The sequence below is a fragment of the Eublepharis macularius genome, chromosome 16, assembly GCF_028583425.1.
Source record: "Eublepharis macularius isolate TG4126 chromosome 16, MPM_Emac_v1.0, whole genome shotgun sequence".
In the NCBI taxonomy this organism is placed as follows: domain Eukaryota; kingdom Metazoa; phylum Chordata; class Lepidosauria; order Squamata; family Eublepharidae; genus Eublepharis; species Eublepharis macularius.
In genome coordinates, this window is record NC_072805.1 from 11,579,678 (window position 1) to 11,691,322 (window position 111,645).

General features: G+C 45.7%; 3 protein-coding genes across 7 annotated transcripts; all 3 read right to left on the reverse strand.

Annotated features, from left to right (window-relative positions):
* Positions 1-4,131: 4,131 nt before the first annotated feature.
* LOC129344206 (cell cycle control protein 50B-like) lies at positions 4,132-7,391 on the reverse strand. Its single transcript, XM_055000749.1, has one exon. It carries the CDS (start codon positions 6,479-6,481, stop codon positions 5,417-5,419), a length of 1,065 nt encoding a protein of 354 aa, XP_054856724.1. The 5' UTR covers positions 6,482-7,391; the 3' UTR covers positions 4,132-5,416.
* Positions 7,392-15,119: 7,728 nt separating this feature from the next.
* LOC129344046 (probable RNA polymerase II nuclear localization protein SLC7A6OS) lies at positions 15,120-20,127 on the reverse strand. Of its 4 annotated transcripts, none has more exons than XM_055000525.1 (5): positions 19,942-20,127; positions 17,937-18,296; positions 16,599-16,802; positions 16,057-16,192; positions 15,120-15,706 (listed from the first exon to the last, which is right to left on the reverse strand). In XM_055000525.1, the coding sequence occupies exons 1-5, from the start codon at positions 20,104-20,106 to the stop codon at positions 15,594-15,596; spliced, it is 978 nt and encodes a 325-aa protein (XP_054856500.1). In that variant the 5' UTR covers positions 20,107-20,127; the 3' UTR covers positions 15,120-15,593. The 4 variants fall into 4 exon arrangements, with proteins under 4 accessions (XP_054856500.1, XP_054856498.1, XP_054856499.1 ...); XM_055000523.1 differs by having other exon boundaries at positions 16,590-16,802; positions 19,942-20,110; XM_055000524.1 differs by having other exon boundaries at positions 16,599-16,805; positions 19,942-20,110.
* Positions 20,128-25,902: 5,775 nt separating this feature from the next.
* Positions 25,903-66,033, reverse strand: CCND2 (cyclin D2). 2 transcript variants are annotated; one of them, XM_055000333.1, is made up of 5 exons: positions 65,830-66,033; positions 63,652-63,867; positions 53,539-53,698; positions 38,307-38,455; positions 25,903-31,138 (listed from the first exon to the last, which is right to left on the reverse strand). In XM_055000333.1, the coding sequence occupies exons 2-5, from the start codon at positions 63,820-63,822 to the stop codon at positions 30,989-30,991; spliced, it is 630 nt and encodes a 209-aa protein (XP_054856308.1). In that variant the 5' UTR covers positions 63,823-63,867; positions 65,830-66,033; the 3' UTR covers positions 25,903-30,988. The 2 variants fall into 2 exon arrangements, with proteins under 2 accessions (XP_054856308.1, XP_054856307.1); XM_055000332.1 differs by having other exon boundaries at positions 65,769-66,033.
* Between the last annotated feature and the right edge of the window lie 45,612 nt (positions 66,034-111,645).

Here is a 111,645-nt window from a genome sequence, read left to right on the forward strand (position 1 = left end):
ATGCACACACCCAACAGGGTTGCCAGACTCCAGGTGGTGTCTGGAGATTTCCCAGAATTACCATAGATCTCCAGGCGATAGAGATCACTTTCCCCCTGTAATGATTTTAAGTAAATGTATGTATGTGTCTTTAAATACTTGGTGTGGTATAGATGAAGAGTCGGGGTGAAGGAGGGGGATGAGTGAATGATATGATTGGTTGATGACTGAGAGGGTGGGCCGAGTCAATGCAGGTTTTAATCACTGAGAAAGAAATATATGTAGTCAGGGCAAGAGAGGGAAGCTGTGTGCACCCTTAGCATGTTTAAGCATTTCTGAGAGAAATATTTAGTCAGGGGGAAGCAGGCAAGCCGTGTGCAGCCTGAGCTTGTTTCTGTTGTCTGAGAGAAATATAACCTGTGTGGAAGCCTGAACTGTGTGTTTGTGAAAGAACATTCAGTCAGGGGAAAGCAGGCAAACTGTGTGCATGCCTGAAAAAAGGTCTTACTCGTAACTGGGAAAGAAATCAATACCCAAAGCAGGCAATCTGTGTGTGAAGCCTTAGAGAACTGGGTTTAAGTAAAGTAACTTTAAGAATTGAGAACTCCTCTTTTGAAACCATCAAGTTTTAGAAATAATATGAAACCGATACGTTTCTTATAAAAATAGTTTCCTTTTTTAATATCTCAGAGTATCTATCATGCCTATATCCCATTCCTATCCTCAGAGTCACATAGACCCACGAAGAAGCCTGACGCCTGGGCATGTTACTAAAGGGGAAATTTCAATAAAATATCGTGGAATATAATATTCCTGGTGGCAGCAATCTACCTAGAGAAAGATTAAAGGGAAAATATACCCAACATTCCGTTAGATGACCCTTATCTAGGGAGAACGTGGGGACGAGAGTTGGAGATTTTGTCGGTGCTGGTTAGGAATCACCTTGTCTCCTGCACCATCTTTGGCCACCCGAAAATTTATGGGCCATTCCATTCCTCCTTCCCATTGTGGTTCACTTAAAACCAGACCTGCAATAGGTAAGTGCCAGGTCCAAACACTCTTGGATGGAGGATAGAGGGACCTGGCAACCCTAGATCCACAACATGGTCCCTGTAGGCACAACCATGCCCCTCTCGATTTTGTCCACATCCTTTTTGAAGTGAGGCCTCCAGAACTGCACACAATACTCCAGGTGTGGCCTGACCAAGGCAGTATAGAGAGGGGCTATGACCTCCTGCGATTTCGACGCTATGGCCCTTTTGATACAACCCAGGATCGAATGGGCCTTTTTTGCCACCGCATCACACTGACTGCTCATGTTTAGTTTACAGTCCACTCTTACCCCAATAATCCTGAATTCTAACCTCTGCATCACACTGTCTCTCTATACCACACATCAAGTAAATCATATAGGCTTCATGCTGAATGGATTAAAGCTTAAGCAATAATTAAATATGTGTTGAAAAACATGTCCATAGATGTTACTACCAAAACAAACAACCTCCCTCCCATTTTCAGTCCCCTGTTAGTTTAGGCAACCATTCCATTCCCCTGGGCATGTCCATACGTGTCCAGTTTTTTTATTTTCACAATTTGGCAGATTTTCCTCCAAAGTTCGTTCCTACTTTGTCCGACTTCGACTGTCTATCATACAGTTTTTGCAATCAAGAACAGGCTCGTAATAAAGCACTTTTATATTGTAATGTTGGATTAATTCCAGCAAAATTACTTCAGAATTGTTTCTAAGCTTATGACCTGTTTTTTAATTGTTGGTGCTGGTTGTTTTAAACCCTACTTCTGGTGGACAGCCCCTACAGTGCCTGCGTCTATCCATCAAATGCATTTTTATCCCATCCTGCCACCAAGGAGTTCAGTTAATGTTAACATTATTCTCCTTTCCCTACGTTATCCTCACAACAACCTTCTCAGGTAGGCAAGGCTGCAAAATCGCTGCTGGCTTAAAGCCACTCAGTAAGGATTCGAACTGAGGACTCCCAGATCCTTCTCAGGCTCCTTAACCACTATACTACCCTGTGGTGTAATCCCATAGGCTCTTTCAGCTGGCTCCCTGTTGTGGTCCAGCTGTTGGGAGTAGAGTACAGCCGCCTACAAATTGTTCTCTGTTCACATTGCAGCCTAAGGGATTTCTACAGCTTCTATGAACTGAAAACTTAAGTAATGGTTTATTTATGTATATGTTTGTTGTTGTTTCATGTAAAACCAAACTATTCAAAATGGCTTTTTACTCAAATGGGAGGGCTGCATTGTAGGGATGGGGTCTCAGGTGCTTCATTAACAAGTTGAGGATCATAGACTTCATCACCATTTTTGCCTCATATGTTATCTGCTGCTTTAAATATGTACTCCTATGTACAACCATCGTTCCATGCTGTCTAATGTGAGTCCTAGAACTGATTATGTTTTGCTTCAGTATCTCTGCTATGTCTTGGATCCTTGCTAAAGCTACGTCTTTAAACTTGTGTATGTTTACCTTACGGTATTGTATTGAAATGTATGTACTTGATACTGATTGTATTAACTTCATACTGTGTAATCTGCCTTGAGTCTCAGTGAGAAAGGTGGAGTATAGAGGACGTAAATAAATAAGATGTTTTGTAACACTTTATTCATTACTATTTAATTAAATTTTGTTACTATTTGTGTTTAGTTAATCAAGGGGGGTGATTTCCTGATTATACAGCCCCCAGGAGGGGCCTGGAGGTCCCCTGCAATTACAGTTCAGGGAGTTAATGGATGAGGAGGGAGGTAGAGTAGCGGTTAGAGGGCGGGGAGACCCGGGCTCAAAGTGCTGCTCTGGAATGGAGAGAAGTTGCCCCGGTCCGATTCCCCCGGAGAGAATGGCAGGGCAGGCTCTGCGGAATCCCTACCCACTCGACTCCCTCCGCTCCCCAAACTCTGCCCTCCCCAGCTGCCTCCCCAGATCTCCAGGAATTTCCCAGCTCCAAGTCAGGAACCCTAACAAAAGCATCAGCGTCCAAATCCTTTTTATCCCTCTCTGCCCCAATAGGGTAAGCTTCTGGGTCCAACAGAACTCTTTAGGCATGCTGGTGTCCAATATGACTTTTTCTTCCCTTGTGGACCAGGGAGCCTCTCCTGCCAGCTCACAGACTGCTGCTGAAAGAGGGTTCCCGGTGTGTTTTACTCTATGGCACAGGAGGCTTGCTCTTTGAGAAATGCCAGCTGGAAGGCCCCTTGGGTTCTTTCTAGAGACATGAGGGCATGGGGGAAGAAACTGGAAAGATTCAGAGTGTGGGAAACGTTTCGGAGGCGTTTTTACCAGTTCTTCTCACAGGAAGGTTTGGAGTGGGGGGGGAGTACTGAAATGAAGCACCTAGCAAAGAGTTTCTTCTTAAGGCCAAAGGGTTTCCACTTTAGCATGAAATCGCTTGAGGACTTCTTCAGTTTCTCCAGCGGGAAAATTGGGTGAAGTTGGAGAGCACTGAAAAGACTCTTAGCCTGTACTCTTACATACTATTTTCAAAATTATTTTGCTTAAATGTTAATCATTTGGCACCAATTCATATCCTATAATGTGTTTAATGATGTAGTAAAGGGTTCAGCGTTTAAGTTAGAAAATTAAGCTTATTCAAATGTTGGCAGTCCTACTTGTGACTATGAGAGTATATGTAGAAATAATATACTTCTTTTGGTTTTGGCCTTATGGTTTGCTCATCTGAGTTAATAGATTGTGTTGACCTAGAGGTCTAAAAAATAGTCCTTGATTTTTAAATGATTCGCTCTTAATGTGAATTTTCTGCACTTCTGCCACTAGATGGCAGCATGCAGCAGCAGTATTGAGCTGAAGGGCAAAACACCACAACTTCTGTTGGTACCTTTAGAGAAACAGATTAATTGGTGCATGTATTTTTCACAAACAGAAGCCCACTTCTTCCAACGGCCAAACTGTTGTCTTAGATTGGCTCTTAAATTTTATTATAGAGTTCATTTCTTGCACGTCGTTTGGTTAAACAGCAATTTAGGATTTACATATATATTTGTGTCTATTTTTGTTGTCTATATATTCAAATGCAAAGAAATTGCTTTTTTAACATAAATGCTTCCAAGTGAAAGAAAATGCATCTTACCCTCTTTCCCCAGATTTAGCTACACAACTGTTCACTACTACAAAAATAGAATAAAAATATTTATTGTAAGATCATTTGTCAGAAAAATCTGAAGGCATTACAAACTATTTTTTGAAAGGCAGAGAAAATGACACACATAATTTTATATCATGTAGAAGAGACTTTGTTTCTGACACAAGCACACACACATACAGTTTCATTTTTTGCATTATTAAAACATAGAAGAGGAAATGTACTGAACTGAGACTCAACCATACAGGAGCATCAACATCTCATTTGCAAGGCTCCCGTGGTGTGAGAGAGAGCAAGAGAGAGCTTTTCCCAGGCACAATCCTGAAACTGCTTGCAAAGGGATACGCTCAAGTTGCCTTTGGGGTTTGCAGACAATTTGAGGACTGCAGCTTCACCCCAGGTGGCAAAAGACTCTGCGATCCAACAGTAACAAGAGAATGAAATATCAAACAAATGAGTGTGTCAGGCTTTTGACACAGTCAACTCTGAGATCTGCTGACATCTTAACTAGTATGCATGCATCACACCACCTCATGTGAGGAACTGTTCATCAGCATCAATGAATGCTTTTAAAGGAATTACTTTTTGTAGTAAACAGAATGTTGCTTTAAAAAATCAAGATAGTAGTTCTGGACTGACATTTAAAAAAAGATTCCTTAAAACTTTATATAGTCTGTTCACAACAATTTTCATCCTGGAAGCAATGCTTAGGAATGTAAGCCTAAGTACCAAACAGTGCAATCCTAAGAACACTTTCCTGGGAGTAAGCGCCATTGAATAAACCTGAGTAGAATGCTGAGTAGACCTGTTTAAGATTGCTCTTGAAGCCTATTAAGAACTTTGTCAGTTGATTTTTCCTAAGAGGATCTGTTGTTTGCCCAGCATTGGGGAGAACATTTGTCTTTAAGGACTCAACCGGATGGGAGATTCCACGTTCTTAATTAAAGCACTAATTCACTTGCAAAATCCCTATGAGAAACACAAGTGTCCAATATGGTTCACATCAATCACTTGGAACACCCTTGGACGAAGCACTGCGTCTGCTGAATAGTCTATGCCCATTTCCTCAGAATGAATCTTAAAAGTAAATCCCAAAACATCTGCATAAGCCTCAAAGCCCATAGAAGTGATTAACACACAAAACTCCAATCCTGCCTGTGTTGATTCATAAGTAAGGCCCACAGATTCTAGACCTGTGCATGTAGGATTCCTGCCCTAGCTACAAACTAGGCTTAATTCTGAGAACGTGATAGGAAGACTCTGGCTTGGACATTTCCTGAGACGTTTTCCCTGAACCTTGGGGGTTTTCACTGCTCTGTTTACTCATCTGCCTCACTGAGGTGTTGGTATTTTATATGCACCACCAACATGACAAAGCCACTGAGGATGCAGGCAGAGCCAAAAACCAGGAAAGTGATGCCCAAGAATGGATTTTTGCCCCCCATCCAGGAAAGTGTGCTAAAGATGACCTTCTTGCTGCCGTGGAAAGAAAGGACGGGGTAATTGTAGGTGATATTGAGGGAGTAGTTGCCCTGGGGCAGTTCTGTGGAGAAATTGCCCAGGCGGACACGGGAGTAGAGTTTGCGGAAGGTGGGCAAAGCAGCGATCCTCATCCAGACAATGAAGTCCTCGTTGACAAAGCCCGTGTTGTTGGGGTTGCCTTTGCCCAGGTCATAGGCTGGGTAAGGCCAATTAGGGGGCTTTACGGTGCCCTTGAAGGCCAGTGCCAAGCTGCCATTGACGGGCTCAGGGTTGCGAAATTTGATGTTGCTATCGGTCCACCAAGAGATGCCCCGCTTGTCAAGGGGCACTTGGACTTTGGTGCCATTGTTGAGAACATAGAAGAGGTCAAAGGTGTCATTGAAGAGGCTGTTGGCCACAGAACCACAGGGAGCAATCGGTGTGCCCTTGGCGTCCTTCTGGTAGGGCTGGCACTCCTCCACGGGGTTGCGAAGGGCCCAGGCATCCCCACTGAGCTGCTGGTCGTCACGGGAGACACTGTAACGCCGGTTGTTCTGGTAGTAGTTGGAGAGTTGGTAGTAAAGGCAGACTGGGGCGGGAAAGGCTTGAGACAGGGTGAAGCGCAGTTCACAGGTGCAGGACGGGCGGTCTCCGATGGGCCTCTGGCTCAGGTTGGCGCAGCGGGCGCAGCTGGAGTTGCCCAAACCCGTGTAGTCCAGCTCCAGTTCCTGGATGGTGGCTGAGGAGAAGTGGAGGCCCAAGCCCAGTGCCACGAAAGCCACGCCCAGGCAGAAGAATAGGGGCAGCACTGTACCCGCTGACAGCAGTGGCTGCCAGGCTGGCAGGCGCTGCTGCGTGAAGGCCGTGTTGTCTGGCTGGTGGTGTGCCAGCGGAGGAGAGGAGGAGGAAGCAGTAGCAGCCATGCTGGTGGCAGCCAGGCAAGGAGGCTTACCTGCAGCGAGGGAGGGAGGCGCCAAAGCACTGCAACACCTGGCCAGGTAGGTAGGTGGGTGGATTGGATGGCCAGAGAGAGGCACAGAAGGGCAACTGGGCTGTTTGGCGCGCCCTGGCTCTGTCTCTGAGGGCCCAGGTGCCGGAAGTAGCAACCCAATCGCTCTGCCTGGGCTCTGGGGCGGCTTCGCTTAACCCTGCCCGGCTGTGCTCCCCTTTTGCTCCAGTGGGAAGGCGCCGCGTCTCACTTCGGTTGTGGCGCCCACACCGTCTCCTGCGTCCCTCCCGGGGAGCTGGCAGTGGCCCTTCCTTCCCTTTGGGCTCGGGTCCTGCCCCGCAGCAGCGCCCTGGGCTGGGCGGACCTGAGGGAGCCTCTGCCCTCCCCTCGTGGCAGCTCCAGAGGCAGAGCCGGGAGAGGCGCCACAGACGCGTGTCCAGGCAGGGGCGCATTCAGACGTGATCCAGAGGCCGCCGCCGCCGCCGTGCCCCGGAGCCGCTTCTTCACCTGCGCCTGAAGCGGGGCGCCTTTCGCGGCCCAGGGACGCTGGGCTGCGGCCCCGTCAGGCTCGGGGGGCTCCGGGCCTCCGCCTGCGGGCCCGCGCTCCCCCGGGAGGCTGCCTGGCCCTTCTGGGCCGCTGAGGCCCCGGCGCCGAGGAGAGGCCCCGAGGCAGAAGGCGCCTCACGGCTTCCGGGACGAGGCCTCCGCTGGCGCCGCTGCTGGCGGGAACCGGTCCGCGATCCCTGGACGGGAGACGAGCCTCGCTGCGGACTGAGGGTCGAGCCGAGCCTCGCGGGAAGCGGCGCTTCGGACCCGGGTTGGCCTCCCACCGCCCCGCCCCGCCCCTCGCCGCTCCCGCAGCCCCCCACACCTGCGCAGGTGAGGCGGGGCGGGGCGGCCTCCCATGGTGCTCCTCGCCTCGCGCGCGCCGCCCCCGCCCCCCGGCCGCCCGCGCTTTTCTCTAGGCCCCAACCGTCGCGGCCTTCGCGGGCAACAGGGGGCGCCCGCCTGGCCTGGCCTCTCGCGCGGGGCGGATTTCTCCTCAGCGCCTTCCTCGCCGCCTCGGGGCTGCTGCTGGATGGCGCCTTTTCTGGCAAGGGCGCGTGGCGGGCGAGGCTTTGGCGGGCAGGAGGAAGCGCCGCCGTCGCTGGTAGCCCCCCCCTCCGCCCCCTCATATCGCAGTCTTCATCCCCCCCCCCCCCCGGTGAACATCCATTTTATAGCCTGCCCTCAGGACAACGTAACGGGCGCTCAGAGCCGCGCGCGCTCTTCTCGGGCTTTCGCAACAGCCCTCATAAAGAGCTCCCGGTCCCTGCTGGCTCTCTAACGGGGCTTTGGTTTTGGGGCGCGACTTTCTGGACAAACGCCGACTGGAGTGGGAGGTGGGGGACCCCTGCGTTTTGAAAACGATGGGAACACTATGCTGCTAACCTGGGGAGGTAAAATAAAATGCAGTTTCAATAAAGCTGAGGTGTGTGTGAAATGACCTAAAGCAGAGCTCTTTTAGCCCTTACTGTATATGGCTTAAATATATAGGGGCAATAATGAAACACCAGAGAGACGACATTAAGCAAGATTCTTCCTATTTTAATTTCTGCTTAAGGCAATAGCCGCATGAGCAGTACTTGACAGATTGATAGATGGATGGAAAGTCGGACGGATGGCTATAACCCGTTCCGTACATAATCACTTGTTACTCATGGCTTTATCCACCAAACCAATGTGCCTTGAGCCCTTCTAAGGAAGAGACAATAAACTATTTCCTTTTGTTCTGAAACAAAGTTGTTCATGTGCATTTTGTGGAAGGGGAAGCAATTGGAATTACCTCAGATCCCTATTTTACCTCCCCAGGTTAGCGGCACATAACCCAGCATAGTTATTTATATTAACCTTGGCTTACTGACCACTCACAACCCAGACCATAGCAAAATCCACTCAGTGAGGGTGGGGCACCAAGAAAGCATCCGGCTGTCACAGCTCCCCTTTGGAGACAAAAGCCAGGTACAAACAAACTCAAAAATGTAAAAATAAATAAAAACTTTGACTATCAGATGGGAATTAAGCAAAAATGTCAGCAAATGGTTGGTGTTTGGCTGCATTTATGCAGCATTGCCTGAAATGCAACCATGCTGCTAGCCAAACCAAAGATTCACCCAGAGGTTAAAAATAAAGTCACATGTTATCCTATGCATTTTTTTTATATAGTAATTCAAAGTGCAAAATTGCTATCAGTGTTCATATATATATATATATATATATATATATATATATACCGATACAATTGCTATCAGTATATGTATACATATATATGTATGATATATATGTATATTTGAAAAAAAGTCCAACTGGTGAATAAGCATGAAATAGAACTGGTAAATATCTGTTGTTTGACTTGGATCTCTCATATATTTTTGAAGGTCATTGATGCTGATATAAGCTGTTAATTGAAGTGACCTCCAAGGGCTGCTGCAAGATAGGAGAGCACCAGAGCCAAACACTACACTACATCGAAGAGCCAACAGGTTTGGGCAGCATATTTTCAAGTCACATTCCCGTTTCGCCTTCAACTTCTTCATAGGTTTTAATCTTATAATAAATGGATAATCGTTAGAAATTCAGTAGCTCATCACCATGTTGGTTAGTTCTGACAGAATAGCATTGTTCCGTCTGCTGACGTTAGTGCTGACGGAATGACATTTGTTTTTTGTGTGTGTGTGTGTGTGTGTGTGTGTGTGTGTGTGTGTGTGTGTGTGTGTGTGTGTGTGTGTGTGTGTGTGTGTGTGTGTGTGTGTGTGTGTGTGTGTGTGTGTGTGTGTGTGTGTGTGTGTGTGTGTGTGTGTGTGTGTGTGTGTGTGTGTGTGTGTGTGTGTGTGTGTGTGTGTGTGTGTGTGTGTGTGTGTGTGTGTGTGTGTGTGTGTGTGTGTGTGTGTGTGTGTGTGTGTGTAGAGAATACTGGTAGCACTTTTGTACTTTGAATTACTATATACAAAAAGTAAAAAAAATCGTAGGATACATGTGACTTTATTTCTGGTGAATCTTTGGTTCCGCGGCCAAGGGACGCTGGGCTGCGGCCCTGTCAGGCTCGGGGGGCTCCGGGCCTCCGCCTGCGGGCCCGCGCTCCCCCGGGAGGCTGCCTGGCCCTTCTGGGCCGCTGAGGCCCCGGCGCCGAGGAGAGGCCCCGAGGCAGAAGGCGCCTCACGGCTTCCGGGACGAGGCCTCCGCTGGCGCCGCTGCTGGCGGGAACCGGTCCGCGATCCCTGGACGGGAGACGAGCCTCGCTCCGGACTGAGGGTCGAGCCGAGCCACGCGGGAAACGGCGCTTCGGACCCGGGTTGGCCTCCCACCGCCCCGCCCCTCGCCGCTCCCGCAGCCCCCCACACCTGCGCAGGTGAGGCGGGGCGGGGCGGGGCGGCCTCCCGTGGTGCTCCTCGCCTCGCGCGCGCCGCCCTCCCCGCCGCCCTCGCTTTTCGTTCTGCCCCGACCGTCGCGGCCTTCGCGGGCAGCAGGGGGCGCCCGCCTGGCCTGGCCTGGCCTGGCCTCTCGCGCGGGGCGGATTTCTCCTCAGCGCCTTCCTCGCCGCCTCGGGGCTGCTGCTGGATGGCGCCTTTTCTGGCAAGGGCGCGTCGCCGGACGAGCCATGGTGGGCAGGAGGAAGCGCCGCCTTCGCTGCCAATCTTCATTTTCTCTCTCTCCTGAATAGCAACAGCTACAACAACCTGAAGAAGCGAGTTGTGACTCACGAAAGCTCACCCACTACCACAAATGTTGTTAGCCTCACAGGCAGGGCTGTAGCCTAGGGGCTCTGCAAGGATTGGGGGGGGGGCTCAATTTTGGTTTTGCTGAGGGACACACACACACACACACACCCCATATGGAGCCCCGTGGCACAGAGTGGTAAGCTGCAGTACTGCCAGCCAAGCTCTGCTCATGACCTGAGTTCAAGTTCAGGTACCCGGCTCAAGGCTGACTCAGCCCTCCATCCTTCTGAGGTTGGTAAAATGAGCACCCAGTTTCCTGGGGGTAAAGTGTAGAGGACTGGGGAAGGCAATGGCAAAGCACCCCATAATAAAAAGTCTGCCAAGAAAACGTCGTGATGCGATGGCCCCCCTTGGGTCAGTAATGACTGGGTGCTTGCACACCTTCACCTTTTTCTCTCCCACATAAATTACAATTAATTGATTCTCTTACATAACCTCTGTTAATAAGATAATTAATGGCTTCCTTATTGAAGTGAAAGAAATTTGTCACTTATATTAAAACAATTATCCACAAGTTCTATATTTTTAATAAAAAATGTATTCACTCCACAATATTACAGTATTGAACAATTATACCCCCCAGATGTGCTTTCCTGAAGAGTTCTGGCACAATAATATTTTTAAAATTGTGAATAGAATTCTTCAGGAGAACCTTAAAATGGATATAGGGCTGTGTACTGCGGTCTATAGTACCTACCATACCAGGGTCCTGGCCCCAACCTGGTGGAACTCTCTGAGGACACGCGGGCCCGCCAGGATCTTGTATTATTTAGGCAGGCTTGTAAGACGGAGATGTTCTGCCAGACATATGGTGGGGGCTAATTTTAGCCCATCATTGCCGAGCCTTCCACCGGTCTCCCTCTACAAGGGGTATGGAGAGTCCACTCCCTCTAGTTGCCCCAAAAGGGGCACAGTATTTTACCTGTTTTTATAATTGATTTTAAGCTGTATTTTAACCAATGTTGTACCTCGCCCTGAGCCCGCTTGTGGGGAGGGCGGGTTAAAAATTAAATAAATAAAAGCTGTAGTGGGGTAAAAGACTGAAGTCCTGTAGTGGGCCAGAAATACCTGAAAGCTTAAGGGCCCAGCCAGGGGTTAATATGGTCCTGCCTGCCTGTAAGACTAACAAAATTTGTGGTAGGGGATGAGCTTTCGTGAGTCACAGCTCACTTCTTCAGAACCAAGATTAGTCCTTCCACTTTCATTGTGCTTTGAAGTTCCTCTGGGAAATAATGGGGGGACGGGGTTAAGTGTCTGAAGACCTGAAAGGAAGAGTGAATTTGACCAAGCTAAAAGTGTGATGAATATAATATTCAGAGAGCTCAAACTGGACTCAACCTGTTTCCTGCCCCCTTTAAAAAATTTTATGATCGATGTTTTAGGTTGTCAGCCTTCAGGTACATCCTAGGTATCTCCAGGAATTACAACATTTCCAGACCAGAGAACAGTTCTACTGGAGAACATAGTTGCTTTTGAGGACATACTCTACAGCATTATACCCAGCAGGGTTACCTCTGGGAAATTATGGGAGATTTGGAGGCGGATGGCAGGGACTTCAGCTGTGTCCAATGTCTCACATACCACCCTTCAAATTATTCTTAAAGGGTTGCAGGCTATTTCCATGAGAGATCATGGAAATTTGAAGTTGGTTTTTTTAAAGAAAATCACCCGTAAAGAGAAAATACATATAAGAGAACCCGAGATAGTTATCTCATTAGTTTTGATACAGGAGATCTGTGATTAAGGCTGCAATTCAAAGTACACTTTCCTGGGAGAGCAAGATTCGAGTCCAGTTGAACAGTAGAAACCAACTCAATTTCCAGGGTATGAGCTTTTGAGAGTCAAAGCCTTTGTCGCATATGCCGAAGGGAGCTTTGGCTCTTGGAAGTTCACACTCTGGAAATCTAGTTGGTCGCTAAGGTGCAACTGGACTCAAATCTTGCTCGTCTACTGCACATCAGCACTGCTACCCACCTGAAACTTTCCTGGGAGTAAGCCCCATTAAATAAGATGGAATGCTTTTCCTAAGTAAACCTGCCTAGGATTGCAAAGCGACCCTGATTTTTTTTTAAAGCATCCGTGTGGAGCTGCTGAGTTGATCCAAGATGAGGGTGGTGGTACTTGATCCTGTCCGTGCGTGTTTCTTGAAGGGGCAATACAGATATCAAGAGCCCCATGGCGTAGAGTGGTAAGCTGCAGTATTGCAGCCCAAGCTCTGCTCACAACCTGAGTTCGATCCTGGTGGAAACCGGGTTCAGGTAGCCGGCTCAAGGTTGACTCAGCCTTCCATCCTTCCGAGGTCAGTAAAATGAGTACCCAGTTTCCTGGGGGTAAAGTGTAGATGACTGGGGAAGGCAATGGCAAACCACCCTGTAAAAAGTCTGCCAAGAAAACATCGTGATGTGACATCCCCCCATGGGTCAGTCATGACTCGGTGCTTGCACAGATATCACGAAGGTATTGTATGTTTTCTTCCATGGGGTTAATGGGAGTGCCAAGAAAAGTATAGGAAAGAATTTTGACTGTGGAAATGGTGCAAGTGATAAAGGTTAAAACATCCTTCACAACATTTCCTATACAAAATTATCAAGTGGCTGTTAGACTTTTCAGAGTGGGAGATTCTGATTAGATAGCCCATGTTGCTATTAGTTTGGCTCTGAAAGTAGGAGAAAAGGATCAGATTTTGTTCCCTGCATAACCCTGTAAAAATGTGATATGTGAACCTCTCTTAAGCTTCTGTTTTGGTTCTGATGGAATCAAAAGTGTCCATTTACACTAGGAAGTACAGTAAAACAGTAGCTTGTTAGGGATTATATAAACCATAATGTTCCCCGAACACTTTGTTTCACTTTAGCATGTAAAAATGTTTCTCTGGTTGATGATTACTCTCCAATATACTGTCACACTGGAACTTTTATAAAAAGACTGCATTGGATAGTTCCAGAATTATCCAATTGATTGTGGCTACTTTTACACCACTGTGGTGTGTAAGGAATTTGGGGAGGGGAATAAAATAATGAAAACCTGGTATTCATGATCTCATGGTGTGGAATGTGAAGGAGAATAATGGTACTCCATTACCTATGCCAATTGTGTATGTGCACATAACCTGTCAGTTCCGCATTAGGGATGTTTGGCCCTGAGAAAGGAAAGCTGAACGTGACTTTGAATGATCTGGTGATCACTGCAAAACAGACAATAAAGTTCAACCCTGCTTTGAAAGGAAAAACATTAATCCGCCTTCCTGTATTCTCGGCCAGTGATGTTTCTGTCCAGCTAAGGTCTTGGATGCTACATGCAGCTTTCCTATTAGTTACAGCTGCAAACTTCAACTTCTTTACCTTTCTCCATCTTTTTCTACCTTAGCTGATTAAAATATTCCAGCTGATTCTTCAAAATATAAACAGCCATGAAGAGGATAAAGCAATTTCCTGTGACTGGTTTCCTAGAACCTAACGATTAGAATCGAAAGGAGCACAGTTGCCTAATTCTAGGAAGGAATGAAGCCATTTGGCGTTTCTCTACTTTAAGACAATGCTTAAAGATGGAATTACGCCAGCGTTCATATTGACATTTTTTGTCTGAATGATACAATTGCCACTATTTTATATTATGGCAGGGAACAGGACAAATACTCAGAGCAGGAACTACATTGTCATGAAATTAACTTCAGTTTTGGTAGATGACTCTCATATAAGAGTAATTTCTGTTCAACCCTAGTAAGCTTCTATTCTTATGACTTAGTAACAGCATGGTCACATTTTTTCTCCCCATAACTTTCATCTGATTGGGAAGTTGCTACAGAATACAAAAGCGATTCCCTACCTAAGATTGCGTAAGTCCTGAAAGCACCAGCTCATCTGAGAGAGGGGGGTGTATCAGTGTAGAGCCTCTATATGCAGTTTAAGTACTCTGCCCCCACAGCACCAGCCTTAATATGTCAAAACCGGTACTGCATTTAGGCAGCACGAATGGCAGAGACTGGTAGGAGACTTCCCCTCTACCAATCACCATAAATGAGCCTTGAAAACATGATGCCTAATCTGGGGACCTGTGTGAATAAACAGCCCTTCCACGTGCTGGCAGGAGGGGCAATCATATCTATTTCCTAGTGCTCTATGCAGGCACTCGTGGTGTTGGGCTTCTCATCTAAGGCACACAGGTGACACTGCATAGAACTCTCTTCATACGGTAAACTCCACAGACTATTGCCATTGAAGAAAATTCACTTTGGGGATGGCTAGATAAAACCCCTTGCCCATTAAATCCTACAGGCTCTAAAGTGTTAAATGCACATTTTCACCTGTGGAAGCAGCTAAGCATGCAGGACGTACAGTTCTACAAAAGTGGTCCCATTTGCTGAACTAGGACAAAAATTAAGGGGACTTTGTAGCACAGACTGATTTACTTTTAGATGCTTTAAATTCCTGACCATCTTTCAGACTGCAGCCACACTAATGCTATTGTCTACACTGACCAAGTCCTCTGTTCCAGACTTAAAGAGAATGAAGGCCCGCCAGCATAAAGACTGAGCATCAGTGTATAGGGCTCGTCTTAGCATTGCAACTGCAGTCCTATGGAGGCATGAGAAATGCAGGACATTAAATGAAGGTGGCTGAAACTTCATTGGTGTTGCTTTTCTCTTGTTACAAAACAGCATCTGATGAAGTAGTAGTTCTGCTATGGCAAATTTTGAAGAACTCTTGGCGCACCTAGGCCTGCAAGGGGCTATTGTTGTCAGCGTCCCTTACGTTGCTAGAACTAGAAAGAACAGACTTGGGCTGTCAGCTGGCATGTGAGAATCACCAGCTCTGCTTCCATATTAAAGGTAAGAAAGGTAAGATGAACTCATGCTTGTGAGAGAATTCAAGAAAACGGGTCTATATATTTACATATTCAAACACCAAGTACTGGCGGTCCAGCAATGGAAAGTGCAAAAGGGAAAATCAACAAATTAGACACATCGTCTTCCTTCAGTCCACAGCAGATCTGTAAACGTGCAATAATGACCATGGAAGACAAACGGGTATCTTCCAGGAACCAGTCTTTTCTGTACCTTTCGGTTTGAGCATCCCACTATGGTAAAATTTGGCACCTGACAAGTCTTTCATATCCACTGCTCTTTTTTTCAGACAGAATTTGCAAAGACAGAGAGAGATCTAAAATCCTATTAAATGTTTCATATTCTCTCTCCTTGAATTGACTGCCAGTGCTTCCATAAGCAGTGAGGCAGCCACACAGCACCCACCATGATGAATGACACAGTTGTTGTGATGCAGACTTCAAAGGCCATCGCAAACAGTCACCTGGGCCCTAAAGTTCCCTGCACTATTCAGAATCCAGTTCTCGGAACCCATCATAATCAAACTCCTGTAGGACATCAGACTGGTATTTCTCCCACGTTCTTCGGATGTATCCTCTATCTTCATCACTGCTTCCACCTAGAGAAAAAAATACATAAATTTTTGAGTGGCGTGTGAGAGACCCCCCTCAATAATAACAAAACATCTCTGGTCAAAGTTTTTTTTTTTTTTTTAAACTGACATCTTAAGTGACAGGCCTCAAGGCCTTGCAATTCTTGCTTAATTGATCTAGTTGCTCCCACTGATGTCCTGAATTTGCCAGAATGAAGGAATTCTAGAAGTACTAGCCAACCTAATACCCCAAAGGCCAGCTCACAAAAGGTTGGTTGATTGGTTGGTTTTTTCCTAGACCGTGTTCATTCTTGATGGGCTCATGCTAGGCACCAATTGCTCATGCAACCCCATGGTCAGTGTCAAAAGGCACTCACTTGCTTCCCTATCACTATCTTTATCTTCTTCCTCAAAGAACTCATCTTCATCCGGGTAGTCATTACGCCAGTTGTTCTCATTGTTCTCATCGTCTTCATCATCGTACATTTCTTCTGGGACATGTTCGTCATCCACCTGCATGTTAACAAAAAGGCACTCTTTTCAGGAGGGAAAGCTCACTTCCTCCAATCAAGCATGACAGCCATTGCAAACACGATAAATCACTCAGCATCCTGCAATGGCGGGCCGAGAGAGACCCAGCTTCAATCGCTGCTGACCAGGGTACGCTAAGGCTGACCTTGGGCAGAGCCCACAGACTTCCAAAATTCATTCTTGTAATAAACCATGATTTTGTTATGCCTGAATTTTAAATACCCAAGTTAAAATAGTAGCTGCATAAATAGTTTTGACTAACAATGTGTTACAAGTTCCTATACTCTTACATTTATGTTCCACTTCAACATTTACAGACATCTTGAACGCCGCACAGCTTTTCGTTCTTCTCTTTTGCCCTTAATGGGACATTATTTACCTCGCTTACCAATTCACAATCCTGTGTGTAGCACTGTACAGACAGTATGTTCTCAATCCAGCCTGAGGGCATTGCTTCCACGTAATAGAGATCATAGACATACTCCTCTTCCTCCCTGTTCTGCTCTGCGTCTTTAGTAGCGTCGGATACTGTTAGACGCTCACGAATCATCTTCACGGCATTGCAGAGAATCTCGTCTGGAGCATCAGTTTTCTGCTAGGATTGAATAAGATGCTTCATGCATTTCTCACGGAATACAAAGACCACAAAAATAGACACAAATATGTGAATCCCGAATTACTACCTGGGATCCCTTCTACCTAGTAAGCTTCCTCAAAAATTTTGCTTAAACTATTTTATGTACCGGACAAATAGATTCACAAGGTAAGAAAGGGATAAAGGCAGCTTGTTTAAGAACACACCAAGTGTTGTATCTGCCTGTCACCCATTCTTTTTTTTACTTCTTTACAAACATTTCTAAAGTAGAATGTGACTGGAGCACATGGAAATCTACACACCTTCATGTTGTAAACTTTAATCTTTCGAAAATGTGGGCGTTCAGAAGACAATTTCAAAAAGAAATCCAGGAAACATGCTGCTTGATTATTGGTTCCCCAACTCAAATGTCACCAAACAGCATGTTTAACCAAAAAATATGCAAGTGACAGTCTATAAAATTTAAGAGCCACTCAAGGACAACAGTTGGGCCATTGGAAGACGTGGGCTCCTGTTTGTGAAAAATACGTGCAACAATTCATCTGTTTCTCTAAAGCTACCAACAGAATTTGTGGTGTTTTGCACTGCAGCTGAATAGTGCTGCCGCTTGCTACCATCTAGTGGCAAATGAGCAGAATATCCATATTAAGAGTTAATCATTTAAGAATCCAGGACTATTTTTTATAGTCCAGCATCTCAAATTCTATTACTGCAGAAGAAGTCAGTAGGAATTCCGCAGTAGATTGTTCCAAGTGTCCAGCCCAAAGGCTACATGCCCTGTCTGTAGGAGTCCATTCAATCAGCCCCAAAAGGGTAAGAAAAGCCCCCTGCAGTAAAACAGATGCAAACCTTTTAGTTTCAAACATCTATCCCCCCACCCCCCCAGAGGCTTACTTACAGGCTGTTCTACCATCAAGCATTCCCAAAGATACCCCTGCGCACTGCCGTTTATGTCACAACCCGTCTCTCAGTTCAATGTTTGCATTTCCGAGCTAGACAAATGTGGTCGAAAGTTCTGAGAATGTACTGAGATCATTCGTTTTCAAAATACTAAATATGCTATCTTTGTATACACTGTCGGCATGCTGCATTTTAACACAGACAACAGACCACTCAAGGCTTAATACCAACCTGCGGCACACCAGGGTCTGTCTCCACATCCTCCTCTTGTACGATATCAAATAACTGAAATTCACCACAACAGCCCGAAGGACCGTGGCTTTCTTTCTGGGCAGTCTCCCTATTTTCTTCAGAGAAAAGGTGCTTGTTTTCATTGGATTCCGCCCGATCTGCAGGAGCCACACTTTCGTCCTCGGTGAAAGTGGGACGGTGGCTGGCTATCAGGCGGTAGCGGCTTTCCTGCCTTCTGGCTTGCTTGGATGCGCGAAGGTCTTGAGTTACTCTCTGGGCACTTCCCAATGAGGGTCGCAGGCGCTGAGCCGCTTTCTCTTTGGTAATAGCTTCTTGGATGTACTTCTTCACAGGTTCATCCTAAAGAAAGGGAAAAAAACAGAGCAAGCTGAATGACTGACCTAGAAGCTTGTTTGTAAAAATATAATATGCATGTAGCCATGACCAGAAGCACCCCAAAGAAAAACAAGGGTTTCCAGCACTAAGCGCATGCTAGAGACCACACACATTTGCCCCAGAAGTGTGAAGGAAGTGCCATGAGAACCAGCCACTGGATTAGATGAACAAGAACCAGCCACTGGATTAGATGAACATACAGCTGCCTTGCGCAGAGTCAGATCTCTGGTCTGTCAAAGTCAATGTTCTTGGTTCAGACTGGCAGGATCTCAACTCAAGCTCTTTCTCCTCACTTACCACCTGACCCTGCTAACGAGAGACGCTGGGATTCAATGCCACCTTCGAGACTAAGGGAATATATTCCAGCATATGCTTTCTCATTTTCAAAGCTGCCCTATACAGAATCAGACCATCAAGGTTGGCATTGTCTACTCAGACTGGCTGCAGCTCTCCAGAGTTTCACGTGGGAGCCTTTCATATCAATTTGTTGTAGTAGTTAAGCCAATGGTTAAGAGCGGTAGAACTCTAATCTGGAGAACCGAGTTTGAGTCCCCACTCCTCCGCTCGAAGCCAACTCTGCTAGGGTGACCTTGGGTCAGTCACAGCTTCTTGGAGCTCTCGCAGCTCCATCCACCTCACAGGGCGATTGTCGGGAGGATAATAACAACACACTTTGTAAGCCACCCTGAGTGGGCGTTAAATTGTCCCGAAGGGCAGTATATAAATCAGGTATTACTATTATCATCACCTACTGCCTGGTCCTTTTAACTGGAGGATTGAAAGTGGGACCCTCTGCATGCAGCACAGAGGCTCTGTCACTGAGCCACAGTCCCTTCCCTTCCCTTGGGAACTTTCATTCATAAAAGCTTCTGCTGGCACAAAAAATCTGTCAATCATTGAGGTGCCACGGGACTCCGGTTTTATTTTGCTGCTGCCATGTCGCACAGCCACTCATCTGGAACTCATTATTAGTTTGGCAGATGCCAAGAGGAGGTGCCATGTTCGTTGCAGCAATAACAACCTGGAACCTTATGGCACTTTGTGGAGCGGTTCGAGTGCCAGGTTAGGATCCGGGAGACCTGGGTTCAAATCCCCACTCTGCCATGAAAGCTCACTGGATGAGCTCTCGGGTCAACTTCCCTTACAGGGTTGCTGTGAGGATAAAATGCAAGCGAGTAGAATGACGGAGGCTGACTAGAGGAGAAAGGGTAAATAAATAAAAACCACTCATTAAAATGTTGTTAGTCCTTAAAGATGCCACGAGCCTCGTGTTTATTGTAACCTGATAAAAGCGCTCTGCTGGACTCAGAAGCTTGCACGCGGGGGGGGGGGCGGGGGAGGCGGGATCTGGCTGCTAGTGCTTCTGTTAAGGCGGCCAACTCCGGGCTGGGCAATTCTGGGGAGGCAGCCGGGGAGGGAGCTGCCTGGGGAGGGAGCCCAGAGGCCGCCTGGCCCGGAGCGGCGCTTTGAGCCCGAGCCCCTCCTCCGCTCTAACCACTACCCTGCCGCCCCCTCGCCCCCCGACCTGCACTGACCCCGCCGGGAGGCTGGCAACGCGGGCGGACAGGGGAGGGGCGCGCGCGGCAGGGCTCCCCCGGCTGAGCCTCACCTCCGAGGCCACGGTGGCCACCAGCGCGAAGAGGCGCTCCTCCACGCCATCGCCTCCGCCTCCGCCCAGGTCGCTCCGCAGCCGCTTGCAGGCCAAGAGCAGGGCCTCGGCCGGCGCCGCCCCGCCGCGCTTCCGCTTCACGCGCAGCACCGCCGCGCGCTCCATGGCAACCGCGCCAGGCCGCGCCGCTCGCGGGGCATGCCGGGAAGGCCCAGCGGAGGGGCCAAGGGGAAGCCCCGCCCCTCGAGGCGGATTGGCCGCGGCCTCCCCTCCGCGTCGCCCACGGGGCGCGAACTCCGCCCCCCCGCGGCTCCAGTCACACGACTGACGGGCCCAACAAGCGCGGAGTGTTAAGCTGCTTCACGGTCGTCGTTCAGTCGCTTGGGGCCCGTTTTAATAGCGCTTTAGTCGTTTGTACCCCTCTGGACGGTTTTTTCGTAGTCGTTCAGTGGTGGAGGGGAGCCTTGGGTGCGTCTTTAAAGAGGCTTGTTAGGGGCAGCTTGTAGGTCATCACTGGCTGCTAACAGGCGAGACAGTAGTGGTCACGTTCCAAAAGCTTCGCTACATTTCTAACTTAACACCATCAGTGCTTTTATTTAGAACGTGTGTAATCTTACGCAAGGGAGAGAGGCTTGAAATATTTCTGGCATCTAAAGAAGCCTGTAACTCCAGTTATCTTTCCGGAGGGAAGTGACATCCAGACCGGGAGGGGGGGGGGACACTGGTGCTACACTCCAACTTCAACCTAAGTATTGTGCATCTCATTGAAGCAACTAAATCTGAGTCACTGGGCAAACAAAAGAGCCCCCTCTTAACCCCTGAGCCAGCTTTACGCACAGACAAACGCTTCATCGACCTCATAAAAGCCAAAAGACTCCCTAAGAGATTATTGGGAATGAAACCACTTCCAACCTCCAGCTAGTGCCACCAGCTCTGACATGCTCCTTTAACTCTTTGAGATTTTTTTCTGGTGAACAAACAAACATCACCTCTACTCTGGACAATTTAAAGAGCTCATTACAGAATCTTGGTTCCGTGGCTGAGCCGCTTAACCTATTCCACCCAGAGAGAAAGATGATCAAGAGTAAACCAAGCTCAAAACAGCAATAAACCCGGTGCCAATTCATTACGTGGGCATAGTTTAGTACTGTTTTGCAACTCCATTGTGGGGGTTTTTTGGTGTTTCAGTGCTCTTTATTAAGGGAATCTGTAAAGACACAGGAATCTACTTTCACACATGTGAACCAGCCTGTAGTCTACCAGCCAAGTTACAAGTGACGCCTGACACAGGTTGGACACTTGTCAGCTTACCTCAAGTTTTGATGGGAAATGTAGGCATCCTGGTTTTACAGCTTGGATCTCCATTACAGCTGCAAGACCAGGATGCCTACATTTCCCATCAAAACTTGAGGGAAGCTAACAAGTGTCCAACCTGTGTCAGGCGTCACTTGTAGCTTGGCTCTGAATCAACCAGCACTGGTCTTCTCCGCATGCCTACCTAACAGTGATAAGGTTGATAAGCATGTGGGTCAGGGATTTCTTAGGATTGGCTCCAAACTTTGGAACTTCCTACCCCAATCATTAAGGTCAGCCTCCTCATTATTTGGCTTCTGGAGGATGAAGGTGGTTCTTATTTAGTACATCTGACAAAGAGAGCTGTAGTTCTCGAAAGCTTATGCTGCAATAAAGTTGGTTGATCTTAAAGGTGCTGCTGGACTCTTACCTTTTTGCAACTACAGAGTAACACGACTAACTCCTCTGGATCTATGATCAAGGTTTTACAGGCAAACTCTTGGTTCTTACTTGTTTAGACTGTTGTTTGATGTGGATTTTATAGGCATCAAAGTTTTGTTTCAGGCCAGCTGTTAATGGTTGTTTTATTGTCTCTGTGTTTTTTTATTACTGTTTATTGGTTTTTTAAACATTAACAATTAAACATTAACAATTAAATGAAACCTAGATATATAACGATATACAAAAAAGATATATATAATACAGATTTTGTATATAAGTTAAGCTGTTTTTTGATTAACATACAGTTGAATACTATTTACAATATAAAGAGGTCAAATGGGTATGCTTTGTCTGGCTGTAAGCCCTTTACTAGCCATATACTCTGGTACTAACTTTCTTCATGAAGTAGTGGTAACATATTTATCTCAGCCACATCATGATTGTGGGAGGTTTTGGATCATTTCAAATTGTTGCAACTGTGGCTTTTGCTGCTGTTAAAAGTATTCCAATTAGACTTTTTAATCTCTTTCCTTTGAGGCGTCAATATCTGTCCATAGATTTAGTGGAATCTGTTCTGGATTTGCCTAAAGAGGGTAGCCAGTGATTTGTTCTATATGAGTTAAGAATTTTCCCCAAAATTTATTTATATGTGGACAAAGTCACCAGCAGTGAAATTATGTGCCAAGTTCCCCACATTTTTCCCGACAATATGGAGAAATTAAACAGTTGATGTGATGCAATCTCAGTGGTGTAAAATGTCATCTAGTTAAGATCTTCATTTGCGACTCCATTAAGAGAAACCCCAGTCCTGACTTAACCGATGCTTTGGTCCAAACTCTCTTAACCTCTGAAAACATGGTCCCAAGGCAAGTACGATAGTCAACAGTACATCTTTAAAGACCATCAGGATGGGCTATCGGATGCCGAGTTGATTTGGCGTCTGATTTTTATTTCTGGACATGTAGATTTGTGTTAATGTTGAGTTGGGTTTTGTAGAGACTAGAGTGTACATCATTTTTAAAAAAACAAAATTTCACACACATGTTGTAATGCTGCAGTGTTATGACCCAATGTGATTAGCATTCTCCTCCCTCTTCCTGTATTCACTGACTGGACAGTCCTGTTCCCACCACTGTACTACTGCAGTTCTGGAGAGGTCATTGGTTGCAGAGGGAAACCCTCAAAGTTCTTTTCCCGTGCTTGATTCTCTTGCAGACTTTTCTTGCGCCCATTGCAGTTGTTTGTCATTAATAACAATAACTGCAGTACTAATAAGCAAGAGCCAAGCACAATGTCTATAGAGGGATCATGAGCAGGGGCCACCAATCAATAACTGACAGACAATTGAATGGCAGGTCACCAGTCAATAAAACCCTAGCGTTTATGTGTTGCAGCATCTGGATGGTTGCCTCAACCTGGCTCTAAAAGAAGCAGGGGCACCTTTGGGCAGTATGAAGAGGTGACCCTGCTTTTGAAGACCATCATCCAGCCAGGGCATGCCGATGATGACGACGACGACAATGGCGAGCGCTCATCCGAGGAACAGGGCTATGTGCAGGCACATTGCCTGGGAGCTCTCTGCAGTCGGCTTTACCCTCACGGCTGACCAATGCTGCACAAAATTCAAGCGGGTGAAGGGCGACTTCATGGACTCCCTGGAGGCATGGCAGAGGACCCCTTGGCAGAGCTGCCAGATGCCCCACCAACACTCCACGAGGCATCTGTGGGAGGCTATGGGTCACCCCTGGTGGGAGGATCGCCATAATCAGGGCAAGATTTATGATCACGTTTTCGTGGCTGAAAAAGTGGGGGGGGATGCCTTGCATTGGGGATGTGTAGATTTGTTTTATGGTGGCTTCTAAACCTGCTTAAGTGTTATTACACGAGGCTCTTGTGTGTTGGGACAGAGTGCTGTGCATCACTCCAACTTATGTGCCTGCAGGTAATAAATTGGAAGGGTAACGCCGCAGAGCACTCATAAGGGAGGATGATTAACAGCCCATTGCAGAGGATCCCGTCTCCAACAAAACCCATGTCTTGACCTACAAATAGCCGCAGAGACACACTGATTTCAGTTTGGAATTTCTGTGTGCCTGCTTGTGAGGTATTACTCAACTAGAGGCAAGCCTGGCCTCAGAATGTCCTGCCACCTCTGCGTCCTCCTCTGTGATGTCAATACAGGTCCCTTCTTCACAGGCTTCTTGCCAGCACAGGCAGGTTTCTTAGATGGTTCTTCATCTGGATTGCTTATAGAGCTGCTGCCTGGCAGGGAAACTCAATTCAGTGGCAGATCGGCAGTTTAAATCACTTTGAGGCAGGCCCAGTGGGTCCCCAGCAGGTTGACTGCTTGCATTACATTGAGGCTTGCACACTTGGCAGGTGGAAGGCTGGCCTCACATTGAAGCTGGAACAGTTTGCCCCTCACAGGAGGGTTGCCTCCATCATTGTGAGGCTGGCACAGTCTTGCCCTGGCTGGATCGTGCTGCTACTCTGCCCTCAGTTGTGTGAGGTTTGCGAGTGCTTTAACAATGGTTAGCTTTACCTTCGTGTTCTGCTACATGGCATCCTGAAATGTCTTGCGATCCTCCCGTGCCTCGTGAACCACTTCATCCTCCAGCAGCCATGATTGCCACTGTCTCTCCTCAGCCAGCGTGGCATAGTGCCTTCGTGCCCCTTCCTGGTTCTTTACTGTGCCCTGAGACAGCATGCATTCAGCTACAGGAGTTAGCAATGCAACCCATCTTTTCCTGACTCTGCCATTAGCTAGGTGTGTTGCGGGTGACTGTTCTACAGCAATCTGTGGGTATTCTGTTCTCGGTAGGGTTGTAGGGTTTCCTAGGGGAAAAGAAGGGAGGGGAGATTGCAATTTATCGGGGGCCTTTTGAAATTTAAACTCCTGGCTTCAGGACTCACAGAATATCAGGATTTTACCTCTTGTGTGCACAGGTCCCATTGGCATATGTTTATCATAAAAGAGAAGGGGTGGCTTAAGTGTTGCCAACAGTCTGAAGGATAAAAAAGACGTTCCCTTTAATACACTCTTAACGGGAAGGTATCTAGCTTGTGGTTTTACATAACCTCCATTCCACTGAGATGTGCTCAGGGGTAGAGCATCTGCTTTGCATCATAAGGTTCCCAGCATCTCCCATTGAAAGGATCAGATGGTAGGAGACGTGAAAGACTCCTACCTGGCACCTTTGAGAGCCATTGCCAGTTTTAGTAGGCAAGACTGAGCATGATAAAGTGATGGTCTTCTTGGAGGCATGGTGGCTTCATGCATTCACGAGACACAGAGTCTGTGGCCACTATGACAAGGAACCTGCCTTACAATGCAGAGTTCCCTGAAAAATTAGTCACAAGGAAGGCCAGGGCCATAAACCACGCCCCGGCCTTTGTTAATCTTGCTTGCCACTCAGATTAATCAATCGAGCCATTACCCAGATTTGTCCAACAGGCCTGAGCTGGCCACCTGCCAGGTAAACTAATCACACCAGGCTGACTTTTCCCTATTTTCCTCCTACTTTAAAATCAGACCCATATTTGGAGTTCTCTCTACCTTCTACTCCCTTAAAATTCTAATCTTCCAATCAGATTAAAAATTTCTAGCCTGGGCCCAATCTCATTGCAGCAGACACTGTCCTCCTCTTAATACGACCAGAGGTGCATAAAAGCCACCTTTCAGCCCCCAAACATTTGTAGCTGGTTTCTGGATCCCCTACCTGCTACCCCAACCCCAGTTGGTCTGCTATTGCTGAAACCACTTATTCTCTTCTGTCCCGTTCTCCATTTTCCCACATTCACACCTTAAACTTAGAGGTAACTTCTCCTCCAAATTGGAATAACCCTGGTTGATGTTTTCTGGGTGTTGTTAGGAAATGTGCAATTTGCTTGTGCTTTGTTTTAATATCAGTACTTACTCAGGATAAGTTCCTCCCCCTCATCCCAATATTGTACCCAGTCCCCCAGTAAACTCCGTGTTTCTCTTTAAACATTTAAATCTGGTTCTGTTATTCTTTTTCTACTGAATTATGCTCCTCAGTCACTCACAATCATCTCATGAGGTAAAGAGCCTTGTTCCTACTCCCTGCAGAAACAGGTAAATTAATTCCCAGTCTGAACACGCACATTCACATGGTAACACAGTGACTGCCATTTTAAAGTGCTGATTTTTAAAAAAGATACTGACACAAAAGGACACAAATATGATTTTTAAAAAAACCAGTCTGATTGGGTCAAGGTGAGTTTAATGTCCATAATATATCTAATCCTGCCAAAAACACATTGCATATAAACCTTCTTGTAACTAGTCAAAACATCTGATTATTAACATAGAAGACTTAACAGATAAGACCTTTTGGAAGGTAATCAGAAGAGATTATAGTGTTCTTATCCATCAAAACCCAAGCAGAGACTCACATACTTGCTAAATACATTTTTATATATCCAACCATGTCTATACACATCTCCTAGCATACCCTGACCATATTTTTAAAGTCCATACCCCTTAACGCAGCCCATTTGTGAAAGAGTAACATTGAACTGATACGGCATCACATTTTGTTAAAGCAAAATTTTTAAAGAAGAAGAAGTCGAAAACAGATTGCGCAACTGTCAGTGATTTCTGAGGTAAATGGTAACCACAGTGGGAAAAAATACAGTGTTCAGAGTGATTCTGTGGAGAATCTGGTTATTTGGTTAAAGGAAGAGATTTTGCCTTCTATCAAGGGCACAATCCACCAGGAACATCTGCTCAAGTGCAATTAATTTCAACAGGGCTTACACATTCATTAGCTTTTATACAGTTCTGATTCATTTTGACTGGGCTAAGGCAGAAACCACTGGCCTTCTGCAACAGAAATGACTATAGGTTTGCATAAAGTTAGAATAATTTGAAGCATGGTCACCTAAGCCAGGGGTCTGCAACCTAAGGCTCCAGAGCCAAATACGGCTTTTTAAAATAGAAAATGAAATCTTTATGTTAAGATATATGGGAAGGGTAGGAAGCCAGAATAACCAGACTGTGAAGGGAATAGAAAGCCAAAGATATTTATGGGACTCAAGGGCTTCTTAGACCTAAGTGTTTCCCCTTCATAAATCCCATCCATTATTACTGGGCACACTGTTGGGGAATTGTACCCCAGAACTGTAATTCACCGTAAAATCTCTCTGGACTAATTTCTCCAGCTTTGATGGGAATATGACAAATTTAATCCAGATTCTCTATATCACTGCATTTTCCTCCATTATGGTAAGGATACCAAAGTCCACGTTGGAGCCAAATGTCTTCATGATCAAAAAAATTGTTCCCTGTTCGAACCTGAAGCTTGACCACTTTCCCTTGGGAAAAGATCAGCCCCAGATGCCTTTTGCATCAACTCTTCAATGTGGCTCTCCGTGGAAAACTGTAAAATTGTGAGGTAATGTGAAAATGGGAACCATTTTGTTTTCCAGTAAACCTGAGGTAAAATATAGCAAGGAAGGAGTGATAAGAAATTAATATAATAACAGCAACACAACTCTGTATGAGGAGGGAGAGACTGTACAGGCATTTTCCAGTAAATCGAAGAAATGCAGCATATCTCCACTTAACCACTTACTTCAGGATTTGAAAATTTAAGCAGTAATATATTATAAAAATGTTTACAAAATAGCAGCACACTCAGTGAAACAATACAGCTAAGTACTGTTAATGTGAAAAATTAAACAAATTGTAGCTTTTTAGCAGCGCAAAATAACCCCCCCCCCCTTAGATTCTTACTCCATTTTCTTACCCTTAACTAGCCAAACTCGTGCCAAGAGTCCCGTCACCAAAGACTCTTCAGCGTGATCGCGCATTCTCTCACAGAACACTTTACCTTTTAAAAATGCAACGGTTAACAATTCATCCAACAGCTTCACACTGAATATTCAAAACTGTTAATATAATTGTGCAAGGAGACAAAAAATATTTCACTTGCCTCATCTCTTTTGCTAACTAAAAGCTTTTTTAAAAAACCCAGATGGAGCAGGAAACTAAAAATTCAAGTACACTGAATACACTCTTGTAGTAGTAATAATAATATAAGAAGAATTTTAAAAAGAATAAACAATCGTGCACCTTGATGTTTGCTGCCTGTGTGTGTCTTGCACGAGCAATTTTCTTTCACTGTTCATAGGTTATCTCACAGCAGATACTAAGATCTTGCTGCAACTTCAAATCGGTTGTCTGTCATGACTTCCATATGGAATGTTGAGGTGGGAACATCACCCGAAGCAGGTGTTGGAAATTTAAGCAACACCACAACTCAGTGAGAACACAAGACACCAGGGAAGAGATGTACACACATAATGTCCATGACTTGCTTTGTTCAGCACATGTCATAAGCCATTTCATTTATTTTAATCCCTTAGGAATAGGCTTTCAAAGTGCTTTTCGAATGAAATGGTTTATAATAATGCTAACTGTGGACTGCACAAGTTAATGAAAAATACAGGAATTATTTTTTAGGAAGGTGGGAGTAGAATAGGGGAAAGAGATCAAACTACATCCCCTTTTAACATGGCAGAACATTATGCCAAAAAAGGAAAAAGACTACAGGAGTCTGCAAGCTTCCTTTTTGACTTTCTGCAAGTTCAAAATAACTTGTTTGTATGTTTTTAAGGAAGACTGGCAGGGTCTTACTTGAATAACGTGCTTGCAAAGCAGATAAATTTATCAGTTGAAATCCAGATAGTTACACCATCCTAGCAAGAGATATATGAATTCAAAAGCTGTCATTTGAGCAAGTATTCCTGCATCTTCATCCAGGAATACATCTTTTGGTGTACATGGAGAAAGGTGGAGCTACCAGCAGTGACATGAAACTGGCAGCCAACAACTATAGCCACGGCGTCAGAGCACAAAGTTGTTAAAAAGTCTGATTAGTAGAGATGTGAAGGCCTGGTGAGAGAAACAAATGTGGGCCCTATTTCTCCTCCTCTCGCCCTAGGACTTATTTTCAATGGAAAAAGATTAGAAATTCAGGGGAGAATGAAAAAAACAAACAAACTCAGAAGTAGTTTTATCTTTTGGAACAAGGGACATGCTTTTTAAGACAAGGTTTTACTCATTCAAAATATGTAGTGGAAAGATTTTTATCTAAGACAACCTACAACAATAGATAATAAATCCTTTGCCTGTTCTAGACATACACAATATTTCCAAGGATATATTTATTGTGTAACTTTGTCCACAATTAATAGGCTATGGGGTGGCAGCCAGCCAACTTGTCCCATAATCCACAGCACAACCATTTTGGTGGTCAATGGGGGGACCCCTCCCTTTTTCACCAGCAGAAAAAATGGCTGGATCCAACCCCAGGTGTAATAGATACACATCACTGAAGAGTCTAACGTTTTCAACGATGCGAAGTTAACTCAGTATCTGATTGTGCTACTTCCAATTTCTCTGTTTGACCTCTTAGATGGCAAAAAAAATATACCTGTGCTATGATAGCAAAAAGAACCGCAGTTTCTAGTTCTCTCTTTCTAGTTTGAGGTATATTCGCAATTTTCATTTCAAAAAACTAAGACATTAAGTATATGGTGAAGTTCTAAGTGGTGCATTTTACATCATTAAGCTAGCAAAGTAAGTTTCAGGTAGGTAGCCATCTTGGTAGAACAACAGGATCTAAGTCCAGTAACTCCTTAGAGACCAACAAGATTTTCACAGTATAAGCTTTCGAAAATCAAAACTATCTGAAGAAGAGAGCTTTGACTCTTGAAAGTTTATACCTTGAAAAGCATTGGTCGCTAAGGTGCTACTGGAATCAAATCCTGCTGTTCTACCAAAGTAAGTTTACAGTTTGATTAAAAAGTAGGGTTTGCATTTGTTCCAATTTCCCCTAAATATTTCCCCCATGGCTTCAAAATTTCACATCTCTACTCATTAACTGACTAGTCGTTTTAAAATGGTGTGTTTTTCTATCTCATACTATGAACGCACAGAAACAACCAACCTATCCAAGAGTAACTTACAGCGACACACTATGCAGAGTCACAGGCTGGTGTTACTCTACGTAGGAGAGCACTGCTAGTCACTATCCCACCAACTGGGCCAACAGTATACGTGTGTGGTATATATGCATTGTACTATGCCAAACAGCAAAAGTATCCTTATTAGAGGCAGTATTAATACTCATAAAGCACAATATATGGACAGTTCGAAGTACATTCTACGAACATGTAGTAGAATTATACAAGCATACAATGAAGACAACATCCAGTGGGAAGTTCTCCTGCCCAAGCCCTGTTAAAACAAGTGGGAATGGTAAAAGAACACTGAGACTCATGCACACAAATTCCTTCTCAACTGTAACTTGAAAGGTAATTACTTTAGTTTGGCCCACAGCTGAATAGGAAATTTCACACTTCTGCCAAACAGACTACTGTCTTTAAAAGATCCAAACATTTTTTCCAGATTTGGGGGGTGATGTGTGTGGGGGTGGGGGTGTACACACACACACACACACACACATATATGGGGGGGGGGTGTTAAAGAGGCAAAGCCCTGCCAATCTGGCTGCAAAAACAATACAAATTTCTTAAGTACAATCTACCAACTAAGAGCAAAGGTTAACAATTAAAACTATCTTCAGTCAAGGTGGAAGAAAAATCAAGGCGCAATCTCCCATGTACCCCATCAAAACAAATATAAACTTCACGAGAGCATGTATGCACTGCACCCTAAATGTCTTCTGTACCTTCCCCCCCAACTCAATCACTTCAGGAATTTTCCCTCCATTTTCTTTTCACGTACACATACACACACAGCCTGCTCTCCATTTTATATCTATTGATTTTGCAATCCAAGTAAGCCATTAAAAATAATTGACAAATATTATTCCTTTCTTAAAGAGAAAAGGGGTACACACGAGCTCATAATACACTCATTAAAAAGTATTCTCTGTTTTGTTCCTGCACACTTAACTCTATCTAGCTATTTGAATGCTTTTATAAGCTTCTCTTATCACCAATACATAACCAAAACAGCAATTATGAAACACACTGTTGTGGAATTCCCTTCTGTTTTATATCATAGGCACTGAATGCTATACACACACACACATAGACAAGTGAGAAGTTTTCTTGCAGAAGCCTTTTGAAAGAACAAGACTCAATTCAATGCGACTCGTGCAAGGGAATTTCCCAATGGATTTTTGCCTTTGGTGATTTTTAAGATCCAAAAAGTTTCAAATACATTCTGCTGGAACATATACGTGCCTGTGTGTGAAAGAGAAGATAGAGCACAAAAAAAAATGGGGCTGGTGGAACACAACTTTCTGTGGCGATGTCCTCACAGGTTAATATCCCGGACATCCGTAGGAGTACTGGATTGATCCAACTCATCCATGGTCTTTGAAGCATTGCTCTGATGCTGTGGGACTTCTTGAAGATTGTTTACTAGAACCGACTCGATCTGTTCTTGGCACGCTTTCAGGCAGTCCTAGGAAACAGAAAACGCATGTTCTATAGCAATTATGTGCAATGTTACGTTTTTATGGATGAACCAAGGCTGTCATGTCATAACTAGGGGTGGGCATTTTGAAAAAAATCATGACATTTTCAAATCTGTGGCTGTTGGGTAAAAATATTTATCACGACTGGGTAGTTTTCTGGTGGTACGTTGCCAAATCGGACTCGAAATTCATTAGTTTTCTTTCATTCTCATGATTTTCGTGGCCATTTTTTTCAATAGGTAAAGGGAGGGGGGACCAATTGGAGGCTTCAGGGCAGCTGTTTTTGCAATCAAGGCACCAAAATCACACAGACTAAAGTTCTCCCTCTGAACCATCAACTCACTGAGTTCCCAGTACACAAAAACAAGGGGGCTGTCATTAACAGACCCCAGAATAGTCAAGTGTCAACAAGTGTATGCTCGTTGTTTCACTAGCTTTCTTTGGAAAAGAAATCCTGCTTTTCTCTTTTTTGTTGTGGAGGTCCATTTAAGAGGGCAGAAAAGTTCCCATGTGTGGTTCTTGCATGTGATAAGGAGCAATATGCATTTACCCTGGACACTATGTTCTGTGCAAGCAGGAGGCATCTGGTCTCTCATTCTTGCCATTTGCCACTTAGTCACACAAGCTGACATGTCGGGATCTGCCAGGAACAGACTGCCATGTATGGCCAATGCCTGTGATTACCTGGGAGTCCTCTAAAATTTCTCTATGTATTTCTGCCAAATTTCCCCCTAATTTGCATAAAATGATTCGTTGTGTCTGACTATCATCAATCATGCATGCACCAACCAACACCAAACTGTTTTGCGACCGTGTCGATCAGAGATATGCAAGATTCCACCCCCTAACTGTTTGCGGCAGATAGTGAAACATTTGTGCTGGAGCCTAAGATAGCTTTGAGAAAGGCTGATCGATTGTTCTCCACCTTTTCCCCCCTATTCTTGACCAATAAAGTTGGGAGAAAGGTGTGAGTCTTTGCGCCTCAAGCGTTTCTGTGCATAAAGGTGCATGGAAAGGCCACAAGTGGGTCTCCTGGCCCAGTGCAAAGGGAGCTTTTGCCATCCCAAACAGTCCCCCAAACTCAGCTTCTGATAGGGGTGGAGCTGGCCCTTCTACCGGCGTATTAGGGGCATTCAGCAGAGAGTGAAAATTGGGCGGGGGGCTCTGTGCTCTTTTATCACATTGGAAAGAATAAATGTGGTCGGTTGCCTGGGGAAAATGATTTTTAAAAAACGCGATAACTGAGATGTGTCTGTACACTGCTGTGATGAAGCAGCACTCTAAAGCACATGAAACAGAAAAATATCACACTGTTCGGAGAAGGAGTTTCCATGACTATCAAGCAGCCCAGACCAGCGCCCCTGTTCATTACGGACACCCCGACTCACAGAGTTGGCTTTTTTAGAGATGGTTAAGAGCTTGGGGGTGCTCATGAACCCTGCCTTACTTTTTGCAAAGTGGGTTGGCATGCACCTCCTCTCAGCTGCATCTGGTTCTCCAGTATCTCATTACCCAGATTCAGCCGTCTTGGCCACACTGATCCATGCTTCTGTAACCTCATAGCTGGATTACTGTAACATGCATTATGAGGGGCTGCCCTTCAAAACAACCCAGAAACGTCACCCAGTCCAGAATATGGCAGCCCAAATATTGTCAGAGTCTAGCCACTAGGAACATGTTGCCCAATCTGAAACAAATAGACTGGGTAGCCAGTTTGTTTCTGAACTCAATTCAAGGTACTTTAAAGCCCGTCACAACCTGGCTTGGCATACCTACAGGACCGCCTTCCTCCCTATGTTCCTCCACGGCAGCTTCGCTCATCTGAACAGGGTCTTTTACAGGTGCCATCCTGCACAAGGGTGAAATCAACAGCAGCCTGTACACGGGCTTTCTCTGTGGTGGTCCCCACCCTGTGGAATGGCCTACCTGAAGAGGAGAGCCCCCACTCTCCTAGGTTTCTGCACATGATGCAAAACCGAATTATTCAAAAAGGCTTTTGTATTATAGGGAGGGGCTCTCAGATCCTTTGCTAATGAGATAGGGACCGTAGACTTAACCATTATGTTGCCTTACGTACTATCTGTTGTCTTAAATATGAGCTCCTGTGAGCCACTTGTGCTTCATGTGGTCTAATGTTAGCCCTAGAATTGCTTATGTTCTGTTTCAGCATTTTTTCAACTCTGTATGGATTCTTATTAATGCTATGTCTTTGTAAATTGTGTTTATTTACCTTATGGCATTCTTTATGAAAATGTCCTTGAAACTGACTGTATGAATCTCACACTGTGTAATCTGCCTTGAGCCTCAGTGAGAAAGGTGGATTATAAATGACATAAATAAACAAAGTATCTGAAGGCCCTTCTTCCATATTTCCCTGTGTACCAATGACTCTTCGGGCAGCTATCCGTTGGTGATCTGACCTCTTAGGGTGGCCTACCTGGCTGGCCTCAACCAGAACTCAGGCCTTTTCCAGGGTGGCCCCTGCTCTGTGGAATGGCTTCTTTGAGGAGGGGACGGGATTCCCCGCCTTGGAGATCTTCAGGAGGCACTGCAAGTTTTGCCTCTTTGCCAGGGCTTTTGAGGAGATTTGAAAAGCAAGCACCTTTCAAGCAAAAGAGGGAGAGATTTGGGAGTTGTTGTTTTATTTTGGTTTTAAACTGTAAAAGTTTTTAATCTACTATTGTAAACCCCTTTGAATCACAAGGAAAGGCGGGGGGGGGGGGGAATGTTTAAATAAATAAATAAATAAATAAACAGGCTCTGCTGAAAACACTCATTAAGAGACTACTGAATTATATGCTGATCATCAATATATCATTTGACTTTTGAACTCCATTTTGTGTTCTTTTCCAGGTGCTCTATTTGCCACAGTCCAGTTATTTCGGCAGTTATTACGTTGAGAATATTTGCGCCTGGTTATCAGTCTCCTCAGCGCGAGCTGCCTACGCACGCAGCAGTACAAGTCAGGGCAATACCCCAGCCACATGACAATTTAGCGCCAAGATGGGGACTCTTAGCATACACGGGGTGGGGTGGGCTCACTTCCTCCAAAGGCCAGCTCACTCTCCCAGCAACACTCCCCCCTTAACTTATAAATGGCTCCGTCAGAACTCCACAATTACCATGCAGCGTTAACCACATCTCTTCACTGCTCCCCCTCCCCACACACACACCACTCACTGGCAAATGAAAACCTTAACAGAGCAGCTGCCATCTCGGGACAGAAACAACAGAGGAAACTATCTCCTTCTTCCTTTCTCCCGGGTCCTATTCCGCCTTGTCGCTTCCTCGCATACACAAAATGCAGCAGGAGAGGATACAGCAGGCCCTCTCACAAGGATCCAAAACCAGTCTGCAAACACTGAAGGAGGTCAGATGAATGGCTCACAGACAGAACACTGGCCCAATGTTCATTTGCCATCCCTCGCAGTCCGTTCTGTAATTTTATAGCAAGGCTCAATGGTAATATATAATCTAGAATGTGGCAGCATTTTAACTCTCTTTGAATCAGTGTGAAGAACCCTTTTCATCCTATAGAAAATTCAGAAACAAAATGGAGGACAAAGAAGTTGACTACGTTCGTTGGCATGCCTCACTACTGGTGCCTTGGCAAACTAAACTTGGCGCGTGGGGAAAGATCCATGATTAAGATTGTCCATGTTTGTTTGTTTTTAAAAAAAGCCTAGTCCACCGCAGTTCTAGACACCTGCTTTGGAGACCGGGGAATGGTCTCTGAGGGACAGGGTGCACGCGGCCGTCGTTTCCCAAGTAGCTCCATGATTTAAACACACTACGGCAAAGCAGCTGTTCTCTGTGAAGAGACTGAGGCATTCGGTCAAATTTAGGCACTCTACGGACTGACCCATTCCTTTTTAACGATGCCAGGAAGAGATGTGGAAGAAGGATGAACGGGTCTGGATGTTGCGGACAGGGAAAGTAGGCAGTCAGACTTTAGAGAAAGGGCACTACTAAGCAATGGAGGACCCCGAACCAGCAGGAACTCACAGAGCAATCCTATCCAGAGTTGTGCCAGTTTAAGCCCACTGATTCCAGTACACTTACACTGGAGCAACTCTGCACAGGATTGCACTGTGAGAGCCTCCCTAGTACTCCCCTTCCCCAGAGAAAAACTCAAAGTAACTGCACTGTTACTGTCTAAGAGAGTATAGGTGAGAAGTATATGGTTGCTATACGGTAAATAAATACAATTTTACAAAGACATAGCATTCGTAAGAATCCAATACAGAGTTGAAGAAATGCTGAAACTGAACATAAGCAATTCAAGGGCTAACATTAGACCACATGAAGCACAAGCAGCTCATAGGAGCGCATATTTAAGACAACAGATAGTACGTAAGGCAACATAGCGGTCAAGTCTATGGTCCCTGACTCATTAGCAAAGCGTCTGAGAGCCCCTCCATACAGATAATTTAGTTTTGCATCACTTGAGGAAAGCTAGAAGAGTGGGGGCTCTCCTGACCTCCTCAGGCAGGCCATTCCACAGGACAGGGGCCACCACAGAGAAAGCCCGTCTACAGGTTGCTGTTGATTTCGCCCATGTGCAGGGTGGCACCTGGAGGAGACCCTGTTCAGAAGAGTGAAGCTGCCATGAGGAACATAAGGAAGAAGGCGGTCCCGCAGGCATGCCAGGCCAAGGCTGTGAAGATGCCCCTCTCTCTAAAATTAATATTACAGGATGTTTTCACCAGGGACATCCCCTGGTCTGCTCTGAAGATCTGTGTTTCTCAGGTGCACAGGGGCTCAATTGGATCAGTGCTCAGAGCCAGGGGGTGTAGCCCTACACCATTTTCCCACCCTGAAATGCCCCATTGTGGAAACAAAACATGCAGTTCATCAGTACATATATAGACTGACCCCCTCCCAACAGGGCTTGTCCAAAGTCTCATGCCCCTGGTCTTTCCTAGCCCTGCTCCCCCAAATCCTTAGTTACAGATACTGGCAATTCTCTGGACCACTTGGCAGAATACGGGCCACCAACTTAACTAAAGTTGGTCATATCACAAATTTTATCCCCACCTTCCTTCCAGGAGCTCAGCAAAGAACAAAACTGTGGCATGGCCAGACTGGAAGGCAGGTCTACACACACTTTACAAAAGAAAGAAGTATTCGCTTTTTCTTAAGAATTTAGGCATTTTGCACAAAACTCGAGACCTGTTCTGTAGAAATCCAGAAGAAAGTAATAGTTTTGCAGAATACCTAGGAAACCTTGGTGTGCTGGAGGGGATTCCTTTGCAACTACCCTACAAACATTTATTCTGTCATTCCACTTGGGCAAGCAAGTGAAGCTGTGGCCAACAATTTCTCATCCAAGCCACAATCTTGGCCAGACTTTGGGTCTGCAATTTCTGGGTCATTTGAGAGGGGAGAAACAGCAGTAGAGCAAAATTACTATACATATTAAGCAAGGGGAGTGAGGAAAACAGGGAGCTGAGCCACCTCACACGCTCACAAATGTTGAAAGCCACCTTGGATTTAGAATACAGAACCATGTTTCCCAAATGTCTGATAAAAGAGGAACACTTCCTCATCCCGCCCTCCCTTTGTACTTCTATACTTTGCTTCTCGGTAACCTCATGACCAACATGGGAGAGAGGGCAATGGGAGAGGGCTAGAGCAAGTAATGGATTTTTTATGTCTTCAGTGGTGATCATGCTCCATGCTGGGCTGCGCATGTGCCAAGCACCTCACCGCAGGCTTGACCATCTTATTATGATACATGAGTGCCTCACTCCCTTCTTCTAGCCAGAGGAGGTGGGGAAGAGAAGGTGCCTGCTAGAGCCAACTGGAAAGGTGCACTGCTTCAGCCTGGGAGGAAAGGGAACTGACCCTATTAACTCTTCTTCCCGCATCTCATACAATCCAAAAATGCTGTCTGACTATTGAATCATTTAGGAAAGAAGAGAAATAGCAAAAGGAAGTGAGAAGGAAAGAAAACACAGGTGCTTCAAGAGCTCCTGCTTCCAGACCCAAAGGCAAGATGGTCTGGGAAGCCCCAAGCCCAGCTGGAGTCAGAAGATAGCCCTGTCTCATATCAAGAAAGAGGTACTATCTAAGATTCTGAGACTGGTCTCTGGACAAGGGCAGTTTAGTGTAGTGGTTAAGAGCAGCAGGACTCTGGAGAACTGGGTTTGATTTCCCTCTCCTCCACCTGAAGCCAGCTGGGTGATGTTGGGTCAGTCACAGCTTCTTGGAGCTCTCTCAGCTCCATCCACCCCACAGGGTGATTGTCGTGAGGATAACAACACACTTTGTAAACTGCTCTGAATGGGCATTAAGTTGTCCTGAAGGGCGGTATATAAATTGAATATTGTTGTTATTAACAAGCTACTGAAGGATCCATATAATCCTACCTGACCACTCTAGTCACCTTCAGAGGCCCAGCTTCGAGTGCCCCTGGCCTCTGAGGCAATCCAGGGAGGGGCCTTCTCAGCTACGCCGCCAAAAATCGGGACCTCCTTCCTCTGTCTCCCTCTATCGTCATCTTCCACCAGCAGATAAAGATTTTTGTTTTATTTCGAGTTCATTCACTAATTCTTATTAGCCCTCCTCCCTATTTGTGTTCTTACATGTTTGTGGATTTATACGTTTTATTTAATTGTTTTAAAGGCTTTGAAACATTTTTAGTGTTTGAAACATTCGTCACTTTAAGAATCCTTAATTTGGTGGAAAGACAACATAGAAATGTTTTAAATAGGATAAAATAAATGCTCCCCCCCCCCGCCCCCAGCCAACTCTTCCCCCTCTAGTTCAGAAGACCTCTCCAGCATTCAGGTGCATGAAAGATCTCTCACCACCTCACCAATCCTGTACTCATGGCAACCCATGGCTTAGCAGGGCTGATTTTATGAGACATGGAATGGAAGTAATCAAAATGTGTGACAAGAAATTCCCTCATGTACAGCGTTTGGCAGAATGTGCTACCAAGCAACTACACATCTGGGACGGAACAACCGACAAGAGAGTTTTCTCTCTTCAACTTCTAATAGACCCCACCACCTTGAAATCTGATCCCTTGTGGATGAAGTGACCATTTTATGACTCCCAGGCATAGAGTATTCCCGCATCCCCACGTCAACTTGAAAGCACTTCATCAAGTACACACAGATATATGTCACAGGTTCTGGAGATGCTCACCACTTCTGTGTTCGTGATTCTGGCCAGGAGTGCTGTTAAGAAGTCACCAGAGAGAAGGCGGTCTCCCTCATCCAGCTGCAGGCCACAGACAGCGGCTCCCACACTCCCTGTTGCAATCATTGATGGCGGATACATGGCAAAGTTAAAATCTGTAGAAAGAGATCCAGAAATTATTTCAAACCTAAGCATTTTTTTTTAAAAAAAAAAACATACCCTTTGACTGCTTCTAGGATATTCACTCAGTGGCTTGGGAGCCACATGTGGCTCTTCTGCGCAATGGTTCTCCATGTGGCATCTGCCCCATGTTTCAGGAAAATGGGCAAGGCCCTTGGCTGGCGGGGTTTGTGGCTGGCAGGTGGTTTCCACCTTGAAACAGGAATGGGTAAGTTTCAAACCTCCCTGAAATAAAGGTCTCAAATGTGGCTCTCCACGAGCCATGGAGTGAGTGCCACTGTTCTAGGATGAACACGCAGGGCAGAGGGAGGAAAGATTTTTTTACCCAACTGCACCTGATGTAAGGTAAAATTCTCATTTCCACTTGCAAGAGGATACAAATGGCCAAGTCCACTTCAAGGTGCCCTGATCGTCCGTATGGGCTGCAACAACTGATACATTATGACACTTTGGCAAACAGACCACTGCAGCAAAAGAACCGCCTGTAGTGTGCCAGGCTGTTGCATTTTTGGACAAGAACAAACACCAAGCACTTTTCCGCCACCCTCTGCTCCTCCCTCAGCTCAGAGACCAAACAATTACTCTAAGCACTCCACTTTTAACAGAAATGGCAAGATCCGCATTCACAGCAGGGATAAGCAGATTTTGCCCATTCCACTCCTTTACTGTTTTTCTCTCAGCACTGTGCGTCACTCCTCAATTCCACTATAGCTAGGAGAACATCTAAAATTAATACTGGAACCACAGCATTTATTTATTTGTTTAGGCTATTTATATTCCTATCCTCTGTGAGCAATCCTTTCACTTTCTTTATCTTTCTGGCTGTCTTTCTGCTTCCAATATATTTAAAGAAATTCTCATTGCTTGTCTGAACCTGAGACAAGCAATGAGAATTTCTCAACAGTTGCAGGGATATGAGGGGCTGTGGCTCAGTGGAAGAGCTTCTGTGTTGCATGCAGAAGGTCACAGGTTCAGTCCCTGGCCTCTCCAGTTAAAAAAGGCTCAAGTAATAGTGATGAGGATCTCTGCCAATCACCGCAGACAAAACTGACCTTAATGGATTGATGGTCTAATTCAATATAAGGCAGCTTCATGTGTTTGATGAATCTGTATGTGTACCTTTCACTTGCCTTACCAATTTATATTTGTTGTACCAGATCCTGTGCGCTCTTCCTTCACTTGGACAAGGCTTCTTAAAGAATGCTCTACCTCCCTGCATCTTTATCAGCCACACTGTGATGTGATGATGGTACCTTTCCTAGTCTCTAGTGCATGTCTTATCTGAACTTCAATGACTGAAGGTTTAAATAATTGGAAAGCATCCCAAGATATTCAACCCGGCTATTTTCACAGCCACAAATGCGCCACCATCATCACTGCCTCCGTTTTGTAAATGGATGGTGTCAAAAATCACGCAAGGAAGCCAGCAGCCTTCCCCTGAGTACTGCCTATTTTAAAGACATGTGAAAATGACCACTATTTAATCTCTCTCCTTCACCTGCCTGTTGACTATTCAAAAATTGCAACTTTTCAGGCCAAGTATAAAGGGGTAGGTACAGAAGGCTCCAGCCTCTAAGCCATACAGAAATACAATTCAGTGCCGTCCAATACCCAGTTTCCTCAAACCAATTCGCATTTCCAAAGTGCGAGGTTGTTTTCGCATTTCGCAGTTTGCATTTCCAAAGTGCGAGGTCAGAGGTTGTTTTGCATACTGCAAAACCACCTCTGACCTCAGGAAACTAGTCCCTAGGCATAAAACTCTATCTTTTCCCTTGCCACACCAACCTTATCCATCGCAAATGTCTCCATACACCCAACAATCAGCCACATCCTCTCTTGCACGCCTGGCATCAGCTAGCCTCGTTTTGCAGAACTCTAACCTCTATCCCAAACGTCCCGTCTTGGGGGTTTGTCCACGTTGCCTGAAATCACTTTTTTTTTGTCATTCTAGTGGTTTATTTAACACAGGGTGAGTTATGTACTCCCCAACACCATCCTCCCAAAGAACCTGAAAATAAAGACCCACAGTGGCCCTGCCAAGAGCATTGCGGGAGGTCCTCTTTCCACGTGTGATCACGTGAGGAGGTTTCTGTGCCCAATAACCTTGTTAGCTCCCTTTACTGTCATTCATAATGTAAATGAGACAGATTTCTAATGGCAAAAGGCCCAGAGTGGCTAAAGCAGAACATCCAAGCCTCCCCCTCCCCTTCATAAATGGGCCTCATAAACTCAGCGATTACAAAAACGACACAGGCCCTGGTTTTTGTTGTGCAACAGGCAAGGATTTGTATCACCGCCTTCCCCCTGTTTAGCACATTAATTAAGTACCACAACTGGTGAGGCAGGCAGAGAGTGTGGCGCTATTGTGTGGTGCCATCACCTCATTGTGAGCTTTTGAAAACTGCAGCAGCGACCTTCCTGCCAATATAAATTTCGCTTGACATGCCCACAAAAGGAGCAAGGGACACCCCCACACACATTGCTCTGGCCCTTACTTGCGTGGAAAGAGTTCATTCAAATGACAGAAGGCCACTATACAATTGGGCCACCTAAGAGATGGAAAAGGCTGGGTAGGCGTGAGAGGGGAGAAAAGCTGTAATTATCATATTTCCATGTGCAAGAAAAAGCACAATAATGTGAAGCATTTGTCGAAGTAAAAAAAAAATCCCAATAAATAAACATTAGGCATCTTGGAAACGAATACAGAACCCCTCCCCCCGCCACCCAAATCAAGGCCACTCCATTCTCCAGTATGGTTCCTACCCAGGATTTATTTTCCACGCAAAACTAGCTGTTAATTACAAATCCCCTTTCTTCACCTCTCCTATGCACCAGGCCAAAACTCATCAGTTTTTCCCCAACATATTTTGTCAAGCTCTGTTGCCTGAGCCAGGAAAATGAACAAAAGCGTTATGCTTGCAAAAGGAGATTCAGACTGGGAACACTGGGAATGACCAGTGGCCACAACCTTCAGATCACTTAACCAGGGTATTTCAGCTAGCATTCTGCTCCCATTAAAGGCAACAATATTAAAATGTGTCCACTGCTATTAATGGCAACAGTTCTTCTTCACCCAGATTTTAAATTTAAGTTAATGGGCCGCCCTGAGCACATCTGTGGGGAGGGCGGGGTATATAAATCGAATAAAATAAATAAATAAGTTTATCTTGTTGCTCTGTTTTCACTCTACTTTTACGCTGATTTCAAAGGCTGCTTTTACTGGCTGCTGATCTAAAATATTGACGCAGGGTTTTATTGCTATTGTAGTTCAATGAGTAATTTTGATATATTAAATTTTTTTATGCTGTTAGTATCTTAAACAGATTCTGAGGAATGCAGGATATAACTCTTTTAAATTAATACTGCATTTGCTAAGGCATTCACAGCTGTTGCTGAGCAATCAAAATTTGAGCAGGTTAAGTCCATCTTGGACTTCTGGGAAGGAAGACATTGTAGGCAGCTAACAATCTCAATTATTTGAGAGCTGCTGTAGCACAGTGGTTAAGTGGTTTGGCTGTGAATCAGCACTCTACTGGTTCAAATCCCACTACTGCCATGAGCTCAGCAGGTGGCCTTGGGCAAGCCACTCCTCTCAGCCCCAGCTTCCCAGCTGTATTGTGGGGATAATAATAACACTAAATTGTAGCTGGGCGTGGTGGCGCACACCTGTAATCCCAGTCTTTGGGAGTCTGAGGCCGGAGGGATCACCTGAGCTCGGGAGTTCGGTCACTGCAGCATCACATCAATTCAGTCGGACGTGGGGCGGCCGTAGAGGGTGCCTGCCCGCTCCCGCGATCACGCTCCTGAACACTAACTTGTTCACCGCTCTGGGTGAGGCACTAATCTGTCTAGAAGAGCGGTATATATAAGCGCTGTTGTTGTTGTTGTTGGTTGTTGTTGGTTGTGGTTGTTGGTTGTGGTTGTTGTTGTGGTGGTGGTTGTGGTGGTTGGATGAGCCCAAGAAGCTATTGTGAACTCCTGAACACCCCAGTATATTTAATTTTTTTTTTTAAAAAAAAATTAAGACATTTGTGCGGAACACATTCCAATCCAGAGATCGTTGCTTTGGGGACATGCTTGAATTCTGCCACTATTTTATCATTTAACATTTTTTGTTTATTTATCCTGCTTTACTCCAGAAAAGAATGCAAAAGCAGCTTACAGAAATTTGGGCTTTTAAAAAAAGTATAAATTATAAATCCCTAAAACAACATAACCCAAGGTTACTTATCTTAAATATGGCCTGTAGTTGTCCTGGAATTACAACTGATCACCAGTTGTATGTACTACTTTGCTCTCACTGCATTGTAATTCTACTTCTGTAATTCCATGCTATGTCAAACAAAGCAGATCACATCTGATACTTCCTGCATTGCTTCTAATTTTGTAATCCTAGTCCTGTTGCATTGCTTATTAGATCTCTCGTGCCAATTCAATTGCATTGTTTTACCCTGTGTAATCTGCCTTAGAGAAGAGCCCTGTGGCACAGAGTGGTAAGCTGCAGTACTGCAGCCCAAGCTCTGCTCACCTGAGTTCGATCCTGGCGGAAGCTGGGTTCAGGTAGCCTGGTCAAGGTTGACTCAGCCTTCCATCCTTCCAAGGTCAGTAAAATGAGCACCCAGTTTCCTGGGGATAAAGTGTAGATGACTGGGGAAGGCAATGGCAAGCCACCCCGTAAAAAGTCTGCCAAGAAAACGTTGTGATGCAACGTTCCCCCATGGGTAAGTAATGACTTGGTGCTTGCACAGGGGACTACCTTTACCTTTAATCTGCCTTAAGTCTCTGTAGAGAAAGATGGACTATAAAGTAAACAATTTTTTTTAAATTCCGTTTCATGGGATCAAAAAATATCTAGCAAAATCAAAGAGTCCAGTAGCACCTTTAAGACTAACCAACTTTATTGTAGCATAAGCTTTTGAGAATCACAGTTCTCTTCGTCAGATGCATCTGACGAAGAGAACTGTGATTCTCAAAAGCTTATGCTACAATAAAGTTGGTTAGTCTTAAAGGTGCTACTGGACTCTTTTTGATTTTGCTACTACAGACTAACACGGCTAACTCCTCTGCATCTAAAAATATCTAGTGTAGCCATCTTGCAACGTGGAGAGGTACCAATTCATTAGACAAAGGTAATTCACTTTCTGAACTTTTTCTTCCGGAGTCCAAATTCATTCCCTCCTCATCTGTCTGCTGTAGGGAAATATTAACATCCCACTTGTTACAGCAGATGAAGAAAACAGAGAGATCAGAATTGTTCCATTATGTGGTAGATACAGTGGCTGACCATGCAGATCTGTTCTGTGACTGAAAGCATTCTCCGCCAATGCAAGGAGCCTTCTCTTGACAGAAGATACTCCGAGTAGCATCTTGTCTTCTATGGGAGGGCCACTAGGGGAATGGACCCACAGGGTCCAGTCCAGCCCAGGTGGTAAAGCTGAAGTCCTAGGGCACACAGCAAAAAAGAGAAAAGATCTCTGGACACAACAGGCAGCATAAATAAGAAATTTTAGCTTCAAAGATAAACGTTGGGGTAGACAAACAAGAGAAGAAGCCAAGAAAGAAGGGAACGGAGTACAATCATACAATTACTGGAATTGCAGGGGGGGGGGCACTTTTTTATTTGGAAACAAATATAGAAGCTCCAAAGGAAAGAAACATGGGCATTTCAACCAACAGGATAGCTTGGCCACAGCCTCCTGGCTCTTTTAAAATTCAGAAGACCATTGCCGAAGAGAAACTATTAAGGGGACAGGAAGCAATTAAGGAATGAATACAGAATCTAAGGAGCAGCAAGGCGCAGAGGTGAGGATGAATTCAAGCAGTGTTCTGAAGTTGGCGATAGGCAGATCTACAAACAAGAGGGACTTGAAAGGGAGCGGGGAGAGAAAGTCAGAAAACAGCCAGGGCATTCAGATTCTATGCAGCTTTTCAGAACATATGTATGGAGCGTGGCAAGCATTATCTTATAGAACAAGATCAACAGCATTTTTCCACACTGCTCAATTAATAGTAAAGCTGTTAAATGTATACAATATTAAATGCACATCTTATAACCATTAGTGTAAGTCAGTTCCAGAGATACAAGGAATAAATATCCACAATAAATATCCATAAACTTTCCCACATTGTACGGTGGAAGCACATGTTTGCACAAGCCCAGCTTTAGTAACCTTGGTTTCCACTGACCAACCTGTAAGTGGCAGGGAGAGTGCGCTGCAGAAAGGGCACGAGGGCTTAACTATCCCCCTGCTTGGTACGTTCTCTCCCGTACCTTTTCCCTCCAGCTAGGGTTTGGATCATCATCAGGGTTTCCACGAGAAATCGGCCAAGAATCCAATATTTGTGCAACAATAAACAACCCCAAATATCACACTGAAAGTAAACCTTATATTTACTTAGGATGTCAACTTTATTCTGGTGCTTAAGTAAACTTTACTTTGATATTTGAAAAAAAAGATTAGATTATATAAAAAGATGAGGAAAATGCTTCAGATTTTTCTTATGATATAAACATTCGAGAGAGAAGCAAGGGTCCAGTAGCACCTATAAGACTAACAAAATTTGTAGTAGGGTATGAGCCTTCATGCGTCTCAGCTCACTTCTTCAGATACTGTGATTCATAAAAGCTCATACTTTACCACAAATTTTGTTAGCCTTATAGGTGCTGCTGGACTCTTGCTCTTTTCTACTGCTACAGACAAACTAACATGGCTACCCATCTTGATCTACATTAGAGAAAGTGAGACTGAGAGCAGCTCTTTACAAATAAATTTTCTCGATAATTTAATAATAACAATATGATCTTATCTACTGCTCCTCTAGATAGATTAGTACCCCACTCAAAGCAGTGAACAAAGTCATTGTTGTTATTATCGCCTCAATACAGTTGAAAAGCTGGGGCTGAGTGGCTTATCCAAGGCCACCTACTAAACTCATGGCAGTAGTGGGATCCGAACAAGCAGAGTGCTGATTTGCAGCCCAACCACTTAACCACATCTATAAATCCGCTAAAATTGTAGGGCGTATCCGCTTGAAACTTAGAGACAGAGGTAAAGTTAGAGACCCTCTGATTGAATATGTGATGATTTTTGTTCAGTTCCTTTCAGAGTTATGAATTAATTTTAACATGCACCATCAAGAGGAGAATTCAACTTTTGGAAGTGCTGACATATCAACAACCTCTTTTAAATTCATTCGTGAATGTTCTTTTGCCCACAAATCAAATTTATTATTACAGTCATAGACCAGCAAGCAAGATACACTACAGATTGGCATCCCAAAAAAACAAACTGATGAAAAACCACACAACTGCACAAGAGGTTTGGTCTTGGACACCAGATCGAACTGAAAAACTGCTTCTCCTGGTGAAAAAGTTTGCCTGCTTTGAAAGAATTTTAACCAGTAACCAAAAATACAAGACTGGATTCTCAAAACTATACTGAGCATATCAGTTTCTGAACAAAGAAGAACTACAGTAGTATTTTAGGACTCTTAAAATGGCTTTACATAACCTATTTTGGACCCTTTGCAGCTGAATAATATTACAATAGCCCCCAAGTCTGCTCCATATAGGATACAGATTAGCCAAAAAACAGTTTGTAAGAGTCCCATACATTTTTCTTCCCCCATTATTTTCCCAAGTCTGAGGGCCAAACTGATTGTGATGGTATCCTCATAATTTAAAAATGCTGTAAGGGCTCAATCCTGATCAGGCCTGCAGCGTGGTGCTCTTCCCCACCCCATGCCTTTTCAAGTGGTGAAATAGCTGTGGGGTAAGTAGCTTTTTTGGCCCTTGGTAGGCAAGGGGAGACGGGGACAAGATTACCTCAGCCCGCTGCACTCAGCCCGTCAATCGAGTTTGGCCCTAAGATTCGAATGATTGTTTTTCTTTCCTTCACACAGACAAGATGGGGAACTTTCCAACTGCCTACCAGAAAAATAAATTCCCAGATATGATTTAACCTATTAAGTTTTCCATCCGTTAATATGACATCTGCAGTCCTTTAGTTTCCTGCTGAAAAGAATTGTGCCGACCTTTTCATACTTAATAATTCTTTAGATACTTAATAATTCTTTAGATACTATATTGTTTACAAAGTCACCCAAAGATGATACAAACCTACCCAGGCATGTGAGAATAAAACCACGTCACCTGCCAATTTCTTCATACCAACTGACACTGGAAATTATTTTCTTCGTTGGTTGTGTGGTTAAACTGTTTATATAAAAACTGAACAAAAAGGAAATATATACTGCCTTGCTGCTGTGGTGTTCTCTGTCAGATGAATACTAGGAACAATTCTCAACCTAACTGAATCTCTAACTGAATTATTCAAAAAGGCTTTTGTATTATAGGGAGGGGCTCTCAGATGCTTCACTAATGAGTTAAGGACTACAGACACTATGTTGCTTAATGTACTACCTGTTGTCTTAAATATGCGCTCCTATGAGCTACTTGTGCTTCTAATGTCAGTCCTAGAACTGATTACGTTGTTTCAGCATTTCTTCAACTCTGTATTACTATTTCTTTGTAAAATTGTGTTTATTTACGTTACAGCAGGGCAGATAAAAATCAATGATTTAAAAAAAAAAAAGAATTAAAAAATGGATTTTTAAATACAATGTTTTTTGAGGAAAAATCTATCTAAAGATAGTTTTCTATTTAAGATACAGTATAGTCCAAAGGTTATCATCATGAAAAATGGATTAGTTTTCAATTATGTAGCATGAGGCTGTATATTCGTGCAATGTTTAAACTTTTTGGTAAACAAATTCCATTAATCCATTCACAATGTCATGCTCTTCCAGAGGTTTCTGTAAGATTATTGGGCATTTTTTCTATCTAGAAGATATTATCACAGATCCTTCATTTTACAGTTCTCAAAACTGAATTTGTGTCTGCAGAGATCATGTCTCTTCTTCACAACAAAAAGGTTATACAATAAACATACACAGTTGAGAAAAAGACCTTAATCCCATCATTCCATTGCAAATCTTTGTATACAGAACCAGCCCCTTACCTCTTAAGTGCCAAGTTTCAAAAAATTCAATGAAGAGAAGATTGTTGGGAGTAGAATAGATTTGCACAAGAAGCTAAGTGTGAGGAGTCCTTATGTAGAAAAGAGTGAGTCTTTATGTAAAAAAAAAATGATTTAAATCTAGTCTTACTGACTAGTGATTTAAATCACAATTTAAATCGATTTAAATCAAATTGATTACAATCAAATCCACCCTGGTTTATGGCATTGTTTATGGAAATGTCCTTGAAATTGACTGTAATCTAACACTGTGTAATCCGCCTTGAGACTCAGTGAGAAAGAAGGACTATAAATTACATAAATAATTTAAAAAATAGAGTAACACCACTATCCAAGTACCAAGCTTTGAAAGATGTTCCTTTTCTCAGACTGCTGCATGTCAGTTATGTGAGCTAATAAGAACACTGTCTGTGGCTGAAAAGCCTGCTTGTACATCTGTTAAAACATTCATTTTTATTGCTGCAGCTATGTACATTTTTTTAGATATTTATTATCGCCTGAATTGATCATGGCGTCAGTTTGTTTGTATTGTTTTATGGCTTTTTAGATATGTATATGGTTTTAACTGTATAATATATATTGTTAGCCACCCTAAGCCCGTTCGTGAGGAGGGCACAGTATAAATATGATAAAATAAATAAAAATAAATATAATATTGTACTTGACTTCATTTATGCCCTGCCTATCTCCTCAATGGGGACCCAAAGTGGTTTACATTATTCTCCTGTCTCTTTTTTCCTCACAACCAACCCTGTGAGGTAGGTCAGCCTGACAATTTGTGTAGCCCAAGGTTTCCCAGCACTTCCATGGCAAAGCAGGAAATTCAACCTGAGTTGCCCAGATCCTAGTCCATTGCTCTAGCCACTACACTACATTGGCATAAGCAGCGATAAACAGCTAAAATGGCCACTTTTAAATATCTATGATCCAGGAAAAGTTGGACTTGAGATAGACGAGGAAGAAAAAACACAGCAGTGATCAGAAGAATTGCAAAAACCAAGGAGCCTCCCCTCTCTCTGAAGTGCAGCCAGCAGAAGACAGCTTTCAGTGACAGCTGGAGGCAAAGCAGGACAGGCCGAATTGGCCCCCTTTGGGACTGAAATAAGCCCACTGTTAAGTGCAGGAGCATTCCAGGGCCCGTTGGGCCACCCCAGCGGCACTCCCCCCACTCTGCAGCAGGCTGATTTCTGAGCAAAGCAGCAATAGAAATATGTTACACTTGTTCTGTTTCTTGGCTTTGTGCAGACAAGACTGGCCTTGATAGGACACAATCCAAAAACCAAAACACAATCCACACAATATCTTGTCTAGCAGAGCCCCGTTAAGCCCATTGCCTACATTGGTTCAGGCTTCTAAGTTTCCACAGGCCCAGTTCTGGCCTGACACCCTGGGAGTGGAATGTGCAGCTCAGTTAATTAATTGCACCTGTGAGCTGTTGCCTAGGGAAAGGGCCTTGAGAGACAAGGGAGGCTCAGCTCTGCAAGTTCTCCTTCTCAGTTCTCAGGCTAGTAATGCTGATTGCAAGTGTACCTCTGATTGGCTAACAATCATAGAAAAGATGGCTCCCCTCTGCTCTCACAACGACGCTACACACTCACATTGAGACTTTGTTGGATTATTCCATGCTATCCTTTTCCATCAGCATGTGAGAGACTTTGCTCCATGCCGGGCCTGAGGACCAGACCTGCCTGGCATGGTTTATGGACTATGTTTGTGAGCCTCAAGCTTTCTTCAGAGAAAGGCAAGTTAGCCAGCTTACATTTTTAGTCAGTTCGCTATAGTAAAGAATAGGCAAGTTTTATTGTTTTAATGCCATTTGCTTGTGCCTTAATAGAGTGGTTCCTGCTACCTGCATACACTCTTCTTAACTAATAAACATCATTTATATCTAAGCCTCGTGTCTTTGAGTGTCTGACCAACTGTGTGCAGAATCCCCCGGGTTGAAAGAACCCGGAGACCGGTGAGTCTCAAACAAACGGGGTAAGCCATCCTTCCAGGAGGCCTGCTAGGGGGTTGAGTGGCTGTAAGCAGAGCTTGAAACGGCAGGCAGGAGGTGGTGAACCCCCCCGGACATATCTCGGGAGTCCACCAGTCTGATTCAGTATAAGGCAGCTTCACGTATTTGCAAGTTCACATGGTACCAGAAGCAGCCTCTCTCCTCATGTACTGGCTAAGTGCTGTAATAAAGAATACTACTACTGGCCTCTCTCCTCAATAGGCAATTCTGTGGTAAGATGGCATGTGAGGGGCTTGCCACTGGACTACAGAAGAAATCTCAAGCTCCCAATGACATCACTGGGAGGACAGGGGAAAAATACGGGCCCCCGTTTAAAACGAGTTAATTTGAACTCACACTTATGTTAGATTTCTGTAGGTAGTGAAGTCCATTCCAAATGGAAGCAAAAAAAATTGCCTGTTGACATTTCAAATGGTGCCTATTTAATTAATTAAGTAACTGATTTATTTATATCTTTTATAGTCTGCCTTTCTCACTAAGACTCAAGGCGGATTACACAGTGTGAGATTAGTACAGTCAATATCAAGAACATTTCCATAAACAATGCCATAGGGTAAATAAATAGATACAAGTTCACAAAGACATAGCATTAGCAGGAATCCAATACAACATAGTGGTGAAGTCCATGGTTCCTAACTCATTAGCGGATCATCTGAGATCCCCTCCCTACAATCCAGCCCTCCTATCTGAGTAAAAAGCCTTTTTGAATAATTGGGTTTTGCATTGTTTGTGGAAAGCCAGGAGAGTGGGGGCTCTCCTGACCTCCTCAAGCAGGCCATTCCACAGGGTGGGGGCCACCACAAAGAAAGCCCATGCATGGGCTGCGGTCAATTTCACCCATGTGCAGGGTGGGACCTGCAGGAGACCCTGGTCAGAAGAGTGAAGCTGCCATGGAGCATAGGGAGGGAGGCGGTCCCATAGGTATGCTGGACCAAGGCCATGAAGAGCTTTGTAAGTGAACCAATACTTTGAACTGAGCACGGTAACTAATGGGTAGCCAGTGGAGTGACTGCAGAATGGGAGTGATGTTCATGCTCCTGCTCACTCCTGATAACAGTCAAGCAGCGTTTTGCACCAACTGGAATTTCCTAGTTAGTTTCGATGGGAGACCTATGTATAGCACATTACAATAATATTGATGTTACCATAGCATGGATCCAGGTGGCTAAGTCAGCCATGCCAAGGTAAGAAGCCATTTTCCAGGCTAGAGAGAGGTTGTAGAAAGCAGTTTTTTTGGCTGCCTTAATTTGTTTTTCTAGTAATAGAGCTGGATCCAGTATAATCCCTAGGCTCTTAACCGAGTCTGCAAGGGTCAGATGAACTCCATCAAAAGTGGGGAGTACCATGTCCTTCAGGATCTCTGCCTTCCCAATAGGCATCAATTCCGTCTTGTCTGGGTTCAATTTGTTCATTTTCAGTCATTTCACCACAGCTGTCAAGCAGCGACCCAAGATTTCTACTGAATCTTCTGGGGACCTGGATAGCGAGATACAGAGTTGAGTGTCATCTGCATATTGATGACATCCAACTCCATAGCTGTGAATGAGTTCTCCTAAAGGCTTTACGTAGAGGTTGAATAACATGGGAGATAAGATTGCACCCTGCAGAATCCCGCAAGATAGCTCCCATTCTAGAGATAGCTGATCTCCGACAGCAACCCTTTGAGACTATTCCATGAGAAACTATTTTAATCAGTCCAAGGCACATCCTTGGATACCCACTTCTGTCTCTAGATGCCTCAACAGAATAGCATGGTCTACTGTCAAAGGCTGCAGATAGATCCAGGAGGAGAAATAAGGAGGCATGGCCTTTGTCTATGTTCAGACGGAGATCATCTACTAACGCTACTAGTGCCGTCTCTGTCTCATGCTCTGGTCTGAATCCAGACTGGAAAGGGTCCAGAGTACTAGAGTTATTCAAGAAAGTCTAGAGTAGAGATGAGCACGAACCAGGGAAGTGGCAGAAGGCCACTTCTGGGTCAGCAGAAAGTCTGCAGGAAGTCCATCCCCCGTTGCCTAAGAAACTGATTGATCAGCTCCAGCCTGTCTGCAGTGACAAACCAAAAAATGAACCAAACGAACCAGCCTAAAGTTTGTGGCGGTTCGTCAGAAATGGGCTCTGATGGACCACTGGTTCGTGAATCACGAACCACCCTGGTTCGTCACGAATTTTGGTTTGTATTTTGGTTCGTGCCCATCTCTAGTCTAGAGTTGGTTACCTACTGCTCTCTCAATCACTTTGCCCAGAAAGGGCAGATTAGAGACTGAGTGATAATTATGGAAACCTCTGCCATAGTGACAGTCATTAGTTTGGGTTTTAAAAGATTAGTTAAAAGGTCTAATCAATATTATGCACCATGATAGCTCAACAGAACCATCGTGTTTAGATGCACATGCTCCCTCCAGGTCTATCTGTGTATTGCATTGAAACACAAACAGTACAGACTGGTCCCAGTAACAGACTTTTTTGTGTATGGCGTGGTCAAGTTTGCAAACTTTTCTGTCCAATAAACTGCTATTTAAAGAGGAATCCCTAAAAGAAATATGACTAAAAAACCGAGTAATATCCTTACTCATTTTGTAAAATACTTTCCTGTGTAAACTATAAACAAGGGAAAATCAGATAACTGTGTTGGCTATAGTCAGGATTCTGTACGGCATCTATGCAAAGACACAAAAATATTTATTCAAATGCCTAAAGACTGAATCAGCTGAGATTGCTGGAAGATCCACAAACTGATCTTTCCAACAGTTTTAAAAACAGAAACAGCAGCCCTGCAACAGCTCCTAATTCAGACTGTGGTAATTAGCCCTAGAAAAGGGGGAAAAAGACAACAGACCTTCTTTCCCCTCTTTCCTCTGTTAACATTAGAGATGGGCACGAACAGGAAAAAACAAACACAATGTTCGTTGTTCGCTGCAATCCACAAACAGGGATTCACGAACATCGACGTACATGACATGTTCACGAACATGCTTGTAGTTGGAGGTTCGTGGGAGCCAGAATGGCCCCCTTGGGACTTAGCTGAACTTGAGCCAGGGAAAGGAGAGTCCATGGGTCTCTCCCTTTTATGTCATTTTCTCTTCACAGTGGCAAAAACCGGACTGTCTGCTGGAAGTTAATAGAGGAGTTATAAACTGACCTTCCCAATGTCCAATTCCCACCAAATTTGCAGGGGACATAGTCCTCACTGTCCTCTGAAGACATCCCAAGTTTCAGAAAGATGGCACCCCGGGAAAGGCATGATCCATGGGTCCCTCCCTTTCCTGTCATTTTCTTTTCACAGTGGCAAAAACTGCACTGTCTGCTGGAAGATACTTTGAGGGGTTACAAACTGACCTTCCCAATGTCCAATACCCACCAAATTTCCAGGGGACATAGTCCTCACTGTCCTCTGAAGACCCCCCAAGTTTCAGAGAGATTGTACCCCGGGAAAGGCATGATCCATGGGTCTCCCTCTTTCATGTCATTTTCTCTTCACAGTGGCAAAAACGGAACTGTCTGCTGGAAGCTACTTTGAGGGGTTACAAGCCAGAAGGAAAGCCAGTCCACATAGAGTTCAGACAGTCCATGCCTATGTTGCCAGGGGAATTGATTGAAAGGCACCAGACTGTCTGGCTTTACGAACGGCTGACGAATGCCACGAAGAGGGCTTGGAACGATCACACGTTCGCCAGGAACGGGGCCTCACAAACAGCTTGCTCGTGAACAGCGGATTGGGCTGTTCATGGCTTTTTTTTTGGTTCGTATTGCTGTTCGTGCCCATCTCTAGTTAACACTTCCTCACTTCAGTCTGAATCGGGGCCCAAATCCTCTTTGTGGATCACCCAGTGGTGCCATTCACTTGACTTTATGACATTTTTGCACCTGCTTGAACCGTCAAGGCCTGGGTCAAAGGGCTCCAAATTGGCTACAACTATCAGTCAAATTCATAACAAAAGATTCTCTTTCCTGGACAGAAACAAACAAGATACATGCTAAGGAGGTATTTTTCTTGACATACCTGTGGCACATAGAGCAATAATAGTTTGTGCGTGCTTCTGGATCAAAAGCAGTTTGTCTCGAGGGAAAGGAAGCTTCCTTAGGATGTGTTCAATAAAGTCATGGGGGGTGATTGCAGCCAGATTCCACTTCAATTTCCCCAAGACCACCAGCTCCCAATCCTGAAAGAAACACAAGAGGCAGAAACAATCAGTGTCTTTCAAGAAGACAAGCATAGATTTGCTACTTCAACTTGCCTTCAACGGTTTCTTTTCAATATGCTCCAAAGCTTTGAAGTTGCTGATTTTACTCCTGTTAATTGAAAAAATGTCAGTCCCTTCTGAAAATAATGAGGACTAGAAGCGCCTGCCAAAATTCACTTCTTTGTAGCTGGCACTGAATGCCCACCCAGAAGGGTTGGCCTGCACTGGGATACTGCCCAGGTCGCTGTGGTCTTTCCCTAGAATAAGGCCTATTACTGTGACACGCTTTACGCAGCACTACCTTTGAAAATGATCCAGCCAGAGCAAGAGGCAGCAAAGGCTTTAAATGAAGCCTGTCACAGAGATCATATCTTCCCAGCACTAAATCAATTACACCAGCTGCCGATTTGTTTCAAGGCCAAAGAGCTATTAGTGCCCTTTAAAGTCCTACATGGCTTGGGATCACCGCAACCAAAGAAATACTTTCACCCCCCTGGAACCTGCCAAAGGCCCAAGTTTGACTCCTACAGCCCGACAACCACTTGTCAACTAATGTGAAACTGGGGGGACGCCAGACGAGGCTTTTTAGTGGTGACCATTAGGCCTTGGAGTTCTTGTTAAGCTTCCATAAATATCTTATAATTATTATTTTCCAGAGGATCTTAGCAGTTGTTGAACTGAACTGTGTCATGTTAACATCTACAGGCTTTTCTCCTAATGGTTGGATTTTTATCTCAAATTTTGCTTTGAGTGTTTTTGGTTATTGTGTTGTGGGGGACTTCTGAGTATTACTGCGGTTACTGTTTTAAGGTGTGATGTTTTACTGCTTGATTTTAGTGTGGAGAGGCCAGTCATGACGTGACGTCATGCCAGGCCAATGCTGTCATTCCGGGCGTTGTGCGCGGAGAGAGCGAGAGAGAAATTTAGGTAGGTAGCCATGTTGGTCTGCAGTAGAACAACAGGATTTGAGTCCAGCGACACTCTAGAGATCAACAAGATTTTCAGGGTGCAAGCTTTCAAGAGTCAGAATTCTCTTCTTCAGATACAAGAAGGAACAGAGTTCCCAGAGCCTTTATATCCTAGCCAGAAGGTGGGAGGGGTGTTAAAAGGGCATCTGGGTGTAAAGGTACAATAAAGCTTGATTAGAACAGAAATTAGCAGCTGTAGTAAAATAAGAACCCTATGTCTCTATTCAGCCCTGGGGGTTCCGTCTGAACTTCTTGATGAACTCAACTTCAGTAATCTCACATTGCCCTTGAAGCTTCTTTGAGGACAACCACTTCTAGGTCAGCAATGGAATGTTCTGGAAGATTAAAATATTCTCCTACTGGTTTTTGAGTGTTGTGATTTTTCACGTCAGATTTATGTCCATTTATTCTTTTATGTAGGAGCTGACCTGTTGTTGTTTTTTTCCAATGTAGAGAGCAGGAAGGCACTGTTGACACTTGGGAGCATATAGAACATTGGAAGATGAATAAGAGAATGAACTTGAGATGGTAGAACTGGTGGTGTTAAGTCCAATCCCTCTGACAGAGATTCTCACCTGCAGGAGCTAAAATGGACATTTTTGGAACTACAGGACCTGATAGTAGATGATGTAGAAAGCAAACAGACAGGCCAGCCCCTACATAAAAGAATAGACAAACATAAACCTGACATTAAAAATCACAACACTCAAAAACTAGTGGGAGAACATTTTAACGTTCCAAGACATTCCACTGCTGACCTGAAAGTGGCTGTGCTCAAACAAAGAAGACCCACGGGCAGATTACAACCGGAGATTGCCGAACCTGAGTTCGTACACAAGTTCAAAACAATGGCACTCCTGGGGGCTGAACAAAGACACCGGAATCTTCTCTCACTACAGATACTAATTTTTGCTCTAATCTTTGCATCCTGACCCCCTCCCTCCCTCCCTTCACCCCTCTCACCTCCTTACCAGGATATAAGGCTCAGGGATCTCTATTCCTACTCAGACTGACTCTTGAAAGCTCATACTCTGAAAATCTTGTTGGTCTCCAATGTGCCAGTAGACTCAGATCCTACTTATAGGATAAGTAGCTGTAAATATAGCTGTAAACCACCTAGAGATGTCAGAGAAGAGAACTGGTATTTGTGGAACAGATTTGTGGGATCCAACCCGTGCCTGCTTGGAGAATAGAAAAACCAGCAGTTATTTATTTCTGTGCCTACTTCTAATTGAAGCACACGCATTCCTTGGAAGGGAAAGAGAGAAAAAGAAGAAAAATGTGGTGGACCACCTATAGCAAAGCTACATAATTTTAGGTAATATATTAGGATAAAGTTCAACAAAAATCAAACACGGTAGTATTACATAGTGGTTGAAAGTTCCCACAGCAACCACTACAAGCAAAGTCCCCTCAATCGGTGGTCAGACACCTCCTTACTCCAGTTCTAGCCTTCACCACCTGGATGGCTAAATTAAGTATTTTTCTAAACAAGCAAAAGAAAAGTGACAAGCTGTTGTGTTGCTCCGTTATGAAAAAAAAATAGGCAAAGAAAATAAACTAACAACAATGCAGTAACTTCTATTAGGAAGGTAAAAATAATAATAATAATAAGACAACAGCAGTCCCCATTGTCATTGGGGCACTGGAAACAGTTTCAAATTTTTTTGAAAAACTGCATCTTTCTGACATAACACCTACAGAAGTGCAAAAGACAATGTTACTTGGAACAGCACACATATTACACAGATACCTGGCTGACACTTAGGTCTCTGGAAGAAACTTGTATCAGCTTAGTAAGGCCAATCAATAACAACATGTGATCTTTATTTATTATTGTGTTGTGTGCAATTTTAATAATAATAATAATAATAATTAATAATAACAATAATGCTTATATACCGCTCTTCTAGACAGATTAGTGCCTCACGCAGAGCGGTGAACAGGTTTGTGTTATTATTATCCCCAAAATACAGCTGGGGAGCTGGGCTGAGAGGAGCGGCTTGCCCAAGGCCACCTGCTGAGCTCACGGCAGTAGTGGGATTCGTACCAGTGGAGTGCTGACTCGCAGCCAAATCACTTAACCGCTGTGCTTCAGCAGTATGTCACAATTCAGTGGGCAAGTTTTTCAGTTCTGAATTAACTGCTGGTCTTTATGTTCTGAAAGGGTGGAGCGGTCACTGCTGTGCCATCCCAGAAACTCATGTCACACCTGGCATAACCTCACCTAACGGAGCGATGAACTTAAAAGCTTTGAAAACATGCAGCGACCTTATACTGAGTTAGCCCATCAAGGCCAGCACTGTCTACTCACAGGCCGCAGCTGTGTCCAGGGTCTCAGCAGAGGCCTTTCAGGTCACCTCCTATCAGATCCTGTTAGCTGGAGATGCAGAGGACAGACCTGGGACTTTCTGCAGGCCAAGCAAACGCTCTGCCATTGAACCGCAGCCCCCTCCCCCTTTAAAAGATGAATGCCAGCACACAGAGGCCCCAATTCAGACGGAAAGTGCAAGGGGTGGGCTTATCCTCCCACCCCTGTTTGGTTTCACCTATCAAACCTAAGCACCAATTAGCTCTGGAATGACGGGGGGGGGGGGGCACTGACAACAACCATTCCCCTTGTACGGAAGGGGGAGGAAGAGCGAGAACAGTCCCATTCAGACTCAGGAATTCACGTGCCTAAAATTTAGCTTTTTAAAAAGACGAGGACATTCCAGTCACAGATCTTGACCCTGAGGCTGAATAATACCTCCTGTCCTCCATCTTAATACTGCTGCAGGCTTTCACCCGAAACACATTTTTCTTCCCACACTCCAACATCATTTGCTTGCTTCTTTGTTACCTAATCATGAAAAAAAAGAGTTTTGGGGAACTTAAAAGCTTGTTTCAAGTGGGTATCATAAAAAGTACCTATGTTTCTGTTGCTGAAAGGATCTCAGGTAGCAGATACCGGAAAAGCCCATTCTCTGTGTGAGACCCTGAAGAGCTGCTTGCCAATCAGAGCAGACAATACTGATCTAGGTGGACCAAAGGTTTGACTTGGTATAAGATCATGTCACTCAAAAAAACACGTTTAGGCTTGAGTATTACATACCTTGCCATTTTTAACCAAAATTTTCTTTTTTCAGAACAGAAAAGGGGGAGGGGCTTCAAAATGTCTGGAAATTTTACATCACTAGAAGCAGCCTACACAAATATAGGCGCTCAGACCCTCCTGCAGACATTTGCCTGAATGCAGGAATGGTGGGCTTGGGGCCTACCTTGTTAAATCCTCCTACCAGTTTAAGAGTTGTACAAACTCCTACAGCAATTCCCACTTTTGTGTTTGTCACAGAACCTCTCAGACGAATGCCAGATACAGAGTATTTTTCACGTTGGTAGGATTTTGCTTGGAGGGACGTAACGTGTCAGGGAGAAAGCCAAGCATTAACAACCCTTCTCAGTGACAGCCTAGGCTTCCCCAGGCAGGAAGCCTCCCCAACACTGCGAAGTATTCAGTTCCACCATTCTGCTGCCCGCTCTTCCATTCGGAAACACCACTATTGCAAAAGACCCTCCCTCACATTTGCTAATGCTGTATGCACCTAGCTTCACCCAGGATATTTACTCCCCAAGCTCTCCATATTGACTTCTAATGTATTGCTCAGTGCCTGTTATCCTGGAGAGGGGTCTACTCAGAACAGGAAATATTCTACAGCTTTCTATACATTGCACTTCTACTGATCTAAACAAGCAGCATCCACCTCAAGCTTTGATCTAGGCAGAAGATCCATAACCCTGCCCTAGGCACAAACCCCCATAGAAAAGTAAACACTAATTTAAAAGAACCTCTTCGACTACCCAAACGAGTCTGTCATATTTGCAAATTTACTGTCGTTTCAATATAAACAAAACAAAAATCAGTGAACTGCTCGATGTATTGCCCAATCTTATTTATTGCGGATTATTTTAATCACTGCTTACCATTGTCGTACTAACTATGGCTTTACAGGTTTGATTTTTTAATTCAGTAATCATGTTGGCAGCTAAACCTGCAAGCGACTGTTTTCGGTCTTCTGATTTTCTGGTTGGAATAGAATTGAAGTAAATGAGAGCACGGCAGATTATGCACAGTGCAGCCCAACCATGTCTAAAAAGTCAGGAGAAGAACATGGCGTGGATTTAAGCAAGGGCATCAAGCTAAAATCAATCAAAAATATCACTGCAACCTCAAATGGAAGGTAGCAAATCTTGAAAGCAGCAGACATTAGGAACATTACTGACACAAGATGATTATGAGAAGTTGGCTCGGCAACTTTCTTGACTGCGTTGGTCTGTCCTTCACAACCATGTAATCTATTTTTGTGTTCAAAACCAACATGCTCAAGGTAGTTTTGTGTTCATCTGTAGTAGTAGAACAAAACTTGAGTCCAGTAGCACCCCAAAGACCAACAAAATTTTCCAGGGTATAAGCTTTCATGAATCAAAGCTCACTTGATCATATATACACGGAGCCATAGAAGAAACTTGGGACAGACTTCACCATTCTGCTGCATGGAATATCTTTTAACATGCAGGCAATCACTCTTCACCAACAGGTAAATCCTCTTCCAAGAGCAATGCAAGAGTAACCCTGGTGTCAAACAAAGCAAGTCTGACTCACAAAAACTGACACGTGGCAAATACTACTGGCCTTTAAACTACTGCTGGACTAGGATTTTGTTCCACTTGCTTAAGAGAATCCCGTATGTCCTTTGCTATTGTTTTAATAGTATTTACCTTCAGATCTAATTATCAATTCCACTTGATATTAGAATTCTCTTAAGTTGTAAAAATGAGCATCTATCTCTGAGGCACTTTAGTCAATAGATCTTCACCTCATTAATCCTTATTTTCCTACCGGCTGCCAAATCATTTAGGAGGCTCTCTTCAGAACATAACCACCAAATGAAACTGTGGGGCCTTCCTTGAAAACTGAATGATTAAGATAGTATCTGTTTGGGTGGGTGTTGGGGGAAGAGGAGTAATAAACAGGCCACTTAAAGACAGTTGCTGTATTTCTTTAGGTATGTTTCCTATGAAGTACATATTCTCCAAACACCATTATGATCCCAGGTCTGCAACCTGAGAGAACAAATCATGCTGGAAATAAAAGAAGCAACTGCAGAGAGAAGAGAAGCCATTCAACTTTCGTAAATGCGAAACATGCCTCTAATTCTCTTTTGGCTTTGATGGCCTCCTATTACACAAGGGATTTCAGAGGAGAACGGAGGCGCTCTGAGTTGCATGTAAAAATGGGGGGTTTGCCACATATCCATTCAAAAACTGGCACTACTGATAAGATAGATGTTTATACAGTAGCCTCTCTTGGACACCCTCCCCGTATGTAGCCTTCAGCAATAGTCATTTACACATTTCACAACTTTGGTATCTGTTAACACCAAGCTCAACTTTTTAGTAGGACTTGAGTTCTGTTCTCCTACTACACCAAAGACAGTTTGGTGCAGTGGTTAAGAGTGGCAGGACTCTAATCTGGAGAGCCAGGTTTGATTCCCCATTCCTCCGCTTGAAGCCAGCTGGGTGACCTTGGGGCAGTCACAGCCCTCTCAGAGCTCTGTCAGCCCACCCACCTCACAGGGTGATTGTTGTGGGGATAACAACAACATACTTTGTAAACCACTCTGAGAGGGCGTTAAGCTGTCCTGAAGGGTGGTGTATAAATTGAATATTGTTGTTGTTGTTGTTAATGACAATATCATTCCAAATGTCTGCTGCGTTCAAGATTAATTTTCTTCTATTTGAGTCTGTTTTGAGGAGGCAGTTTGTTGGGAGGGGGGCTTGTTTTTTAGTTTTTATCTCAGTTTTTGGTTGCTTCGATCAACATGGCATTCTCCCTCACGATTTCCCAGGAACTGTAAGTTTTCCCATGTGATCTGCTATGGTCTTACTGTACTTCAGTCAGACATCAACCTGAATGACAAAAGACACAGACAGTTACTAGAGAGTTTGGCTTCAATTATAATGATTCAGGAACTAACACGCCACCAGAAAACCCCCTGTAAAACTACAGTTAACGCAGTAACAGCAACCTGTATTATTTTAACCACTCAGTCAATAAAAAGGGCACCACTCCTTGAGCTGTTCACTCACTTTTATTGAAGCAGTTATTAAAATAAGCCTCTAGTAAACTCACATATATGACAAGCTCAGTAGTTATTTGGCCAGGGTAAATACATGGTGCCAATTGTTTTTAATTTACACGATGTGGTGCTTGAGAATCTTCTTTCTTGTGTTTCGCAACAAGATTTGAAAATATCTGTATTAGATTGTTTGACATTGAAAACATTGGGTTAGACACCAGGACTGCCTCTTGTGCCGCTCTTTGATGTGATATCAAAGGGAAAGTGCCGCTATGCCAAAAGATGGCATCTTTCCATGTTCAATATATCAATGGCATTGTGTACACGAGGCTTTCACCCTTTCAAAGTGCATTTTGCTGAGCAGAGGCGGTCACATTAGTCAATGCTGATTTTTCTGCGAAGTCTTTCCTCAAGGCCAGACAACCACTGAAACGGGCATCAGCAGGACGAATTCCCAGAAAACCAGATCCAAGAAAGCACACGTGTAAACGCAATCTGCCAAACAAGTCACACCAAGCCCACGGCAACCTGGACCAGCCTCCCCGGGCAGATCTGTATCCCTCATTCCAGCCTGAAGGAAGAATGGGTTTTTGGGAAGCATCTCCACCGAGACAGCAAATGCATTTGACTGTGGGGATGTAAATTATTAAACAAGAAGGATTTATTTACCATTTACACATTTCTGTGCACATTTAATCCCTACGATAAGTAGGGTTGCCAACTCTGGGTTGGGAAATTCCTGGAGATTTTGGGGGGGGGGGGGTGGAACCTGCAGAAGGGAGGGACGTCAGCAGGGTATAAAGATAAAGGCCATTTCCACATATGTTGAATAATGCACTTTCAATGCACTTTAGTAATCCTTTGGAAGTGGATTTTTTGTTCCACACATGGAAACGCAGTTCCAAATGTTCACTAAAGAATATTGAAAGTGGATTATCCGACGTGCGTGGAAGCAGCCAAAGAGTCCACCCTCCAAAGAGGCCATTTTCTCCAGAGGAACTGATCTCTGTTGTCTGGAGATCAGCTGGGATTCCAGGGGCTCTCCAGGCCCTACCTGAAGGATGGCTACCCGGGGGTTTGCATTATTGATAGCCAAAAGAGAAACAAGGGGGTTTATATGGTCAATCCCTCTCCTGGTATTTGATGGCATTTCTAATTAATATTCAGATGATAAAAAAAAGTTTCAAACAGTTGGTTTAAAAAAAAAAATTGCACATCCAGTTCAGTGTCTTGTACACCGTTAAACTATAAAGACAGGTGCCAGGGCAGGAAGTATGAGTCACATTTCCTGCACTCATGCAGATGATTGACATACAACGTGGAAGTCTGCATACCGCCACACTAGGAAGATGCTTTACCACAACAACAACCCCAATCGCCTCCCCACTGGAGGAGGGAAGTGACCCTAGTTCAGATATGAATTACACACCCCAAAAAAGGAAGCACAATTTAAGTCACACTTCCTGAACTCACGTATATTATTAACGTCCCAAACCAGAAAAATCTGCCTCAGAAATAATTTATTCAGCTATCTCTGGTCAGCGATACAACACAACTCCATCCACAAAGCAAAAGTTCCGGTAGTTCCTAGCCCTGTGAATGCACAAGACATAAAAAAACAGAACTTCTTAACATGCTGATTCACAAAGCAGAACTCTCTTAGTTACCTACTGCTTGACTGGATTATAAAACATTTCTCTGGAGGTAGTTCCTTTCCACAGTAACAGTCTGCACTGCCAGGAGCCACAATGGGGCCATTTCTCAGAAAGCAAATACAAAGCTTTTCCTAGGCTGTGGTGCTTCAGGCTGCAGAGAAAGGTCTGCATGCCTGCATGCTGCCTCCCTCAACACAAACAGGACATGGCTGGGCTGAACTTAAGGCAGGGTAGTTCAGGAAGCTATTTTTATTGGAAGTATTTAAACATGCAACCCCCACCCATAGCCAGGAAGTATAAAAGTCCAGGATATTCTTTGTTCCACACGCATACTGATCTTTGTGCCTAAGTTATCACTACTGTAATATTGTCAGTGGATCCCAAAAGCAGGTCAGGTATTTCTTAGTCCTAGAAGATCAAAATCCTAGGCCCTCCAAACAAAATCTAGGACGTCACCTACCGCTAAGCAAGAATGAAACTTCTACTCGTCTAAATATCACAATGTTCCAGCTTTAAGGCACACACCTCACGCACTGCTTACAACTGGATGATTTCCATAACTTTGAAAGACTGCTTGTTTATGCAGGCGTAAGAATAACACATGCAGCACGGATCCCATCTATTTTCCTGTGAATACGATGTGCACGATTTGTTTTACTATGTGCATACTTCAATCAGGCCAAGACAACGCTGGTATTTTCGTGGGCCTGTCTTGGAGGCAGCTCTTTTAAAGAAAAAAATGTCGCTGCAAACGGGGGTGGGGGGAGAGTTGGCGAAGGTTCAACCGTGAAGTCATCTCAAATTGTGCATTTCTAACACTAGATGGCAGTGAAACACCAACAAGAGACCACCTTTTATAAAAGGGGCAGTACTTTAAAAGTTAGGAAGCACATGGACTCTATTCAACATAAGATCAGCTCAGTATACTTGCATCTTAAAACATTATAGTTCCTCATCTAAACATTCCAAAATGTTGCTAATCAACCCATTGTGCAAATCGACAAGAACGAACTCACTGAGACTCTTAAAAAGCTGGAAATATGAGATACACATTTCAAACACATGGGGAGCCTTTCTCACAAAATATACAGAACTATTTTCTTTAAAAAAAAAAAATCAGGATGCCTGATGCATTCACATTTCACACTATGGAGTGCAAAAAGTGAAAGACGTGGGAAGCAGGGGCTTACCAACAGTTCTTGCGGTCTGATGGAATTGTCTGTGTATATGCAAAGTTTCTCTGCTGTGAGGGGAATAGTTTCTTTCAGCTTGGAGGCCAGGAACATGCAAACTGCTCCTAAAAGCTGCAGATGGCACTTGCGGGTGGGCACCACGGACAGAAATCTGTCCAAATAATTCATGGCTAAGGGGAATACTTCTTCCTCGCACTTCTGTTCTTCACAAACCTGCAGAAGAATGAGTCAGTGAGGAAAGGGGAACGTACTTTGGAGCACAACAAAGACAAACATTGATCCTGTGAGGAGTTACTCCAGTCTAAACCCACCAATTTCAGTGGACAGGCTAGAATAACTCTACAAAGGACTGCACCGCTCAATATGAAATTGACTGGAAGGGTTTTCCGAAAAGCAATGATGCCTTAACTTGTTGGTATAGTCCTAAGCAAAATTACACACTTTTAAATCCACAGACTTCAATGGGCAGAAGAGTGTAATTCTGTTTAAGATTTTACTGTGCATGCTTTAAGAAATACCTAAATGCTCCCAATAGACATCTATAAAGGAGGAGGACAACTGAACCTGTCTGAGTTCCTGCTTGGGCTTTGCCATTTTCTAACTCTACTTCAGCCAGAGGCAAGTAGTTCTATTCCCATTTGGCTCCGACTTCATTCAATCACTCCCAATGCAGAAACACACTTAAATTGCTCTCCCTGCCACATGTCTGAATGAGTCTCTGCTCTGGGCAAACAGACAGAAGGGCCAGATCAGTAAGCAAATTCTTCCAAACCAATAACTCCCCCCAAAATAAAGTTACCTTTCAACAATACCAAGGTGCAATTTCAATTCTACCTCAGGGGGAAAAAAGTTTGTCTCACTTAGAAACAGTTTAGGAAAGGCCACTTGATAGTTAAATGAGGATGGGGGGCAGCAAGGTAGATTTAGGGGGAAGGCAGAGGCCAGAGAAACCATCGCTGAATCTCACATTCCTTTTGATGCATTTAGTAAGAAATGAATTCAAGCCACCATGCGTGGGAGTTGAAATCCCACCCAGCAACAGAAGGGGAAGAAAGAGAGAAAAGTTTCTCTCTTAAGTTGGCAGCCAAGATTTGCCACCCAAACACTGGCACCCAAATGTCCTCCACACTTCTGAATAGTGGAAAAGCCCCCTGGGTCCCCCTTTTTGGCAAATCAGTTATCATTCACACCCCAAGCAAAATCCCTCAGGGGGGAAAGCAACTGCACCAGCTAGGAAGGGGGCGGCAAGAGAGGGGAGAACTGAACTCCCCTGCCAGAAAACAGGATTTTTTAAAAATAACTGATTAAAAAATCAGGATTATCCAGAAGACCACCCAATTCCACGTGACTAGTAAGACCCGTCTATGCTGACAGTGGGCTAAGGCTGCAGTGCCCCCCCTGTGCAGAGCCAGGGTCCACCATCCGCCGGGGCCGTCCCGGGAGGAATTCTTTCCTGCTGGGAGAAGCCAGGTCAGCCCGCGGCCAGGGACCCTCGGCGTGGCCAGGCGACTGGCGGGCAGGGCGTCCGCGGGAGGGGGCAGCCAGGCAGGGCCGCGCTTCGGAGCAGAGCCCCCCCCCCCCGAGCGCATGGCGAGCGAAGCAAAACGCGGCCCGGCCGGAGCGTTGCCTAGGAGGGCGCCCCCAGCCCCGGGCACGGCCTGCCAGCACGGGCCCCCCGGCCAGGGCTGCTCCCGCCGCGCCAGCAGCAGCAGCCCCCATCTGCGCCCCACGCGCAGCCCCGGAAGGGCATTCCAGGCCCGCGCAGCGGGGAGGGGAGGGGAGGAGCGGGCAAGCGCCCGCGGGAACGGCCCGCCGCTTCCCGGGCGAGGGAAGCCCCGCCGATCCCCTCGCCCCGCGAGCCTCCGCGGGCCCCGATCCGCCGCGCTCAGGCGCCCCCAGCCCCGCCTGGAACGCCCAAGAGCAGCCGAGCCCGGCCAGCCCCGCCGGCGCCGCGTGCAGCCGCACTCGCCGCCCAGGAGGCGCGCGGGCGCGCGGGCTGGCCGCAGTTCTGCGCGCCGAGCAGCTGCCCCTTCCCGGCGGGCGAGCCTGTCTCCGCCAAGCGGGAAGGCCCGCGGCGGACAGGCTGCCTGCCCGGCCGGCGCGCGCCCACCCACCTCCAGCATCCAGGTGGCCACCATCCTGCGCATGAAGGGCTGCAGGTCCCGCTGCACGCACTTGAAGTAGGAGCAGCGCGGCAGGTAGCGCTCCTCGACGGCCAGCAAGTTGCGCAGCACCCGCGCGTCGCGCACCAGGCTGGGGTCGGGCGCGGCGCGGCTGGCCGAGGCAGGGGCGGCCCCCTCGCAGCACAGCAGCTCCTCCATGGCCCCGCCGAGGAGGAGAGCGGCGCCCCGGCCTCCGCCGCCTCCTTTTGGCCCGGAGAGGGAGGAAAAGTTGGGGGAGGAAAGAGGGAGGGGAAAGAGAAAGGGGAGGGCGGAGGAGGAGGAGGGCTCGCCGCCCGCTGCCGCCGACTTCCTCCTCCTCCTCCTCCTCCTCCTCCGGCCTGTCTTCTTCCCTTTCTGGCTCGCTTTTCGAGTCTTCAGCTAGCAAGGAAGGGAAGCGGAGTCAGGCGCCGACGGGCCGTCTTGCTTCTGCGGATCAGCAGCAGTTGCGGGATCCAAGAGCCGAAGGAATCCTGCAGAGTTCCTCCAATCTGAGCCCTTTTGGTTCATTCATTCATTCATTTATGTCATTTATAGTCCACCTTTCTCGCTGAGACTCAAGGCGGATTACACAGTGTGAGACTGGTACAATCATCATGAAGGACATTTCCATAAACAATGACACAAGGTGAGTAAATGAAGTTTACAAATACATAGCATTAGCAAGAATCCAATACAGAATTGAAGAATTGTTGAAACAGAACATAAACAATTCTAGGACTGACATTAGACAACATGAAGTACAAGTAGTACATAGGAGTACATATTTAAAGTAACAGATAACATGTAAGGCAACATGGTGGTGAGGTCTATGGTCCTTTACTCATTAGCTAACCATCCGAGACCCCCTCCCTACAATACAGCCCCCCTATCTGAGTAATGCCTTTTTGAATAATTCGGGTTTGCCTCATTTGCGGAAACCTAGGAGAGTGGGGGCTCTCCTGACCTCCTCCAGCAGGCTGTTCCACAGGGTTGGGGCCACCACAGAGAAAGCCCTTGTACGAGCTGCTGTGGATTTCACCCATGTGCAGGCTGGCACCTGCAAGAGACCCTGTTCAGATGAGCGACGCTGGGTGGAGGAACATAGGGAGGGCGGCGGTCCCTCCTTTCCCTTCTTTTTACCCCACCTTTCCCTCCATTGGGGACCCACGGTGGCTGACATCCTGCTCCTTTCCTCTATTTTATCCTCACAACAACCCTGTGAGGTAGGTTGAGCTGAGAGGGTATGGTTGGTTAGTCTTAAAGGTGCTACTGGACTCTACTGTTTTGCTGCACTGTTGAAATCAATGGGCTGGAGTAACTGCAGGATAGAGGCTTGTTCTCTTAAGATAGAATTCAGAGCTGTAGGTCCACAAAGAACCAGTATAAGAAAGGCCATTTTGCTTAACTGAATATACATTTCACATTACAGATCACTGACCTGTTGATTAATAATTTGAGATTCTGCAACCCAAACACTGATGGTTGCAAGTCTTTTATTAGAAATCATCACTCACAAGGACTCACAAGCAATAAACATGCACAGGAGCATCTTGACCGATGGTTTTAGTGCATTGGCATAAATTTGTGCATAGTTCACACGTGGCTTATGGACAACTGTTCACTTCTATAATTTCCTTTTCTGTGGAATTTGATGGAGGGTGTCTGATAAAGGGAGCTTTGACTCTTGGAAGTTTATATCCTGAAAATCTGGTTGGTCTTTAAGGTGCGGCTGGACTCGAATCTTTCTAAAAAATCCTTTTAAGAAGCCCTTTCATCTCATCAACATTTTTGCATGCCATTCTGGTTATTCTATCATCCAACTTACCCTTCCAATATATCTTTAAAAATTCAGTTTATTTTTTAGAGCCAGATTTGGTTCTCTACCAAGCCACAGGGTGCAGACTCAGAGGTTGATGGGCCATAACATCAAATGGGGGGAGCAAAAGAGCACAACCATAGAGCCCCTTATCTAGACCCCAGTAGGTGCTCCCCCCCCACACACACCTTGTTTATTTTTTACCCTACTTCTCCCAAACTAGGACTTCCATTATAAAATAAACCAAAAATACAATTTAAACAAAGGAAATGCTTACTGAAGGCATCTTGCTACAACCTGCAAAGATAACCCATCACAAATGGGTGCAGCTCAAGTAACTCCTGTCTCTGATCCATGGACACTCCCGGGTACTATTATCCAGGGACAAGCCTCATGTATCCCAACAGGAAAGTGTATCCCAACACACTTTCTGCTCAATCCCGTGTATGTTTTCTTGGCAACACTTTCCGCCAATCTTTTCTAGTAAAGCTGCAGTTCTAGGCCTACATGGATGTGAGTTTGTGTGTGGCGTTTCCTATTGCACACCCATGTGTAGAAGCATGTGCCACAAACGCAGGACAGTCAACAGTACATAGTTATCAGAGAACAAGATTGCAGGTGCCTTTCATGCCATATCAAACTGGAAGTTATCATAATAGGCAAGTGGCCCCGATGTGTGGCTCCATTAACCCACAGATTGGGCCACTTTGGTACAAAGCAGATGTTTCTGCAACCTTGGAGGACTTGACACATGTAGGTTTACTTGGAAGTAAATCACACACAGTTCAATAAGCCTTACTGCAAAATCAGAGCATGGAGAAGTGCACCCAATAGCTGCAGTGAGCAACCACGCTGTTCACGTGCCATTTGATTTTAACCATGTGCACAATTTGGTCAGTTGTCAACAGAAACTCCCTGTAATTTTGTGCATGTTTATTTGGGAACCATTCCTAATGACTTCTTGCATTCTTGATACAATGAAAACCGTCCATAGAAGAAACTGAAAGGCTATTTGGAGGGTGTTCAGTCAGCACCATTGATTGATTGATTGATTGATTGATTGATTGATTGATTGATTGATTGATTGATTGATAGATACGAGGACTCAAAGCAGATTACACCAAATACCCTTTTTTTGTGTGTTGCCTTAAACAGTTGCCTGAATCAGGTTGCCAGCTCTGGGCTGGAAAATTCCTGGAGATTCGGAGGTAGACGCTGGGGACGGTGGGGTTTGGGGAGGGTATAATGCAGTAGTGCCCACCCTCCCAAGCAGCTCTTTTGTCCTGGGGAATGGATCTCTGCGACCTGGAGAACAGTCATAATTTTGGGAAATCCCCATGCCCCACCTGGAGGTTGGTAACCCTATCTAGGTGGCTTGGCTAGAAAACTCGCCCTCCTTACGATGATGCTGGTCACTAGAAAATAAACCAACCTTAGCTATTGAGCAACTCTCAAGGTTGTATAATTTCTGCCACCAAATCAGTGGGGAAGTGGTGGCTAGAGCATACTTCCTGCTTCACACCTGTGAGTGTTGAGTTTCTTGCCTGAATCTTGCCTGTCCCCTCCCACATTCTATTGTGAGGGGGAATACAGCCATATCATTTTGGAGCAGGTGGATATATTGTCTAGAGCGTCGTCGTTATCAGTTGCAATTCAGACAATGCATCCACCTGGATTGAATCGAGATCTAGGCTTCCTGTCTCATTACCAATGCTGACTTCTCCACACCCACCACCCCTCTGCATACCCTACCCTACTCAATATGGTCTGTTATTGTCATTTGCTGGCTTTTGTCATTTGGCATCTGAAATCACTCCACTCTCCAAGATATAAAGACAGATGGACTCACATTCTAGCTGTACCTGAAGAAGTGAGCTTTGACTCACGAAAGCTCATACCCTCCCCCAAATTTTGCTAGTCTTATAGGTGCTACTGGACTCTTGCTCTTTTCTGCGGGTTCAGTCAAGCCAAGCCCCTGTGCAGCAACACGGCCGGGCAGCGGCCTGGCTAAGCAGCCCCCGAACTGCCCCCCTCCAGTATGGAACAGCGGGCAGTGCCCAGAGAGGCTCCCTGCGCTCGGGCAGAGGCTACCAGCGAAGGCTGCCCCTTCCCAGGCGCCACAGAGAGCCGCGGCGCGGCGCCTCCCCTGCCCCGGGCGCGTGATTGACAGGCGGCGGCGCTTTCGAGGAATTCTTCGGCGGGGAAGCGCCGCTTCCGCTCTCCCCTGCGCAGAAGCAACCTCGGAAGCAGCGGGGCGCGCCTCGCCCGGCCCTTTCCTCGCCCCCGCTGGAAGTTTTGGAGACTCCCAGGCGTTGGGCAGGAATCCGGAGGCGCTCGGGTGGCCTCTCGCCGACTGTGAAGAGCAAGGGCTGGGCGGCGGGGCGGCCCCGAGCGGAGTCACAAGGAAATCGCCCCGAAATTCAGTAGTCGTGCACAGGACTGCAGCCTTAAACGGATCCTTGCTCTCTTTTGCTTGCACTGCAGCTGATCTCAGCCGGAGTCCTTGCTTAATCGACAGGAACAGAAGCATTACCTGCGAGTAAACCTCCCTGGACTAGATCCAGAGGAGTTAGCCGTGTTAGTCTGTAGTTGCAAAATAGTAGAGTCCAACTTCATTGTAGCATAAGCTTTCGAGAAGCACAGCTCTCTCTGTCAGATCTGACGAAGAGAGTTGTGGTTCTCGAAAGCTTATGCTACAATAAAGTTGGTTCGTCTTAAAAGTGCTACTGGACTCTTTCCTATTCTGATCAACTAGGACTTCCCCAGAAACCTGCAGGGGGGAAGAACTGTTTCTTTTCACTGCAGCAGGCCCTGCTGCAAAACTTTTCCGCACTGCTGTAGTTAGAAGCTGCACTCTTCAGTTGCTTGAAAGGCACTTACAAAGTAGCAGCACCCGGGATCGGGCTGGAGCTTGCGTGGGGGGGGGGGGAGCACGCTTCTCTACAGATTTACTCGGAAGTAGACACACAGACACCCCGCGGGAATTGCAGGGCGACCTTCCCTTATAAGCGTGCGCTGCTTGCAGCAGGGGCGGCGGCCTAGGCCTGGGCGAGGCACTGCCTTCCTAGGATCCCCCCCTCGTCGAAATTAGGGGGGGGGATATCACTTTAAAAGCAGCGCCTGGGCTGGGGCTGATCGTGGCCCCTCCGTCGATTTGCATAGCCAATAGCTCGAGGAGGTTTGCTGCTGCGCGTTCGTTGTTACCGGGCAGATCATCATTCCCGGAAGAAGCCAGGCCGTGTCGTTCGACGTTTGCATTTCCCCCACCAGCTTCGCTTTGATCTTATCAGTAACAGCTAGCCAGCGACTTTTAAAAAATGCTTAAATTTAAGAGAATAAATGCATTTACCTTTGCACCAAAAAACCTGGTAGAAATTGTAAGTAGAACCCCCATCTTATGTTTTACACCATAAAAGCAGCAAAAGTCTCCCCCCCCCCCCGCCCGTCTGTTTCTCCCAGCACGAGCTCCCCCGCCCCTAGATTCTCTTTCTGTGCAATCTGGGGGGAAATATTCTAGCTCTGGGCACTAGGGGGCAGTGGCCACCCTGCTGCACTCTGACAGCGCCACCCCCCCCCCCCCCAAGGATGGCTTGCTTGAGAAGTTATGTGGGGGGGTCTATTCATAAGATGGGTCGATGTGCAATTCAGCATTAACATGGAAATTCCCTCTTGCAACTCCAGGGGCTTAATTTCAGGGTAAATCTGCGGAGAGTAGCATCCCCCCTCCCGAATTCTCACAAGCAAGCTCTTAAGATTTCAAACGCAGGGCTTTTTTTCTGGGTTAAGAGGTGGTGGAACTCAGTGGTGGACTCAGGCCGTACAATGACGTCACTTTTGGTCAACTGGAACAAGGGGGCAGTTTTTTAAAGTTTAAATCCCCCTTGGTGAAAATGGTCACATGGCCAGTGGCCCCACCCCCTTATCTCCAGACAGAGGGGAGTTTAGATTGCCCTCTGCACCACTGGCGCCGCTGCCCCCCTTCCACCCAATTAGGGCACTGGCATGGAGGGCAATCTAAACTCCCCTCTGTCTGGAGATCAGGGGGCGGGGCCACTGGCCATGTGACAGTTTTCAAGAGGTGCTGGAACTCCATTCCACTGCATTCCCGCTGAAAAAAAGCCCTGTTCCAACGAATTAGTTCAGCCAAGTAAGTGATGTACTCATGTTTCTGGAAGAGTTCAATGGCTGGTATTGCTTTTGGTTTAAGATGCCCAGCAGCAGTTGCTCTCTGAAGCTCACTTGCAGATAAGCTGTGCAAGAGGTCAGTGGTCCAGTTTAAGGGTCTGGGTTTTTAAACACGTCAGGAAAATCAAATTGCCTGGAGGCTATCAGTTGTAAGCAACACCCAATTGTGAGACGCTATTTATCTCCTGTAAGGTGGGAAAGGTAAGGAAGGGTCTTTCAATGCCAACTTCAGTGCTACTTGGGAGTAAGAGGGCATTAGTAGTGCCTTAAATTCTTCTCTTAAAATGAACATTTTGTCATCCTGGATTTTTTTCTGTCTTTAAGGGAATAAGCTGCCTTGCAGGAGAAGAAAAATGTTACTTCATTGCGGCTCTTGAATATTCTTTTATTCTGCTCCCCAGATTTTTCCTTGGTTATTATTATCATCATAGTCCAATAGGACAACAATACAGACCGGGAGAGGAGCAGTTACACAGACGGAGTTCTGCTCTTGACGTAGAGTTACCAAATCTGGGTTGGTAAATACCTGGAGATCGGGGGGGGGGGTGGAATCAAGGGCCTCAGCAGGGTATAACACCACAGAGTCCGCCCTCCGAAGCAGACAGTTTCTCCAGGGGAACTGATCTCTTTAGTCTGGAGATCAGATGTAATGCCATGTGAGCTCCGGGCCCCAGCTGGAGGTTGGCGACTTTTTCTGGAAGACTCAGACCTGCAGGGCTTTTTTTCAGCGGGAACGCGGCAGAACAGAGTTCTGGAACCTCTTGAAAATGGTCACATGGCCGGTGGCCCCGCCCCCTGATCTCCAGACAGAGGGGAGTTTAGATTGCCCTCCACGCCGCTCAGCGGCGTGGAGGGCGATCTTAACTCCCCTCTGTCTGGAGATGAGGGGGCGGGGCCACTGGCCATGTGACCATTTTCGCCGAGGTCAATTTAAACTTTAAAAAACTCCCCCCTTGTCCCAGCTGACCCAAAGTGACATCATTGTGCGGTCCTGAATTCCACCACTGAGTTCCACCACCTCTTTCCCCAGAAAAAAAGCCCTGCAGACCTGTACTACTGTTGCCAGTGTGGTACTTTCCCAATTCTAACTTAAAACCTGACTTGCAAATGTTGCACAGTTTTTGCCAGTCAACAATTTTCCTACTTAAAATCTTATAACTTTACAACTACACAGTAGATTCTCTCATTAAACTAGTGAATGACCTTGAATTTGGAGCATAATCTAAACTGCAAAAAAGAGATAATGAAGGTATGCCTTTGTTTTATTTTGTATAAAACATTCTTTTATCCGGCCATTCCACCCGATTAGGGCTCTCAAGGCAGCAAACAGCTGAAAAGACATATAAAAAACTGAACTTTAAAAACAATATGTATATACAGGGCTTTTTTCTGGGAAAAGAGGTAGTGGAACTCAGTGGGTTGCCCTCGGAGAAAATGGTCACATGGCTGGTGGCCCCGTCCCCTGATCTCCAGGCAGAGGAGAGTTGAGATTGCCCTCCGCGCTGCAGCGCGGAGGGCAATCTCAACTCCCCTCTGTCTGGAGATCAGGGGGTGGGGCCACCAGCCATGTGACCATTTTCAAGAGGTTCCGGAACTCCGTTCCCCAGCGTTCCCCCTGAAAAAAAGCCCTGCGTATATAACAAAGCAATTAAAAGATAAACCGGTAAGTTTTAGGGTGGGCAAGACACACCTGTAGCGTACAGCAAAATATTTCAACAGCTGTAACTCAAGACCTTCGTACCACCGGCAACGTGCAAACCCTAATTTGTGTGGATGGCCCAACCATCACCAAGCAGGTCCGTTCTTTCTGCCTTCTGTGATTATGAATATTTTCCTAGTTGTAAACAAAGTGTGATTTTTTTAAAAATCCCCAACAGATAAATTGCTGATCAGAAACAAGCGGGAAGGTTGAACGTTCAGTCCCGTGAATCCCGTGTTTATCCTTCTCAGCCCTATGCTTTCCGTGGTGCTTCCAGAAAGTGTGTGAGGCGGCGCAAGGGGCAGCATCAACCACTAGAAATGAAACATCACAGACTGCTCAGAAAGAAACTGTGGTGAGGCAACAGGGGAACTGAGAAAAAACACAAACTTCGGAAAAAGAGGGGCCAAAAAATCCCCCCCCCCAAATTTACTGTGTGCTCATCAAAGAGAAAAACTGGAGGTGTGTTGCTTGAAAAGTACGTTTCATTCCTCTGACATGGTCTTAAATGTGTTTACTCAGAAGGAAATGAAACTGAGTTCTGGTAAAGTGTGCCTGTCCCACATGCTGTTTCACACCGTGGCCAAAAAGATGCCCCAGGAAGCGTAACCAGCAGGGTAAAGGGTTGCTGGGGAAGTCCCAAAGCTTTGCTAGTCAGACAGTTGCTGCCTCTGACCAAATTAGTTCTAGTGAGTCATCTTGGCTAGTTGATGGACCTCTTCTCCATGAATTAGACTCACTGAGGTCAGCTAATCGTAATTACATTCGGAGGAATGGAATTACTCTTTGGCAGAAGAATCAAACAGAAGTCCAGTGATACCGTAAAGACCAAGAATGTTTATTCCGTCTGCTTTGGTGAGTGAGACCTTCCTTCATTGGCTGCAAGTCGAATAGTGCAATCCTTTACAGAGTTACTCCAGTCCAAACCTATTGAAAACAATGGACTTAGACTGGAGCAACTCTGTTTAGGATTGCACTGTAACACATCTGTCTTAGTGGTCATTTGCCTGAGGTCACATGCACTACAGCGAAATGCACCCAACTTCTTCCACTCAGATATTTAATTTCTAGAGAGCCAGGAGAAGGAGGCGAAAGTCCGACGACCAAAGTTTTAAAAATAAGAATTTAAAAACCTTCCCTTAAAGGGAAAGTTGAGAAGACAATTTATCAGGGACAGACCAGAAATAAACAGCAAACACTGGAATAATGACAATGCATCTGACGAAGAGAGCTGTGGTTCTTGAAAGCTTATGCTACAATAAAGTTAGTCTTAACAGTGCTACTGGACTCTTTACTATTTTGCAACTACAGACTAACATGACTAACTCCTCTGGATCTCTAGATGGAGGCTCCCATCTACAGTGGAAGGCAGTGGGAAAAGAGGAAGACAAGATGGCTTGACTCAGCCACCTCCTCCGGTTTGCAGGATCTGAGCAAGTCTGTTCATAATTGGATGTTTTGGAGGTCTCATTCATGGGGCGGCCATAGGTCGGAGGCAACTTGACAGCACATAACGCAAACATACAACCTCTATACCTCGTTTGTTTGGTCCTTCAGAGCAATTGTTTTAGCTGGACTTAGATGGGCTCATGTTCACTAGGTTTATACGAGATAAAACAAGACATTGGATCTAACCAGTTTTGCAGTTGGCAATGAAGGAAGGGTCTCCTTTGGCTTAAAAAAAAAGGTCAGTGCTGGAGGACATGGGGTCTGCAGGGGTAAAAGCCATGTGGAACGAGGGCTGTAGTGAGGAGGGAAATGGGGGAAGAATGAATGAAAAGGCTCACTGGATCCAACACTATGAAGACTTGCTATTATCCTATATGAGATGAGATCATAACCTGGAAGAGGATAATGCAGAGAAATGTTGGTAGTGGTGGGCAGCTTGTATTTCTGGGCTCCTTGTCTTCCATTAATGGTCTTCTCATAGAGGAACACTTGAAAACTCTTTGAGGAACCTCGTGGTTCTCTGGAGCATTGACTGAATAACACTGGCAGGTTCATCTTCAAAGAACGGTACAAGGATTCCAAATGATATCTTGGCATTTGGCCACCTCCTGCAGTTTCACCACGCATTCCCCTCTCCCAAGCTTCTGACCCCTCCACTCTACCCAAGGACACAGAGGAAGCAATCTTGTTTTTCAGCCAAATTATGGTTAGGGGGGTTGAGAGACAGTTTTTTCGAGTGCTCACTATAACTATAGCTATTTGTTCCCCCCTCACATTTCAGAAACTTTTCCTGCCACGCAGCTGTTGCTTGCTGTGTCTTCCTTCTGAGTTGGATTGGATTTTCCCATGTTCCTATCCCACAGCCTTTGAGGTTTTCTGTCACCAGACAGCTGCAAGCTGATATCAGATACAGCTGAATTATTTTCTCCGTTCACACACAAGCAAGCTTGTGAACAAAAGGTTTTTAAGCGAAGCTGATAAATGAACAAGGTCTTTCGGACGACGCAATGTTGCCAACTTTGCAGACAATAAAATTCCTTGTGTGTGTCTTCTCTTCCAGAAGACAAAGGTTTTTTTTTTCTGGTAGCTTATTGAAGAGCTTCCTTCCCTCACACATTTCAATAGACTGCATTATTGATTTTGTATTATTGCCTATACTTTGTGTCTCTTACCATCCAGTTATATTCTTAATGAGAAAGCAGATTTTTTTTTCAAGGATTAATTTTTCCTAAGGTTAAAAAACATTCCTTAGATGTCCTTCGAGGTTTGATCTGGCTAGCCAGCGGGAAACCAATCACTTTATGGATCATACTTCCATTTACATCACGGACTGCATTTAACTACCAAATTGTTTCGGTCTCACATATACAGCCATCATGAGACATTAATGTTCATGAAAGCAAGCATGTACATTCCATCTGTTTCCACTAAAGAAGCATCTTTAGGTATTAGTGGACCAAAAGTCACCAAACACACCACAACATTCCTGTCACTCAAGAAAACTCATTGTGAACAGTTGGCTCAAATTTTTGTGAAGGTACGCTTAAGTAGGTAGACAAGTTTTAATCAATTTTGCCTACAGTTTCAAAAACAGGTATAGAAAACAAAAATAAAAAAAGAATAGATAAAAAGTAACGTTCTTCTGGAACTAGGATGCTTTCTCCTGTCTGCTTGAGTCCTTGGATGAAGTTGTCAGTTCATTCTACTTGTTTGTGTGTACAAGATACATCTGGAAACAAATAGAAATTAGTATTCAGTGAGTTCTTAATGGTTTATTTTTGATATTTAAGAAACTTAAAGTGTTTAAAATGACAAAAGAATTGAAACAATCTGGTTCCCCTCCCAGCACATTACTTGATAAAGACTCTTATTTTGTGTGTGTGTGCACTGCAGGTAAGGTACACACCAGAACTCAATGCTATTTACTTTGATTGGGGTGGACTGCTTAACTTTCAGAAATTGTCCCCTCCAAACAAAGACACTACTGCGAGTGTGTACACACACTTGAAAGGTTGGGTCCGTTCATTTTCTCCACTTAATTTCATTGAATTTTCTTCTTTCCTACAGCTGACAAAGAGCGCTGTGGCTCTCGAAAGCTTATGCTACAATAAAGTTGGTTCATCTTAAAAGTGCTACTAGACTCTTTACTATTTTTCTTCCTTCCTACAGCCAGTCCTTCTCTCACATTACTTTTGTCCGTGCAGGTCCCAGAGCAGAGCTTTTTCGGGGTGGTCAGAGGTCACCTGTCCTTCCTTTTTTCCAGTAGAAAAACTGGCTGGATCCAACTCAAAATAACACCACTGACAGTGTAATCCTAAACAAAGTTGGTGGTGGAAAATGCCATCAAGTTGCAGCCAATTTATGGTGACTGTAGGGCTTTTGAGGCAAGAGATGAACAGAGATGGTTCGCCACTGCCTGCCTCTGGGCAGCAACCCTAGACTTCTTTGGCAATCTCTCATCCAAGTACTAACCAGGGCTGACCCTGCTTACCTTCCAAGAGCTGATGCAGTCAGGCTAGACTCAGCCATCCAGGTCAGGTAGAAACAGGATTACACCCTTCTAAATCGAACAGTCCTAAATCAATGGGCTTAGAAGGGAGTAACTGTTTAGGGTTGCACTGTAATAGGGAAAATAGAAAGCCTCAAAATACAAGAATGGAACTCTCTCTCTCTCTCTCTCTCACACACACACACACACACACACGGACACACACAAAATCAAATTAGCTCTCTGAATTTAGCAATGGTGAAGCAATGCAACTCCAAAGAATCCATTAATGAACCTTTTCAGTGAGAAAATGCTCAACACAAGGATTTGATGTAGTGGTTAAGAGCGTGGGACTCTAATATGGAGAGACGGGTTTGATTCCCCACTCCTCCACTTGAAGCCAGCTGGGGGACCTTGAGCTAGTCACAGCTCTCTGGAGCTCTCTCAGCCCCACCCAACTCACAGGGTGTTTTGTTGTGGGGATAATAATGACATACTTTGTAAATTGCTCTGAGTGGGCATTAAGTTGTCCTGAAGGGTGGTGTCCGGCGACGCCGGCCTTTTGTCCACCCTCACCACCAGCCCTGCAGCAGCAGGCACCCCCTTTAGGTCCTGCAGCATAGCCTCTGGCAGTACCTCAGTTGCAGGAGCCCCTCCAGGCCTCCAGGCCTCTCTCACCCTTAGGCCAGTCGCAGCCGACGCCCAGGCACCACTCTGGGGAACAGCCTGCAGCCACTCAGCAGACTCACCTGTCTCCTGCAGTTGCCCAGATGGCTCCACTTCATCCAGGCTCACAGGAGGTTGCCATCAGCACAAGGCAGGCAGGCGCAGGCTCCAAGATGCCAAGGGAGCCACTGGGGAAGGTTCAGAAGCAGCAGGGGCGAGCCAGGCAGAGAGCAGACCAAATGCCACACCCTAGGTGGGGATGGAGGGGGTGGAGCCAGGAGACTACAGAGTCTACCCAGCCCTCCTATCAGATAGGCTGGGAGCAGGGCCAGTCAGGGAGACGGGGTGATGATTGGGGCCAGAGCCAGGGAGGTGGGGCCAGGGGAGGCCTTTAAATTCAGGTTCCTGTGAAGGCCGAGGAGAATTTTGCAGGGAGAGACAGCTGGAGCGTGCTGCTACTCCCAGGGCAGGAGAAGGAACAAGGTGGTGCAACCCCCTTCCCTGCCCATCTGAGGCCGGAGGACACCTGCCTGGAGAGTTGGTAGGATGGCAGGCCATCAGGAGAGGGTGCCAGTGAGGGAGGATCCTCACACAGTGGTGGAGAATGCAGGCACTGATCCTGTTATGAGGCATCCACTCCACGGCAGGCCTGTGCCGGTGCCTACTCGTGCCTTGACAACCCTGACTCACGAGGAGACTGCAACTCACGAGGAGGCTGCAACTCACGAGGAGACCGCGACTCATGAGGAGACCGCGACTCACGAGGAGACCGCAACTCACGAGGAGACCATGACTCACGAGGAGACTGCGACGGGCGGTCTTTCGGCGGCAACATTTACACAGTTTGGCCAGTGGCTGGTGGAGCACCAGAACCAGTTCCTCCGGGATGTTACCCAGCAGATTATGGGGACCCAAGCTGCCCTGGTCCAGGACCTTTGGCAAGTCTTCAGGTCTGGAACAGTTGGGCTCACCACAATAGGGGCTGCAATTAGGGCAGCTGGAACCCCCTGGTTCTCCTTGAGAAAGCTAGGACCTGATGATGACATTGATGCCTACCTGGAAATATTCGAGAGAACAGCGGACGCAGCCCAATGGCCCAAAGAGCAGTGGGCCTTTATCATAGGACCCTATTTGACAGGGCATGCTCAGGCAGCCCTCAAGGCACTCCCAAAAGCAGAGGGGGGCAATTATGAAACCTTGAAAGCTGCCATTTTGGACCGGTACGAGGTCTCACCGGAAACATACAGGCAGAGATTCAGGTCCATGACTTACCAAAAGGGGGACCGGCCACGGGCCTTAGTCACTGCCTTGCGAGATGCTGCGACTCGGTGGCTACAGCCAGCTACGGAAAGTGAGAAAACGATTGTGGACCAGGTTGTGTTGGAGCAACTGATGGTGATCATTCCACCCCAGGCCCAGCATTGGCTGGCTTGTAACAAGCCAGGGGGCCTGCCAGAGGCCACGAAGCTGCTAGAAAACTTCCTAGCAGCTGAGGTCAGGGATGGCCCCTGGGAGGGAGGACGGCCCGAGAGGAGGGAAGAGCCAAACCTCCAGAAGAGAAAGGCTAGAAGGCCCACAAATGGCTGGGCAAGTAAGCAGCCTCAAGGGCCCCTACCTAGGCCAGCCCCAAAGAGGACACCCCAACAGATAAGAACGTGCTCACAACTGCCCAGGCCTCTACGTTCTGGCCTGGGGGAGTTGGGGCCCAGTTCACAAAGCTCCCTTTTCACCTGCAACCCGGAGGGCCACATGCAGCCTGAACACATGCTGACTGGAGGGGGTACCAGAGAGGGGGCCAAAATACACCTTACCACAAGCCCTCCACGTCCTCTTCCCTTGTTAGCAATGGTGACAGTTGCGGGGCGCAAGCTGAAGGCTATGGTAGACAGTGGGAGCTCTGTATCAATGATTCGCACCCGACTGCTGCCACCTCGGTTGCCTATAATCCGGACTGTGGTGATCACCTGCCTTCACCGGCACACCGAAGAGTACCCGGTGGTCCGGGTGCCAATGAAATGCCAGGGCACAACCCGAGAGGTAGAGTTGGCCCGGGTGGCAGAGCTCCCCTACCCAGTCCTCCTCGGGCGGGATGCCCCGGGATTTCTCCAGATCCTGCACTCATTGACGGCTTCGCAGGAGGCAATGGCTGGTGAGGAGGTGGCAGGGCATCCTGGCCCATCAACGGAGCCCCAGTTGGACCAGCCCCCTCAATGTCCCCCGACATGGGACACTGACCCTGGATTCCTGGCAGCTCAAGGGAATGATGAAACCCTGGAGGCTCTGCGCCTTGCAGTGGCAGTGAGGGAAGGCGAGATCCAGGATGAGCGCCGGGCACGCCGGCTCCCCCGAATTGTGCAGCAGAGAGGTGTGTGGTATAGGATAGCTCAGGGACGGGGGAAGGAAGTACAGCAGTTGCTAGTTCCCCAGCAGTTCCGGAAGGAAGTTCTAGCCTTTGCTCATGACCATGCCTGGGCAGGCCACCAAGGTGTCAAGAACACTCTGGCACGTCTATTGGACCATTTCTTTTGGCCCTCAATGGCAGGAGATGTGAAAGAATTCTGCAAGACATGTGCAGTGTGCCAGCGGACCTCGACTCGACCTCCTCCCCGAGCACCCTTGGCTCCCTTACCAATCATTCAAACACCCTTTGAGAGGGTGGCCATGGACTTTGTGGGGCCCTTGCCACGGACACCAAGGGGTTGCCGCTACCTCCTGGTTCTCATGGACTACTCCACTCGATACCCGGAAGCCATTCCCCTCCGCAACATGAAAACTGCAGGGGTAGCTCGGGCACTACTCCGGTTCTTCGCTCATGTGGGGCTACCCAGGGAGATTTTGACAGACCGGGGCACCCCATTCACATCTGCCCTGATGAAGCAACTGTGCCAGACTCTGGGCATCCAACAGATCCACACGTCTGCCTACCATCCACAAACAGATGGGCTAGTTGAACGTTTCAACCAGACCTTGAAGTCCATGCTGCGTAAACTAGCACATGACAGGCCAAGCCAGTGGGACTTGTATGTCGATCCCTTGCTGTTTGCTGTGCGGGAGACCCCACAGGCCTCAACGGGGTTCGCTCCCTTTGAACTGCTGTACGGCCGGAAGCCCCGAGGGATCCTGGACCTAGTGGAGTCCCGATGGGTCGACCCCGTTCCAGTGGAGGGTATAGATCCGCCTGAGTATGTAAGACGACTACGGGATCAGTTGGACCGGGCTCAGGAAGCAGCTCGGCAGAACCTCCAGGCGGCCCAACAGGCGCAGAAGGAGCAGTATGACCGGGGAACCCGGCTACGGACTCTGACTGTTGGCAGCAAAGTTCTGGTAAGCCGACGGGTCTTACCGCAAGGCCACAGTGACCCCTGGCAGGGACCGTTTCTAATTACCCGGGTTGTGAGCCCCTTGTCATATGAGGTACAGTGTGGACCCCATCGCCAGCATAAAAAGAGGCTGCACATCAATGACCTTAGGGAATGGAGGGAGCGGGAGCCTGCCACATGCCAGTTGGCTGATGATCCTCATGCCCTCCCTGAAGGAGATCTCCCATGGGGAAGTCATGAATCCACTGACACTATGCCCCAACTGGACAAGGACCTGACGTCGGCCCAGCAGCAGCAAGTTCTTCAGCTGGTGGAGCAGGTGCCTGGCATCTTCTCCTGCAAGCCAGGACGAACGTCCTGGGTGACACATGCAGTTACCACTCCCCCAGGGCAAGCAGCCCGAGCTGTCTGGCGCCCTATCCCCCGGAAGCAATGGGAAACGGTAGCCCGGGAAGTTGACGATATGTTGCGCATGGACATAATAGAACCCTCCAACAGCGCCTGGCGCAGCCCAATAGTTTTAGTGCCTAAACCGGATGGAAGCACCAGGTTCTGTGTGGACTACAGAGAGGTGAACAAGGTGGCACAATTTGATGCCTATCCTATGCCTAGGGCTGATCTCTTGATTGACCAGTTGGGCACAGCCCAATACCTGTCTGCCCTGGATCTTACTAAGGGCTACTGGCAGATCCCCATGAAGGCATCCGATAAGGAGAAGACAGCCTTTGCCACTCCACAAGGCCTGTTCCAATTTAAAGTGATGCCATTTGGGCTCCATGGGGCTGCCGCTACGTTTCAGAGGTTGGTTGATCGGGCATTAGCTCAATGTCAGGGCTTTGCCCTGGCATATATTGATGACATAATAATTTTCAGCCTGGACTGGCCATCACACCTACAGCATCTACAGGCTGTTCTCCAGGCACTGCAGGTAGCGGGCCTGAAAGTCAACCCCAAGAAAAGCCGAGTGGGGTTTCGGGAGCTCAAGTACCTGGGGTTCCTCGTTGGCCGGGGACAGCTAAAGCCACTGCCAGAAAAAGTGGCTACATTGGAACAAACTCCTCCTCCCACGACCAAGAAGCAGATGAGACGCTTTCTGGGCCTGGTGGGATATTACAGTAAATTTATCCCCCAGTTTGCGAGCCAGGCGAGTCCTTTATCCGACTGCCTTCGAAAGGGTCAGCCCAACACCATCCAGTGGGACCCCATCCGGCAGAGGGCCTTTGACACCCTGAAAACCGCCCTGTCCCAGGCCCCCGTCCTTCGGAATCCAGACTTTGAGAGACCATTCACAGTCCACACTGATGCCTCGGGAACAGGGCTGGGAGCTGTCCTGTCTCAGGAGGTCGACGGACAGGAACACCCCATCCTGTTTATTAGCCGGAAACTGCAACAGGCAGAGCAGAAGTATGCAACAATAGAAAAGGAGGCCTTGGCGGTGAAATGGGCTGTTGGGGCCTTACAATACTACCTCTCTAACAACCCCTTTATCTTAGTGACCGATCATGCTCCATTGCAATGGATGGCTCGCATGAAAAACCATAACAACAGGGTCCTGAGATGGTATCTCTCACTACTACCATTCAGCTATTCAATCCAGCATCGCCCTGGCCGGCTACATGCCAATGCTGACTTCATGTCCCGGATGTTTGAAGACCTACCTGGACCAGGTCCAGCAACCCCACCGGAGGGGGTGTGTCCGGCGACGCCGGCCTTTTGTCCACCCTCACCACCAGCCCTGCAGCAGCAGGCACCCCCTTTAGGTCCTGCAGCACAGCCTCTGGCAGTACCTCAGTTGCAGGAGCCCCTACAGGCCTCCAGGCCTCTCCCACCCTTAGGCCAGTTGCAGCCGACGCCCAGGCACAACTCTGGGGAACAGCCTGCAGCCACTCAGCAGACTCACCTGTCTCCTGCAGTTGCCCAGATGGCTACATTTCATCCAAGCTCACAGGAGGTTGCCATCAGCACAAGGCAGGCAGGCGCAGGCTCCAAGATGCCAAGGGAGCCACTGGGGAAGGTTCAGAAGCAGCAGGGGCGAGCCAGGCAGAGAGCAGACCAAATGCCACACCCTAGGTGGGGATGGAGGGGGTGGAGCCAGGAGACTACAGAGTCTACCCAGCCCTCCTATCAGATAGGCTGGGAGCAGGGCCAGTCAGGGAGACGGGGTGATGATTGGGGCCAGAGCCAGGGAGGTGGGGCCAGGGGAGGCCTTTAAATTCAGGTTCCTGTGAAGGCCGAGGAGAATTTTGCAGGGAGAGACAGCTGGAGCGTGCTGCTACTCCCAGGGCAGGAGAAGGAACAAGGTGGTGCAACCCCCTTCCCTGCCCATCTGAGGCCGGAGGACACCTGCCTGGAGAGTTGGTAGGATGGCAGGCCATCAGGAGAGGGTGCCAGTGAGGGAGGATCCTCACAGGTGGTATATAAATCGAATGTTATTATTATTATTATTTGCTAGCACCCTGTAGTTATATAGGCTACATAAATCATGCAAAGACACACACACCAACAGAGCAATGATTGGTAAAATAAACACTGTGGATCTATCAGAGCTATTCTCTTTGGTTGCAAGATAGATGCTGGTTGATCTGGGTGCCTGTCTTGTGGTTTCAGCTAACTTCCTCCTCCCTCCCTCGCCTCCCACCACCCAGTGGAACTGAAACAGAAAGTATCAGGGAGTATCGCCATAATTCACTAGAGTTGCCAAAGGCCTAGAGGAAAAAAAGTCCTCCCCCTTTGAAATAAAATCCGGCCCTCAAGTCATAATTGACTTATGGCGACCCCTAGTGAGGTTATCATGGCAAGAGACTAACAGAGGTGGTTGGCCATTACCTGCCACTGCAACCCTAGTCTTTGTTGTAGGTCTCCCATCCAATTACTAACCAAGGCCGACCCTGCTTAGCTTCTGAGATCTGACAAGATCAGGCTCCCCAACTTAATAGGATGTTATTTACCTCCATGACATGAAAAGCTTCAATTGCCCATTTCGACACATTAAGCCTCTATTAATGGAACAGGACTTTTTTTCCCTCCAGGCTGTTCACAAGCCTGTGATTCACTAACATAATATAAGGAATATGAAAAGGCAAATTTACTGTTTGAACACATGGGTCTTTTTGGCTTAATTTTTTTATTTGTTGCAATCCGAATGCAAGCACCTCCTCTGGAGCTGCCCTAATACTGGTGCTTTCTTTTTACTTAAAGGATATCCCCCCCCCCCAAAAAAATCTTGGCAGACAGTACGTTCTCCAAGTATGACAAAGACAGAGGCACGTATTACTCAGATGCTGTGGGTGAAGAACTGTTAACTAAATGTTATCTGAAATGGAAATACCTGTTTAGAATTTGTAGAAATTAAGAGTTCCAGTTTCACTTGTTGGAAAGCTAGAGGGTTCTCACCCCCTCCCCGGCATTAGGAACGCTAGACTGGCTTGACATTGCTGCAGTGCTGGTGTAACGTTATGGCAGTACAGAAACCATGCCAGCTTGACTTATCAGCAAGGCTTTTCTTCAGCAGGAACGCGGTGGAACGGAGTTTCGGAACCTCTTGAAAATGGTCACATGGCTGGTGGCCCCGCCCCCTGATCTCCAGGCAGAGGGGAGTTTAGATTGCCCTCCGCGCCACTGAGAGGCGCAGAGGGCAATCTGAATTCCCCTCTGTCTGGAGATCAGGGGGCAGGGCCACCAGCCATGTGACCATTTTCTCCGAGGGCAACCCACTGAGTTCCACTACCTTTTTTCCCAGAAAAAAAGCCCTGCTTATCAATCTGGTGGGGGAACTGCTACACCTGGGCATGCCACAGTTATTAGCACAAAATCAAACTCCCAATTCTTTTGCCCTGCAGGTCACACACAAGGCCACAGGCCTGCAACCTGGAGCCAAAGGATGTCAAAATTCAGAGCAAGCGATCCAAGAAGAAGAGCCTGTTTGCAGAACTGAAACTATTCAACACCATTGCTGATCTTTGACCTGTTCGTTAAGGTTAACTATCTATAATGTGCAGCCTAAACACAGGTTGTTTCAAGTCCTTAATTAGAAAACGGCACACATGAAGGCTCAGAATAAATAGCAAATATTTCTGGATCCCCTCCAGCAATTGTTTTAGTGCCCTGGCATAAATCTGTGCATGCCTCATCCTTGGGTTACTGGCGGCTCTTCACCTATATACTTTCCTTTTCTGTAAAAACATCTCTTTTAGTGTCAAAAAAATCTTTTGTCTGCTATTCTCTTTGTGTATAGATTATTCTAGCATCTGACTTACTCCTCCAATAGACCTTAACTTTAAAAGATGTCATTTCCTTTTCAAAAGAGCCGTATTTGGTTCTGCAGTGAGCCACTTTTGACTCTGGAGCCATGAGTGCAGCAAACCCCTGCACAGGACAGGCTAACTGCCCGCACGTGTGCATTCTCTGTTGTTGCTCCAACATGTGTGAGGAGGTCCGGAAGGCTCCTATGTTCCTTGCATTCTTGCATTCTGCAAACTGGAAAACAAGAATTGTTCAGGAGGGCATTTCTATAAAGGCAATATGGCTATATTATAATGCAATGGTTCAGGAAAGTACTTTAAAAAAGGGAACAGGGCTGGTCTTTACTACTGCAAATACTATCTGTGTTGCTGCAGGTATTGTGCTGCTCTCGTGCATTGTCTTCAACATATCTTTTCTGCTTTATTTAACATCAACATGTCTATTTCCAAAGAGCCCCGTGGCGCAGAGTGGAAAGCTGCAGTACTGCAGGCCAAGGTCGTCATGACCTGCGTTCGATCCCGGCGGAAGCCAGGTTCAGGTAGCCAGCTCAAGGTTGACTCAGCCTTCCGTCCTTCCGACTCCGAGGTCAGTAAAAAGAGTTCCCAGGTTCCTGGGGGTAAAGTGTAGATGACTGGGGAAGGCAATGGCAAACCACCCCATAAAAAGTCTGCCAAGAAACTGTCGTGATGCAATGTCCTCCCATGGGTCAGTAATGACTTGGCGCTTGCAACTTTACTTACCTTATGTCTATTTCCAAACATCGACATAGAGGACATGATCAGTGGAGCCACAAAATGAAGCTAGGGACAGGCCAGCGGGATTTTTCTACAAACCTGAAGGAAATCCCAGGGTGGCAGAAAAATCTGACACACACATCAGGGGATTAAAACTCTCCAAAAGACCAGAAATGGCTTGACTGGTGGATGGAAAGGAGAGAAGGAAGCAAGCCCAGTGGCAGCAGACACAGCGCCCCCTGGGCCCAGCCTGATGCTAGCAGTGGCCAACACGCAAATGGGCTTGATCTGGCCCAGTACTGGCAGCTACCACACCTCTGGGCCCAGCTTAGCACTGGAGGCCACCATGCCGCTCGGTGAGACTTTTCCCAAGAAGAGGCTCCCAGGTGTGGAGAAGAAGGGAACGCTGAAGACAGGAGAGCAGATAAAGGTGGGTGGGTGGGAAGGAAAAAAGGAAGCAGGAACGGGGGAGAGGCTTTGGGGAAGGGGATACAGGGGGAAATTCGATGCCCACGGGTATCATATATAATTTTTTTTTGCTTTGGTTCACATTTCTGTAATCCTAATTTAATTGCATTGTTTATTGGATGCCTCATTCTATTGATTGCATTGAATTACTTTGTGTAATCCTCCTTGAATCCGAGTGAGAAAGAAGAGATCATTATCACCATCATCTCACTGAAATTTGTCATATGGGGAGGGGCAGACATGCACAAAAGGAGAGGAAAATCACACTCGAAAATAATCTGCCAGTGCTCCAGAAGAACCAATCTCTTGCACAAGAGCAAGCCACCTTACACCAGAACAAGGTTCTGCCATAAGCTAAATGTATTCGTAGGAACAAACTTGATTCTTTGTGATGATAACAGGGACTTCCTTTGCATGCAAAATGGGCAATTTGTGGTTGAGGCATTTCTTCACCGCCAGAGTCCTGCGTTTTGCATTCCCTTTTGATTTTCAAGCAGAAGTGATTTTATGACAGTACATTTGGGTGTGATGTTCAATTGAGCCAGAATGCAGAATGTGATATTACAGGGCCACTCAACTTTCCTGAGAATCTCTTCTAGGCTCTGAAGGCTGCAAACATACATTTGAAAATGTGTGATAGGAATTGCTGACTGAAATCTCCAAAGCATGAGGGGTGGCTGAGCACAATCTCCAGTTGCTAGAAGCAGGCAAGAGTGCCCTCTTCCACTCCTCCAGCCAAGGAAAACCAGAATACGTTTGCCTAATTATTACAGGAACAGTCATTTGGTTGGCCGGGGTACAGTATATGATTTTTTTTCCCTTGCAGGAAGTTCACATATCCCTGTTTATGGCAAACCATTTTGTTTGTTTTTTCCAGAGCTGTTAAATTAGGCGATTCTTATCCCATCCACACACACACATACCATTTACATCCATGTGCATCTAAGCAAGAAAAAAAATCGATTTTTTTCTCCCATATTCATTGGTGGCAACTGTCTGCTCAGCCAAATGTTTCCAAATATATTTATATAAAATAATGGGATGGGCTGAAACTCAGTCCCTGTTCTCTTTATAAGTTGCCGTCTAGCCAAGTTCATTTCCTTTCCTGTCTGAGGCCAGCGCTGAACTGTATTATCTCACAACTTAAAAGCCAATCGGGCTGCATTTTTCTTTCTTTCCGCCCTCTCGGAAGAAGGGGGCGGGTGGGAAGACGCCCGGATTAAATGAACGGGGCACCCCAGAGCTTGGATGCTTTATGAATGAGCTCACATCCTCCCTCTTTCTCTCTTCCATATTCTCTCATTCTCTCTTGTTTTCTCTCTTACGCACACACACACACGCACAAAAGAACAACTTCTGCAGCAAGCTGCAGACTGCAAAGGCATACACTCACACAGGGAAGGCATCAGTTGCTCCTAAGTATCTATTGCAACTGCAAAACAGTACAAAAAGAAAGGCAAGCGATCACCTGCCAAACCTCTCTGATGCCAAGCATGGCGGCGGGGTGGGGTGGGGGGGAGATGCCTTCTTACATTCCTTTCCGGGAACAGCTGCAAATGTCTTTATATTATATATCAACAGAGCACATCTCTCTCTGGTGTGTCATCATTTGAACAGACAAAAACAATAAGGAGGAAACTAACTGGTCCGGGAGGAAGAATTGCTTGCCAAAAGTCTTGGGAAGGCAACATTAGAAAGCTGCTTTGCAGATGCTTGCACATCCCGAAATGAATGTGTGAATGTTCTCAGTTGAAAAGGCATTTGGAAGGGAATGTGAGCTCAGCCAAACGCTCAGATCCGGCCAGGGCATATGTATGTAACCTACTTGGTTTCTCTACACTTGATGGCTGCTACTTAGGATTAGTCCACACATGCCTAACCATTGCCAGTTAACAAAGGCAAGCAACGTTTAGCATGTTTGAATGAGTCACCACAGATTATATCTCCTCACTGTCTCAAAACCCATGCATTTGAATGTACATATGTTCAGTTGCAAAGTAGCAAAATGAGGTTGTGGAATGAACTGGTTCCACTTTAGAGTGTGGTGGGGAGCAGAATGACATGTTTTACCTTGGCCGATTCCAGACGGCTAACCTGAAGGCGACGTCGCGCCAAACTCGCGTGAGAAAACGCGATATTTCGCGTTTTCCCCGTCACGATCCGGAACATGGCGGCATGCAGCGCCTTCAGGTTAGTCGTCTGGAATCGGCCCTTCTCACATTAAAACTCCCCTCAAATAGAAAGAGGTGAAATAGCATCTGTAGTGAGATAAAACTCCGATGTCTCTGTTCAGCCCCGGGGGTTCCATTATTCGGAACTTGTGAATGAAATCAGGTTCAGTAATCTCACGTTGTAATCTGCCCTTGGAACTTCTTTATTTAAGGACAGCTACTTTTAGGTCAGCAACAGAATTTCCTGAAAGATTAAAATGTTCTCCCATTGTTTTTTGCGTGATGTGGTCCTTAATGTCAGATTTATATCCATTTATTCTTTTGTGTAGGGAGTCGGGACTTACCAGTTTGTCCACTGTAGAGTGTGGACAGGCATTGCTGACACTTGATAGCCTCTATAACATTAGAAGATGAACAAGTAAGGGAGCCTGAGACTGTATAACTGATGTTATTAGGTCTAGTGATAGTTAGGTCTAGTGATCCACCCACCTCACAGGTTGATTGTTGTGAGGATAATCGGCTTTTTTTCTGGGAAAAGAGGTGGCGGAACTCAGGGCCAAGCTACACATGACGAATGACACTTGAACAGCAAGTGTATTTCTCCCTGTTCACTTGCCCTCCACTCAATCCACTTGCTGTTCAAGTGTCATTCGTCATGTGTAGCTTGGCCCTCAGTGGGTTGCCCTAGGAGAAAATGGTCACATGGCTAGTGCCCCTCCCCCGATCTCCAGACAGAGGGGAGTTTAGATTGCCCTCTGTCAATATAAACTCCCCTCTGTCTGGAGATCAGGAGGCGGGGCCACCAGCCATGTGACCATTTTCAAGAGGTTCTGGAACGCCGTTCCACTGCGTTCCAGCTGAAAAAAAGCCCTGAGGATAATAATAACTTACTTTGTAAACTGCTCTGAGTGGTTGTTAAGTTGTCCTGAAGGGCAGTATATAAATAAAATGTTGTTGTTGTTGTTGTGTTGTTGGAATGAATATAGAGACAGCACTGGCATCTTGGTATATTGCACGCCCTGGCCCCAGAGTCCGTGTCCATGTTGGGAAGTACATTCTTGTGAATTAGTAGTTTATGATTAGGGGGCTGTCTGTAGGCAAGAAAAGGTTTGCCTCCCAATGCCTGTGAGAAAAAGGGTCATTGTCCAGCATGGATTGCAAACTTCTGATTTCTGCTCTGCCAACCTGCACTGTACTTTTGCGTCCTGACTCCCTTCTTTGCTTCATCCCTCCCACCTCCTGTCTGGGATATAAAGGCTCAGGGATCTCCACTCCTCCTTGTATCTGAAGAAGGGAACTTTGACTCTCAAAATCTTAAAAATCTTGTTGGTCTCTAAGGTGCCATTGGACTCAAAACCTGGTTTTCTACTATAGAGCAACATGGCTACCTGCCTGAAACTATATTCAAGGGGCAGAAGAGGACATTTTTTCTTCAGGTTGGTGGTAGCCCTAATCTTTGCCCAGATTGGGGAACTCCCTGAAGATAGGTACATTGCTTAAGCTAGCAGTTTCTAAGAATGAGAAGTAGTGGATGGAAGATTTGCCTTCCCCCTTATGCTCAGCCCACCCTATTGTGACGTCTGGAAAGCCTGGGGTCCATTCACACAGAGCTAAGACACACAGGTTCTTACCACACACAGTAACAACAATTCCAAGGGTGTGACAATGGCACCGCCTTTTGCAGTGGCAAAATGCATATTTATACATCCCTAAGACAGGCCATACAGGGAGAGCTCCAAGCAAGGGTAAGTAAACAGGGCTGTTTCCTCAGGAAAGGGGTCACGGAGGGGCTCTTACCCAGTGTGTATGCTAAGGGATCACAAACAAAGCAGGGAGAATCACGGAGGAGGAAAAACAGTGTATAGGGGAAATAAAGAAAAAATCCTGACAGTGTAGTGCTGTGGTTAGAGTGTAAGACTAGGATCTGGGAGAAAAAAGGTTTGAATTCCCATGGACGCTCACTAAGTAACTTTGTGCCAATTTCACACTCTCAGTCTAGCCAACCTCACAGGGTTGTTGTGGGGAGAAAATAGAGGAGAGGAGAACAAAGTAAGCCACTTTGGGTGCCCATTGGGGCGAAAGGTGGGGTACAAATGAAGTGTGTTGTTGTTGTTGTTGTTGTTGATGATGATGATGATGATGATGATGATGATGATGATGATGATGATGATGATGATGATGATGATGATGATGATGATGTGCTTGCATTTTCTTTGTACTCTTCAGGAAAATGAAAAGAGAGTTGCTGACTTCTTTTGTGGAAAGCAAGAGGTAATTGTATCATTTTAGTACACAAATATTTAACACTGATCATTGTGTACAAGCACTTAGACTGAGTGGGGAAAATCTTCTTCTCCGTTCATCCCTGTCTTCAGTCTCTCTTGCATATAACGCCTATTTTACTGAATGTACATTTTATTATGTTTGTTTACATCTCACTAGGATATACCAAGACTCGTAATTTGGACCAGAGATACCCAGCAGTTAAGGAAAGTACACACCACCTGTTTTTTCTAGACAGACATTCTGGGAACACCTGGTACAATCTGTGCACCAGGCCAGTGTCAGGCAGGCAGGGCTCGTTCAAAGAATTTTGTTGCCCCAAGCGAGGTACGCCCATCACACCTGGGCCTACACCGCTGCCAGCCGGGTCCAAGCCAAGCCGCTGCAGTGCTGCCTAGGAGGTGATATCAACCATCTCCTGTGCCACTGACGGCTAGGAGTGGGCCAGGGTCCCTTTGGTGCCCTCCTCATTGGGCCGCTGCAAGCTGTCACTTGGGAAGCCTGGCCTGAAAAGCAGCCCTGCATTTCGAGACCACAATATTTTGCCAGTGAAATCCGGTTGCATTAGAAAGGACTGGAACGTCATAGTAAAGAGATGGAATGTTCACACACACACACAGAGCAGCTGGAAGCATATCCAGGTTCTCATTGCCCTGAATCTTCAGAATTACCTCTCCTACAGAACTCCGAAGCCAAAAGAATTCTGTCCACCTTTGCATCTGGTCGTTTTAGTTCTCTCCATCTCAGAAGAGAAGGAAAAATGAGCGCCATGTTTCAGGCTGGATTAAAAAGACATTCCTGGGTCTGAAAAAGTTGAGTCTAAAACTTTGGCGAGGGCGGGGGGATTCCTTTTATCGTGTTGTACAACTGACAGTGCACACAGCCAGCGTGTGTCTAAGGATCCCACAGGCCTTTCCCTATGACGTTTTACTGCAAAGCTCCTTATCTTTCTGGTTAATTTTTTCTTCCTTTTCAGCTGCCAGTTTTTAATCAATTATTATGTTTGTCGTTCATACTTTGCAATCACAATTGGCATAGGAAGCCTCTTTTAAGCTGGCTGGGCTTTAGCTGACCAGCCCACTGCAGCTGTTCCCTGTTGTTCTGAATCGTAAAACGCCAGTGCTTTGCTACTTTATAAATTCACACAAAAAGCATTTTCCTTAGAAGAAAAGTTCTTCTTTGCCAGTTCATCTATTTTGGCTCGTTTAGTTAATAGGCGCTTTGGGGCAACCCTTTAAAATGCAGCTTTTTCACTTACCTTTTTTTATGCAGGCGTTTTTTTTCTTTTTTCAATATTTTCTGCCCTATGTAAATGCCTCACTTCGTATAAAGGCCTCAGACAGATCAAAGGTTTCCCTGGGAAAGTGAAAGGAAAGGCAGGGAACATTAACACACACCAAAAATCAATCCTGTTTAGGCTTAGCAATGTACATTGGTACCCCAACCTCCCAAGTGCAGCCTGAATATCACATGAAAAGATAACAAAGGAGGAGAAGTGAATGATAGAGAAGAGTAACAGTTTGAATCTAACCCGTGATTGTTTTGTCCCAAAGGGTCAACATTCCACTTCTTTGAGAACTCACACTTTCTGAGCTCAATCTAAATTCAGCTTGTTACTGAAATTTCAGCCAAAACATTTGAACAAAAAAAAATTGAAGTTCTTCAAACAAAACAACTGGGGACCACCAGAAAGAAGCCCATAGGTATTTCAGATGGCTGGCGGAGTTTCTCAGGAAGGGCAGCCCTTGGCCTTCCTGGGCAGCCATTGTTTTTGCCAAAGTCAAAAAGGAATTTGCAGTCCCTTATTAGCTTACACCTCGAAGGAAAACTGAAAGATACCAAGCGCTTTAGTTTCAAGTGTTGGTCTGTAGTAGAAGGACGAGATCTGGATCCAGTAGCACCTTAAAGACCAACTAGATATTCAAGATAGGGCCTGACCTGGACAGATCTCAGAAGCTAAGCAACCACCTCTGTTAGTCTTTTGCCGTGAAAACCCCAGCAAGGGTTGCCGTAAGTCAGCTATGACTTGAGAGCCGGATTTCCTTTTCATTCCCTATATCTAGGGGTATTTTTCAAGAGTCAAAACTTCCTTTGTGACTCTCAAAAGCTCATGCCCTGGAAATCTAGTTTTTTAAGGTGCTACTGGACCTGAATCATCCTCTTTGAAAGAGTTTTAATAAGACAAGTGAGATATTGCAAGGGGTTTCACCCATTCTTACGGTGAATTTCTTTCCACGGTAACACTCTGGTGAGAGAACAGATCATCTCACCTGCATTTGATTCTATCCAAAATCTTAATGCATCTGTTCACTGCAGTCCATATGAAAAATGACCTGTGCATTTACCTTTCTATGCCATAGCCATGTCAGGAAAATTGTAGGACTATTACACATTGTATTATTGCTATTATTACACAAGGAGTGTTATTCGTCTTTTGTTAAGATCCTGATGTACTGATTGATGTGGCTTCTCTTGTCAGTGTTTTCTGAATGCCAACCATAGTGGACGTAAAAGCAATAGGACTCACTCACCAGTGACAGCTCGACCCTAATAATCCTTCTACACTGCTCACAGACCAACATAGTCATTGACTAGAGATATAAAATTTCTAGAAATTTCAGAGCCATAGGGGAAGGTTCCCCCGCCCAAAAAAACACAGAAATTTTTGGGGGAAACTGACATACACAATACTAACTTTCAAACCTAAAGCAGTAAAACTTATTTTACTGCTTTAACAACATAACATGCATTATGTATATCTTAGTTAGCATATCGAATTGTGCCATTTGGCATCTTTATGGAATTTAAATGCTTAAGTGTCTGAGGTGCTTCAGGGCAACCCTTTAAAATGCAGCCTTTTCACCTTTTTATGAATGGAAAACTGCAAATATACCCAATACATGAGAGACAGCAGCAAACTGCTGTACCCAGAGCTATTTTTGCACGTGTATCTTAATTTTTGCCATGTGAGACATGGGGGGGGGTACATAAAAAGTATATTTTACAACAAATAGAAGGAAGTGTGTTAATTACTGTTACTAGCAGCATATTTGCTTATTGGTTAACTCTGTCTCCAGGCCCCACTCAAATGTGCAGAGTATATTTGGTTACTGAGCATCTTCCACTAGCTCTGGAAGCACCAACCAACCATTATTGTTCATAACTTCTGTTGTAACCCGCCCTGAGCCCGCTTGCAGGGACGGCGGGATATAAATATAATAAATAATAATAATAATAATACTTAGAACTCAGGTGCATTATTGTGCATTACTTAGCACTCAAATGCCACACAGCGGCATTTCTATGATGTATTTTGAGAGTTTTATCAGTTTCTTGGTGGTGGGAGGAAGAAAATTCACATCAAAGCTAAAAACCCAGTATCATGAAGCAAATGGCCACTGTAACAGAGCATAAAAATGAACCGTGTGAACACAATGTGATAATCAGGAGATTGGTATAATAGTATAATGATCAGTGATTTGCCATGCATTTGTAGTATTTAAAAAAGATGCAGTTTTAACACTGAAGTTCAACTTTGTTTTCTTTTTGGTTGTATCATATAATGGTATCATGTCAAGGAAATTGCACCAAAATTTCTTTATGGGAAGGAAGGAAGGTTTTGAGCCTTAATATTTAATCTCTTCAACCTGCTGGTGTTGTTAACGAATTTTTCTCAAGAAATGTGTATGTAATTTGTTATTATGCAGTTCTGTGTTAAAGATTTAAGGAGACAAGGGATCTGGCATACATCAAGGATGGAATTATAATTCAAGAAGAAGGTGGGGCCCCCACAGAAGAGAACAGGCCCCCACTATTAAATCTATGATAATCCGGTGCAGTACAATGTGTCACAAAACAAGAAACTTTTGAATAAAAATAGGGATGCTGAGAACTATGTGCTAAGCATGTTCTTGTGTCAGATCATTTAATCTTTGGCCATCTCTTCTCAGGTACATGTAGGCTTGTCTGGCCCAGCCTGGCAACCAGCAGGAGACTAGGGGGACATGGACTTGGAGGGGTTGGCCATCATCCAGTAAAGCCATAGAGTAACTGTCAATTGCTAGAGAGGACTGACATCACTTGCAGGCTTTTCCAGAAGTGATATCACAACCATCACCCAACAGCAATTTTTTAAAACAAAATTTCTTTCTCCCGGCAGCCCTGGAGTGCTGATGATCAAGGGCCACAGGGGGCAGCCACATGGCAACTGTAGGTACACCATGGATTTTCATTGCTCTCTAAATTGTTGTTCCTTTTACACCTACACCGTTGATGAAATCGAGTCCCTCTCCCTGGATCACGGTCATAACTGAATTATTGAGAGAGGGTGGTTGAAAAGTACAGCTGCCATGGGGCTGTGCAAACACACTCACATGTGAGCTGCTGTAGATCTAGACAAATCAACAGCTATTAAAATTGATCAAAGGTGTGTATACACAGGGCTTTTTTTCAGCAGGAACGCAGTGGAACGGAGTTCTGGAACCTCTTGAAAATGGTCACATGGCTGGTGGCCCCGCCCCCTGATCTCCAGACAGAGGGGAGTTGAGAGTGCCCTCCGCGCCGCTTGGCGGCGCGGAGGGCAATCTCAACTCCCCTCTGTCTGGAGATCAGGGGGCGGGGCCACCAGCCATGTGACCATTTTCTCCAAGGGCAACCCACTGAGTTCCACCACCTCTTTTCCCAGAAAAAAGCTCTGTGTATACACTTTTTTAAAATACTTTTTAAAAAGAGTTCATAAACAGTGTTTATTTCTATGTTGTTTTTATTCATCCTTCGTTTAAACCATTATTGACCAAGTGTGGAGATGCAAAAGCTGGGAGCGTTTAATGTGTGCCACGTATAACTCTCTGGATGCAGAAAGAACACCCCGACAAACAGAGAGGAGGACCCAGTGAGCTTTATGGCAGAGTGGCAATTAATGGGGTTGGCAATGTTAGAGTATTCCAATATCTGGTGTACAAAGAAGAAGAGAAGAAGATCCTGCAGAGGAAGCAAGCTCTAGTTAGACAGGACTGTAGGGTGAGCACTTTCTATCTAACAGGGATTTTTCTCATCTGTCTGCTAAGGACAATCTTCTTTTTCTCAGGACTCTAGAGAAGTCTCTCCACTATCAAGGCAGCTATATTTATTCTCTTTCTTATACAGTTGAATTTTTGTATTAATAAAGCTTTTGTTACTCTTAATCAATTCAATATCCTGATTGCTACATAGGCACTCTGCCAACAGCCAATCTTCAGGTGAGACCTGGAGATCTCCTGGAATTACCTCTGATCGTCAGACCACAGAAATCAGTTCCCCTGGAGAAAACGGTTGCTTTGGAGGGTGGACTCTATGGCCTTATACCCTGCTGAGGTCTCTTCCCTCCCCAAACTCCTCCAGGCTCTACTCCCAAATCTCCACGAATTTCCCAACCCAGGGTTGGAAACCCAACAGACTAACCTTTAACCACTCTATCTGACCAGTTACAGCTCTTTTGGCAAGAGTCAGTGCAGTTTAATTACTCCTCCAGCCACCATAATTTGCCTTTTTTTAAAAAAAAAGATACCAGCCTATTATTTATTATTAGGCGGGAATGGAGAACAGGCTTTACAATTTTAGCAAAAAGAAACAAACAGACCTCTGGCACAAGAAATGAGCTTGATGCTTTTTCATGAATGGGGCAGGACTGCTTAACTCCAACTGGCCTGTTCCCTTTTCTTCCTATTCACTCAGCTCAAATCCCACCTACCTCCATTAGAAAGAATCTCGTTTCCTGGCAGCAAGAAAAATATCTGTTTGATGCCAGCCACTCTTTTATTTGCTTAAAAGAATACCTTTTTCTTCCAGGCTGCTAAATTGAAAATGACCACCACATTGTAAAACTAGCGAGTTTCCACCCCCTCTTTGTGGCGACGGTCTGCTTTTCACACTGGAGAGGTATCATTAATTTTCTAATGAATAATGAGATCAGAGAGCTTGCATGCCATTATTATGTGAAGGAAAATGCTTATGCAAATCAAAGAGGCAGCAACAGCTTCCGAAGGGAATGTTAAAGGTTATCCTATCATTAAATCTGATAGCCATTCATTTTTCAGTAGTGAAAGAGGGTAGGGGGGAAATCCACGCTGATTGGCCATATACTTGTAGCATGAAAAATAGTAGTGAAATCATATACCAAAAAAAAAAGCAATAAGAAATTTTTTAGCCATTGCAAAGTTATGTGGTCAGAGGCCAAAAGAAGAAATTTATTTATTTCTACACATTTTAGAAAAAGCAGTTCTATTGCCCATCTGTGTTGGCAGGTGCAACACCAGGGCTAAAGCTAGCATTACAAATTCACAGCAACAGTCACAGAAGCAAGTGACACTGATAGATATGTCCATGGCATTACTAGCACACCCACAAATCATACAGTTGATCCCTGGCTTTGTGCCCCACCCCAAGTACCAGAAGACACCGTGGTGGCTGAACTACCCCACGACATCATCCCACCCAGTAATATACAAAACATGTTTTATATTCGGTCATCCAGGTCTGATCTCTTTCCTTCGAAGACAGATGGCACACACCACGTTCATTTGGCAGGCTTAAGTCAAGGAAACTGCATCAAAGAGCCAGAAGACGGCAAGTGGGTGCTCTAAGAAAGGCCAGCAAAGGTACCAGCTGTGGAAGGCATTTTGACCCCATATGCTATAAGAGAGGTAGGAGAACACTAGGGGGTGCATGGTAGTTCTCAGAGCCAAGCTACAAGTGACGCCTTACACAGGTTGGACACTTGTCAGCTTCCCTCAAGTTTTGATGGGAAATGTAGACGTCCTGGTTTTACAGCTCGGCTCTCCATTACAGCTGCAAGACCAGGACGCCTACATTTCCCATCAAAACTTGGGGGAAGCTGACAAGTGTCCAACCAGTGTTAGGTGTCACTTGTAGCTTGGCTCTTATTCTCCTATGAAGGGCAGACTGGAAAGACAAAAGGGCTCAGGAAAGGGTTCCCTCTTCTCACTCCCCCCTCCACGGGACTGGTTGGTGGTCACGGCCACTTGAGACACTCACCGGGGCTGAGAAACATGGCTTGGCTCTGCAGTGAGGCTGAAGAGAAGCAGCCCCCCAGCCATTAGCCAACCGGGGCTGTTCCTGGTTGCCGTAATGGCCAAGCCACCTCTGTCTAATATTAATAATCTTCTCTTTTCTATATGTTCCTTTTAAAATGAAATGGGGATTAGCAATGATAGGCTACTATCTCATCAGTGAATGCACAGCGATGGCGCTTCTTATATGATCAGTGTTCTGGTAAAAGTTCTTTAAATGTAAGCCTCTGGGGCTTTAAACCCGACAGCTTCTTTCAAAGATTTCTGGCTTTTTCTGGAAATGGCTCGTTCTCAATCACATCATTTGCTTTAGCACAGAGTCACGGGTTAGTTCTAAGTGTCATAAAGAGCTAAATGTGCAACATCACTGACATTCCATCCAGATAGCATTAATAACCAGCTGATGTTCACATGAAAGCTAGCTCTAATTCCTGAGAGATGGGCAAGGAAGTCACTCTGCTGGCTTTTGTTGTTTTTGTTGTTGTTTTAAATGCATGATCCTTTGAAGGCATGACGCCCGCTTCAGCAGTCTCCTGGCAAGTGGACCTAGAATGCTGAGCATTGTTAACGGAGGAAGCAGAACTGTCCAGGCCCCGGGGACTTACTGACAAAAACATGAAAGAGAAAGACAGCGGACATTCTGGAATTTATTTGCTTGTATTCTTTCATGCTCACTCTCTTTTTATAATAAAAGGCTTTTATGTCCATCATAACCAAAACAAGAACAATATTACAGAGTTTTTAAAGAAACAATGAATGATATTCCTGAGAATATCCTATAAAAACCTGTCTTAAAAGGGCCGTTTTCACATGCCCCTGTAACTCTCTGGAAAATCGTGCAAAACTCATGGCATGAAGCTTCTTCCTAGTGCGATGACATCAGAAATCGTGCCACTGAACGGGATCATGATGGGAAATCACACTTTAGAGACGCTTCATGCTGTGAGTTTTGTGCAATTTTCTGGAGGTTACAGGCGTGTGAGAATGTCCAAGGTCTTTAAACACAGGCCCAAACTAGGCTATACCATTACTACCTCTAAGGCAAGTTCCACCTTCAGGTAGGTCCCCCTTATTCAAAAGCACCTTTAAGACTAACCAACTTATTTGTAGCATAAGCAGGGCTTTTTTTCAGGGGAAATGCGGGGGAACGGAGTTCCGGAACCTCTTGAAAATGGTCACATGGCTGGTGGCCCCGCCCCCTGATCTCCAGACAGAGGGGAGTTGAGATTGCCCTTCGTGCCGCTTCAGCGGTGTGGAGGGCAATCTCAACTCCCCTCTGTCTGGAGATCAGGGGGCGGGGCCACCAGCCATGTGACCATTTTCTCTGAGGGCAACCCACTGAGTTCCACCACCTCTTTTCCCAGAAAAAAAGCCCTGAGCATAAGCTTTCGAGAACCACAGCTCTCTTCATCCGATGCATGCTGCAAATCCAGACGGTTGCATTATCCTGTACTGTTAGGAAGGAACCACTGACTCAGCCTTCTGAGTAGCCATGAACGGGCTGACAAACAGACCAACAATCCACTAAAAAATAGCGAGCTGGACATGAACCAAACTGGAGGGTGTTCGAGCACCCCTTCTCCCAGCCCTTCTGAAGGTAAAGTGTGTGTCTGCCCCTGAGCTGTGGGCCCTTCCCATAAGCACAGAAGCAGAATGTGGAATCTGGGAGGGTTACGGAGTCAGCTTTAATCAGATGCTCCAGTAATGCCTTCAAGGGTTAAGATAATTAAGTTTTTGCTAGTCCTGCTAAATCATCTGCCAGTTCAGCTCGTGTCCTGCTCACCAATCAAAAGCAGGGAGCCAATTGTTTGGAGTTCAGTTGCATCCAAACAAATCCGTAAGTGTCTGATCAGGGAGAATTACACGGCTTCCTCATAACTGCCACCCCACCCATCCACCCATCGTTTGCCATCACCACCTCTAATTCTTAGGACACCATTTGGGAAGCCCTGCTGGATTTATTTAGCTTGTCATGTTGTCTTTAAAAACACCCAGCAGAGAGCTGTGATAGGTGGGAAGATTGGCAAAGGATGGTGGCTGGGGGAGGCATCAGGAGGTATCACAGACATACAAATTGCAAAAGGTAAAATAAGAAAGGTGGGCTATAGATAAGCTAGATAAATAAAGCACAGCTTTTAAGCGCCTTCAGGTGGCGAGGATCTAAATTTAATCCTGAGTGATCCAGCTTCCCTGAGAAGGTTCTCTTTGAGTAAGGACCACCCATTCCACTGTGATTTGGGGGGAATTACTAACACTTTCTTGGTTGTTGTATTGTAACCTCTTGTAATTGTTGTGATTAATATGAAAACCAACGTGTGATGGCAAGGTGCCATCAAGATGTAACCAACTTACGGAAACCTCTTAAGGGGTTGCTGTAAGTTGGTTATGGGTTTTCAAGTCAAGAGACAAATAGAGGTGGTTTGCCATTGCCTGCCTCACGTAGCAACCTTGGACTTCCTTGGTGTCTCCCATCCAATTACTAACCAGGGCTGAGCTTGCTTAGCTTCCGAGATTTGACAAGATTGGGCCAGCCTGGGCCATCTGGGTGAGAGCAGAAACTATCCTGCTGCTAGAGTATTGGATCGTACTGGCCTTTGTATTTTGCACCTCACTTTAAGTAAGTTTACAATGTTTTGTTGTAAACTGTTTTGAGGGTCTTGTGGCTGAAAAGCGACGGGTTGGTTGGACACCCAAAAATGGGATCATGGGTCCTCCCCGGGCAAAAGCCACATGGGATCAGGGCGGTAGTAAGGAGGGAAATTGGGGGAGGTGGAGTGAAAAACTTGGCTGGATCCCACCCATTATAGAAATAAATATGTATAAATTAAATGTACAGCTGTACACTCAACCCCGGTGAGAAAAAACACAGGGCAATTCTAAGAACTCTTTCCTGGAGAGTAAGCCCCATTGAGAAAATTTCAGTAGGATTCTGAGGAGACATGATTAGGATTGTGCTGCTAGCATCCAGTATTCGAGTAAGCTACTACTCGCCCACTTAACTAGTACTATGTGGACAGAGTGTGGGAGTTCAGCCTGGATCTTGGGTCAGTTGTTTACCTCTCCACCTACCCCATTAAACGTAGTGTTTTAAGAATAAAATAGGATAGCCCAATACACTCTGCCAATCTGAACTTCGTGGAAATTTAGTTAGAAACAGTGGAACTTGGGTTCCACAGCCTAGTACCCACTGGATTTTGTGTGAACTCCATTTCATTCTGAGGGAGTTCAAAGTCTAGGCCACACTCAGGGTTTTTTTTCTGGGGAAAGCAGTGGTGGAACTCAGTGGGTTGCCCTAGGAGAAAATGGTCGCATGGCTGGTGGCCCCGCCCCCTGATCTCCAGACAGAGGGGTGTTGAGATTGCCCTCCGCGCCGCTGAGCGGCGCGGAGGGCAACCTCAACTCCCCTCTGTCTGGAGATCAGGGGGCAGGGCCACCAGCCATGCGACCATTTTCAAGAGGTTCCAGAACTCCGTTCCACCGCATTCCAGCTGAAAAAATCCCTGGCCACACTCATTCTTCCTCTGGAATGTAGCTGCCAACAAGGCATTACGCCAATGATCCAGCGCTTGGCATTTATCACTCTGCCCTCCTAAGCAGAGTTACAGCATTCTAAACCCATTGTCCTCAAAGGGTTTAGAACAATGTAACTCCACTTAGGAATGCCTCGTCTGTGTCCTTGAGATAGTTCTGAAAAGTATCTGAAAATAGCTGTATCCCACTGTGCTCACTTAATATGAGGAAAGATTGAAGTTGTTTCCTAAGTTTTACCTCAGGACGTTTACTATGCCTCCAAGTCCAATAACTCCAAGTCCTCCCTAATCCCCTAATATCAGTTAAGCTGCCTGATACCATCCCAGATGTTTGGAACAAACTAGAAATTTAACAAAGCAAAATTCCGCAGGGTTGGACAGTTATTGCAGATTAGGGGAACAGGAGAAAGAAAAGTGTGATTTGTTGCACAGTTTGGTTCTGAAGAAGGATGAGAGTCCGGTCTTTGAGAAATAGTTTGGGATCATGCATCATAGCAAGCTAGTCAGCACTTGGATGGGGACATTCATCAACATTGCAAGCTGATTGGCACAATTAATGCACAATTATAGTACGATGCACACACTTGTGCAAAACAGTCATTTGAAAATCTGTCCATTGCAAAAATTACATAGATTTTGCAGATAAGTGTCCTGAAGTTGTGTCATTTTTCAGTGAAATGGAAATATTTTCAGAGGTACAAATTGTTTCATTCATCCCTATCTGGTGATAGGAATCTGGCTGAGTGCAGCTCTGCTTATTCCCTGTACTTGAATCAAGGCCATCGCAACAGTCTACATACTAAATGAGACTTGACCTAAAGAAGAGGGACACCAATGTTTTAAAAGGTTAATGTCCTAGAATGGCACCATTACTTATTTGCATAGCTACAGATTCCTTGGTATTTCCACAGGTTCTCTCTCTGTCGCTATCTGCCCACGTCCCAGACTTTATATCATCACTGCAATGTGCTTCAGGAAATGATTGGTAGGAATAGCCTTGTGTTTGTGGGAAAAGGTCTTCAAATGCAGGCATCTTAAAATCAGTGTTGGACAGCTTTTAGCAATCAACAGTGCATATTTTGGACAGCATTCAAACAATGTCACTTCTGGCAACAGTGTGCCCCCTGCTGGAAACAGCTTTTCATAGCCCAAGAGAAGAACCACTATAAACTTCACTTGGCTTTCTCAAAGGCCCAGATGTTAGACTCCAGAGGGGTGCAGCATCACCGTGCAGCCCAAATTCAAGGTTATCTGAGGCCTTGTGAATAACACACGTGTTCAGATACGAAAAATGCGACAGCAATTATTGCCTACCCCTTCCATTGACAACAACAATAACTCTTCTCATCTAAAACCTCGCCATATTTAACCAGAACGTTATGTTTTCCTTTACATACTAAGAGAACCAGGAGAAGCAGAAACAGGCTCAAGAATAAAGCTGCTCATTCTCTAAGACAGCCAGCGTGGTGCAAGTGGTTAAAGTGTTGATCCTTAGGACCTGGGAGGAGTCTCCAGTCCCATCCTCCCATGGAAGCTTGGGACAGCGACTCCCTCAGCCTGACGTACCTCACAAGGTTGTCATGAGGGGAAAAAATAGAGGCAGGGAGGGCCACATACACCTGTCTGAGTCCCTTGGATGAAGGGTTGGATATAAATGTGATAAAAAGGTAACATATTAGCCAGACGCTATTCAAGTAAGGAAAGAAACTTGATTAAAAATAAACAACAACTACATTCGATTTATATACCACCCTTCAGGACAACTTAACATCCACTCAGAGAGGTTTTCAAAGTGTGTTATTATTATCCTCATGACAATCACCCTGTGAGGTGGGTGGGGCTGAGAGAGCTCTGAGAGAGCTGTGACTGACCCAAGGTCACCCAGCTGGCTTCAAATGGAGGAGGGGGGCATCAAACCCAGTTCTCCAGATTAGAGTCCTGCCGCTCTTAACCACTACACCAAACTGGCTCTTTTAGTTTGTTGCTGGGGGGCGGGGTTGTAACCTGCACAGGTTGTAAATATTGGGGTTAGAAGGGTTTGTTGTTCTCCTGTCCCACGTCCCATTGTGTTCTTGTGAGTGGGTCCATCAAATGCTTCCAGAGTCATCGGCAATGGCAGATAGAACAGTTCCTGGAGGGCGGCTGCCCTAACGGGATGCCAGTCATTAAGGGTCAGCACAAGTGTAACTGTTCAGTGAAGTAAGAATTAAGGTTTGATGAACTGATGAGAAGCTGTATGAATGTATAACTATTTATTTGTAGTAATTTAGTGTTAGTAATGCATGTAATGTACTTGTTATTGTGCATTTTAAAATTTTTGCATAAATAAAACCAGGGCTTTTTTTCAGCTGGAACGCGGTGGAACGGAGTTCCGGAACCTCTTGAAAATGGTCACATGGCTGGTGGCCCCGCCCCCTGATCTCCAGACAGAGGGGAGTTGAGATTGCCCTCCGCACCATTGGAGCGGCACGGAGGGCAATCTCAACTCCCCTCTGTCTGGAGATCAGGGGGCGGGGCCACCGGCCATGTGACCATTTTCTCTGAGGGCAACCCACTGAGTTCCACCCCCTCTTTCCCCAGAAAAAAAGCCCTGAATAAAACAATGGGCGAATCGATGCCGTTGTTGGCGTTGCTGAGCCACAGAAGCCGCTCGCCTTGGGCTTGCTCCAAGGCCATGTTAACTTCGCCACCTGCTCCTGGTCATCAGCCCCTCCTGGGTGGATCCCTCCCCATCCACAGCACTGACCGGAAAAAAGAGAAGGCCCCTGGAAGACTTCACGCCTGCTTTGATTGCTGACCATCTTCACAAACAGTTCTTAGTAGTTTTGAATTGTTCTGACCTTTTGAATTGGCCTGGCTCTCATTTTAATGGCATGTACAGGAAGATGAATTGCCCGTCTTTTTTCATACCCTTACATTTTAGCATCTCCTCCTCAGGGGCTGAGGCTCTCCATGGATGGTGCTCAGCAGCACCAGACCCACCTGGGTGTCTCCTTCAAATGTGCCTACCACTATCTAGTGAGCAGGGAAGGGCTGTTGTTCAGTGGCAGAGCCTCTGCTTTGTGTGCAGAAGGTGCCAGGTTCAGTCCCCGGCATCTCCAGTTAAAAAGGGCCAGGCAGTAGGTGATGTGAAAGACCTGCCAGTCTGTGAAGACTCTGATGGAGCAATGGGCTGACTCCAGATAAGGCAGTTCCGTGCATTCATGAGTACACTGAGAATCTCTTCTGGATGTGCTCCTGGTGCACCAAGAAGACGGTCTCCAACCAAAAGCTCTCTGCTCGACATTCCAGGAAGAGGGTTCCATCCAAACTGGTGAGTGACATCTCGGCAGAAGTCCTGAGCAACATCAATCAGGCCATGTCTGAGGAACTGCAGTCGCTGGAAGAGGCAGCGTGCTCTATAATTTTAGGTAGGCATGCGATACATACACATGTAAAGCACAGGCTGACAGAGCCACAGGGCTGCTCTTCTTGTTTTCTTTTGAGCATGTTGCAGCCCTTGAATGTGTGGTTGGAAGCAACTTCCATCTCCAAAACCTCACACTTCCAATTTGGCTTGTACAGAAGCAAAAAACCCCAGCTTTTTCTTTCAAGCAAGATGCTCTTGGCTATATATTTCCAGGTATTTTGGTGTCTCTCAGCCTGTCTGTAAAGTGGCCCAAAACTCGGCAGTGACCGGTCAAAACTACCACAGGTATCTATTAATATTCAACATTTGTATAATGATAATTTTTTATGTGAGATTAACATTATCAGTGCTTTCTTATAAAATAGGGGACATGGGTGAAACCTTCTTGGAACTTAAATGGTAGAAGGTGTGTGGGTCTGTGGTGGAGCACCTACTTTGCATTGAAGAGGTTGCAGGTTCAATTGTTAGCACTTCCAGGCAAAAGATCTCAGAGAACTGGTGTTGCCACAGGTTTCTTTCTGCCCGAGATCCTGGAGAGCTCTCCAAGCAGAGAAGACCACCCAGTGCAAAATGAACCAAGGCTTTTACTTGCTCTAAAGAGGGTGTTTGTGTTTACTGGAGCATGGGGATTTTTCTTGCAATGTGGGTGTACGAAGGCTGGTTTGCATTACCCTGTAAACAGGCTGAGGCATCCTTTCTGTTTGCATTTCTTCACATTTTTCTTTGGGACAGAAAGGAGATTCTAGCATGGAGCTCCAGCTTCAAAATAAGAGTTGCAGAAACCCCAAACACTGGAAAAACACTGTGCCCGGGTTGGCAGGTTAAGCTGTGGCATTTCTGAACAATCTTGTGACTTGTCATAACTAGGGTGGGTCAAAGAATAGGTATATTTCAGAAGCAGCGGGAGTTTTGAAACAGATTGGCAAGTGTCCCAGAGGAAAGTTTATGTTCCCTCATGGGAAAAGGAAGCACACACCTGAACTATGGCATCACTTTTAGTGGTGAGTGACATCACTTTCAAATACACTAAGGCGAGAACATGGAATCATTTGTTTACAAGTGAAAACACACAGAGACCCTTCCAGAGACTCAAGCTCTTCTCTCTTTTCCTTCATGGTCATGCTTAATGTATTAGGAAATCCCGAAGGAGTCCAAAGTCCCAATAATACCAAGACCTGCTGCCAGCAAGTCAAGTCAAAAACACCCCACAAAATATGAGGCTAAAGGCAGCTTCCCTGGAATCCCTTTGTCAGCTCTGCCATGTTCAATAAAGGGACGGAGGAAAAATGGCCAACCTGCATGATTCAGTCTGCCCTTGAATGCTGAGCCCCTGACCCCAGAAACAGCAATTCCAAAATCCCATTTGGGCTCTCTGGGAACCAAGATAATCCAAACCCCATTACTATGAATGGATGTGAAAGTTGGACAGTGAAGAAAGCTGACAGGAAGAAAAACTATTCATTTGAATGTGGTGCTGGAGGAGATTTATGTGGACACTATGGATGGCCAAAAAGACAAATAAGTGGGTACTAGATCAAATCAAGCCCAAATCCTCCTTATAAGCTAAAATGACAAAACTAAGGCTATGGTACTTTGGTCACATCATGAGAAGACAAGATTCTCTGGACGTCAATAATGCTAGGAAAAGTGGAAGGCTGTAGGAAAAGAGGAAAACGAGATGGCTGGACTCAATAAAAGAAGCCACGTCCTCCAGTTTGCAGGATCTGAGCAAGTCTGTTAATGATAGGACATTTTGGAGGTCTTTCCTTCATAGGGTCGCCATAGGTCAGAGGTGACTTGACAGCACATAACACACACACTCCAGTGGCAGCTATACATCTCTTGCCAAAAAACAACAAACAACAGTATATCAACATTTTTATCTTTAGCAATAACACTGCTAAAATATAGATTTATTTAAAAAAAAACCCTGAAGTTCAGAAAAGTAAATACATTATTTGAGTGGTACAAGATTACCTGTAAGAGAAAAATCTTGAATGAAATTATGCAGTCGCAGCCATGGATGTATAAATTAACCTATGTCAATTAAACAGTGCCATGCCAAAGAATTCTATTGTGCATAAAATCTAGACAGTTTCTCCCATCAACCTGCTATTTGCCCAAAAAACTAACCTTATAAAATTTTAGGAAAAAATTTAAATGGCCGAGTTTCTGCCGTTTTTTAAAATTACATTCAGACTGCTCATTGGTAACTTTTGCTAGCTTTTCTGCCCAGGTGAAAGATAACTTTAAATTATGTCAAAAATTCAGGCTCAGTCTTCTGGCTATGCCTTTCCAGTTTTGGTGAAGTTTGCCTAACTAATGAGCACTCTGCATTATCCAAAGAGTAACTAGAGAACATAGCTGGAACTGGGGGAAGCTGCTCACCCCAGCCACCAGTGACTTTTGTAAGAACAGAAAGGCAGAGTTTATGGGGCATTAAGAGAAAAGCTGTAGGAAAGTGGAGATGCCAGAAGTTTGACGGCAAAGGGCAAGATGCAGAGGACCCACACTTACTTTGCCCACAAAGTGACACGTTTCGCCCCTTGTGCAGAACTGTGCAGAACAATGTTGTGAGAATTAGACGGAGACACTCTTGTCAGCGTAAAACAATTAAACCAATGTAACTCTGTATTCTGCTAGAGCATTTAAATTAGGAGAGACAAGTTGGGGGGGCCATGAAGAACTGTGGGGGGCAGTGGGATAAACAAGAAATCTCCCCTATAGCACACTAATATAATATTGCTGGAGGTTGAGGATAGAACAACCAAAATAATGTTTTGTTTTATCGTTTTATTTAATATTGTTTTATTTTATTTTATTGTTGCAACTTTCCATAGGCAAATGATCCTTGAGGCAAGTTACAATAATTCAGTAACACTTTAAAATACTCTAGAAATATAAATACTGTATCTCTAATTACAGCAATGACCAGCAAAGCATATAGCAGATGACCACAGTCCCGTAGTTAAGAAAAAAAAACCAGCCCGCAGTCTGACAGACCTCCTCAGCAGCACCTGTCCATACCTGGGGGTAATCCAAACAATTTATCAACCAAAGAAAATCTCCTTCAGAAGACCAGCAAAAGAGCAACAATAAAGATCTATCTGTTACTAGGAGCTCAAAGTGGCTAACATGGTTCCCCTTTCTCCATTTAATCATCACAACAACCTTGTGAGGTAGGCTAAATTGAAAGAAAATGAATCTGGTCACCCACCAAGCTTCATGGTAGAGTGGAGATTTGAACTTGCAGGCCTTCCAGAGTCACTTCAACCACTACACCTCACTGGTTCAAGAAGGGGCAATAAAACTTCCGAAGAGAGGAAATCCCATAGTCAAGATGTTATTATTGTTAGAAGAGCGCTGTCCCTTTCCTCGGGTTTCATAGGGGGACAAACCAAAGAGTTAGAAAGATAGAGAGGTCAGGGCATCTGTTTACTGTTTACTGCTCTGCCTATCCTTTGATATGTATATCGCTATTCTCAGGACTTCCTCCTCGTGGCATCCTCCTTCTCTCTCTTCTTTTCCAGGCTTTGTTCTATGGCATCTTGACATCCTCCTTCTCCCTTCTCTCTGTCTTGCAACCATGGATGCAGGACTTGCCCTGCCATCCATGTCCAATCTTAGATTAGATAGGTAGATAGGATCTCTCTCTCCCCCTTTCCTATCAGAGTATAGAGTTCCCATAATAAAGATCTCTTATTTCCTTTCTAAATATAAACAAGTGTATGCTTTGTTATTTTCTCCCTTGCACACACACCAGCCAGCAGAACCATCTCACACCACCTATAATTACACTTTCACTGCAAACGATATACTCTGCTAATGGCCCAAACATGGAATCTTTTAATTAGGTTTATGGGGCCAACATACGATTTATTTACCAATTATCAAGTTTGTCCTTAACTGCTCTTAACAGTGGGCCACCTAGAGAACAAGCATGCACCATTCACCTCAGGCTGAAAGTGATTGGGTCTTTTTAAATTTATAAATTAATATTTTATCTGGGAAGTAAAGTTCCCCAAGCAAACAAACATCTCTCTGCTTTCTCCATGGCTGCCCAATCCCATGGTTGTGCCCATGGCTTTTTTTCTGGGAAAAGAGGTGGTGGAACTCAGTGGGTTGCCCTCGGAGAAAATGGCCACATGGCTGGTGGCCCCGCCCCCTGATCTCCAGACAGAGGGGAGTTGAGATTGCCCTCCGCGCCGCTGAGCGGCGCGGAGTGCAATCTAAATTCCCCTCTGTCTGGAGATCAGGGGGTGGGGCCACCGGCCATGTGACCATTTTCAAGAGGTTCTGGAACTCCGTTCCTCCACGTTCCAGCTGAAAAAAAGCCCTGGTTGTGCCATGAAGTCTGGTATTGGTGGCTAGAGTTGCCAAGTGAACCCTGGCACTGGTGGGAGGTTGCAGGCACTTCCCTATGTGTGGGGCTGATGGTTAAAGAATCAGCCCTGATGCAATGCCGTCACTTCTGGGTCATGCCAGAAGTGACATCATCGACCTGGGATGTGGGTGCACATATTCCTTTCTCCCAACTTGCCTCCTCCTGCTGGACATCTGGCAACCAGCAGGAAGAGGCCCAAATCTCCAGGAGACTGGCCGCCATGGGCAAGCACCTGGCAAAGGTAATCAGTGCTGCTAGCCTGCAGGTGTGGCCTAGAGATCTCCTGGAATTAGGACTGATCTCCAGACAACAGAAATCAGTTCCACTGGAGGGGAAAGATGGACTCCATGGTATTCGACCCGGCGGAGGCCTCTCATTTCCCAAGGCTCCAGCACCAAATCTCTGGGAATTTCCCAACCTAGAGTTGGCAACCCTATGCTAATTATATCCCCACTCACTGGATGCATGTGAGAATACAAATACTCAGATAGGATCCTTTGGATGTTAGCACGGCAGACTTAGATTCTTCGTGATATTTTTTTACCAGTTCTGTAGGAGGAGGCGGTGCAACTGCCAATTCCCAAAGCAACTTTATGGGCCCCATAACCCTCAGAGTTCCTTGCAGTTTACCTAGACTTCACCTCAAAAACTCTCAGCTCTCTCTATTCCAAAATTCAAACATGCCAATGGGTTTCTTTTCCCACTCGTACTTTTGCAGAACGCTGGTCTCAATAACCTCTCCCTGCAAGTATGGGGCAAATAACACCCCTGTGCCATTTGGGCTCAGAAAAAACGGCACGGGGGTGGCGAAGGCAGGAGCTCCTCCTCCCCTTGCATTGTGGCCCCGATCCTAATCAGATCCCTGAGGAACTTTTACACAGAGCTGCCACCAGGGACTCACGGTAGTAGTACGGCTGCAAGTCCCCAAGGCGAGCCCATATAAAACAGAACGTGCAGTTTGGACCTTAGTCCTTAAGTTGCCTCCCAATTCCTGCTTACCTTTGCTCCCAGGGAAGGCCTACTAGCTGATCATCTGCAGGAAATAGCTTGGTGGTGAGAGTGGTGACGGTCAGTTTGCTACCACAGTGAAACCAGCATGAAGGAAAAGGCTGTGGAAAAGAGCAAGAGTCCAGTAGCACCTATAAGACCAATAAAATTTGTGGTAGGGTAAGAGCTTTCATGAGTCATGGCTCACTTCTTCAGATACTGTGACTCACAAAAGCTCATACCCTACCATAAATTTTGTTAGTCTTACAGGTGCCACTGGACTCTTGCTCTTTTCTACTCCTATAGACAGACTAACACGGCTACCCATCTTGCTCTAGCTCAGCGGAAAAGGCAGGCATTCATATCAGGAGGAGGAATAAACCTTTCTTACTCATAAGTTTACAAAATGCATCAAACACTGAAGTCAACCTGCTTAGCTTGCCTAACTCTAAAACTGCATTCCTAAGAACAATTTCCTGGGAGTAAGCCTCATTGAATAAAATGGGACTTACTTCTGAGCAGACCTGCTTAGGATCGCTAAGAATGTAAGTCTTCCTTTCATTGGACCAGTGAATTCATACCTTCCTGTCCAGCAGGCTTCCATTCATACTGCTGGCACAGATATGACTAAGTATCACCACTCTCACTGAACGGCCTGTAGGCATCTTTCAACGGAGATGAAGACACCATCTTCATCTTCATCCGTGGCTGTGTGTGGCTACAGCAGAACTATGATTTTTTTCCCCTTCCTTATTTTTGCATTATTTATAGTCCTCCTTTCTCACTGAGACTCAAGGCAGATGACTTCTCTCCCTATGATTTGCCATAGAGGTTTGCTCATCTGAACAAGGCCTTCTGCAGGCATCACCCTGCCAAAGGGCAAAATCAACAGCTGCCCGTAACACATGCAATCTCTGTAATGTGCCCTTCCCCAACAGAATGGCCTGCCTGA

What these genes read in the sequence shown, in the direction of transcription:
- LOC129344206 (XM_055000749.1), bottom strand. Translation starts at nt 6,481, where the DNA reads ATGGCTGCTACTGCTTCCTCCTCCTCTCCTCCGCTGGCACACCACCAG.
- LOC129344046 (XM_055000522.1), bottom strand. Translation starts at nt 20,106, where the DNA reads ATGGAGCGCGCGGCGGTGCTGCGCGTGAAGCGGAAGCGCGGCGGGGCG. An exon ending in TGGCCACCGTGGCCTCGGAG is followed by an intron (nt 18,297 to 19,941) that starts GTGAGGCTCAGC and finishes CCCTTTCTTTAG; the next exon opens with GATGAACCTGTGAAGAAGTA. An exon ending in AGATAGTGATAGGGAAGCAA is followed by an intron (nt 15,707 to 16,056) that starts GTGAGTGCCTTT and finishes TTTTTTCTCTAG; the next exon opens with GTGGAAGCAGTGATGAAGAT.
- CCND2 (XM_055000332.1), bottom strand. Translation starts at nt 65,975, where the DNA reads ATGGAGGAGCTGCTGTGCTGCGAGGGGGCCGCCCCTGCCTCGGCCAGC. An exon ending in TATTGCTCTATGTGCCACAG is followed by an intron (nt 38,456 to 53,538) that starts GTATGTCAAGAA and finishes CTCTTTCTACAG; the next exon opens with ATTTTAACTTTGCCATGTAT. An exon ending in GAATCACGAACACAGAAGTG is followed by an intron (nt 31,139 to 38,306) that starts GTGAGCATCTCC and finishes TCTGTTTCCTAG; the next exon opens with GACTGCCTGAAAGCGTGCCA.